Source organism: Dreissena polymorpha, chromosome 12, assembly GCF_020536995.1.
Source record: "Dreissena polymorpha isolate Duluth1 chromosome 12, UMN_Dpol_1.0, whole genome shotgun sequence".
Taxonomy (NCBI): domain Eukaryota; kingdom Metazoa; phylum Mollusca; class Bivalvia; order Myida; family Dreissenidae; genus Dreissena; species Dreissena polymorpha.
This window is the reverse complement of record NC_068366.1, coordinates 11222736-11366914: the sequence shown is the minus strand read 5'-3', so window position 1 is coordinate 11366914 and position 144179 is coordinate 11222736. Positions and strand designations below refer to the sequence as shown.

The following is a 144179-nucleotide window of genomic DNA, read 5'->3' as shown; positions in this document are numbered from 1 at the left end:
AATTGATATATATTACAACAAGAGTGCCAAACTGTCACAAGATACGCCCGTTCGAAGGTTTTGGACACCATGCTCAATGCTTGAAAGTGTCCTCAAGACCTAGTTATTGACCCGGCATGACCCATATTTGAACTTGACCTAGATATCACTTAGATGTAACATCTGACTAAATTTGGTGAAGATCAGATGAAAACTACTTCAATTAAAGAGCGGACAACATGCTTAATGCTTGAAATGCACTATGTGACCTCGTTTTTGACCCGGCATGACCCATGTTCGAACTTGACCTACATATCATCTAGACACAACTTCTGACCAAATTAGGTGAAGATCAGATGAAAACTACTTCAATTAGAGAGCGGACACCATGCTAAATGCTTGAAATGCACTAAGTAACCTCGTGACCTAGTTTTTGACCCGGCATGACCCATATTTGAACTTGACCTACATATCATCTAGACACAACTTCTGACCAAATTTGGTGAAGATCGGATGAATACAATTTGAATTAGAGTCCGGACAAAGTGGCGCCGTTGAAAATGCACTCATTGACCCTATGACCTAGTTTTTGACCCGGCATGACCCATATTCGAACTTGGCCTATATATCAACTAGATGCAACTGCTGACCAAGTTTGGTGAAGATCGGATGAATACAATTTGAAATAGAGTCCGGACAAAGTGGCCCCTTTGAAAATGCACTTATTGACCCTATGACCTAGTTTTTGACCCGGCATGACCCATATTCGAACTTGGCCTAGATATCAACTAGATGCAACTGCTGACCAAGTTTGGTGAAGATCGGATGAATACAATTTGAAATAGAGTCCGGACAAAGTGGCCCCTTTGAAAATGCACTTATTGACCCTATGACCTAGTTTTTGACCCGGCATGACCCATATTCGAACTTGGCCTAGATATCAACTAGATGCAACTGCTGACCAAGTTTGGTGAAGATCGGATGAATACAATTTGAATTAGAGTCCGGACAAAGTGATGCCTTCCGCCCGCCGCCCGCCCGCCGCCCGCCCGCCGCCAAGGGGTTTCACATAATACGTCCCGTATTTTATACGGGCGTATAAAAAAAGGACAGAGACATTCTGCTGTGAATATTATATTCATACAAACATGTGTATTCATATAATAAATATCATTACAAATAAAAGAGTGAATTTTTAATTTTCCCCTATTCCTAAAAAACGACGCATTTTTTCCCCTTTGGACGGGCCCCGCCGCCATTCCCCTATAAGTGAAAAAAAACACTGATTGTTCTAGCTTATTTAATGCTTCTTTGTTTTCATACTTTTATTTAATCAATGTTTCCCTGTTCATCACTTTTTCTGCATTTAACTCAGTATGCAATTTGTCTATCTCTTTCTTCAAATTCTCATTCTCGCTTTCTCTATCAAACAGCTTTGATTCCAATAACTCGATTCTATGGAGAAGACTGTTTTTCATTTGCCCAACAATTTTTTCAATCATGTTTTCAAGACAGCTGTCATCTTTCATTAAAACATTTGAGAGTTTACTATTTATTTCACTTAGCTGTCTAGAAATTTCTTTGATGCTGATGTTTTTCTCATGTTTAGTTTTCTTTTTGGACTGTTTTTTACCTTCTTTTTTTTTGATGAATTCATGCTGATGTCTTGTTCACAAACCCTGCTTATATATTTACGTTTATTGTCTTTTTCCTCACTTTTTTCATCACACTCGCTCTCAGATACTTCTGAAACTTCTAGTAGTTCTGAGGTCATATCTTTAATAATGTCTTTGTTTTGTGAAGAATTTGATGGCATCATGCCATACTTTTTTTTAACAGTATACTTTGGAATGTTTCAAAAATAAATTTTGATCTTTTCTTTTGAAGCTAGTTATGTATTTTTCATACCTTTTTTGTTTTCATGTCCAGTATTTCATTCTAAACTTTAGCACAAATCATTTTCTGTAACAAATTCCCAACACTGAGGCTGGAAACTTTTAAAACATTTGTTATTTTGTTCTCCAGAAGAAACACAGCATGACCATGGAAGGGAGAGCAAATATCCTGCAGCTAAACACTCTTAGGAGACACAGTACGGATCTCAAACACAACGAAGATTGATCGACAGGCCGAACAAACACCAGGCCAGTTAACAGTGCTGTTGTACGCAGCGTGACTACATAGTTATAAGTAAATTACAATACAGGTATAAATCCGTATACAATGACACAGTTACAATAGCTAAGGATTCATGTTCATCAATATTGACAGATGCCCCACCCACCCGGTGTCTATTGTATTTTGTAAATGAAATGACACCTATGATACGTTAATTACGTGTACTATTTTAACACACATTCACCGTGATTTTGTTAATTTATAAACATAAACAAACTCACCTGTTGACGTTGATCTAAAGCTAAATATATGCAGAAAAAAACACTGTTATGGTTTCAGGAATCACGGCAAAACGTACGTGGCCAAATCTCATGCAAAACGCGAGTCTGCGAGAATTCGATTTAGGTTACACGCCAACAATTTTGTCTACATATGTTTCATATACCTATTGCGAGTACTGCGTATCGGTGGGTACGACGTATCAATGTAATGCAACACGTATGGCGTACCATTTGGTCGAAAGTCAATAAGACCTCCTAGGTAAAACGAAAAATTTATTGAACATTGTTATTATTATTATTTATACCAAATAATGCGTCTATCGACCGCTAACTCATAGATACTGTGCGTATTTATTGAACATTTTTAATATGATTATAGGTGCTACCTAATTTACGGGCAAAAGCTTTTTAAGTTTTTTTGATAACTATTTATTTTTAATAAATATATGGACATGATTGTGTTCAAAATATTATAATTGTTGCAATAATTAAGTAATGCATCCAAAAAAAGCAATCTTAAAATGAGTTACATGTTCCTAGCTTAAAGATCTAGCATCTTATTTTTTTTCTAGCCACAGGAATTTAAAGCTGGTTCGGTGGCTGTGGTATAGTGGATGGGGTGTCTGCTAACTGGCTTAGTCACGGGGAGGTCTCTGTATTGATCCCTTAAGTGGGTTAATTTAACAACCCTTTGACATTGTTTGCTCATCTGATCTTATTATACCATAGCTGATTTTTGTTTATAGATAGACGGATATAGACTTTTCAAAGTTCTATAAAAGTTCACACATGTTCCATCCAAGTAAAACAACAGAACCAATAAAGATCACACCAGATAATAACTGTGTGTATAGCTTGGAAATTTTGATAGTTCAGGAATCCCTCCTTTGTTGATATCTGTAAACCAAAACTGTCAGTTTTGCTGGATAGAATGGCTTGTGTGATGCCCAGCTCTTGCCTTGCCCTTGGCAGAACAGCTTCTAAAAACAGAAAACCAACAAATATCTTATTTGATCAATAATGCTGACAATTTATAAATGTCCTGTTTTTTGTTGATTTCGAATCTGGAAGATTTTTTACGTAAGATTGTGGTACGAAAATCCAACGGTATCGGATTTTGTGGTTTAGGCCTAAACTTATTATAGTGATATGTAACCTTTCGGGATATCGGTAAAGTGCGAGTAGACGAGGTGTAAATACGTTAAAAATTAAAGCTAAAAGACTAAAAAGTTAGATCGGAATATCTTTAAATTTTGTGAATAAATGTGTTTCTGATGGATAACAACGACAACTTACCAGAATATTGCTCATGATCACACGTAAAACTTATTTCTGAGAGCGAATGGAAAATGCGTCACGAATTCTGACAAATAAACAGTAGGGTGTCGTTATTGAAATACTGCGATAATACTGGAAGAATAGAGATGCCAACTATAATGTTTAAAACAAATAATTTTTTAACCAAGCGTTTGTGATTTGTCAGGATAATAATAACAATAAGAGATCGAAAAGATCAAAGCAAATAAATTCGACAGAAATCTGAGATTCGGCAATATATTTAAGACGGGTTATGTTCACGTAAATTGTGTTTGGTAAAGACCTTATGTAGTGAACCAGTCTTCGGCTTATACTTACTGAAGATGAGTTTTCAGGGGAGATAATTGAGTAATGACTTTATTCTGGACCGGTTGCGAAGAAAAACAAATAATTCGAGAATATTTAGTGCGATTCGCTACACAATTATGATGTCATTGATATAATTTTTCCTGAGGTATATATTTACATGTGATTTAGCATATGCAAAAGTGTTTTTGATTTGTTCAATGTCATAAATAGCATCGCGAAAATATATGTCGCGTGGCAAATTTTTTGACACGCATCCCTATGTGGTATTCTTATGTAATTTTATGCCCGTATTATTAGTATTTATACCAAATTATGCGACTATCGACCGCTAACTCATAGATATTGTGCGTTTTTATTGAACTTATTCTTATTAGTATGTATACCAAATAATGCCACTATCGACCGCTAACTCATAGATATTGTGCCTATTTATTGACCAGACGTGGCGGAATTAACCTCTGACTTATGCAAATTATGGTTATCACAAAATATGGGGAGGTTATTATACATTATAAATCCCGTAATCGTTTGGTAACTGTTTGGTTACCGTTGGGAATTTCCTCCACAGTAATGCGCTAGACCGTGGTACTCCGCCCCGCATGGTCAATAAATACTCAAAATATGCTGGATAATTTTAATTTAAAAAAAGGTACCATTGAATTTTCTTCAAATTTGTATATAATCTATTTCAATGCATTAAATACTTGAAACTTCTATAGTTGTTTTTGCAATTTTGATAATTTTATTCATTTTCTCCTCAATTAAAAAAAGAGATTTTAAACATTTATTATGAATACATCTGAAGGAAAAGCGGCTCAAGAGACGAGTGTTTTGATTGGCTGTTCAGAAAATGTGTACGTCGAAGTACAAACATGTACAATTGTACTTCGACGTACACATATATACTTCGAAGTGTATTTCATATTTGTACGTCGACGTACAGTTATTATACTTCGACGTACAAATTGTACGTCGAAGTACATTTCTCTTTTTACCTAGTAGGTCTTGTTGACTTTCAACCCAAATGGTACGCCATAACAACGTGCCAAATATCTGCCCTAAAACTTCCTAGTTCCGATGCCAATACAAGTGTTTTTTCCACTTAATTATAAACAAGATATAACCGTTAAATGACCTGTCGGTATACGTACCATACGGACCATGGACCATACAGCCCAGGCCATGTTTATTGTATTGCCTAGTCTTCGAAAATATATTAGTTTTTATAACGTATTTCGGTTTAATTTACAGATAAAAGTGGCGGCTCGTGGAGACGTATTCGAGACTGCACCCGTCATAGTCCGCCGTGTGTTGGAGGCATTCAATGACCATAAGCTACCACCTGGCGCTCGCAATAGTGAGCAAAATCTGTTTAAAATCGCAAAGGAGTCGCAAGAACATGCGGCCAAAAGACCCGGTGTCGACAGAGTTTGAGGTAAGTGTCACACGTTGTTTTCCTATAATGTTATGCGCAAAACGGTTTTCCTTCTTTTCCAATTTTCATTAATTTGTAGGTAACGGGTCTTCATTAATTATCGTATGACAAATTATTAAATTCTTAATAATTAATAGTTCTGTCCGTTCTTCGATCTTCGGTCTTGATGTCCTATTCATTCAATTACAAATATTATTTCTACCATTTTTCAATTTCAATGAGCGTTAAGCGCTGACACACTTTGATGCATGCGAGACGTAAATTACTAAGTAAGTCGATGCAAGAGATTGTAATTTTGATTGGATTACATAAGCAAAATCCATGTAATACGGCATTGCGGGGGTAACATACTACTAGGTGATCATGGGCGTATAGTGACTATATGCTGAGCGTTGACAGTAACACGGGGTTGCGGGTGTATCCTACTTCTAGATGATCATGCCCGTATAGCGACTATATGCTGAGCGTTGATAGTAATACGGCATTGCGGGGGTATCATACTACTAGGTGATCATGGTCTTATAGTGACTATATGCTGAGCATTGACAGTTACACGGGGTTGCGGGGGTATCAAACTACTAGGTGATCATAGCCGTATAGTGACTATATGCTGAGTATTGATAATAAAATGATGCTGCGGGGTAAACTACTAGATGACCATGCCCGTATAGTGACTATATGCTGAACGTTGACAGTAACACGGGGTTGCGGAGGTATCAAACTACTAGGTGGTCATGCCCGTATAACGACTACTAGTATATGCTGAGTATTGACAATAACATGAGGCTGCGGGGGTATCAAACTACTAGATGATCATGTCCCTGTAGTGACTATGTGCTGAACGTTGACAGTAACACGGGACCGCGGGGGTATCAAACTACTAGGTGATCATGCCCGTATTGTGACTATATGCTGAGCGTTGACAGTAACACGGGGTCGCGATGGGAATACAACTACTAGGTGATCATGTCTGTATAGTGACTACATGATAAGTGTTGACAATAGCATTGGACCACGGTGGTATCCAGTTCTAGATGATTATGTCCTTAGAGTGACTATATGACTTGCGTTCGCAAGAACGTGGCGCTTTATGATTATCCATGTGTTGTTTCACATTAAATTATGCTGTTAAAATAGTGAAGTTTTTTCCACAGAATAAAAATGTTCAATTTTACGCACACGTTTTTAATATCACATAAGTTCTTATTTGATGGACATTGATTTCGTTATTATCAATAGCGAAATACAAACATTATGTGATGGTTTCTTGGATTAAAGAACTTCTTATAGATGCTTGTGACGACAAATTTGGATCAGGTTGAATCTCAGATACAAGTATTTTGTTCGTCTAAGTAAGACCCCTTAACAGATATTGCAGATTGCTATTCCAAGTTGAATTTTATATACACTGCACAATGAAATATATACTTATTTTTCGCATATTTTCTTGTGAGAATTAAAATATGTCATGATTATGTCACGCTATACAGTACATTAATATGTACGTCAAATACATTGCAGTAGGTACTGTACCATTCGTTAATTAGTAATATTGTGATAACCTTATTACTGTTGTAAAAACACTGTCATTATATCCAGACGTTTAAAAAGGGTTTGTTGTATATACACACAAGTGAAGGATACCAACTTATTGTTTAAATGAATAGATAAGTTGTACATACGGTGGTTTACAACTTTAACTGTTTTAAGTTATTAACCTGGGGCGACTTCAAAGAATTTTACAGATCGTATTCAATAAAGCAAGTATCGACGGTAATTGCAATTGGTTGTCGAGAAAGAAACACGTATATAATAGCAGTGTACCTTAAAATATTTATTAAACACAAATATAACCAACATTTTAAAATTCATAAATAACAAGACCATTGCCAAGAAATATATGTCCCCTAACGGCTCCACCTTTGTCAGAATTTTTTAAATATATTTGTTGCCATAGCAACCAGAATTTTTGACGCAAGAACAAAATGAAATGACGTGCACAATGTCCATATTGCCATCTATCCATGTTCCAAGTTTCATGAAACAAGAGGGCCTGAAAGGCCCAAAGTCGCTCACCTGAGATTCAAAGGAACTTATCTGTTCTGTGCAGCCCAAGATGTCATTAGAACAAATGTTCTAACAAACTTGCATGACTAGTGAACACCCTGGCAGCCACGTTTTTCAACAGACCAGAACAATTTTCATACACATCCAAGATATAATTTAAACAAATATTCTGACAAAGTTTCATGAAGATTCATGAAGCCATATAAGGACAAATGCCCGGCCCCCTGGTGGCCATGTTTTTCAAGCAATGACGTAGGACATCTTCTGAATGACAGCGGTTATCCTCTGAGACCATACTTGGTGACTCCGCTGTCCAATTCAACAACACCTGCAGAGGAACGCTTCAATGCAGCATTAGTAACGGGCCGCATGGTGGTAGAGAGAACATTTTGTGTTCTCAAGTCTCGATTTAGGTATTTTAAAATAAAAACTTCTTTTAAACAGCAACACAAAACTTTGTTAAGCTATACTTTTATAATAACATATAATGTAGGTGCCGCTTATGTATTGATTTCAAATATGCATTAAAAAACTACTTCTTTATATAAATCAATATTATTTGTAATTTCCAGATGCCTCCATAAATCTGGTGGTTGTTTACCATTCAACCCAGAAAAGTCTGCTAAAGTGGTCATGGCGTGTATGCGGCTGCACATTTTTTGTGTCACGCGAAATGTTCCACTGCAGGAAGCCACAGAAGTTGGGGCTGGTGATCACGACATGCCAGTTCAAATAGCCGAAAATAGAGATGGTCAGAACAGAAGGCGGGAATTAATTAGACTGTTTGAATGATTTCAAACTTACATATACATTTTATTTCAAATCTTGTGAGTCATTTTGCAACAAAATTTGATGACAGTAATAGTAACTGTTGACATAATCATTTACTTGTTTTAAATTTTTCACAGATTTTGACATGTTTTGAAGTTTGTCATAACGTTCTTAAAAATGATAAATGTAAACATCAGAACTAAAGAGTTCAAGTATGAAACAAAAATTAAATTAAAGAAAAAATACGACAACTCGGCCATCCGTGCTGACATGACATTGCATATATTTTATTCGTAATATAAGCAATCCTAGCAATGTCACAAAATATAGCGTTTACAAAACTCTCCAAATTACACAATTGTTTCGCGTTGCAACGCTTTATAATTTTCATGTTTTTAAATAGTCAAAAGAGGCATGTGACGGATATTTAGGAGCATGTAAATGTTCAGTATTACTGTTTCCTAGCATAAAACATTACTACAACAAAAATTTGCAAACCTGAAACAATATTTTCAAATTTTGTCAATGTATCAAAATGTGAAAATGTCCCTTTCAGTGATTCCAACAATTTTCAAATGAAAACTTAGGCGTTAAGAGTGAATTCACTGTTCTGTTAAAAGATGGTTTTCACACAACATTTTAATCTTTTTTTAAAGTGATAAGGGCTTCTAGTTTACTGCTGATGTCTAAGAAAATCGTGTTTTTGGTTCCACTTCTATGCGTTCTCTCTCTATACTGAGTATTTCGTGTCTGTATGATTCATCAGAACCTGTAAATATTACATGTGTTTTATTTCTTGCAAATAAGTAAGCAATTAATTATTTTCCCCTTCCAGTGAAACCGGAGGGGACTTATGGTTTGCGCTCTGTGTGTCAGTCTGTCAGTCCGTCACACTTTTCTGGATCCTGCGATAACTTAAAGTTCTTAATATTGATTCATGAAACTTGAAACATGGACAGATGGCAATAAGGGTTGCCATGACAACAAATGTAAAAAAATACTGACAATGGTGGAGTTTCACCGGTAGGGGACCATTTTGCTTGGCAATCTCTTGTTTTATATGTGTTACATAAGTGCCCACTATCATTATTTAATCTGGGAAATATTTGTGGTATGTCATATTGTTTTAAATGTTTTATTGCCATTCATGGTATGCTAAGTAAAAGAAGAACATACATGTATTCATAAATCCATTGACATGATATTAGTGTTATCTTTGGTATTGAAATTGAAAAATCAATTTTTTTTACATAAATGTACAATACACTTGCTTTCATTTTTCCTTTTCTGTCCATGTTTCATGGGCTTTTCATCTTGACTAGGTCCAGGTGAGACAACTTCTTCTTTGTTTGATTTGTTGGTGCCTTGTAAACAAAATAAGATATAAATGTATTTTTTTAGTTAACATATTGATGAGAAAACCGCAATTATTTGTTTATGTCATTTGCAAAAAACATTATCTAAATATGCATATCGAAAGCACAATTGATATTATATTTAAAGATTAAAATAATAGATTGTATATGTAAAAATTCATACATTGTTCAGAATCCACTGGCGCATCACTTGATGTGGACTCATCAATGGGCAAAGCTGGAAAAAGTAAATGTATAGTTAATCTCACATAATAAGTAAAACAGATTGCAAATGAAGTTATTTATTCAAGTGAACGCATGTCATGCTACATTGTATCAATTTGTTCAAATTATATGTACTTGCAAATTAATACCATAAAAGAATGTAAACCATGAGTATGGTTATTTGCAGTATAATTTCCATGTACTGTCATTTGTTTTTACTTGTACATACATGATCTTCTAAATATTGAAGAAGTTATTGTTATATGACTTGTTAATAAATGGTTGATGACAGTAAAGCATATGAACACATACCAATGGAGTTCATTAGAAATATGTCCCCATGAACATTTACACCAGAGATAGAGCAGATTGTTATAACTGTCAGTATCTGAATATGAATTTAAAAAAGGAATTACAATTACATGAATGAATATACGTGATTTTATCATATTATTCACGCTGTAACAATTTGCTCACTCCAACAGTTCTTCCCTTGTTCACTTAAGATCTCAATAATATAAACAAATTCATTTTTTTCACTATTAAAATGAAATTTGCAAGGTTATTTTGTATCTTCTGATTATAGTGTATATGTCTTTGTGCTGTATTGAGCTGTTTTGTACTGTTTGGGCAATCGGTCACTTGCCTTAAATAAAGGACCAACTAATTGTTTTTAATGAACATTCAATACTGCTCCAGCAGCTGGAGTTTCACTTCTTTATATTATATATTCTTTTTGACCAATTCACAAGAAAAATACACTATCATAGTATAATAAATAATCGTTACATTTCAAATACTCTTTTCGTGGTATTTCGATGCATGGCAGTGTTTTTTCAACTAATTTGTGCATAAAGCCTTTCATGAAAACGGTTCAATTCTTAGGCAATCAAATATGCATATAACTGGTATTGCCCTTTTGATTGTACCTTTTCATCACAAACATGTAGTTTGATGGTGGTGGCCCCTCCACCAGTAGCAGGACTTGCTTGACTATGTCTTGGTTTTAATTCTTTGTCAAACTCTACAACAAGATTTAATTAATTGTACTCAGCATCACAGAAATGTACTTACCTAGGGATATATTGAGCTGTCAAAATTTCCTTTTTTTTAAACTAAGAGTCAAGTGACCCCTATGTTGGAATTAAGTGTTTAAAATACATAATTCAACATACTTATATTACCAGATGTGACTTAATGTCCTTCATTATCACTCATAATCAGTGATAATAAAGTTTAAACTTTACAAAACACACACAGGAGAGTTTAATTCAGTAATATTTCAGAAGAAAATTGTATTATTTTGTTTAAAAGCAAAATGATGCAAGACAGATTTTGAGCCAAAGTTTAAAATGATGAAACTACAATCTGTTCACAGAAAAATGTAGGATTCCACATCAATTAACATTCTGTAATTTATGGGTTTTTTACACTGTAGTGTTAGAGTTCTTAAATAAATATGGTTGGTGTGTACATTAATTAACAAATAACATAAAAAACGATTGAATATCAAACAATAATATGCACCTTCACTTCGATCCATTTCCTTTTCGTATCAACAAGGTTGCGCTCTGGACCTACAGCATTAATTCTGCAGCAAACAAAATATAATGGCACATAAACAATAATTGAAACATTCATTGACCAAAGACTTTTGACAGATGTGTTTTTATTGTTGCATTTTATGTATATATTTTTAGCTCATTAAATCGAATATTAACAGGGTAAATGAAATTAATATTGGAAATACATAACATAAGCTGAACATATAATCTTACTTAAAATGCACGCGACATCGATATATGTCGGGACATGAGACCGTATTTATGACTGAAATCTTCACGGAGTAAAGGGCATTTTCCCTGCAAAGTTCACGGACCTCGATACCATAATTCAATAAAACGTATGAAGAAAACATTCTTACCGTGATTGCCGTTGCATTATGCATTAAAACTAACTGTCCGGCGCATTTTGAAACCTTTGTTTACATACATTTCAATTAACTGACATTTTAAACACACCAGTGATCATTCTATACATAGATGGTGACGTCACTACGTTATTGTTAGGGACTGGAATAGATGTAAGGAAAGTTATTTTGACCAGTCTCGGAAAGCCAGGGGGCGCGGGGCGATAGGGGTCAACCCTTTCCAAGTTGGTTATGGAAAGTTCGGAAAGAGGAATCGCAGGGCTAAATACAAGATTTCTTTGAAGTTCCATAAGTTCCTGACTTTTCGGGATCCGTGCTATAAAACCTGAAACTGACCTCATGTTTGAGGGTGATAAGGCCCGTACTGCGACGCTGCCAAGGTGGAAAGTCCCCCTAGAGAGAAGGGTAGCAAGCGCCTGAGCGGACTTGAGCTGCAGTAAGATGCAACCAGACGCAAGAGGCACAGTCCGCTCAACGAGTCCAGGAAGCTCCCTAGCCAAACACGAGGCCAGTTGAAAAATAGTGAAGAAAGACATAATGGGGCCTACACTTCCAACTGACTGGAGGAGGCACTTAAAGGGCATGGTGTTGTAGGATAGGTGATGCCTATCCGACCCTGAACGTGCCTCCCCTAGTAGAGGGGTCAGGTTTTGACACTGCCCCTTGGATGGGTTGTTAGATGTTCTTTTGTGAGACATTTTGAAGAAATGAAAAAAGAAAGGAACAACGCTAGTTTAGTGGAAATCCTAGATGTAATGTGTGTGTATATCACAGTGATTTTTAAGGTTCATGTAAAGTGTCAAAAGGTGTATTCTTCAAATAGGAATAGTTCAATAAATATTATGTCATTTAATTCAATTTATATGTTAATATGCTCGTAAATACTTGTAGAACATATCAGTAAATGAAAATGAAAAAAATAAATATGCAAAATGTTGCTTTTGAAGAATTATACATTGCATGCATGAAAATATCAAATTAACTAACAGAGTTAAATTTAACAAATTCCTTTGGTGAAAAGATTGTATACACTTAATTGTAGGTACTACAAATGAAAATTCCACACAACACACACCAACAATCCTAAAATATGCAAATGACAAACATCAACAAATGTCAAAAAGTAACAAACAAAATTAGGAACTACTTTAAGTATGGGGTACCAATTGGGACATTTAACTATATTTACTATTTTACATTTGTTGGAAAAGTTATTATATTTTAATGTTAATTATAAGAAAAGTACTAAGAAAATATATATTATGTCTGCATGTGACATTTCATAATACTATACTGTTTAAAATGTTTTACTATAGCCATATATTGCCATATAAGGAAAAATGTCACACCCCTTGGCATCCATGTTTTTCAAACAAAATTAAAAAATTTCCAACTCATCCAAGATATAATTTACACCAATTTTATGAACAAATTTAATTCAAATCACACTTAAACTGTGGCCTCTATAGTGTTAACAAGGTTTCACTATATGTATATAAGGACAAGTGCCCCGCCCTATTGGAGGCAATGATTTTCAAAAAGACAGAAACATTTTAAAATTCATTCAATGCATCACTGTTACAAATGTTATGATCAATTTACATGAACATCAGACAATAAATGTGGCATAAATTGTGTTAACAATGTTTTACTATAGCCATATATAGGCATGTAATGAAAAATGCCCTGCCTCCTTGGCATACATGTTTTTCAACCATCATCATTTTGTAACTAATCCAATATATTATTGGTATGAATCTTCTGTACAAGTTTCATTAACATCGTACAATAAATGTGACCACTAAAGTGTTTACAAGGTTTAAGTAGAGCCATATATAGTCATATAAGGAAAAATGCCACGCCCCTTGTCACTAATGTTTTTCAACCACACATAATAATTACTTTACTCATTCAAAATATAATTGAGACATAATAATCTTCTGACAAAATTTCATTAAACATAAACAATAAATGTGGCCTCTATAGGGTAAACAATTTAAATGATGATGCAGCATGATGCATAACGTATGACGCACGACGGACAAAACAGAATACAACAAGATGTGTTTGTGAAACACAATGTCCCCCTATATGACGTTTGACCTCGAATGATGACCTTGACCTTGACCCTTCACCACTCAAAATGTGCAGCTCCTTGATATAAACATGCATTTCAAATATTAAATTGCTAGCTTCAATATTGCAGAAGTGACATTACATGAGCAATTTTAAACCATATATTTGACCTTGAAGGATGATCTTGAACTTGACCTTTCACCGCTCAAAATTTGCAGCTCCATGAGATACACATGCATGCCAAATATCAAGTTGCCATCTTCAATCTTGCAAAATTATTCATAAAATAAGCGATTTGGGCCACATATATTTGACCTCTGACCTTGAAGGATGACCTTGACCTTTCACCACTCAAAATGTGTAGCTTCATGAGATACACATGCATGCAAAATATGAAGTTGCTATCTTCAATGTAGCAAAAGTTATTGCAAAATGTTAAAGTTGGCGCAAACCAACCAACAGACCAACCAACTGACCAACCAACCAACAGACAGGGCAAAATCAATATGTCCCCCACTACTATAGCGGGGGACATAAAAATAACCATGAGCACATTGTGCTTAGGTGAGCTAATAAGGAGGGTTATTACACAATATGCAAGTGAAATTATGGGGAATATTATTCATCACATTGCAACATAAATTGTTTTAAAAATATCATGCAATGTTATGCACAGTATTTAAAAACATATATGTATGTGAGATTATACCCTATAAATCCAAAAACTGTACTGATCCTTCCTTGAAGTCTTCTACAAGATGGTCAATCATGTAAGGTTCGTCATCATTGTCATATAGCACTTCATACACTGCATTAGAATTGCCATCGACTCCAGACAAAAGGGATGTCACATAGCCAGTATACCACTCGGTATTTTCAGAATCAATGCACAACTTCCATTTATGTTTAATTTGTCTACCAACAAACTTTGTTTTTGAAGATGCTGCTCGTCTACAAATGAACAAAGAACAATAAATAAAATGAATAATCAATTTTGTTGATTTATATTACACGCCAAATAAACACTAGCAAACTGGATATTATATTTGACAATCACCTACATAATGACAAACAATTGTGGACAGTTATTTAATAGTGCCTTGATGCATATTAAACGAAATACTACACTATAATTTGTAAAAATGTTGACGTTTGACCTGAATGTGTGACTTTGACCTTAAACCAAATTATTATGGTTGTTTACTGTGAAGCACCCCAGAGGAGTTACATAAACTATATCAATTTTCATGGATGTGTCTCATGTGTTAATGGACAAAATGCTGTAAGCTTATATTTTAAAAAATTGTCAAGAAACAAATGGTAATAAATACGTTATTAACAGATGGTGTACAATGCCATTTGGCGTGCATCATACTATTATCCATATATATATAAATACAGTGTACCAAGTTTCAATGAAATCATCCAAAACAAGAGCACCGCATAAGGGGTGCCACACTCGGCTGCGGAAGCTTGTTTTTTTTTTCATTGTTTATTTTTTAAAGAGGTAACATTAACCTTGACCTTTGACCTAGTGGGTGTGTCCTTTAAAAATGAGGATGGTTAATGTACATATGAATTTTAAAAATTGTAGGTGTAAATGCTATGTTTGATTTTCATATTAGAGGTCACAGCAACGTTGAATTTTGACATAGTGACCCAAAAACTTATCTTTAAGAGCCAATGTTAATGTTTGAGCACGACACCTACGGCAGACAGTGGACGAGCTGACTATGACAATACCTCAGTTTTTCTCCAAAAACAGCCGAGCTAAAAAGTACAAAATATGGGTGTGAACAAAATATTGAAGTAAGGGGGAAAGGACGGACGGCAATTGTCATAACAATATCCCTCCCCCTATGGTGGGGAATAACAGTTCTTACATCAGTCTTCATGGTAATATATTTAAACCACTAGCCCGAATTATTATGCTTTATTTGAAACAGCTAAAAAATCCATTAGCCCAACTATATAAATTATTAATTACTAGTAGCCTGAATAACATTTCACCAGCCCGGGCTGTCGGGCTTATATTTAGCGTGAAGACAGTTACATTAAGAACTAGTGCCGGTTTATACATTGATGATTATATTGAAACATAAATAGGTATATATTGGATTTGTTGTCACCAAACATACAATGTAATTTAAGTATTTTATACTTTATACTATATTTAAATACAGCCTCTTGTGAACTTTATAGACTTTTGTTTAAAAAATATCATAAAATTTAATATAGTACTTATTACTACAACAAATTTATGGAATGAACATCTTTGTAATGATTGATCAATTGTATTTATTGCTATGTTATTACCTTGCAGTATTCCTATCTGATGTTACTGTACTAATCTTCTGCGTCACTGTGGAAGTTGATTTGGTCCTTGAAGTAGTTTTCTTACGACATGTAACCGTCCTTTTACTTACAGAAGGCTTGGTTGTATCTTCAAACTGAAACAACATATCACGTTTTAATGTTAAATTTTTAGCAAATACATTCTACAATATAAACTACCAAGGCAAATATTTACACATATAGTAATTGACGTATGATGATAATTTTATAGGAAAATGCTATTCAATATCTTAATTGTTTGTATATATTAAAATGGATCAAACTTAATGTGTTTGTGCAAATCGATATAGATTGGAAAAAAACTGGATATATTGAGAGCAAAAACGTAACATAATTTCAAGGTAGACATACCTTTTATTCATATTTATTTGAATTAATATATAGTATTTTACTTGAAAACATCTTTATGGTGTTATATGCTGTGAAAGATCTTTCAATGTAAGAAATCATTACATATTGTAACCTACCCATACTCCAGGCTCTCTTATTCCAGGAATTTTTCTGTGTCTCGGACAAGCTAACTCTGGCAATAAAACCTTGCAATAAAATGCTTTAAGCTTTAGAATCCATGATTCCCAAAGGGTATTGTCTTTATAAATTGTTTCCACGTGGAGTTGGTATGGGTCTGTGGTCCTTACTATAAAGTCTATCCATGGTAAATTGCATATATACAATAAACCTTGACACTGATAATAGTAATTGTGGTTCAGTTTTAATTTTAATCTGTCCTTTTCTATTCCTGAGAAGAAATTTCTGTTTGTATTGGCAGCTTCAAATAAGTTCATTTTTTTATTTTTTAAAACATTTTTAACTTCAATAAGTCCTTCCATATTGTTGTTGATAAAAACGATTCCATCCGGACTTCCACCTAAAAATTTATGTTCAGGATGAATAAATAATCCACATCTGTTAACATTAACATTAATTCCTTGTTCAGCTTTTTTTTAAATATATTCATGAATGGTATTTCTTTCTTGTTGTAATCCAAAAAGTGTGAATTCATTCCCTTTAAAAGTTTTGTATAGAAGTTGTTCCACAATGTTTTTCACAGATATTGATGTTTTTCGTTTCAAAGTTAGTCCCAAATTTGATGCTGTTATTCTTTTTCTTCTTTCTTGATGCCAAACTTGAGAATTAGATTGATCTTCGGTTAGAGTTGTAATAGCATTAATTTTATCATTTGAAATGTTAATGTGATGAGACATGAACTGGTCACATTTGGTATTCAAAACAGATGTATCAACATCATCTTCACACTGAATAGCCTCATTTCCGTATGATGATTTGGCAGACTTTGATGTACTCTCATTAGCAGAAGACACTTTTCTTTTCCACCTATTAGATTGAGCTTGTGGCTTGGATTTAGACTGATTAGAAATTGTCAATTGCTTGTCCCTTTCCTCATATAGTTTTATGAAGTGGTATCCTGGTGAGGAGTCTGTCACCTGTTTCCAAACAGTGGGAGACCACTGTGGTCCGACATTCATTCGTAAACATCCACCATAACACCTGGTATGCCATGACCCACGATTACACAAATTGTAGACTTTGCCTCCGTCAAATTTGGTGCGCATGTGCATCCAACACTCAGCCAAATTAGTTGTTGTATTATTGATGAGTCTTTTACTTTTATTAGCAACTCTGTCCAGCAATACTGAAATGTCACTCAACATATCTGATTTAAGATCAGAATATGAAAGTGTTAAAGAATATCGTGAAAGTTCCTGATCTTTTAAAGATGTTCCTTCTTCCCAAAGTAAATTATTTTGAATACATAAATCAGATGGTTCGTCTACTTCATTGGAATCATTAGTGTAAGATGTTGTTTGGTTAATAGGTGGAATTAATTTAGCTTTACAGAAATCTGAACAGTTGTTGTGGTTGCCAAAAATGTGGTGAACTGAGTTTCTAATGTCTTTTTCTAACTTGATTATTGCATTATGTACATTTTCTTCTTTGGATCGTATCCGGATAGCACATCGGACAGCACTTACTAAGCGAATGCGAACTGCTTTTGTAAGGTTGTTCCTACCTTTGTAATGAGGATTAGCGTCCACTAGCTTTTCCAAATTTGAACGAAGGCACTTACAAACATGATTTGAACATTCTAATTTTTGAACATGAATTCCCCAAACTGGAATTTCTTCATGTATTTTGGCATAAACTGATGAATCCCCATCACCAACTAACCACATATACCGTAACCCATGCATTTTCTCTGCCAAACGGAATCCATCAAGGATGATGTCAGCTTCCATGGCTTGAGAATTCGAGTTCCAGTTTTTGAAGCATTGGTGATGTGGTACTGTTTGATGAGTATTTTCCGCATGTGAGCATACGTAACAGTATTTGTTTCTTATGCCAATGTACAAAATTCTCTCCGTTCTTTGTCCAATAATAATGGCAACACCACCTAAATATATATATATTTATTTAAATATACATTGTCAGATTTCCCAGAATTATTATACAAAGAACTTATTTGTAACTGACGTAACCAACATGACTCATTGACACATAATATTTTCATATTGTCTTCACAAAAAACAGCATACACCATGCTCAATGTTTAAAACGCACTAAGTGACACCATGACCTACTTTTTTATCTGTCATGGCCCATGTTCTAACTTGTCCTTAAAATCATCTCCATAAAAGTTATGAGCAAGTTTTTTGAACAGATGAACAACAATTCAATTACATAGCGGACACCATGCTGAATGTTAACCCTTACAATGATGGAACCGAATTATTAATGCCTTTGAAAAAAGTTTAGATCTAGATGAGACGCCACAGAACGTGGCGTCTCATCAGGATCTAAACAGTTTGCTATTCTGATATTATTCTTTGAAAAAAAAAACAAGAAATTGCTAATTTTATAAATTAAGCAGACGACATTTTAGCAGACGACAAATATTCCAGTATCAGGGTTTTTTTTCCACTTTTTGGGAAGATAGCCCATGGCTTTGGGATTGGGAATTTTATCGGCATTTTCATGAAATTGGGAAAATAAATTCATTAGCCTTTTTTTCCACACGAAAAGTCCACTGATTAGGGAAATACTAAATTTGATTTAACTCTTTATTATCATTCAAATTAAAAGAAAAAAATCATATAATAATTTGTTAGATGTAATTGAATTAAAATTGAGATAAAATGCACATAAGACTTCTTTCTAAAAAAAAAAAAAAAAAAAAAAAAAAAAATTTTTTTTTTTTTTTTTTTTTTTTGGCAATTGGGAATTTTTTGCCACATTTTGGGAAAAAAGTATACTTTTTGGGATTGGGAACATAGCCGAATTTCGGCTATAAAATCAGGCCAAAAAAAACCCTGAGTATGCAAAGGGTTAAAGAACGCACTAAGTGACATATTTTTTGGCCTGGCATTACATATAATTAAAGTTTACCAAGACATCATGCAGATACAACATATGAGCAAGGTTGGTGAAGATCGCATGAAAACAACTCGATTTAGATAGTGTACTCTTAATACAGACCGACACACAGACAGACCGACATACAGACAATGTCACTCCTATATACCCCCACTAAACGTTGTTTGTGGGGGTATAATAAAACATACAATATTCAAGTACATGTACAAAATATATATTTTTATTTAATTTCATTAACACCTGATCAATATTATAGTCTCATATGAATGCCTGTTGTTAAATAGTAGATGCTGGCACTGGGGATCAAAAATACACCCTCGATATTACATGTATTGTGCTCTACCCACTGAACTAAGCGGCTTAGCTATATGAAACCTTTATACACAAACAATGAACCAAAAATAAATATTGAAAATAAAGTACAACAACAGATGTGTTTTTGACAAACACAATGCCCCCTAATGCATGTTTTTCTCCTTTTACCTTGAAGATCAACTTGACCTTCCACCTTTAAAAATGTGTAGCTCCATGATATACACATGCATGCCCAAAAAAACATTGCTATGTTCATTATTTTAAAAGTTATAGCCAAAATTTAAGCAAATTGACAGTTTTGGGAATTAATAACAAACAGACAGACAGGCCAAAAACAATATGCCCCCAATCTATTGATCCTGGTACATAAAAATTTGTAGGGAAACAAGAGATGTCATCCTAGGATGACATATGTCCATATAAACACTTTGATAGAAGTTATTAGTATTTTTCAAAAGCTAAACAAAAGTGTGACGGACAAATGTCTGCACAGACAGACAAACGGACAGACAGTGCGATCACTATATGCAGTTAAACCGTGACATAAAGATGGAAAAAATATATATGTGTTTGTCAAAAAAACAATGCGTGTTTGTCAGAAACACAATGCCATTACTACACTGCTATGATACATTTTTGTTAACTTTTACCTCGAAGGATGAAAATGACCTTTCACCACTCAAATTGTGAAGCTGCATGAGATACACATGAATGCCAAATATTAAGTTGCTATTTGAAGATACATAGAAGTTATGATCATTATTTGAAACATAAACACGAAACCTAAACGCAAAGTGTGACAGAATGACACACGGACAGACAGACGGACGGTCTGATCACTATATGCCCTCCTATAAGGGCATAACAAATTATTTCCAGTGTGGTCCTTGGGGTTATGTATTGTAAGACATACTAATTATATTTATAAACAAGAGCTGGCACCATAGGATGACATATGCCCCCTATAAACGCTTTGATATAAGTAATAGCATTTTTTAAAAGCTAAACGCATATTTCGAAACCTAATAGTGAACCCTAAGTTCAAGATCAAGGTCACAGGGGTCAAAGTTTTTGTGTGTATGTCCGTATGCACATCCATACAAAATATGAAGGTTATATCTCAAGGGAAATAGAATTTATGAGCATTTTTCAAAACCTCAACGCAAAGTGTGACGGAAAGACAGACAGACAGACGAACGGACAGTCCGATCACTATATGCACCCTTTTCTTCGAAAGGGGGCATACAAATATTCAATCACAGAAAGATATTCATGATTGCATTTGTACATAGTTTATATTAATTAAAAAATAAGAAAAGCAAAAAAAAAATTATATAGTAAAATAATAATTTAAACTAAACTGGAAATGACAATAAATTATCCATTAACGCAATGAAATGGATTTATAAATAAATAAACATATACAATTATGGCAGATAGAAAAATATAATTGTATTACCTAAAGCATTATAATTATGAGTGTTTGTGTGTTCTCTTGCTCCAACCTCCATCTGCTACCACTGTAATCGCAGGAACCCCTTGGTGGAAACAGTTGTCTTCTATGGCCAGCCTTCGTTCTTCAGCACCTGTAATTAATAATTATTGGTTCCACATTAAATTCAGGTTTTAATGTTATGTACAACAACAACAACCCCCAGTGTTTGCGAATATGATTTTTAAATAAAAAATAAAACGTAGTTGTATTTGAAATTATTTATTTATAAAATTTGTACTTGGATAACCTATTTACTTATGATCTGTGTAAGTGGTAAGTTACATGTATGTTGACATGCAGTAATATTTATGAATGCAGGGGTTTTCAGCCTTTTATAACAGGGGCCTATTAAAGGCCCCTTTCCAATTGAACATTTATTGAAAATCATGCAGTTTTCACAATAATCCTAACTTACACTAATTTTTTCATTTCCCGAAGCAATAATTTTAGAGAAAATTCTTCCCTAAATGAGCAATTTCTTCACAAAATTCATAGGCTGGGGCCTCTTGCCAATGAATGGATGAAAAATGGGATCATATTAATATAATGACTGTTATGAATTAATAATTTTTTTTATTACTTCTTTTTTATGTCTAACATATATAATTTTAACTCTTAACCATTTGCATGCTTGGAAATTTGTCTTCTGCTAAAATGTCGTCTGCTGAATTTCTAAAATAAGCATTTTTTTCATTTTTTTCAAAGAATTCTATCAGAATAGCAAACAGTTTGGATCCTGATGAGACGCCACGTTTTGTGGCGTCTCATCTGGATCCAAACTGTTTGCAAAGGCCTTAAAAAATCTGTTGCCTCATTGAAAGGGCTAAAGTAACTCACAATGTAAAGTTTTAATTGCATATTCCTCTCCAATTTTAATAGCAAATTAAATTAAATATATAGGTGAATAATTTATGTCATTTATGGCCCAGTGGTAACGACGTCAGACTAGCGATCATATGATTTATGTTGAGTTGTCTGTTCAAATCTCAGCCATATCCACCAGGCTCAGCAGTAGGACACCAGGAAAAGGAATTTAAAGCTATTTATGTAATTTGTAAAAAATTGTTGCGCAATTGAGATAAAAAAAATATTATAATGCAAAGTAATTTATGGTCTGTATATGATCATATATATATGTCTCTATATATATATATGTATTATTAATACCTGCTGCTAGTAATTCATCTTGAGAAATACATTCCCACGAAGCACCAACTTGAGCTTCAATTCTCGTGAAAGCAGGCTGGGACAAACTTGGGGCATCCATAGTAGCCATCACTTCCTTCAGATGTGAAGCTCCGTTACCAGTGACGATGGATCCCCACACAGCTAGAACATTTATATCATAATGACCTGTAATTGTGTCCATGCTTTTTAGTTTTGGGCTTGTTTCAAATTTAATTTTTTTATTGCATCCACAGCAACAAACAGACAGGACTGACGCTAAACCATGTGTCCTAAGTTCAGAAGTAATTCGCACTACTGGATTGTCTGTAATAACAACTTGTTTCGCTGCCTCACACAATACAACATGTTTCATTACCTCATTCATGTGCGTTTCTAGACATCCTAGATTTATCAGTCTATATCCATTAATATTGATGTTTCTTATTCAACGCAATACAACCTTCAACGAATCAAATTTCTTACATCGATACAGAGTGTTTATGAATGGTTATACAGTAGGCAATTTTCTTTTGAATGATTTTGAACATGCTTTTTGTTTTGATACTTTCAATTTCAAAGGAGATATCTGGCGACATACATGTAATGATTGATTCCGCACTTTCCTCTTCTTAGAATGTATTCCAGTAGCCAGCCCAAAACGCTTACCTACTTTCCAGTGACACTTCATTTTCAAATTCAAATATTTACTCACAATAGAGTAATAAGTATAGTCACAAAATGACACAATTACAAACAAATGAACTATACTTACAAAAGGAAACACTTTAAATGTTCATTTAAAATTAAAAGTACTTTAAAAGACGACTTTATGACAACTTACAAACATATGACGACCATGTGCATGTCACTCCTTGAACACCATACACGATTTTTTCGATTAATTTGTGGGCATAAAAACATCCGGTTTCAAGGAAGTCGACCGACCACTATTTCAATTAAAGATCTAGACATAATATATGTGTGATCGGAAAAATGAATAATACAAATGTATTGCAAACGTACATTTAAAACAAAGTAAACACTTACCTTTCTATAAAAACCTTGTAAGCGTTCAAAAATGCATTTGTTATTGTCTGGCCATGATGCCTGGTTCAGCTAGCCGTTATTTGCCGGAAGTATATTCGAAAAATATTTCGTTTCAAAATCGATCATTTATAAATTATTCACGATCCGTTTGTCCTAAAATTTGTATAATTTGTTTATGACATAATTTCATGTCATGTTATAAAGTAAATATTTAATATAAGCAATATTTAACAAATTCGCAGATACGAATTAATACACTTTTCTGACCAAGATGGACGACCGATGAAATTAAATCGGGAGGAGAGTCAATTATATCAAGATTCTTTTGAAATAGTGCGTTTCAAGTAAGTGTCATTGTTATGCAGAGATTATGAAAATGATATATTTTCATTAATTTTATTTTATAAGATCATAACTCTTATTGATCGCATGCTATGCGCGTGGAAAGTTAGTATTTTTCCAAAATCTATAAATAGCGACTCATGGCATTGACATGTTCATTTTGAAATACGCATAGTGTCGTTGTGGGGCTGTATTGACGCAATTCAATGCTCGGAGTACCTTACATATAACTTGCATATACTGTTGGTGTTTTTATTTGTGCATACATTGCAATATTTTTTGCTAATAATTACATTATTACTAACATTTGTGAGTGATTTTTTTTTATTTGTATACATATATGGAATAAAAATGTGATTATTGCAACCATATGTAAATTTCATTAACTTATTTTGGGTATTACTGATCATTTTAATATTTTAAAATTTCTTCTATGTGGGGTCATTTTGGGACTTTACATGAACCTTAATTGGCACAGTTCACAATACGTGTAAAGCACTAAATGTAAGCACCGCACCGGTAAACAACCCAATATAGTATATATAAGTAAATAAAGGTGGTTAATAAGTCATTTGGTAATTTTTAATTTATATGATGAAAAAGCCAAAAATAATTCCGAATACCAAATGACGTCCGAAATGCTACAAGTTTTTAGAAATTTACGAAAAAACAAAAAAAAGAATCAATGGACGGGCAAGGGACAGTGCAGTGTAGTGGGTAGATGTTGATGTATTGGTATGCCTCTCTGGTTCGTCTGGTTTCTTTGCTTTACTTTGAAATGGCGGTTTAATCTTTGTTTACAAATTTTATCTTTGCTCAATATGGCGGCCGGAGACACGATTCATTCGGTACCCCTCGCAGATTATCATAATCGGACTCGGGAGAAATACGGGTTGAAAGTAGTCCGCCCACGTGATACCATTCTAAGAATGTTACAACAACAAAAAACAATAACAACGACGGCGTCCATAATTCCCGTAGAGTTTTTACTTGCTCTGGCTTCAGAGCATAGAAAATCCCCATTTTCATCTTGGCTAAATGTAAACAACTCGCAAAACCGGCTATGTTTGTTTTTACTATGTAATTTTGATTCGCGTAGGCCCGCGTAGGTAGACCGCAATACCGCTTCCGAAATGTGTATTCATACTATCTCCTTCGAGGTACTTATCCGATGTTTGACGGAAAGGGCCGATAATGTGCGATTGAGACACGATTGTGATTCTTACAAACAATAGACAATAAGACCGGTGTGACGCAATGCACCAGTGATTTCATTGGTCCAATGCTTTCCTTTGTACTTCATTCGGTTGTCGGCTTATTCGGCCCCCACTCTGGATCAGCAGACGATTTATTTCATAAATCTTACCTATCTTACGGAGGAATCCGAGATAGCCGATGTATCACGATTGATTCGGCCCCAAGCTCTTTCGGCCCCGTTTTTTTCCAATCGGAACACCTCGGACAATTCCGCCATATCGGCGATCGTCTCTCGGGTGTATTTGGTGGAAGGATATGTCTAACGCCTCTAGGCGGAAGATATTACACCGAAAATATAGTTCGGGTTACACACCAATAAATTTGCACTAAATCAACCGATAATACAGATATATAAGGACCAATATCTTTAAGGAGTAATATAATAGAATATTCATTAATGTTATTGTTTAAAATTAGATATTATTGCATGCAAAATATTCAAATTTTAATAAAATGTTAAGAAAGCCAAATAGTTGTTTATTGAAGTGAAAACATCAACATTATTCAAACTTAAGAGAATCAGTATTTCTTAAATTATATTCATTGCAACATTGCAACATCTCAAAGGCGACAAACTTTGAGATTTAAACAATATGTTTATGTTCTATACCATAAACAATCGTACAACACTGTACAGTGGTACAGAGAAAACTCTTGGACGTAATTTAAGAAATAGTAAACTCCACATTGGTCCCAATGGCATTATAGTGACCAGCCAGGCAGTCACAAACTGTATATGGACTATAGCCATACAGCCCTCAGTGGGGCTATAATCAGTATTGAGACACCTGAAAGGTTTCATGGAATGGAATGAGTGGGGCTTGATTGAATTTGAAAAAACGATTATTTCTGTACATTTGATGATTGCAACCATACAGTACTTCTGGCAGATATTGTTTATATTTTATCCTAGGCATTTTAATTCCAGATGTTGTTATAATCCCGGCCAGGCAACTAGCTTTTCAAAGCCTTAAACAATCCAGTGCCATTAAAATTAGGGACAGCCTGTTACAATGTTCAGTTTGGTAATATTATTAAATTAAGGCATAACTTTGCCCTTGGAAATGAACTCAATTCAGAATGGCCTCTCAAAATAAGACATACTGTATTGGAAATGTTAAAACTGAGCAGTGGTGTTGTAAAAATTTATATTATTTATCTTTTAAGAATCTTTAAGATACATATCACAGGCATGCCCATGGTTTTGGGTCAGTACTCTTAAGATGGCAAACAAAAACACTAAATATGGTTGACAGTGCCGGCAACAATTGTAAAAAGATATTTTCCATCCCTGACTGCCATTACTGACATGAAGTAATTTAACTGTAATATGTCTGGAAACAGTGTCAGTCACACTTTTCTAAATATTGATTTATTCATGCATATGTATAAATATGTCATACAAGTACAGATCATACAATACAGTCAATTTACAACATTTAATAATTGGAAAACAATTATTACAGGTTTTGGATCACAATGTATTGATATATCACATTTTGAATATCACAGTCAAAGTTAATCATTTAAATTCAGTTACAAGTAAATAATAAGTGTATTTAGCAGAGATCTGAAATAACAAGTAGTTACATGATGTTGAAATCAAGACATAATATATATACCACAGGATGTCCCATGAAAGGTTTGCAACTTATTTCCAATGGGGCCCTATAGATGGGTGGAAAATGTACAAAAATGGTGGCATTAATACACATACAAATATCATTAATTTAAACTTGAGACTATAGTCTTGAGATCAAATAGTAATTAGTATGTATTATTAGAGAGCATTAGTTACACAATGTATACTACTATCTTGTCATCACATTTAAATGTACATACAAATACTTTATTGATGACTTATTTGAACAACAGTAATATATATATATATATATATATAACAAACCAATCACATAAACATTAATTTAAACAATAAGACTACTAGTAACAAATAAAATCAGCATCTTCTTTCAATTTGAATCATATTGTCTGTGAGAGAAGTTTTCACTCTGTTTTCAAATTCATATTTATTATTTTATAATGATTTTTACATCAGCAGGTAAACAGTTTCAGTCTTTGATCGTTTATAATTAAAAGTAGTGCTGGTAAAACCATTCACTTGAGGACATTGAGGTAAATCAAAGTTATCTTTACTATGTCTACTGTTATCACTATGTATATCAGACACTAAACTAATATTATTATACAAAAAAGGTCATGTTAGAAGGACATTTCTTGTTAACAATTTTATAAACATGGTTGAGTGTTATTTGCTTAACTCTGTTTTTAACATTTAACCAACCAATACTACTAAAATCTTTTACTTTCAAAGATGTTCTAGAGTCATATCCATGAATAAATTTAACAACTTTATTCTGTACAACTTGTAGTCTATTTTTTAACTATTTACTTATACCATTGTACTATGAAGAGCAAGCATAGTAAAAATGGCATTGAACCAATGAGTTACATAACAATTTTCTTAATTCCATATTTGAACAGTGGTTTTGTCTATACAAAAACAGGGTGTAGCTGCTATTACGCACAGCAGGCCCGGGCCTACAATTTTTTTTGAAACATGAAAAAATTAAAATTGCTTCAACTTCGAAAAATGCATTAAAATGTTGACCCTGAAGGTGGTGAGGTGTAAGAAATCTGCATTTCATATTGACATGATCCTCAGGCAATGGATTCCAAAGGACATATCTTCCAATTATCAACTTTACTTCTTTCTATATAGACATGCAGACAGTATTATTGGAAAGAATTCCCATGGTTTGACTTGTGAATAAGTGAGTGTTACAATTTTAAATGTTTCTCTGTTCCATATTGTTTTAAAATTTAGTTCTTAGGTATAAAGATAATACAGTAAAATTTAGTTCTCTGACATTTAGATAAAAAAGTAAAATATCAAAAAAAATACAGACCAAAGTCTTATATTTTCTTACCTTATTATTTGTCTAGATATGCTTTAAATCTCACCACAGGCGTTATGGGATTTAAACAATTTCCAGGGGGGTACCCCGCACACACACCCTGTTTTTATGTAACATATTCGGGCCTACAGCTCAAAAAATGCTAGCTACGCCCCTGAAGAATCTTATTCTTGAGTTCACCTTTTTAATAATATTATTAAGAATAGATGTATCAGAAAGATCAGTGTCCAATAGTGAACCAAGGTGTTCAACAGATGATTGAGAAACAATAGTGTGATCATTACATAATACATTAAAATTATGAAGTTTAGATTTCCTTTTGGAACCAAACACTATACATTCAGTTTTTCCAAGGTGTAAAGACAGTTTGTTATCCACTAACCATTTAATACAATTTTCAAGTTCTTTACAAAAAACACTACTGATGATACTAGGATCTTTGTGAAAAAAAAGAATGACACTTGCATCAGCATAGAGAATAAGTTTACATAAATACAATAATAAAAAATCACTAATATCCTATATCAGTGTTAAGGCATTATGAAATGGAAATGGGTGTGACAAGCAACAAGAACCCTACACATTTACATCACAAAACATATGATATCTACAATTACTGGATATAATATATATGTTGAAAGTTTATATAAAGAGGGCAATACAAAAGAATGTACAAAAGTAGTAATAAAGACAAAACAAGCAGTTTACAATGTTAAGATTTATGCAGTTGTTGGCAATAAGAGAACAATTACCATTCTTAAAATTTGAAATTTACAAGTGTAAATACATGTATGTAAATCAGAACACAAGAATTTGTTTCCCGGTCACTTTGAGCTATATAAGTGCCCAATGTTTACACTCAGTGAATTTGTAAAACCAACTTATATGTGCTAACTGTTTGTCCGAAAACTTAAACATTTCCTATAACTTTTGCAATATTGAATATAGCAACTTGGCATACATGTGTATCTCATGGAGCTGCACATTTTGAGTACTGAAAGGTCAAGATTATCCTTAAAGGTCAAATATACGGCTTCAAAGCGGCGCAATAGGGGGCATTATGTTTCTGACAAACATATCTCTTGTTTTTACATGAAGAACCACAGACATTGTTGGAATTTGCTACAAATAAGGCATTGTGTATACATTTTTTAACTCAATTTTCCACACAATGAAACAACTTTTTAAAAAGGCACCAACAAATGTTCCTCCATCCCCTTTGCACGCTAAACAAAGAATCAGTTTTTAGCTCCACTGGCTAAATTTGTTCAAATTATGCCCCTGGGTCAAATTTGACCCTGCCCCGGGGGTTACAAAATTGAAAATTGCTTATTTAAGGCCTATTTTGTGAAAACTTTCAAAATCTTCTCGTCCATAACCATTGGGCCTAGGGCTATCAAAGTTGGTATGTAGAGACATCTAATAGTCCTCTACCAAATTTGTTCAAATTATGCCCCTGGGGTCAAATTTGATACTGCCCCGGGGGTCACAAAATTAACATATGCGTATATAGGGTCTATTATGTTAAAACTTTACAAATCTCGTCCATAACCATTGGGCATAGGGCTACCAAATACGGTACGTAGTGGCATCTTATAGTCCTCTACCAAGTTTGTTCAAATTATGCCCCTTGGGTCAAGTTTGACCCTGTCCCGAGGGTCACAAAATTTAATATATGCTTATAAAGTGCTTATTTTGTGAAAACTTTAAAAATCTTTTGTCCATATCTATTGGGCCTAGGGCTACCAAATTTGGTATGTAGTGACATCTTATAGTCCTCTACCAAGTTTGTTCAAATTATGTCCCTGGGGTCAAGTTTGACACTGCCCCGAGGGTCACAAAATAGAACATATGCTTATATACGGCCTATTTTGTGAAAACTTTAAAAACTTCTTGTCCATAACTGTATGGCCCTAGGGCTACCAAATTTAGTATGAAGTGACATGTAATAGTTCTCTTCTTAGTTTGTTCAAATAACGCCCCTGGGTCAAATTTGAAACTTCCCCGGGGGTCACAAAATTGAATATAAGCTTATAAAGTGCTTATTTTGTGAAAACTTCAAATATATTCTTGTCCGTAGCCATTGGACCTAGGGCTACCAAATTTGGTATGTAATGACATCTTATAGTCCTCTACCAAGTTTGTTCAAATTATGCCCCTTGAGTCAAGTTTGACCCCGCGTCGAGGGTCACTACATTGAACATATGCTTATATATGGCCTATTTTGTGAAAACTTTAAAAACTTCTTGTCCATAACTGTATGGCATAGGGCTACCAAATTTGGTATGTAGTGACATGTAATAGTTCTCTTCTTAGTTTGTTCAAATAATGCCCCTGGGGTCAAATTTGAAACTGCTCCGGGGGTCACAAAATTGAATGCTTATAAAGTGCTTATTTTGTGAAAACTTCAAATATATTCTTGTCCATAACCATCCGGCCTAGGGCTATCAAATTTGGTATGTAGTGACATCTTATAGTCATCTACCAAATTTGTTCTAATTTTATCCCTGGGGTCAAATCTGACCATGCCCCAGGGGTCACAAAGTTTATCATATGCTTATATAATACCTTTTTTGTGAAAACTTAAAAGAAAATTCTTGTCCATAACCATTAGGCCTAGGGCTACACAATTTGGTATGTAGTGACATTGTATAGTCCTCTACTTAGTATTTTCAAATTATGCCCCAGGGGTCAAATTTGACCCTGCCCTGGGGGCCACAAAATCGATTATATGCTAATATAGTGCCTATTTTGTGAAAACTTTAAATATCTTCTTGTCCTTAACTATAAGGCATAGGGCTACCAAATTTGGTATGTAGTGACATCTTATAGTTTTCTACCTAGTTTGTTCAAATTTTGCCCCTTGGGTCAAATCTAACCCTGCCCAGGGGGTCACAAAACTGAACATACGCTTATATGGGGCCTATTTTGTGAAAACTTTAAAAATCTCTTTGTTCATAACCTAGGGCTACCAAATTTGGTATGTAGTGGCATCTAATATACCTCTACCAAACTTTTTCAAATAATATCTCTGGGGTCAACTTTGACCCTGCCCGGGGGTCACAAAATTGAATAAACGCTTATAAAGCGCCTATTTTGTGAAATCTTAAAAAATCTTCTTGTCGAAAACCATTCGGACTATGGCTAACAAATTTGGTATGCAGTAACATCTTATAGTCCTCTACCAAGATGGTTCAAATTATGCCCTTTGGGTCAAATTTGACCCTGACCCGCGGTCACAAAATTGAACATTATATACGCTTATATCTTGCTTATTTTGTGAAAACGGTTAACATATTCTTATCCTTAACTTTAGGACCTAGGGCTACCAACACTTTTTATGTAGTGAGGTATAGTAGTCCTCTACAAAGTTTGCTCAAATTATGCATCTGGGGTTAAATTTGGCCCAGCCCAGGGGTCACAAAAGTGTGCATGTGCTAAAATAGGGCCTATATTTAAGTATTTGCACATGCCGAGAATATTTATTTCAGCCTTTTTTCAGCAGTGGAGCGATACAGGGCCATCGTGGCCCTCTTGTTTATAAGAATATGTCAAAATGGGCAAAAGTCAGGGACAATACTGTCTAAATGCCCTTTTAACAACTCTGGTGACATGCGGCTGTAGTATATTTTCTCTGTAAATTTACAGCCAAACACAAAATGTCATCATCATAAATGTATACCGGGTAGCTTACATGTATATAAATATGATACGAGGTCTTATACAAATTAACCTTGATATTTATGGAAAACACCATCTCCCTGTAAAGTGTAAAGAGAGAAGGCATTTATTCACCAGTAACATTATGTTCAGTACTGGTAAATTGCAAGCAACGAACATGAAAAATTCAGTTCCCAATTCGAGTTTTTAAAAAGTTCAACTTTGCTAAGTTAATAATGCATCAATGTTGATTCTAAAGAAAAAGAGTAATCATTTATGCCTAAACTGTTCTGCTGTCCAGAAGCAAGGACGTCATACACAAGCTTTACAACATTTATAGTTTTAGTTACTAAACAATCTAAAATGAATGTCCATTCTAAGTTTGCTGTCTTATTCTTCCCTCAAATCATACATGTTTCTTGCATAATTGAATGTTCATGTCCATGGATCACAATGTATATTGTAACAAACATTATTTTGAATTATCTTTCACAGTTATATATTTAATATTAGGTTAATTTTGGGATACACTAAAGCAAATATTAACATTTGTCTCAAAATGAATCATCCTCTGAAGCCCCCGATGGGATTCAAACCCATACCTCTTTCCTCTGGAGAGGAAAGTATTCTATCTTAAAATACAAGGGCATGTAAGAGGAAAACTAGCAATTTCAAAGGGACATTTTCACAAATTAGACATGTATTGAAGTTTGTTATTAAATACTTTAAATTGATAAGTAAACATTTTAGCAAAATAACTCAATAAAAAAAAGAAAAAAAAGAAAGGAAATCTCCCTTAACTGGGCTCGATCCACTGACCCTTGGAGTAAAAGCTTAAACAAATGGGCCATCAGTGCTCCCATATAGTCAGTGGTTTATTTGATACTTTATTAATATATAAGCAATCCTTGTAATGTCACAAAATCTAACTATACCATAAGAACTCCCCAAATTATTTTTGTCATTATAAACTCTATGCTATATTGATAAATGCAAACATTGAATCTAAAAAGCTGCAATAAAAAAAGAATACAATTGAATAAAAATATAAAAGTAACCCTCAAATGGGCTCGAACCATTGACCCCATGGAGTAAAAGTCTACCGTTTGGATCAATCGGTCATCCATGCTCATACGATGAGTGATGTGTTTCATACTTTATCAAGTTTATGTAAGCAATCCTCGTATCTCACAAAATATAACAAAAACAGTCGATTTAATTTTTAAATTTACTCGATGTCAATATTATAAGTACTCCTATCAGTATGTCAGTAATGGCATCTTTAAATTTTAACAAGTTTTTTAGTACGTTGTGGGAATTCACAGATCTACATTAAATTAGTACTTAAAGAATGTAATCTTGAAAAAGACGAGCTAAAACACACATTTCAATTTTTCCTCTTTACGAGGGGGCCTCCATCTTGTTTTCTAAAGTAGTTCCAAATCCAATATGACGGCCGCCTACGTACATCAGAGAGACGGTGTGGTGTAGCCCACTGTCCGATGCGTTCAGATTGGGTTTTTTCAGGCAATCGGGACTCCTCGGACAATTCCGCCATAACGGCGATCGTCTCTCGGGTGTATTTGGTGGAAGGATATGTCTAACGCCTCTATGCGGAAGATATTACACCGAAAATATAGTTCGGGTTACACACCAATAAATTTGCACTAAATCAACCGATAATACAGATATATAAGGACCAATATCTTTAAGGAGTAATATAATAGAATATTCATTAATGTTATTGTTTAAAATTAGATATTATTGCATGCAAAATATTCAAATTTTAATAAAATGTTAAGAAAGCCAAATAGTTGTTTATTGAAGTGAAAACAACAACATTATTCAAACTTAAAAGAATCAGTATTTCTTAAATTATATTCATTGCAACATTGCTGATGTTCGGCTGCAGGCGACAAACTTTGAGATTTAATCAATATGTTTATGTTCTATACCATAAACAATCGTACAACACTGTACAGTGGTACAGAGAAAACTCTTCGGTGTAATATATGAAATAGTAAACTCCACGTTGGTCCCAATGGCATTATAGTGACCAGCCAGGCAGTCACAAACTGTATATGAACCATAGCCATAAGGCCCTCAGTGGGGCTATTATCAGTATTGAGACACCTGAAAGGTTTCATGGAATGGAATGAGTGGGGCTTGATTGAATTTGAAAAACGATTCTTTCTGTACATTTGATGATGGCAACCATACAGTACTTCTGGCAGATATTGTTTATATTTTATCCTAGGCATTTTAAGTTCAGATGTTGTTATCCCGACCAGGCAACTAGCTTTACAAAGCCTTAAACAATCCAGTGCCATTACAATTAGGGACAGTGTAACAATGTTCAGTTTGGTAATATTATTTGCCCTTGGAAATGAACTCAATTCAGAATGGCCTCTCAAAATAAGACATACTGTATTGGAAATGTTAAAACTGAGCAGTGGTGTTGCTAAAATTTATATTATTTATCCTTTAAGAAACTTTAAGATACATATCACAGGCATGCCCATGGTTTTGGGTCTTTACTCTTTAGATGGGAAACAAAAGCACTAAATATGGTCGACAGTGCAGGCAACAATTGTAAAAAGATATTTTCCATCCCTGACTGCCATTACTGACATGAAGTAATTTAACTGTAATATGTCTGGAAACAGTGTCAGTCACACTTTTCTAAATATTGATTTATTCATGCATATGTATATATATGTCATACAAGTACAGATCATAAAATACAGTCAATTTACAACATTTAGCAATTGGAAAACAATTATCACAAGTTTTGGATCACAATGCATTGATATATCACATTTTGAATATCACAGTCAAAGTTAATCATTTAAATTCAGTTACAAGTAAATAGTCAGTGTATTTGGCAGAGATCTGAAATAACAAGTAGTTACAAGATGTTGAAATCAAGACATGATATATATACCACAGGATGTCCCATGAAAGGTTTGCAACTTATTTCTAATGGGGCCCTATAGATGGGTGGAAAATGTACAAAAATGGTGGCATTAATATGCATAAAAATATTGTTAATTTAAACTTGAGACTATAGTCTTGAGATCAAATAGTAATTAGCATATATTATTAGAGAGCATTAGTTACACAATGTTTACTACTATCTTGTCATCACATTTAAATGTACGTACAAATACTTTATTGATGACTTATTTGAACAACAGTAATATATATACCGGTTATATATATATATAACATATTAGGGCTCAAAAAATGCTAGCTAAGCCCCTGAAGAATCTTTTTCTTCAGTTCACCTTTTTAATAATATTATTAACAATAGATGTAGCAGGAAGATCAGTTTCGAATATTGAACCAAGGTGTTCAACAGATGATTGAGAAACAATAGTGTGATCGTTACATATTACATTAAAATAATGAAGTTTAGATAATTTCCTTTTGGAACCAATAACACTAAACATTCAGTTTTTCACAGGCGTACAGATAGTTTGTTATCCACTAACCATTTAATACAATTTTCAAGTTCTTTACAAAAAACACTACTGATGATACTAGGATCTTTTTGAAAATAAAGGATGACACTTTCATCAGCATAAAGAATAAGTTTACATAAATACAATAATCAAAAATCACTATTAATATCCTATATCAGTGTTAAGGCATTATGAAATGGAAATGGGTGTGACAAGTAACAAGAACCCTACACATTTACATCACAAAACATCTGATATCTACAATTACTGGATATAATATAAATGTTGAAAGTTAATATAAAGAGGGCAATACAAAAGAATGTACAAAAGTAGTAATAAAGACAAAACAACCAATTTACAATGTTAAGATTTATGCAGTTGTTGGCAATAAGAGAACAATTACCATTCTTTACTTTGAATTTTGCAAGTGTAAATACATGCATGTAAATCAGAACACAAGAATTTGTTTCCCGGTCACTTTGAGCTATATAAGTGCCCAATGTTTACACTCAGTGAATTTGTAAAACCAACTTATATGTGCTAACTGTCTGTCCGAAAACCTAAACATTTCCTATAACCTTTGCAATATTGAAGATAGCAACTTGATATTTGGCATACATGTGTATCTTATGGAGCTGCACATTTTGAGTACTGAAAGGTCAAGGTCATCCTTAAAGGTCAAATATACGGCTTCAAAGCGGCGCAATAGGGGGCATTATGTTTCTGACAAACACATCTCTTGTTTTTACATGAAAAACCACAGACATTGTTGGAATTTGCCACGTATTAGGCATTGTGTATACATTTTTTGACTCAATTTTCCACAGAATGAAACAACTTTTTTAAAAGGCACCAACAAATGTTCCTCCATCCCCTTTGCACGCTAAACAAAGAATCAGTTTTTAGCTCCACTGGCCAAATTTGTTCAAATTTTGCCCCTGGGTCAAATTTGACCCTGCCCCGGGGGTCACAAAATTGAAAATTGCTTATTTAAGGCCTATTTTGTGAAAACTTTCAAAATCTCCTCGTTGATAACCATTGGGCCTAGGGCTATCAAATTTGGTATGTAGAGACATCTAATAGTCCTCTACCAAATTTGTTCAAATTATGCCCCTGGGGTCAAATTTGACCCTGCCCCGGGGGTCACAAAATTGAAAATTGCTTCTTTAAGGCCTATTTTGTGAAAACTTTCAAAATCTCGTTGATAACCATTGGGCCTAGGGCTATCAAATTTGGTATGAAAAGACATCTAAAAGTCCTCTACCAAATTTGTTCAAATTATGCCCCTGACTTTTTTTTTTTATACTTAACCATTGGGCCTAGGGCTACCAAATTTGGTATATAGTGGCAGCTAATAATGCCTCTGGGGTGAACTTTGAACCTGCCCCAGGGGTCACAAAATTAAATAAACGCTTATGAAGCGCCTATCTGTGAAATCTTTAAAAATCTTGTCGAAACCATTCGGACTACAGCTTCCAAATTTGGTATGCAGCAACATCTTATAGTCCTCTACAAAGGTTGTTCAAATATGACCTTTGGGTCAACTTTGACCCTGACCTGCGGGTCACAAAATTGAACATTATATACGCTTATATCTTGCTTATTTTGTGAAAACTGTTAACATATTCTTATCCTTAACTCTAGGACCAAGGGCTACCACATTTTGTAAGTAGTGAGGTATAGTTGTCCTCTACAAAGTTTGCTCAAATTATGCCCCTGGGGTTAAATTTTACCCAGCCCAGTGGGTCACAAAATTGTTCATTTGCTTAAATAGGGCCTATATTTAAGTATTTGCACATGCTGAGAATATTTGTTTCGGCCTTTTCTTAGCAGTGGAGCGATAAAGGGCCACCGTGGCCCTCTTGTTTATAAGAATATGTCAAAATGGGCAAAAGTCAGGGACAATACTGTCTAAATGCCCTTTTAACAACTCTGGTGACATGCGGCTGTAGTATATTTTCTCTGTAAATTTACAGCGAAACACAATGTCATCATCATAAATGTATTGCTTACATGTATATAAATATGTTACGAGGTCTTACCCGGTATTTATACAAATTAACCTGGATATTTATGAAAAACACCATCCCCTTGTAAAGTGTAAAGAGAGAAGGCATTTGTTCACCAGTAACATTATGTTCAGTACCGGTAAATTGCAAGCAACGAACATGAACAATTCAGTTCCCAATTCATAGAGTTTTTAAAAAGTTCAACTTTGCTTAAGTAATAATGCATCAATGTTGATTCTAAAGAAAAAGAGTAATCATTTATGCCTTAACTGTTCTGCTGTCCAGAAGCAAGGACGGCATACACAAGCTTTACAACATTTATAGTTTTAGTTACTTAACAATCTAAAATGAATGTCCATTCTAAGTTTGCTGTCGTATTTTTCCTTAAATCATACATGTTTCTTGCATAATTGAATGTTCATTTCCATGGATCACAATGTATATAGAAACAAACATTATTTTGAATTATCTTTCACAGTTATATATTTTATATTAGGTTAATTTTGGGATACACTAAAGCAAATATTAACATTTGTCTCAAAATGGATCATCCTCTGAAGCCCCCGATGGGATTCAAACCCATACCTCTTTCCTCTGGAGAGGAAAGTATTCTATCTTAAAATACAAGGGCATGTAAGAGGAAAACTAGCAATTTCAAAGGGACTTTTTCACAGATTAGACATGTATTGAAGTTTGTTATTAAATACTTTAAATTGATAAGTCACAAAATCTAACTATAACATAAGAACTCCCCAAATTATTTTTTTCATTATAGACTCTATGCTATATTGATAATAGCTAAAGAAACTTCAGTGTACAGTTTACATAGTATTGACAGACCTGTATAAAGTCGCGCCAGTCAAAAATCATAAAAAGCGACATTTAAAGTTATGGTAGCCAGAACTATATTGATAAATGCAAACATTGGATCTAAAAAGCTGCAATAAAAAAACAATAATAAAATTGAATAAAAATATAAAAGTAACCCTCAAATGGGCTTGAACCATTGACCCCATGGAGTAAAAGTCTACCGTTTAGACCACTCGGCCATCCATACTCATACAATGAGTGATGTGTTTCATACTTTATCAAGTTTATGTAAGCAATCCTCGTATCTCACAAAAATTCAAAATATAACGATAACAGTCGATTTAATTTTAAATTTACTCGATCATCGATGTCAATACTATAAGTACTCGTTTCAGTATGTCAGTAATGGCATCTTTAAATTTTAACAAGTTTTTAAGTACGTTGTGGGAATTCACAGATCTACATTAAATTATTACTTAAATAATGTTATCTAGAAAAAGACGAGCTAAAAGACACATTTTAATTTTTCCTCTTTACGAGGAGGCCGCCATCTTGTTTTCTAAAGTAGTTCCAAATCCAATATGCCGGCCGCCTACGTACATCAGAGAGACGGTGTGGTGTAGCCCACTGTCCGATGCGTTCAGATTGTTTTTCAGGCTCTTTCGGCCCCAATTTCAGGCTCTTTCGGCCCAGGTACCAGGCTTTTTCGGCCCCATCTTTTATTTGAATTAATCGTTGCAAATATGTTGGTCAAAACTCTTTAAACTATGGAATATTGTTTATGACAGTAATATATTATCTTTATTGAGGATTAATGCATTTAAAAAAAGATTCTCTTTGTCTTTTGCTTCAGGTATATCGTCGTCGAAGTGAGAAGAATAGATACAAGAATATGAGACGGCTTTGAAAATAAAACAAACTATAAAATAATTTATATTACATTTATTTGGATAATTTTAAAGTTATAACAATAAGGAATACATACGTCTTATCAACACAATACATTAATTTAACCTAATTACATACTACATAATTTACTGCACACAAGTTGTTTATTTTATTAATAATGCAATTAAATCATCATAATAATCATCATATAAATATTAATCATCATCATTCATCATAAGAGTCACAATCATCAGCATAATAAAAATGATCATCAAAATTATCATCATAATAATAATCAGCATAAGAAACATCAGCATTTAAATCATCATCATTATAATTATCAGCATAAATACACCATAGTCTGCAGCAGCATAATAATCTTCAGCATCAAAAGAATCACTCTAATAATAATCACCATCATCATTATAATTGCATAATTTATTTGTAACTTAATAATAACACGCTGACACGTCGGACAAGCCGAAATCGCGCGAAATGTCGAACCGTGGAAGCAAAGCAGGATCCTCGGATGCCTGAGCATACAACGAATAAACAACTTAAATGTATTAATATCAAAAATAATGCACTGTTTTATATTGCTTTACTTACGATTTACGATTAACACAAATAAAAAATCATTTAGCACAGCATGATAAAGAGCTAGTCCGTTTAATAGCTGATACCAAAATCATGATGAATAATACCAATGAAAACTATCTTTGAACTTGTTTATGCTTGTGAAACTGTAAAAACCTGAATATACTTCTTATTTATAACAATAATATCGGAGAAGTAACTAGTACCTCAAGCATAGTCGACTGCGCGACATTTTCTAAGTTTAGGCTGATGTTTAGGCTGATGTCAGGCGTTGTAGGGCGGTTGCGGCAGTTATTGCAGATGAAGGTAAGAACAATATCCCCCCTCTTTGCACTAAAATATTCTGTCGCGGATATGCCTACAAAGTGTTTGCAAAATTCGTCATAAATTTACAATATAACCTAATTGATTAATAACTAACTTGACGATGTTCACACATCGCTAATGCATTAAACAGATGTTTTCTTTAATTACTCCTGTCTAGCACACTCGCACCTATGCCCGGTTTTATTATCTTTATCAGGTTGTTAAATACATGTGTGGTGTGTATTCGGGTTAACAGGTAACAACAAATGAAGATTTAAGTTGATAAATCAGTTAACTTTGAACTGACAATAAAATAAATTTAAAAAAATGCAAATTATAACCATGACAATAAAATAAATTTAAAATTTTGCAAATTAGACCCATGTTCAGTCTTACTTAGGAAAATAATGTATTTGTCGATAATCTTAGCTAGTCAGTTGGCATTGACACTTACCTGTATTGCATCATCATCTTAATGTTTTATATAATCAAAATTATGGAAAATATAAATATGGATGAGACTATAATAATAAAATCCATATCATAATTCATTAATTAATGCGACCCCGTCTTTCATTATCGAGGGAAGCCATTGAATAGCACTCGCACCTATGCCCGGTTTTGTGACCTTTATCAGGTTGTAAAATACATGTGTCTAACCAGATTAACAAATTGTAATAAGGCAATTAGATTAATTCACGTTTGCATTAAATGTCTCAGTTCTCATTTGAAAGCATTTTTACAATGTTTCGCGAACAATTTGAACTTTTATTGTTAGTATTTGAATAAACATTTACATGTATTGCAGGTGCGATGCTGCCATTTGTCGCAAACGTCACATGTGATGCCATGCTGCAGCGAGCGAACGGCATTCTTACACACTAAACACATGTCCTCCTCCATCACAAATTCACAAACACTAACACTTACAAATTTATTAACACAAGTAACATCCAATATCATACCAAATTTCACAGCACAATTATAGAACTAGTAACCAAAGTATAACATAGACAGCAAAATGACTTATGATACCAATTAACACAATAATAGCACTTTTATACGTTTTTGCAATAATTTCGTTAAGAATTGCTAAATAACCGACAAAAAAATATACATAAATGGTGACGTCACTACGTTATTGTCACATGCACGCCTTACTAATGATTTACATGCACTCCTTAAACAGTTTAACAAAAATAATGAATGATTAATCCAAAGAAAACAACAAACAAGCAGCTTCATATAAAAAGTTAATTACATAAGATTACATAAGCAAACAAGATGTGTTTGTGAAACACAATGTCCCCCTATATGATGTTTGACCTTGTAGGATGACCTTGACCTTGACCCTTCACCACTCGAAATTTGCAGCTCCTTGAGATACACACGCATTTCAAATATAAAATTGCTAGCTTCAATATTGCAGAAGTGACATTACATGCGCAATTTTGACTTATATATTTGACCTTGAAGGATGACCTTCACCTTTCACCACTCAAAATGTGCAGCTCCATGAGATACAGATGCATGCCAAATATCAAGTTGCTATCTTCAATATCGCAAAAGTATTCATAAAATGAGCGATTTTTCCCACATATATTTGACCTCTGACCTTGAAGGTTGACCTTGACCTTTCACCACTCAAAATGTGCAGCTTCATGAGATACACGTGCATGCCAAATATCAAGTTGCTATCTTCAATATAGCAAAAGTTATTGCAAAATGTTAAAGTTGGCGCAAACAGACAGACAGACCAACCAACCAACAGACAGGGCAAAAACAATATGTCATAAAAAATCATTTTGATAATAAATCAAGATTATACTTCAACCAAACCATTATAAATTTATTGTGGGGTGGGGGGGGGGTAATGTAAGCACTAAAACTAAAATGGGGGAAATGTCTGGGGAGGGAACATCTTAGGGGGGCGTCCGGAATTCCTGCTAAGGGCGACAGTGTTGTTAATGTGTCTTTAGAAGAAATAACTGAAGGAAAGTACTCATTGGTGTATGCCCATCCAGAAGCATTTCTGAGCATATCAATTGAAACAGCATTTGAAAGAGATATAACTGTTTCATGCATTGCTTTTGATGAAGCCCACAAGTCATGGTCCTTTAATGGTAGCTTTCCTATTAGGGAATTTTATACTTATTTTTTACTCTACAATTTAGCTCTTGTCATAAAATGAGAAGTTTTATTATCCAACAGATTTTGTGTTTGAACCTCACAAATTTTATAATACCAAAGTCCCATCATATAATCATCATCACAATCAGCAGCAGCATTATCAGAGCTCCAGAAATTCTTAAATTACTACCAGATTTTCAAAAAGAATTCTTAACTTTTGTGTTTAAGTTTGGACCCGTCGTGTCGCGTTTTTGTTTAGCTTTTCCGACTGTGTCGGCAACTGAACATACAACATCGTATAATATCTTTTCTATAATGTCTTTCTTAACATTTAACTTTGGCTGACTTTGCGAACAATATTTTAAAAGAGGGTTTTTGGACGTTTTGCAGTTTTTTAGGACGCTCTCTTGGCGCCGCCATTGTTTTTTGACAGATAGACTGTATACGCCATTTTTATTGGAAAAAATGCGCTTCGTTAAACAAACCCGATAACCATTCTATATAAGCACCGCAAAGATCTTTAAAATGCGAAAAGAACTCAATAAAAATCTATACGAACCGATGTAAAAATAATATTCGTAACTTGATTTTGTAATTCTTAATGGTACGACAAGATTTTAAAACAAGAGCACCGCCTTGCGGGTGCAGACCGCTCATCTATTTTCTTTTTAAAGGTGAAGGGACTCATTTTCAATAACAAAGGAGGGAGGGGTGGAGTGAAGAGGGGTGTATAGTGTGGGGGTGTGGACATTTATTACATTATCTTCCAAAAATGCGAAAAAAATGCAAAATGCAAAAAAAAAATCGAGGGGGGGGGGTGGGGATTCTTGGGTGCGATGGTTGGACGGTATTTCAAACATAAAATAATATAAATAAATATTTGTGTTTTTTAACTGTTTCACAAAAAAAATTTGGGGTGGGGTGGGGGGGGGGGTATAGTGTGAGGGTGTGGTTGTAATTTATGAGATGATCTTAAAAAAAAAATTAGGGGGGGATTCGGGTGGGGGAGAGGGGGTGGGGGGGATTCTTGGGTGCGATGGTTGGACGGTATTTCAAACATAAAATAATAAAAATAAATATTTGTGTTTTTTAACCATTTCAAAAAAAAATTGTGGGGGGGGGGCGGGCAGGGGGAGGGGTATAGTGTGAGGGTGTGGTGGTCATTTGAGAGATGATCTTAAAAAAAAAAATTGGGGGGGGAGGGCACGGGGGATGGTTTGGGTGGAGTCTATTGTGGTATGTCAGGTAAGAGTAGTTTTGTCAAAGTATCAATCAAATCTAATCATAACTAAAGAAGTCATGGCAATTTTAGCAAAATTTAATAATTTGACCTTAAGAGTCAAGGTCATTCAAAGGTCAAGGTAAAATTCAACTTGCCAGGTACAGTAACCTCATGATAGCATGAAAGTATTTGAAGTTTGAAAGCAATCGCCTTGATACTTAAGAAGTAAAAGTGGATCGAAACACAAAATTTAACCATAAATTCAAAGTTACTAAGTCAGAAAAGGGCCATAATTCCGTAAAAATGACAACCAGAGTTATGCAACTTGTCCTTTTACTGTACCCTTATAATAGTTTGCGAGTGTTCCAAGTATGAAAGCAATATCTATGATACTTTAGGGGTAAAGTGGACCAAAACACAAAACTTAACAAAATTTTCAATTTTCTGAGTATAAAGGGCCCATAATTCCGTCCAAATGCCAGTCAGAGTTACATAACTTAGCCTGCACAGTCCCCTTATGATAGTTAATAAGTGTTGCAAGTATGAAAGCAATAGCTTTGATACTGTAGGAATAAAGTGGACCTAAACACAAAACTTAACCAAATTTTCAATTTTCTAAGTATAAAAAGGGCACATAATTCTGTCAAAATGCCAGTCAGAGTTACATTACTTTGCCTGCACAGTCCCCTTATGATAGTTAGTAAGTGTTGCAAGTATGAAAGCAATAGCTTTGATACTTAAGGAATAAAATGGACCTAAACACAAAACTTAACCAAAATTTTCAATTTTCTAAGTATAAAAAGGGCACATAATTCTGTCAAAATGCATGCCAGAGTTATCAAACTTTGCCTGCCCAGTCCCCTCATGATAGTAAGTAAGTGTACCAAGTTTGAATGCAATAGCATTGATACTTTCTGAGAAAAGTGGACCTAAACGCAAAACTTAACCAAAATTTTCAATTTTCTAAGTATAAAAAGGGCACATAATTCTGTCAAAATGCACGCCAGAGTTATCTAACTTTGCCTGCCCAGTCCCCTCATGATGGTACAGTGCTCCAGCCAGCTTTTCAAAATAGAGGGGAGCTTCCCCAAAAAGGGCACATTTCACGCGTAATTTTGGAAAATAGGGCATTTGGTTATAAATATACTTAAGTATATACTTTGGTTATACTATATACTTATTAGTTGTAAATACTAGTGCATTGGATGACTGTTCCTCATTTTGTGTAATGAAATTACAATAAATATATTACTATCTACATTGGCGCTAAGGAAAACAACTTAGTAGCCAATTTCCTCACCGACTTGGGCTAGCATCCGCCTGCACGCATTAGAGATATGTAGATATCATATTTTTTTCCGGTGTGTGGGTGGGGGGGGGGCAATTTTGATGTGTTTTTTTTATCACCTATCATCATTGAACTGCATGTTAATCTTTCAGGTTCCAGTTTCAGCATCAGTGGCCTTTTAGAAGGAAATGAATGAAGAAAACATGAAATAAATTCAGAGGTTTCACTGGGTCAAAAAAACGTTGTGACTAAGTAAGTAAGTGTACCAAGTTTGAATGCAATAGCATTGATACTTTCTGAGAAAAGTGGACCTAAACGCAAAACTTAACCGGACGCCGACGCCGACGCAGACGCCAAGGTGATGACAATAGCTCATAATTTTTTTTTCAAAAAATAGATGAGCTAATAAATACGTAACGGACTTGAAAATAATTCGTAATTACGAAACTACGACCCTTATCTGGAGCTCTGATTATGATATTCATCATCATCATCGTTAGCAGCAGCATCATTGTGTTGTATTATCAGAATTCAATACAAATACAAACACAACCATTACAACTCTTACTACTACGACTACTAATTAATTAATTATCTACTACTACAACAAGAACAACAACTACGACTACTACTACTGATCTTACTTCTACTACTACTAGTCTACTACTACTACTACTACTACTACTACTACTACTACTATTACTACTAATACTACTACTAATACTACTACTACTACTACTACCACCACCACCACCACCACAACCACCACCACTACTACTACTTTAACTACTACTTGGTACACCAGAACTTGTTGTCCATGGAGACGATAATGAGAACTTCCAGAGTATTGATCGAACCCACGCCCAGCGGACATCATTCTCTACACCATAGCGACCATGAATTAATATTTGACGCCATGTACAACATAATTCACCTTATTACAAAAAACATGGAATTCACAAAATGACTGAAATGCTTTAAAATAAATGCAAATTTGAAATTTGAAACAAAACAACCTAAGCAATACATAATAAGAAACACTACATTATTGAAACACTGATACCATGAACATTTTAGGGTGTACCACCTTATGTACATGTACCAGACCTTTTATGTACTACCGGTACTTTGAAACTTTATGTACCACCTACATAAAATATAGGTGTTATTGTCCATTCATTCATAGCAGTCCTAATGAATTAAGGTCATTCTCTAAACATGATTAAAGTCTAAAGAAGGAAATAATTTGATTTTTTTACAGTTTGAACATTAAGGTCATTCTCTCTTCTCTTCAAAGTATCACATTTCAATTATACAATATAACACAAACATTTTAGACTTTATAATCCTTAGTCAGGATAAGATAAGAGACAAATGAATTTTTATAATTTACTTCAATTTCAGGTAAGACTAATAAATCATTTATTAAGTACTACATGTACTTGGGCTAATAAATTAAACTAAGACACTCAGTGACACTGAGACAATCTGACAAAATATAAAATCTATGGCCAATATATAAGTCTAAATTCATAAATACTATCACACAAAATACATTTCATCAATAACACACATTCATATTAAATTAGTTATCTCTTTATATTATAAATATGGTACATAAAGTGTCAGATAGTGGTACATAAAGTGTCGGTACATAAACGGACTGGTACGTAATGTGTGACATTCAACATTTTAAAAATCAGTTAACAATATATGGACTTCATTGTTTTGCATATACGCAATCAAAGCATATTTATTAACAATAGGGCCATGATGGCCCTGTATCGCTCCACTGTTTTTTCTTTGCAAAAAAACGTGCAATGCGCATGGGTTGAAATGTACTCAAGCATGTAACTTTCTCTTTCTATCTAGGGTAGAAATCATTGTGGTAAAAGGAGAAATTGCTCATCAACCCACACATCCCAAAGACCAAAAGGCCTGAGAATATTATGATAATCTAAAGATTATTTCCTTATATTTATAAATGTATTTAATTAAGTAATACATTTGACTTCTAAGATCAATTCATAACTTATATTAAGAAAATTATAAAATGGTCAGAAATATATATGGATTGTTGAGCAATTTACAATCATATCCACAATTCATGAGTCACGATTCACAAATGGAACAATGAATCATTAGTTATTAAAAAGCAGCATATACGATAGTTAAAAACATTGCACTTCATTAATTTCAAAACCTCTTGGATACAAAGTTTGAGTTTACCGTGCAGTATCATATATTGACTTTTCTTGAAATAATTATGTTCATGGAAGTTGTGTTTTTAAAATCAATAATATATTATTAAACTGGTTTAAACACTACAAAAAAGACATGAAATTAACATGTCATACAAAATATTTCCATCCGGATATATGGTCACTTTCGACATATTTAAATAAAACCCGACTTTTTTCAGTTTGTAAGAAAAACATTCATAACACATGTTCTTACTTCAACGCCTTTGTAAGCAGTCACCATCTGACCTAAAATGGCACTAAATGACAGGGTTTTATCTCATGTTTTCAAGATGTTGATGTTGTTGTTGGTCACAGCCAAACTGCCGCAGTAATCTCTAGTGGTAAACGTCATATGTTCAGTTTTGTGAGCCCCGGGGCCAGGTCAAATTTGAGCCCAGGGGAATAATTTGAACAAATTTGGTAGAGGACTATTAGACATCACTACATACCAAATTTAGTAGCCCTTGGCTCTATAATTAAGAACAAGAAGATTTTTAAAGTTTGCACACAATAAGCCTTATTTAAGCATATGTTCATTTTTGTGACCCCTGGGGCAAGGTCAAATTTGTTCCCAGGGGCATAATTTGAACAAACTAAGTAGAGAACTATTATATGTCACTACCTACCGAATTTGGTAGAAATAGGCCCAATGGTTATGGACAAGAAGATTTTTATAGTTTGCACAAAATGGACCCAATATAAGCATATGTTCAATTTTGTGACCCCTGGGGAACGGTCAAATTTGATCCCAGGGGCTTAATTTGAACAAACTTGGTAGAGGACTATAAGATGTCGTTACGTACCAAATTTGGTAGCCCTATGCCATACGGAGATTTTTCGATTTTTTGACTCCCCATGGCAGGGTCAAATTTGACCCCAGGGGCATAATTTGAACAAACTTGGTAGAGGACTATCAGATGTCACTACATACCAAATTTGGTAGCCCTAGGCCCAATGGTTATGGACGTAAAGATTTTTAAAGTTTTCACAAAATAGGCCTTATATAAGCAAATTTGCAATTTTTTGACCCCCCGAGGCAGGGTCAAATTTGACCCCAGGGGCATAATTTGAACAAATTTGGTAGAGGACTATAAGATGTCACTACATAGCAAATTTGGTAGCCCTTTGACCAATGGTTATGGACAGTTAGATTTTTTAAGTTTTCACAAAATAGGCCTTATATAAGCAAATGTTCAAATTTTTGACCCCCCGGGGCAGGGTCAAATTTGACCCCAGGGGGCATAATTTGAACAAACTTGGTAGAGGACTATAAGAAGTCACTACATAGCAAATTTGGTAGCCCTAGGACCAATGGTTATGGACAAGAAGATTTTTAAAGTTTGCACAAAATAGGCCTTATATAAGCAAATTTTCAATTTTTTAACCCCCCGGGGCAGGGTCAAATTTGACCCCAGGGGCATAATTTGAACAAACTTGGTAGAGGACTATAAGATGTCACTACATACTAAATTTGGCAGCCCTACGCCCAATGGTTATGGACAAGATTTTTAAAGTTTGCACAAAATAGGCCTTATATAAGCAAATTTAAAATGTTTTGACCCCCCCAGGGGCAGGGTCAAATTTGACCCCAGGGGCTTAATTTGAACAAACTTGGTAGAGGACTATAAGATGTCACTACATAGCAAATTTGGTAGCCCTAGGCCCAATGGTTATGGACAAGAAGATTTTTAAAGTTTGCACAAAATAGGCCTTATATAAGCAAATTTTCCATTTTTTGACCCCCCGGGGCAGGGTCAAATTTGACCCCAGGGGCATAATTTGAACAAACTTGGTAGAGGACTATAAGATGTCACTACATACTAAATTTGGTAGCCCTACGCCCGATGGTTATGGACAAGAAGATTTTTAAAGTTTGCACAAAATAGGCCTTATATAAGCAAATTTTCAATTTTTTGACCCCCGGGGCAGGGTCAAATTTAACCCCAGGGGCATAATTTGAACAAACTTGGTAGAGGACTATAAGATGTCACTACATAGCAAATTTGGTAGCCCTAGGCCCAATGGTTATGGACAAGAAGATTTTTAAAGTTTGCACAAAATAGGCCTTATATAAGCAAATTTTTAATTTTTTGACCCCCCGGGGCAGGGTCAAATTTGACCCCAGGGGCATAATTTGAACAAACTTGGTAGAGGACTATAAGATGTCACTACATACTAAATTTTGTAGCCCTAGGCCCAATGGTTATGGACAACAAGATTTTTAAAGTTTGCACAAAATAGGCCTTATATAAGCAAATTTTCAATTTTTTGACTTCCTGGGACAGGCTCAAATGTGACCCCAGGGGCATAATTTGAACAAATTTGAAAGAGGTTCACCACATTAACATTCCTGAGAAATTTCATCAGAATTGGACCAGTACTAGTTAAGGAGAAGAAGATGTTGAAAGAAAAAGTTAAGGCACGCACGCACGGACGCACGCACGCACGCACACACGGCGGACACAGGACCATGACATAAGCCCCGCTGGCCTTTGGCCAGTGGAGCTAAAAATTAAAACACACTGTTCATGGCTGTATCTTTTTATTTATACATGCATAAACTATTCTTGTTATTAATACATTTTTAAAATTATATATAAACAAGAGGGCCATGATGGCCCTGAATCGCTCACCTGACTCATTAAGATCAGATGAAAACTATGACCTCTATTGTCTACACAATGTTTTTCTATGATTTGACCTAGTGACCTAGTTCCTGACTCTAGATGACCCAAATACAATCCCAATCCAGATTTCATCAAGATAAACATTCTGACCACAGTTCATAAATATTGGATGAAAACTGTGACCTCTATTGTCAACACAAGGTTTTTCTATTTATTTGACCTAGATTTTTACCCCAGATGACCCAAATACAATCCCACCCAGATTTCATCAAGAATTCTGACCAAATTTCATAAAGGTTGGATGAAAACTGTGATCTCTAATGTCTACACAAGGTTTTTCTATTATTTGACCTAGTGACCTAGTTTTTGACCCCAGATGACCCAAATAAAATCCCAACCCAGATTTCATCAAGATAAACATTCTGACCAAATTTCATAAAGATTGGATGAAAACTGTGACCTCTATTGTCTACAGAAGGTTGTTCTATTATTTGACCTAGTGACCTTGTTTTTGACCCCAGATGACCCAAATACAATCCCAAACCGGATTTCATCAAGATAAACATTTTGACCAAATTTCATCAAGATTGGATGCAAACTGTGACCTCTACTGTCTACACAAACAAATTGTTGACGGACGGACGCACGGACACACGCAGGCACGCACAACGGACGCCGGACATCACACGATCACATAAGCTCACTGTGTCACTTCATGACAGGTGACCTAAAAATATGTGTCGGAGATAAACATGAACAGTTGTGGTTAAAGTCCCATAGAAACAAGGGCTGTTTGTAAAACATGCATGCCCCCCTATATGGGCTATAAGTTGTAGTAGCAGCCATTGTGTGAATACGTTTTTTGTCACTGTGAATGGTGGTGGTGGTGGTGGTGGTGGTGGTGGTGGTAGTAGTAGTAGTAGTAGTAGTAGTAGTAGTAGTAGTAGTAGTAGTAGTAGTAGTAGTAATAGTAGTTGTAGTAGTAGTAGTAGTAGTAGTAGTAGTAGTAGTAGTAGTAGTAGTAGTAGTAGAAGTAGTAGTAGAAGTAGTAGTAGTAGTAGTAGTAGTAGTAGTAGTGGTAGTAGTAGTAGTAGTAGTAGTAGTAGTGGTTAAAAGTAGTAGTAGTAGTGGCAGTAGTAGTAGAAGTAGTAATAGTAGACGTGGTGGTGGTGGTGGTGGTGGTGGTGGTGGTGGTGGTAGTAGTACTAGTAGTAGTACTAGTAGTACTAGTAGTAGTAGTAGTAGTAGTAGTAGTAGTAGTGGTAGTTGTAGTAGAAGTAGTAGTAGTAGTAGAAGTAGTAGTAGTAGTAGTAGTAGTAGTAGTAGTAGTAGTAGTAGTAGTAGTAGTAGCAGTAGCAGTAGCAGTAGCAGCATTACAAGACCAATACTTAAGAATGATCAAATGGGAAAAGGTAACATAGCACCAGCAGTAAATATGGGGCTCATTTACAGGTCAGATTTGGAATCTCTGCTGTAAAATGAGATTTTGAATGAATTAAAGGGAGGCAAATCTGTAATAAAAAGAACATGCATAAACCGTAGTTGTTTCCCTTGTTTGAACCATGCTAAATCCTTACAAGTTTGGAAAGAATTGGATGAAAAATTTGGACTTTATTGCATAAACACCATTTTCTCAATTCAAGGGGAGGTAATTCTGTACTTCATGGACCAATAATGCTCATTTTTTGTAGGGTTTGTGTCCTCATTGATATAAAGACACTGTGCAAATTTGGAAAGGATCGAACAAAAAATGTGGAAGATTTTTGAAAGTTTTCACAAAATAGGCAAAAATGAATAAACATGCAAAGTTCAACGAGCTCCTGCGGCCATGTTTTTTGACGAATCAAATTTCTTTGAACAACTTTTTCAGGGGAGCCCTCAAAGGTCATCCCTGTGAAATTTTTTGAAAATCTGATGAGCGGTTGCTGACAAGAAGATTTTTTAAGGTTTTTACCATATATGGTCATGGCGGCCATCTTGGTTATGTGATCAAATTTTTTTTAACAATTCTTTTGTTCCATGACCTAGGGATGCTCCACATGAAATTTAGTTGAAATTGGCTCAATGGTTTAGTAGAAGAAGATGTTTACAAATTTGTATACGGACGGACGGACGCCGGACGCTGAGTGATCACAATAGCTCACCTCGAGCTATCGCTCAGGTGAGCTAAAAAGAGCACCACATTATGGGTGCCAAGCTAGGCTGCGGTGCAGTTTTGAATAAATGAAATTTATTAAAAGAATTTTTTAGAAGTTAGTGACCTTGACCTTTGACCGAGTGACCCTAAAATGGTTGTGGTGTGTAGAAATCATCACAGTGCATATACATGTGAGGTTTCAATGTTATAGGTGGAAGCACTTTGATTTTAGAGCTGATGTAAAGGTTTTAGCACGACGCGGACATCTGACGACGAGCTATGACGATACCTAGGGTTTTCCCCGAAAACAGCCGAGCTAAAATTGAGCGCCATTAGTTCAAATTTTTGACGCTCTTAAATATTAAGCTACTTTTTATATGGGTAATATTTGGAGCAAAGAATTTAGCCCATATAAAAAGTATCTCTAAATTCTTTGCGCGTCTTATAAATAAGACTAGAGCGCCATATAAATTAAATGGAAAACATACAACATTATGTCAAGAAAAATAAAGCTGTAAAAATCTCACCTGCTTGTCTTTGATGTTGCAATTAGCACATTCAGCATTTTCAGTATCTACTAAATAAATATATGAAAGTGCCAAATGTCCAAGATACCATGACATCATCATCAAAATGTAAGATCCTTTGGGTTTATGGACGTTTCGTGCCACTACCAGTTCGTGCCACTGATATTTGTGTTGAAAAGGGGTAGACGTTTCGTCCCACTGATAATATATAGGCGGATAGGTGTGAATAATGCCGTGTAGGTGTGAATGATATTGGGGTGTGTATAAATGTAGAAAATTACAACAATGTTGACAATTATAATTATAAATAACAAAAAAGTAAAATGATTTATCGTTAGTATACAAATATTTGTAAATAGTTTATTATATGCAATAAATAAAAAAACATAGTGTTGTTATTTTTTATGAATCATGTGTATGTGCTTGTAATAATAAAATAAAATTATTTATTGTTAGTATAAAAACATTTGTGCATATTTCATTATGTTTAATTGAATATAAAACATGAAATGCTGTTATTTTCTATGCTTCAATTGTATGTATTATATACATAAATATTAATATATTACATGAATGAACAATAATACAATTTAAAATGAAGTTGGTCTTTTTCTTTTAGGAAAAGCTTTTGCTTTACTATCGACTCACAAACTTTCAATTAGCGGTATGTGTCTTTACATAATTAGCAAACAATTAATTACCGACTCGGGCCTTTAATTTACCGGCACAGGCCTTTAATGGCAAATTAGTAACCAATTAGTAAACAACTCACCGCTTTAATTATTATAGAAACTGTGTAATTCACTGAAAGAGTAAATAAAGTCAGTTGAACACACAGTATATAATATGTGTGTTGTTCGTTGAATTCCCTATAGATGTAACGTCAGAGGTACCGGAGATAGTGGAGATCCCTATGGATGTTACGCCAGAAGTACCAGAGGCTACAAATGACATTTCTGTATTGTCAGACCTATCGATGGACTCAGATGAAGTAGAAGATAGGACCTTCAACGTAACCAATTGGGAGATCAATCAACCAAACGTCCCGCTCGACGTTTCATTAAGGGAACGTCCTCTGGATACGGTCATACCAGAGGACGGACCCGTAACGTATGAAGTTGTGACTGGTGGAACCAAAACCAGTTTGCCTCACATATGTGTGTGATGAAGGTAGCCTTGTTTGTCTTGTTGTGTACCAGGGTATCACAGAGGTTTCTGTCCCTACGGTATGCTACTAAAGGTGGTTTACGGAAAACCTTGCGCATCCTGTCCGATCTATATAGCACGTTTAGATGTTTGTGTACAATGCTGTGTACGTTGGGAAGAAGACTGGAAAACGTGACTACAAGAGGAACTCTGTCGTTTTGCGTTTGTTTTTTTTATTTTTCCAGTAAATCTGTGCGTGACAGTGCATCTACCTTCTGTAACTGGCCTTCTACGAATTTCCCGCTGTACCCGCGTCTTCTTAATTGTAATTTAAGGTCATTTCTATGTTTGTTGTAATCATCTTCCTGTTCGCATATTCTTCGTATCCGCAATCCAAGTCCATATGTTAAAGATCTTTTACTGCTAGGGGGTGGCATGAGTCTTTACGTATGTAGAGCTGTTTGTCCGTGGGCTTTACATATAGATCTGTGTAGATATGACCATTTCGCATCCGTACGGTTGTATCCAGAAAAACGATACTATGCGGACTATACCGAAGGTCTACTTCAATGTTTTCGTGTATGGAATTGGCATGTGCGGTAAAAGCCTCAAGTTCAGGCGCGGTACCTATCCATATTCCAAAACCATCATCTATAAACCTCTTATAAAATGCCGGTACTTTATCAGCTGTCATGAGTTTTTCGTCCCACTTCCGCATATAGCTACACGCAAAGTTTTTTCCCAGTTTTGAGCCGATCGCCAATCCATCTGTCTGTACGTAGTTGTTTTCATTTAGACTGAAATTGTTGTTTTCCAAAACTGTCGTGATTACGTCAATCATATCATCAGTTGAAGTGACTAGTGGGTTGGAGCGCGCGTTCAATGCTTCCATGCAAGCTTCTAACCCTTCTCTTTTGGGTATGGATGGATACAGTTTCCTGACGTCAAAACAAAATAGTAGACAATTGTCTTCCGGCATATATTTATGTTATGTATTGTTAATGTATTATATGAAGCATTTATATTGACTCTTAAACAATCTTGAAATAAAACAATGTTTTACCATTGAACAGATGTTACAATCAAAGGTGCGAAAGTTTCCTGTCATGATTCACACCTATACGGTATTATTCACACCTATCCCCCTATATATTATCAGTGGGACGAAAAGTCCAATGCCCTCCTACACAAATATCAGTGGCACGAACTGGTAGTGGCACGAAACGTCTTGGAGCACCCGATCCTTTGAACTCCAGTTATTTTATTCCTGATTAATCCTCTCACACATGAGGCATACATGTAAGATTCCTTGTAATGTTCACAGCGTTTATTTTAAATCGTTTACGTTCTCAAATTTCAGCAGGTATTTAATTATACGGGCAAAAGCCCGCGAAGCGGGCGTTGACCGTTCATACATATGGGAATTTAGACATAAAATTACATAGGAATACCACATATGGATACGTCTCAAAAAAATTTGCCACGCGACATATATTTTCGCGATGCTATTTATGGTTTATGGACGTTTCGTGCCACTACCAGTTCGTGCCACTGATATTTGTGTTGAAAAGGGATAGACGTTTCGTCCCACTGATAATACATGTATATAGGCGGATAGGTGTGAATAATGCTGTATAGGTGTGAATGATATTGGGGTGTATATAAATGTAGAAAATTACAACAATTTTGACAATTATAATTATAAATAACAAATAAAATGATTTATCGTTAGTATACTAATATTTGTAAATAGTGTAATATATGCGATAAACATAAAGCATAAAGTGTTTTATTTTTTATGAATCATGTGTATGTGCTTGTAATAATAAAATTTGCATAGTTCATTATGTTTAATAAATATAAAACATGAAATGCTGTTATTTTCTATGCTTCAATTGTATGTATTATATACATAAATAATAATATATAACATGAATGAACAATAATACAATTTAAAATAAAGTTGGTCTTTTTCTTTTAAGAAAAGCTTATGCTTTACTATCGACTCACAAACTTTCAATTAGCTGTATGTGTCTTTACGTAATTAGCAAACAATTAATTACCGAATCGGGCCTTTAATTTACCGACACGGGCCTTTAATGGCCAATTAGTAACCTATAAGTAAACAACTCACCGCTTTAATTATGATACAAACTGTGTAATTCACTGAAAGAGTAAATAAAGTAAGTTGAACACACAGTATATAATACCGCCAGAAGGTACGAACGAACAACGACGTTGAAGTTGTTTTTTTTACATATATAGAATAATAAAGCAATATATTATTTTCGATTGATAGTTATAATTGAAATATTATCTTATAAAATATAATATATCTGCCATTTTTTTTAATGTATGTATGCATTCACTTCTGATGTTTTAATATATTTATGTAATGTATTGTTAATGTATTATATGAAGCATTTGAATTGACTCTTAAACAATCTTGAAATAAAACTGTTGTTTTCCCATTGAACAGATGTTACAATCAAAGGTGCGAAAGTTTGATTTCACACCTATACGGTATTATTCACACCTATCTGCCTATATATTATCAGTGGGACGAAACGTCCAATGCCCTCCTACACTAATATCAGTGGCACGAACTGGTAGTGGCACGAAACGTCCAGCACCCCTATTTATGACCTTGAACAAATCAAAAACACTTTGACATATGCTAAATCACATGTAAATACATACCTCAGGAAAAGTTATATCAATGACATCATAATTGTGTAGCGAATCGCACTAAATATTCTCGCATTATTTGTTTTTCTTCGCAACCGTTCCAGAATTTAGTCATTACTAAATCATCTCCCCTGAATGCTCTTCTTCAGTGGGTATAAGCCGAAGACTGGTTCACTACATACAGTGACAGTCTTTACCAAACACAATTTAGGTGAACATAACCCGTCTTTAATATATTGCCGAATCTCAGATTTCTGACGAATTTATTTGCTTTGATCTTTTCGATATCTTATTGTTATTATTATCCTGACAAATTACAAACGCTTGTTAAAAAATTATTTGTTTTAAACATTATAGTTGGCATCTCTATTCTTCCAGTATTCTCGCGGTATTTTAATAACGACACCCTACTGTTTATTTGTCAGAATATGTGATGCATTTTCCATTCGCTCTCAGAAAGCATTCTATACATAGACGGTGACGTCACTTCGTTATTGTCAGTAAGACCGGTGTGTACACAATGTCTCAGAAAGAAGTTTTACGTGTGATCATGAGCAATATTCTGGCAAGTTGTCGTTGTTATCCACCAGAAACACATTTATTCACAAAATTTAAAGATATTCCGATCTAACTTTTTAGTCTTTTAGCTTTAATTTTTAACGTATTTACACCTCGTCTACTCGCACTTTACCGATATCCCCGAAAGGTTACATATCACTATAATAAGTTTAGGCCTAAAACCACAAAATCCGATACCGTTGGATTTTCGTACAACAATCTTACGTAAAAAATCTCCCAGATTCGAAATCAACAAAAAACAAGACATTTATAAATTGTCTGCATTATTGATCAAATTTTAAGATATTTGTTGGTTTTCCGTTTTTAGAAGGTGTTCTGTGAAGACAAGAGCTGGGCATCATACAACTTACAAGCCATTCTATCCAGCAAAACTGACAGTTTTGGTTTACAGAAATCAACAAAGGAGGGATTCCTGAACTATTAAATTTCCAAGCTATACACACAGTTATTATCTGTGGTGATCTTTATTGGTTCTGTTTGTTTACTTGGATGGAACATGTGTGAACTTATATAGAACTTTGAAAAGTCTATATATGTCTATCTATAAACAAAAATCAGCTATTGTATAATAAGATCAGATGTGCAAACAATGTCAAAGGGTTGTTAAATTAACAATTTGAAGGCAATTATGCTGAAAAAATATGAGAGTTCCCATGCAAATTTTGTCTGTATATCAACAAGTGTCTGCCGATAATTGTCAAACTAGTAATACAAAACTTACCACAAGTATGTAAAAGCACTAAGTACCTGTGATCTTTTTTAGTAAGATAGTGTAATTCTAAACAGTAGCAAATAGCTTGTTTAGTAAATGCATAATGCAATTAATATGATTTCCGTTCTATTGTGTAATTAATAGGTTGTTACTTGTTAATCCATGATATATGTTTTATGGCTAGTACAAAACCAGCAATGTTAATTTAGTAAAAGGTAATACAATAACACCACTTTGTAATTTCATATAGTTAATATTCTTGAAATGTAGGTTGATGACAGTGTTTTAGTTTTACTTATTTTGTAACTATTATTTTATGTGCAAATAAATGATGTGAAGTGTTTTGTATCTCCACACAATACCACATACCTTTTTATATATGTACTGTGTTATGTGTTATTTAAATGTTTAAATAAAAAAATATGGATGATATAACATGATGCATTCTAATATTTGCATTCAAATTGTAACTATAGAGCTAAGTGTATGCAGTTTAGACTGTGATTTTAGAATTGCTACAAAATGGCTAGTTTTTTTAGTGGCGACAAAATTTAAACTATTCAACAATAGTTTGGGAAAGAAAATTAGAAACCTGCAAGATACCTGTATTTATTAAATATTTTAATTGCGAATCAAGTATGTTGTTATGCTGTTACACATAATTATACATTGATAATAAATAAGAAGACAATTAGTGGTGTTAACATCACATGATTTTGATTATGTTAAATCAGTGTACTGTATGCTAAATGCAACTGCTTTAGCAAGCTGTCAAGTTGAATTGAGACATTCGATGAAACAAACTGTTTCCTGGGTAGGACCAGTACTTAGTGTCTATATGACATACCATGACGTCGAAAGAGTACAAGACCTGCTAAGTAGAACGAGAAATGTTTGACGTACAATTTCCACCGACCCTTGAGTGTTAGCCAATCAGAAGACACCTTACGTCTGTTGCTTTAAGAGATTTTTGACATTGAACATTATTATTATTATTATTTATACCGAATTATGCGACTATCGACCGCTTACTCATAGATATTGTGCGTATTTATTAAACATTATTATTATTATAATTTATACCAAATTATGCGACTATCGACCGCTAACTCATAGATATTGTGCGTATTTATTGACCTGGCGTGGCGGAATTAACCTCTGACTTATGCTAGTTATGGTAATCACAAAATACGACCAACGGGGAGTTTTTAATACATTATTTATCCCATTAATGCTTGGTAACTGGTTACCGTTGGGAATTTCCTACACAGTAATGCGCTGGACGGTCGTGATACTCCGCCCCGCATGATCATTTCATACACACAATATGCTTAATAATTTTAATTTTAAAAAGGTAACAATTGAATCTTCTTCAAATTTGTATATAATCTATTTTAATGCATTAAATACTTGAAACTTCTGTGTTGTTTTTTTGCCATTCTGATAATTTAATTCATTTTGTCCTCAACTAAAAAAGAGATTTTAAACATTTATTATGAATAAATCTGAAGGAAAAGCGGCTCAAGAGACTAGTGTTTTGATTGGCTGTTCAGAAAATGTGTACGTAGAAGTACAAACATGTATGTCGAAGTACAAATTGTACTTTGACGTACAAATATATACTTCGAAGTGTATTTTAAATTCATGTCGACGTACAATTATTGTACTTCGACGTACATTTCTCTTTTTAACGTGTAGGTCTTCTTGACTTTCAACCCAAATGGTACGCCATAGTATGTCTTTAGGGTTATCTAAAGAATGCCCCCACTTAAAGGATCAATACAGAGACCTCCCAGTGACTAAGCCAGTTAGCAGACACCCCATCCACTATACCACAGACACCGAACCAGCTATAAATTCCTGTGGCTAGAAAACAAAAAAAAAATAAGATGCTAGATCTTTAAGCTTGGAACATGTAACTCGTTTTAAGATTGATTTTTTTGGATGCATTACTCAATTATTGCAACAATTATCATATTTTGAACACAATCATGTCCATATATTTATTAAAAATACATGGTTATCAAAAAAACTTTAAAAGCTTTTGCCCGTAAATTAGGTAGCACCTATAATCATATTATATATTTATTTATGATTTTGATTTATTTACTATTTCGAAGATACAGTCTTGCAACGTGTTTAGTTAGTCTAAGTTACGTGTTTAGTGATTCTTACAAACAATAGACTGACATGAAAAGTGGCTTCTTTTGAAGCACAAACTGCATCCATGTATATATTACAGCTGGCCCGGTTTGATGGGGCCTGTTTTGATAATAATTAATTACCATTTTTCACTTCCGTGTTTATTATGTTTACCAACGCCATGATGGAAAAAGTCAGTTTCCCACAATGCTTAGAATAGAACGCATTCACACAGGTATTACCGACCGGTGTGAGTGACACAATTCATGAACGTTTTATCGAACGTTTAACTTGAACTTATTGAATTTTCCGCGCATGCGCACTGACTGTTTATCCATGCACTAATATCTACCATTCTATACTATTTATATCCGTTATTGTCAATACATTGTGTACACTAATGTGTGTACACTAATGTACACAAGGTCTTACTGACAAGTCCTAAACGTCATAGAAAATTTTGGTTCCCGTACTCTATGATTATTTCAGTTATAAAATTTGAAAGCTGATAACCACACAAACCGTATATAAGCGCTGATAACCACACAAACCCTAATAAAGCGTTAATTTTTTGTCGCGCTACTCGCGGCTTTATATGTGGGCAGTCCTAAACCGTCGCGCGAAATTAATTAACTTCAAACGGGAGAAAAGATAATTGTGACAAGGAAACAGCTTAATGTGCAGAGTTAAGAGGAAAAAAACGGATTTCAATTACTCTTTTGGTAAGCGATAAACGTTTTTTTAATTAATAACTCAGTTCTTCTGTTACGTCTAGCGTAACATCAGATTCCAACTTTCAGAACTGTTCCAGGGCTTAGCCGATCTTTACCATAAGTAAGTGCACATACTAAGGCACTAAGGTTACGGCGGTAACTGACAGCGGCTTTATTTGAACCAGAGGAATGCTTGAAAAATACTACAGAACTACTTACCAAAAATATTTTATTATGTCATACTGAATGACAGACAACTCTTTAATTAAATCGATACTTGCGGAACAATACGCGCACTAAGATTCTTTAAAAAGTATTGAGAACTGTAGATCACTGCACTGTAAATAATGACTTCATATTGCCCGATTGGTCGTTGTCGGCTCAGGTACTACTTAAATATACTATCAAGCGTAAAACAATGTAGTAGTTATGGTACGGAAAATGCGCTTAAAAGCATCCGGCCATACTCCTTGGAACTTTTTTATATATTTTCGTACCCCGGGTACTTTGAAGTATATGCATCGAATAGTGTCTGCCAGTGGTAACCATCTAGCGATGTATTCAGAAACATGCCATATATATCTGCTGTTTTACTTCTTATTTTTGGTTTGAGTGTTTACTAATATTTTCAATAGGTATATTTTGAATAAGATATATGTGACTTTCGGATGGACACGTAAGATTTTTAATTGCCGCATTTTAATTTGTATCTTGCAATATTTTATTGTGAAAGTATTGTGCCAATTTCGTGCGTATTGATATGTAAAAAGTTCTTTTCCGGTGTAAAAAAGTAAGCAAACCGAATGAAATCACGTTCTGTATCTCAGATCGCTGTTGTCGCGGTATTAATTATTCGTTTCAATTCAAATTGACGGTTTAAAGTTCTTTTTATTTGATTGTTATATTTAAAATGTATACGATTGAACTTTACCGGTACGTAAAAAAACAATGGAAAAGCGTATAATTTTATCGTCGCTAAGCGCGCGATGCGCGCTTTTAGGCGCCTTCGACGCCTTATACAGATATAGTCGCGCGAAAAATGATAAAATCGACTTTAAAATGCAAAAACAACCATTTTTTGAAATCCCCGTGAAAAAGTAGGGTAAAAACTTCGTTTTATAATATAAAACGAAGTTATGAACTGAAAACGATATCGAAACCAACCTGCTTGCTATCACATCCGTTTATTAATGAAATTCCATTTTGATGACGCTGTACCATGTGACCTATCACGTGACTAAATAGTTTCATTTGGTTGGTTAACGTCTAATGATATGCAGAACGACCCTATGAAACGTAAACAAAGTAGTATTTTAGTAGTAATGTCTTTTGTGTACGACGATTTGAGTAGCATTTGCAGGAACTCAGACGGTTTAATATTTTGGTTAAGGAATTTAAATTTATCGGGCGATTTTGGTAGACTTTGCTGTAAGTGTGCATCAGGAAAAGGAAGTCTAGTTCAAGATAAAAGTTACAGTAAAGACCAGCGTGTGTGGAGGTGTTCGAACAGGGCCTGTAACAAAAACACATCAATCAGAGAGGGTAGTTGGTTATGTGGCACACACCTAACCCTAGCTCAGGCAATAAAGCTTACCTACTAATGGGTTTACCAACTGCCCAGTGACTTTATAGCTCGCGAACTAGACATAACAGAGCATAGCCTGGTGGATTGGGAAAATTTCGCTCGAGAAGTTTGTCTTTGCGTGCTTGAAACAGACAGCGAGCAGATAGGTGGTCCGGGTTGTGTGGTAGAAATTGACGAGTCAAAGTTTGGAAAAAGAAAATACCACAGAGGTACAAGAGTAGATGGTGTGTGGGTATTCGGCGGCATTGAAAGCGACTCAAAACGGTGCTTTTTGAAATAGTGGAAGACAGGTCCGCGCAAAAATTAATTCCACTTATCAAAAAATACATAAAACCAGAAATTCAGATAATAAGTGACTGTTGGAAAGCCTACAGCTCATTGGAAAAAGAGGGTTATACGCATTTAACAGTTAACCATTCCAAAGAGTTCAAAAACCAGAAACCGGTGCCTGTACAAACCTTGTTGAAAGCACCTGGCACTCTGTAAAAAAAGCTTGCCAAAATCAGGCACGCAAAAGCAGCTATTCGACAGCTATTTGGTTGAATATGTAATCCGAAAAAAGTACCTGCAGGTTCCGGACAAATTTCACGCGTTCCTACGTTTAATAACACGCGTGTATAACTCATTAACTGTCAAAGTTGGCAGCCGCTCAAGCCGGTGTCAAGCGCAAATTATCAAAACGCAGACACCAGTCTCGATCTTTTTGATGACTAGGTAAGTAAAAGCCTTTTTATCCTTTATAGTTCCTTAGTATCGGGGGCTACCGCCCCAAACCCCCGCTTTGTCGATCAACTCGATAAAACGACATTGCGGTCGATTTTTGTTTATCCTATTCTTAGCAACGAAACGCGCACCTGCTAAATGTGTTTCGGGCATGCGCATTAGTGGTAAACAACTGCGTACCGGTAAAGTTCAATCTAGCCGTCATACGTTTATGAACTGTGATAATTGCTTTGTGATTTTAAAACCGTATCTACTGCATTATTTTATGAGAATCCTACATTTATTAAGTTGTAGAAGTTTATTTAATGAATTCTTAGCTTATATTAATGTGTGTTTAACTTTTGTTGAAATATTGATTGATATTCTTCACTAATTCAGTTACCTTCAAACTGGAACATCAGTTTCTGAAAAACTTTTAAAAGCAAATTGCGTTCAGGTTAAGTTTAATATTCTTTTATTTTCAAAATTGCTAGAAATACTGTGCATTAAATTCCACTTTCTTCCAAAGGGTATCCCTTATGTTGCAAAGCAAGTAGATCTAGCACCGGAACCCAAATATTTGCCTCAACCAGTTCTCCCGTCTACCCCAACTCACCCACCATTCTCCCCTTCTGTCAATCAACCTGTCATCTTTTCAAGTACCCACATTCCTAAAATCCCTTCTTTTTCAGGGGAAGATCCTTTTCTGAGAAAGGAAGGAAATCTTATAATATGAGTGGCGCCATGAAATAAGATGTTAACAGGGGTGTGATTTTTCCTCATTTCTGCCGATTTCCTTTCTTTCAATGCCAAACTAATTTTACAAATAGTTTTCAACTTTTCTGAATCTACATAGAAATGAAGAAATTAGTTGAACCCTGTAGTAGAGCATTTTCCTCCTCTGAGTTGGTTCGTAAATCACACCCCTGTGTTTGCTTCATGATAATGCATACTCGCCATCAGAAGTTCTACAATCAATAAGGAATTCTTAGCGTGGAACAGCATGCACGCTTGTATCAATTGGAGATTCGGCTTCTGTTGAAGGTATTTTTGATAACTGGATGTAAACTTTTCCGAACCTGCCATGAAGGCATTACAATGAAGGATTTTTTTTTATTCAACTCAAAAGACATGAAACTGTTACTTCTTATGATTGCAGATTAGAATCTATTCTTGAGGAGGTCTGCGAGGGTGGACATGTGCCATGTTCTGCCAAGAATGACCTTATGTACAAACGGCAATTTTCTGGGCTCCTGTCGGAGGTCCTTCCAGGCAGCACGAGGCTCAAGCTCGATTCTGGCAACAATGCAACTATTAAGAGACAAAAGACAAGTAGAAAAAGAAGTAAACTTTCGGAATCTCTAAAATCTTGTATCATTCAAATTTTTCTACAGACTCCAAACACGCAAAAACAAATTGCAGAGCATGAACAACGTCTAACCTCTCAAATTCTTGTTCAAGAAACTGACAGAGATATTGAAACGGATTGACTCTCAGCATCCTTCACAACCACAGATGCAGCAACAATGTTTGCCGTCTCAACAGATCATCCATTTTCCTTTAATTTCTCATGAGCATGGAACAGATATCAAGGCAGAGTATTTTGCAGATCATTTGATTTGTGACTCAAATCAAACTGACATTTTATTTCATTCTGTTCCTTGTATTGCTTTTATAATTCTATGGTGTCCACTGTTTCTCATTCATTATGCCCCTTTTCTAAGAAGAGGGGGTGTATTAATTTGCTGGATGTCAGTCGGTCTGTCTGTCGGTAGACCAGTTCGTTTCAGATCAATAAAATCGTCGAGGGATTGACCGATTCTCTTGATACTTTACATGTGAATTGGCCTTGGACAGTAGATGACCCCTATTGAAATTGGGGTCACTAGGTCGCGGTCACTGCCACAATAAGTGGGATAAATCGTTTCCGAATAATAACACATAAACGAATTGACTGATTGGCTGGATACTTCACATGTGCAATGGCGTTTGACAGTAGATGAAACCTATTGAAATTGAGGTCACTTGGTCAAAGGTCAAGGTCACTCTCACAAGTGTGAAAATAGTTTCCGATAAATAACTCGTCAACAAATTGACCCATCGGCTTGATACTTCACATGTGCATTGGCCTTATACAGTAGATGACCCATATTGAAATTGGGATCAAGTGGTAAAAGAACAAAGTCACTGTCACAATAAGTGTGAAAATTGTTTTTGATCAATTACTCGTCAATTAATTTACTGATTTGCTTGATGCGTCACATGTGCATTGACCTTGGACAGTAGATGACCCCTATTGAAATTGAAGTTACTAGTTCAAAGCCCTGTTTGGTTGGCATATGTCTCCAACCGCAGAACTCTTGTTTTATCAGTCTCTATCTAAAAGACCAGCCCTTTGTGACCTATCAACGTAAGGTATTGATTCGAATGTTGCTGTGACAAACGGTTATCATTTAGAAATTCTTGTTTTTTTTTTAAACTGTCATCTCTATTCCTGTGCTGAAATTTACATTGACACTGCCTGTTTTAGTTGTACCAGATACACAGGCTAGCCCATCTTGCGCTGTTTTCATGGGAAATAACCTCATTCGGCGACGTTAGTCTGTTATATCTTCGTTGTTTTTGCCTGATGCGTGGAAGATTGCTTTCAAAACACTTGTATGTAGTCTACCATCGTTTTCTCTACAAACGAACACAGTATTTAGGTAAATCCTTATGAACCTCTTTCAGCGGAATTGTGAGAGGGCTGAGTCACAATATGCAGAAAGTTGACACAGAAAATGTACGAGCAGGTGCGTCAACATGTTAAGAAGATAGTACAGTGCTGTTATATGTATGAATAATTCCCTTTACTCATCAAACTGTCTTTAAGTCAGCAAAATACATTTCTTTACGAGTTTTTTTCTTGATTTTGTATTCTAGACCCCGGAAAGATGCCTACATGCTTCCTCGTTTCGATGACACAGTTAGTCTACTGTGTGCTACACGTATTTTTCAAAGCTAGACCTTCAATCTGGGTGTTGGCAAGTCGAGATGGCAGAGGAGGTTAAGGCAAATACTGCATAATCACTGGGTGACCAGGGTTCTATAAATGAGAGCGTATTCCATTGGTCTTGTAAAGTCAGGTGCAACATTTCAACGTTTTATAGAAAAGTGTTTGAGCGATCTGCTCCTACATAAATGTTTTGCTTTTATAGATGACATCTTGGTATTTAAGATTGTTTTTAAACTCATTTGGAGCGACTGACTGCTGTATTCCAGAGACTAGAAACGATTGGTCTCAAATTAAAAGGTTCAACGTGTGAGTTTTTCAAAATCTTGAACACATCATACAGAACAAGGTATTGCCACAGACCCTGAGAAGACTTCTTCAATTTCTACTTGGCCCATTCCGGAAAATGTTACTCATTTGCGGTCATTTCTGAGTACTGCAGGTTTTTACTGGCGTTTCATCAAAGATAATTCTTAAATTGCCAAACCTTTAAACTTTCTCCTTGAAGGCCATGGTCCATCCAAAACTTACCAAGTCCAGCTTTGCTGTTAAATTTGTATATGTGTACATACATTATTTGTACAATGTCAAGAATTGTGAACTCTTTTTGTGCATTAATAGAAAAGATAAGCCATGCTTGTTACCATGGTTATATTAACATCTTCTATACAGATACAGAATATAGAGTATTTATATTCTGAAATCATTACATAGTTATTTCTGCCTGTGCAACAATTCTATTGTGCAAGCCTTGATCCAACCTGTTTGAGGATGACTTTCTATTTAATTTGGGAAATATCTTTCAGAAAAGTTGTTTGCAACTCCAAATAAATCCATATTTTGTTTACAATGTCTCATTTATTGTAAATATTGTACAATTATTGTACCCATTCTTTAATGAAATTGGTGAACATTTTTTTGTTCATTTAATACATTTAAAACAGCAATTATAACTATTTGCATTTGTCTATTTTATTAAAATAATATTAAATATGGGAATTCATTCTTTAAATTATAAACCATATGAGTATTGTTTCAAAATTGTGTTTTTATGAATTTTATACAATGTTTTTCTCTTCATTTGTTTCATTTTTATGAATTAAGGTCATGGAACATGGGAGACAACTCCTATAAAGATAAAATTTAGCTTAACATTAGTTACTCTCCTTCTTTTCATAATAATACATTTTACTTGTGTGTATCATTTATGTCTTAATTGTTATTCGAGGTTCAAGGTTTCTTTTGTTTAAAGTCCTATTGATCTTTAAGTTCGTACCATAAACGCAATTGTTGTAATGGCTGTAATTACAAAATATTTCCTCTTCTGGGAGTTAGTTATTTTAAGTTTAAGGTAGCGCACCCGGAAATGGCACCTATCCAAATATAATCTAATATTTTCTTAATCAGCATCATTTCACTGAACTTCATGCAAATTTTTAGGTAGGCTGTCCATGCTTTAAATAAAAAATATACTGATTTTTTTCAAAACCACCCCCACACTCGGCTTTTGTCCAGTTTATGTGCACCCCTGGGGTGTATGAAAGTTCCATAATTCATCCAGATGTCCAAATATAGGCATGCAGTTGGTGTGTACAGATGCAGAAAAGGTGTTTAAGGTTTAAACAAGATGAAAAAAGTTTTCTTTTACAGCCATTTATTTTTAATAACTTGTTATCTATGGAAGAGCGCTATGAAATGTAAGTGGTTTCAGGCCACGTAGACATTGGGTTTGTTAAAAACAAAGTGTCATAAAATTCAAAATAGTATCATTTAAGTAATATTTTTAACTTAGTTTTTTTATAGATAGACTATATACAGCAAAAATACCAAGAAATAGACAGATTAACCGTTTACTTTTTGAAATAAAAATAAAAATGCAACATGCATGGTTCGTATTTTCAGCAGTAAATCACCCAAGTAAGCCATAACGTTGTTTTAACTTTAATAATTGAAGAATGTGCATAAAAATTGCAAGATATCTAACAATAAACATAGCTTATATGCCATATTAAATCAAATGACGTTAGAAAAGAAATAAAACGCGTCGCAAAAAAAGTATACGTCGTCGGCAGGATTCGAACCTGCGCGGGAATATCCCAAAAGATTTCTAGTCTATCGCCTTAACCACTAGGCTACGGCACCTAATATTAGGCTCTTCAACCTTCGAAGAAATCGCGGGAAATCATTGAGGTGCGCTACTTTAAGTCAATTCTACTCAGCCCCAGCACAAGATTATGTCTTTAAAGTCTAATTCACCGCCTGGTCAACTCGACATGTCTTAAACCAACCCATCATCTTCTCGAATATGCTTCTGGCAAAGGTTTTCCGTTGAATTTATCTCGTCCTTTAATTTCAAAATAAAACGAAATACGTTAGCGCATGCGTTTTATTTGTATTCACATAATTCATGTTCGATCGTGATACATCGATTAGCTCCGTAATTCTCCGTTAGATATAATGCGTCTGCTGATCCAGAGTTTTCATGTGACGTCACTTCCAGTAGGAAGTGAAACGGCAGAAGTCAAATTGGCTTCAAGTTAAACGACCACAAAACGAGGGAAGCATTTTAAAGTCTGTGTTATTGTTAGCGAATCAAAGGGAGCACTTGGACCCCGTCCTAGTTGGCGAAAAAAGTAATGAAAAGCTTGAAATTGATTAATTGCATAATAAAGTGAATAAATATGCAAATAATATTGTGGAAACTGTATTCTTTCTTTGATTCGAATTTCGCACATTGCATTGCCGTAATGTTGTAAACAGCATGCAAATCATTTTGAACTTTGACCCAGCTTTGCGTGTCCTTGTTACAGCAGACATTGGTACAACACAAGCGATATACATTATATTACAATAGAGTTATATTAACACATTAGTTACAGTTTCTCATAGTTCCATCAATATTTTACCGATCTCTAACATATTTGGCGTGTAGGTACCTTGCATGGACCTCTACTTTTTGAGGTTTGAGGTCACTGGGGTCAATGTCAATGTCACCGAGGCTAATAATAGATTTTCTCAATGTCAAACAAGGGGAGCGCATCCATCGTTTTCAACGATACTTGTTTCCAACGCACCTTGTCACCTGTATTTTTCCGTAGTCTTTCAAGAAAGTGAATTGTGTGTGGTGTTAGGCTACGTTGTAAACAAATTTAAAATAATGTAGTTCCTTGTATATAACAACTTAACGTTATATTGATGTTATAAAACTTTCAGATTTGCAATTCAATATGAATAAAAGTGTAATTAATAACGCACGACTCTTTGTCACAGAACGATATTCTGATTTTTAAAAATAATTATTTGATCAGCGGTTATTTTTGGAACGCGGTGTTGTACACTGACCTTGGTTACACTACAGTCATTATCAAAGTACGACACTCATGAAAACTAATTTTGTTTAAACAAAAATGTTTACTGAATAAGAAGTGGGATAAATAACTTAAATAACTAATAAAGTGTTGATTAGAGATCAGGTGTATTATCCTGGCAGAAAAAACGAAAAATCACTCACCAAGGCTCGTGCTTTATGTTTTCTAAGCCTCGCATGATAAATCTGATCTATAATCAACACTAACCTATTATTCTCTATCTAATACTTTACCTTTTTTTCAATCATTTTTCAAAATCAATACAACCTGTGTTTATCCATTTATATAAGCACAGTGTTTCTTGTCGCACATTGCTACTGTCAAAGCCAGACCGTTTATGCTAAGAGTCTTTGTTTCTTTTTTTCAATTATTATATATGCTATGCCCGCTAAAAATGCCTTTTTATGGGAAAACGCGATTGGGCGGACGGCGGGATATATTTGTTCAGAGGATACCTTTTTCCAACATGGATGGATTTTCACAAAACTTGCCTTAGTAAGTGATCAGCAAGCTGAGGCGGAATATCGAACGCATGAACCAGGTGGTAGCCTTGTACCTAGCTTTTACTTCTGGCACAAACTTACATAATAAAGAGGGCAATGGTTTAAGTACCTTAAATTGTGCATCATCTAGTGTTATTTACTTAATAACATGTAAAAAAAATGTCTAAAACAGTATGTTGGTCAAACTAATCAAAAATGTAGTCAAAGAATTAATAGCCATACATTTGACATTAAACATTTACTGTTTTACTAACGTCTCAGAACATTTTAATTCTGCTGGACATAGCATTGGTGATTTTTCTTTTGTTCCTATTGAAAAAATACAAAATAACTGGAAACGCCTTTTAAAAGAAAGTTCTTGAATGCATTTCCTAGGAACTATAGCTCCCCTAGGTATAAATTATAAAGTTCTTTTCTAATTTTCTAATTTTTGAGGTAGTTTTTACTGGTTCACGTACATATTCGCATTCAAATGATACCATGAGAAATTCAAAACAACAGTGTTTTAAACGATTGTGCACAGGTGAAATAAATTTATTATATGCATGCCTTATTCGGGTTATTGCATTTTATTTATCAAACTTGGAAATGTTTTTAATCTGTTCCAGAAAAAAAGAACAGTCTTAAATTTTCTCCAACCGTTTGTTGAAGAACTTTTTGTATTCATATTTGATTCTGTTTGTTTTGAGTAAATCCTCACTTTTTATGACACGATTTCGTTGAAATATCAAAACTTATTCCAACCGTATACCAGACGGGCTGGTATTTGTGTTTGATACCTTTAGTTTTGAAAGGCGCATGTTTGCTCAGAGCCAAGTTCAAAACCTTATTAAATATTGAAGGTGTTTCGTTTGAATTAAATTTTTAAATACAATATATACTTGAATTTTAAAGTTCATTTTAAAACACTTTTCGATCGAAATGTTAAAATGATCTAGTATATGCTAATTCTTTAAGCACCTCATCTTTTTTCTTTTCGTTCGAAATAGAAACAAAGGAACAAAAGTATATGTTCACTAACTGTTAGATCTGTTCACTTATAAGCAGTTGTTATATATATCAACTAGTGTCAACTTTTAGCTCGTTATCGCACCAGCGGCCAGCTTTTTTATCCAACTTCTTCAGAAAGTTTATCTTGCAATTTTCTATATTGAGTTCGAATATGCGTCATGTGTCTCATAACTTAGGAACCATGTCAAATTATATATAAAAAAAACATTGTTATCAATCTTAAGACCCCATTTATGGGTCAATTTTGACGGAACTTGGTCAGAATGTTCATTTTGACAATATATAGAGCGAGTTCGATATTGGGTCTCGTTCGTCCAGATACTAGGTCACCATGTAAAATCGTCGAAAAATCTTGTTACTGTAACCACCACATACATGACTCAATTTTGATAAAACTTGGTTAGAATGTTTATCCTGACCATTTCTCGGTTTAACTTGAATCTGGGCCACGTGCATCCCAAAACTATGGTACCAGGTTGAATGGTATAAAAACATTGTAACTACTCTATATGCCACGTTTATGACTCAGTCTTGATATAACATTTTTTTATAATGGAAATCCTTTAATATATAAGCCGAGTTTGATAATGGGTCACGTGCGTTCTTAAACTGTGTGAAAAACCGTGTTACCTTATAACGATAGATGCTTAATTTATTACTCAATCTTGATTAAACGTGGTCAGAATGTTTATCTTTAAAATATAAAGGCTGAGTTAGAACCTGGGTAACGTACTTCCTCACACTAGGTAAAAAAATAAAAATCTTAGGATAACCTTGCTATCCCTTTAGAGGCCACATTTATAACAGAATCTTGACGAAACTTTGTCACAATATTTATCCTGACCCTGTGTTTGCCGAGTTTGAATGCGGGTTACATGCATACATGCCAGAAGGTCAAATCTTTGGACAACCTGGTTATAACTTTACAGGCCACATGTATGACTCAATCGAAATGAAACTTAGTCTGAATGTTTATCTTTACCTCTAATTCGAGCTTTAATCTGGGTCAAGTGCGTCCGAAAACTAGGTTAAACGGTTACATTTTTGAAAACATTGTTCCTACTACAGACGTCACATTTATGTCTCTATTTTTATGAAGCTTGGTCAGAATGTCATTACAATAAATAGGATTATTTCGAGTCTGGGTCACATTAGTATTAGTTATTAATCTAGGTACCAAGTGAAGTTTTGACAAAAGGTTTTGCTGTACTCAGGTTGGCGTTTTGGCCAAAATGGCTTGTTATTACTTCTAATACTAACAGTAATTTGCGTATCATTGTTATATTTAGCCCGTCAAGTATCGTTTCTATTAGTATTATTATTGTTATTATTATTTTTATCATTTATTTTTTAATATTATTGTTGTTGCTCTTCTTCTTTTTCGTCTTCTTCTTTTTTATGGACGAATTAAGTAATGTATAATTATTGGTAATTAAGTCAAGCTCGGCGTTGGTCAAAATTCACTGAACGTCTGTTGGACGTTTTTTGTTGTGAGTCTTTTTCTTCTGCCGGACAACGCATGATATGTATGAAAGGTGAAGGCTTGGCATATTCAAATAATGATTACTATGCATATATTATAAGACCCAAACTCGACTTTTTTGTATTTCAGTCAAAAGCTTGATTCACATTGTTTTGTCCATAATGGCTGGAGAAGTGGCCAGTTTATGTGAAAATCGAATTATAAACCAACCACGAGAAAATGGAGTGCGAAGTATGTTCATTGTCTTTTCACTTGTCACTACCGATGCAATCCATTCAAACACATGTGCACATATAATATTAGTATCCAAACCAATGTTGGTATAATAGAATAACCGGTTACTGTCTGATCTTTTTGTAATATATCAGGCAAGGCTTAGAATAATATAACGGCGGTGCTTGCCGAGCCGCTATTTTAGTCGTGCCGAGCCTGATATATTACAAAAAGATCAGGTAAGAACATGTTTTTCTGTTGATCATACCTCTACTTCCCCGATTTTAAAGAAATAATGAAAAAATCGCTAAAAAAAACTGCAGTTTTAGCAGGAAAGAATATGACTTTTGTCGTTTGACGTGTTAATAATGACGTCATGAGCACGCGCGCTTAATATTTGTAAAAAATAAATAAAATATATTACATCTTTGTATCAAATTGTTTTTGTTGTTGATTCTGATTCTATTTTACTAAAGATGAAAAGTTTATAGTTGATTCCGAGTAATATGACCATCCTCCACACATGACTGATATAATAACTTAATGCGGTGGTATGATAAAATATATTCTTGTGATTGCTAGTGCCGATGATCGATTTGACTTATGAGCGGCAGAAAAGGACTTACGAAAGGGAAAAACGCCTGCAAGTGGAGAGAATTCTGATGCTACATTCACTCAGTGGCAATCATCGTTGCACATTTGCCATTCAGATCATAGAACAGGGTATATTGTTTTGATTAAACGACTGTACATTTTTTTCAATTTTGTTTGAAAAAGGTAAAATCGTCATACCAAGTTTTGTCGCAATGTCACGCAACATGTATTGGTGACAAAAAGTGATGATGCTTTTTTATAATGCATATTGTATGGTAGTCATAGTTTTATTAGATTGTTTGGTTGTGTATATTTTTCAGATTCATATATTCATTTCATAATCATTTGATACATCGGGTATAGATTAACAGTTTAAGAAACCTCTCAAACAAGAAAAAACAGAGACAAGTAATATGTTGTTATTATTGAGTTTGTTTAGTGGATCATAAACATGAACACCTTCGAAAAAGGATTGAAACATTATTTACAAATGCATTTAATAATTCCTCAAACGTGACGCTTCGATTAATGTCTTTATTTATTTAGTGGGCAACCTTCACGAGCAGTCCATGGTTTCTGAATTCGAAAGCCATGCCTCTCCTCTTCCTAAACCAGACGACCTGTATCAATTTCGACTAGAACTTGAAACAGAACTCTATCATTTGAACACAGGTATGGTTTACTAGCTATGGTTTGAATTTATATTCGCATGATTTATAAAAATTGAATTTGTATTTTAAAGCGTTCGTCCATTTAAGTTTTTTTATAGTAAAACAATAAAATTTAAACTTACATTTCATATTTTCTTTCAATGGTATATGTTTCCATCAAATAAAAAGTCCGTAAGAGCAAAGCACACACATTTTAGTTTAAATTAGGATCGGTCGGTAAATATATTATAATAATAGCAACTATGGAACTAATATTGAAACGTTATATAAGATAATAGTTGACACTGGAAACTATTAAATCATTCGGCAGACGTAACTTAATTGTTAAACATACATGTTTAGTCATGTTTATGTTAAAAAATATAATAAAACTGGTGTTTTTTCTTTCTTATAACAATTGTTAAGACAGACTCTGTTATGACGTCGAAAATCGCATTTTGTAACGTAACTAAATGGGACGAGTGTTTAAACACAAATGCATGTATAACTTATATATATATAATCAAAGACGATGTTGCGAAAATCACGAAGAAACCGAAAGTATTGGGAAGATGTGCATGCTGGCTTTACATTGATGCCACTCCGATTAAAACCCGTTCAGTTTAGCCGTGTTTATAACTCGTTAAACATTCCCTGCTTGTTTATTATAGATTAATAACACAACAAACTGTTTATTTGGCGCTCCTAGCGTTTAAAATGTTGTAATCTTGACAAAAAGTACTAATGCATTTTTTATGAGGAAAACGTTGTGTTTATGAATATAATGATATTCAAATGACCGTCGGTCGAACCCTCTACGCCTGCAAAGATGGTTGCTTAAGGGGAAATACATCATTGCTTCTGATGTAAGATACAGCGTCAGGCAGATATAAAGTATGCTTGTCATCAGCACTAAAATAATTGAATTGTCAACGATATCTGCTAAATGGAATCCCATTTACTGACGGATGAACAAAAAAGGGCACACTTGGAAAGCAAAAAAATATTCTAGATCAATTTCCACATTATGATTCACGGTCTTACGCTTAGTGCGTCAGGTGTGATGAGACATTGGTTCAGCTGTTTGAGCCGCATAGAAAGATTGAAAACATATTATGGGCAAACACGCTTGGCAAAATAACTTTTCATTGTACAAGTACGAGTGTCAAGGAAGTAATGTGTGCCATATTCGTTAGGTAAATCCGTAAATGCAATGTTTTACAAGTGTAACATTTTTGGAAAACTCAAGAAATCATAAAACAAAGACCCGCTACATTTTTGGCAAATTTCATATTGCAGCATGGCAAATCATCATCACACGAGGCGCATATGGTACAATATATTTTAACAAAGGAAAAAAACCTGTTGTATCCACTCACCCTCCATGTTCGACTGACTCGTGTTACTTTTCTTCATTCACTTGGCTCAAAAACACTTATCAAGTCAAAAGTTTGTCCAGCACAGAATGTTTTTGAAGCAGAGTTTTTATGAGAGTTTATATAGAATAATTACTGTACAGTAATCGCAAATGGAAAGTATCATATGTACGGTTTACGTTTAGTAATGTACTATCAAGTTTTACATTCGCATAAAATAATACCGATCGATGAATATTAAATGAAATGCAAGTCGGTAATCTTTAATTTTACTTTCACTTCTTCGTAATAGTATGTTCGTATTTACTGTAAGAATGTGTTCAATTGTAAAATAATTGGTATTGGTTTGTTAAGTACATATTGAAGAAGTATGAACATGTAAATAACAATGGAAAGTTGTATATTGCTATTGTTTGTAAATGTAAGCGTTGCAATATTAGAGACATATTCATAATTGAATGAATGTGTGTCTCATTCATAAATTAACATTTTTATGATTATGATAATTATTATTAGTATTATTATTGTCATTATTATTATTATTATTATTATAATTAATCGTCGATTACGTTTAAATTTATTAGTTTATGCACGGTATGAAAAATAGATTATTTAGAAACGAAACATTGTATAAATACATAAAACAAATGGAAAAGTATGCCATACAAAACCGGTTTTCTCAGATCCTTGATCAATTATGTATTTGATTTAGTTAACATTAAATGGATATGTCATGAAAAAAATAATACTATTTTTAATCGTGTTTTTAGTTCGGATATTAGCAACTAACGTTTTTAAGGAGCGTGTCGCTGCGTCCATTTCTACAGAATCAGGTAAAAACTTTACCTCCGTACCTTTTTACACATAATTACGGAATTATGTATGATACGCAAGTTCGAAATGATGTTACGCGCTTTTTCACAGATTTGTAATGTTTGATTATAATTATTACCTAATGCCTTAAGTTTTATTCTCCAATCGTCCTCTAGTAAAATGTTCCACTGGGCCAAACATTGTCAGACATTGGTATTGGTAAAACATTCTCATGAAAAACGTGACCTTAGTGTCTTAAACAGTTATGGTTTAAACTGTCCCTCTTCGGTCAAACGAGGCTACGACAAAAAAATATTGTTTTATGAAACCGCAATGCGCTGCGGATTCGTGTGTTTGTTTTGTCTTTGCCATTTAAAAAATATTCAAATTATATCACAGTTGGACAAATGCGATGAATGCTTAACGTATTCCTTAATAGCACATTGAAGCTAAACATTATCTCTTCTGAAACAGCAACGTCGATTTCAGCATGCTTAGTTGTGCCTTTTTGTTTGGTTTGAGCCCCATACCGCTATAACCGGAGAGAAGTGGACTATTGTTTTGCCATGGTAACGCTCGTGTTTTTTTATACACAAACATTAATATTTTGAGGGTGATTTATTTGGGGGTTTTTTCCCACTTATCTCATGAATAATGTGAGCTTTATTCCAGTTCGGAACATTTCAAATCGCATTGGTGTGCACTGTGTTTTTTTCCAGTTGTTATCACTGTTGAAGATTTCCTGGATAAAATGGAAGTCATACGGGACCGGTTAAGTCGGAAAATGCAAGCGATGAGTGTTGGGCGAAACTAGTTGAAGGTAAGCATTTGCTGGTTCTTTAGTGTACTTGCAGTAGTTCTGAATTTCTCTCATATTTGAACATAACAGTAAAAATACAGATAATTTTAGTTAATAGTTCCAACATATTATTTTTTTAACTTCCTAAAATCTTCAATATGGATGCGTATTTTTTCCACATATAATTACACATTAGTCGTTATACACATGTCACTTCTTCGTTTATAATGACATGTTTATAACTATCAATGCGGTTTGCCTTTAGATAATCAATTCTGAAGTTTTTCTTTTATTTTTGTTTATAAATGAGCCTTAGTGGAGGCTAAGGTATTTAATGGTCTCTTGCCTTGTCTTGCAGCATACGGCGATATACTGGAATGTGTTGATGATGTCTTCATTGATGTAATTATACAGAGACATGCCACTGAAGTGCAGCAAATTTATACCAAATGCACATCTATCTTTTAAAACAATACTGTTTTATTGCTCCCGACCATGACGAATTCCTTGTGCTTGTTTTCATTCTCTGAATATGTACATCTCTGCTCGATTGACATGCGTTAACTTTTTAAAATCATATTATGATTTATATTTATGCTTACGTATTTTCTTTCGTTTTGTTACTATGTAGTATGTTATCGAATTCATAATTATTTGGCAACATTTTGTTTAATGGCAATGGCACGGTAAGATCTGTAGCAATTCTCGAATGCATTGCTAACATAATTATATAACGGTGTTACAATTTCGATTGTTTGGACATTATACATCTTCACTATGTTAACGATTCATGAATTGTATTAATCACATAGCTAAAGCAACTATTATCATTTACAACCTCCGACGAGATTGTACAATTTTGTCAGTCCTTTTAGACATTATTTTACTTTATTATTTTTTGATGACATTGTTTCCCTAATTCAATTAAACTACCACTTTATTAACACATCGTGCTATTGGTTAGGTGAAAGCGTGTGTTAGGTTACCGTGTAAATGTATGACTTGTGTCATTAATTGTCTTTTGCTTTGGATTTACAGAGCGTAAATCCAAAATAACATAACTGTATTATTGTACATAGGATTTTATTTGTTTTCTTAAATAGTTTTGATGTTAAATGCCTTTTGTAATTTTTATACTTTTTGTATGTTTTATACGTCGTGTTTTACCATTTGAGATTTTGTTTATCTCTGAGGCAATGCAATCCTTATTATATTGAATGTATGGACTTTAGTTGTAAGTTCATGCTAATCTTATTTCCAGAATTGCACATTCCCTCAGTATTTGTATATGTGAAATTCAGTGAGGTAGTTGGATAGTCATGTGCCTTAAGAAATTGTATTGATGTAAATGAGGTTGAGAGTATTCAAAATGCTGTCACCTTGTACATGTTTTTATATACGATAAATAATATACTTAGAAATTAAAACCAGATTGAAATATTACACCAAATATGTATTAATTATACATATCTACCAAACTATATTTTACTTTTAGAATTTGTGCCATTGATATTTTATAACGTTTTCTATGTACATAAAGTTGTATTCTTAAATTTGCCGTTATTATGTACCCCACCTCCTTTGAAGAAGCTGTGGTATATTGAATTGCAACTGTCCGTCGGTCGGTTGATAGGTCGGTCCGTTGACCGCTTGTTTCCTCGCTATATCTAGTGAATTCTTTGACCAAGTATAATGCTAATTTACATATTAGTTACGTGGAAAGAAAGCATAAATCCTATTGATTTTTAGGTAAACTGGCAAAATAAAATGTCATAGGGACTTGTAACACGAAATTCGTTACCGCACAAGATCTTGAGGATGATTTTACCTACCAGCTTTAACATTATTATAGTCTTTACTTGGGTGGAAAAAATAGGCCAATAAAGTTTGAAGTTATGAAGTAAACTGTGAAGGTCACACGGACTTGTAGTATGATATTGGTGTCCGCATAATATCTAGAGAACGCTCTGACCTATGATCACACAAAGTGATTTGGTGCTTCATTGGGAGTATTGTGTAATCCAATCGAAAATTACAATTTCATAAAATAATCTATTATCTCATTTTTATCTTTAACTTATTTAATAATTTTAATTAATCCTAATTAACATAGTTTTAATTAATTTCAATTCACAAATTTTTAATAGTTATTGTATAATTTTTGAAGCGCTTAATTTTATGTAAGGAATTGTGCACTTTATTTTCTGATAACAATATATAAAATTGATAGCAGTTTTACGCACTTGCGTTAAGCCCCTTTTTCCCAGAGCACTACTCATTTTTGTAGGCACATTTTCCATTTTGAAGTTCACATCGTGCATTTAATTTATGAAGTTATAGAAATATGTAATACATAAACAGATAATAAATAAAAAATAGAATCAATAAACAAATGAACAAAAATATGGAAAAGAAAAACAACAGCAAAAAAATATTTCTCTGTCGGACTAAATCACCCGCATGGGTTATACAGGTACCCTTCATCCCGGAGTTTTACCTGTGTGCACTTTTACTATGAATGAATCAAACAAACCAAACAAAAGTCGGTCATAGGGCAAAGAGTTATACATTCCTATACAAATACTTTTCCATGTTGGGAATGACGGAAAGTAGTACGGAGAATCGGAAAATTCCGTGACTTTTATATATATATATATATATATATATATATTCCACAAATAATATTTGTGCATGCCAATATTTATGTTGTTTTGATATATTATACAGAGCTGTTCTGATATTATTTCAAAGTATAAAATGGGCTTTTTTACACCGACTTAGTTATTTACGTCCCTCACGCACCAGAGAGCATTAGCGCTTAACGCTCATTGAACTAGAAAAATGATAGAAATAATATTTGTAAATTAAGGAATATGATATTGAGACAGACAATCGAAGGACGGACAGAGCTATTAATTATTAAGAATTTAATAATTTGTTATACGACAATGCATGAAGATCCTGTTACACACAACGTAAAATGGATAAAATGAAAAATCTAATTGCGCGCGGAAATATACAAAACAGAACGTATGGCAACCGTCAATGTCACATGCACAGGTGGTTAGCGTGTAGCTATGATATTAACATCATTTTGAATGATAAATAATCATATTATAACGAACAATAAACTTTTCTAAAAAAAATGCACTATCAAATATATATATAACAAGGTATCCAACTCAAAATCACCCGAAAACGGGGTGCATCGCCTTGAACAGCCATACCTTCATCAATTGTGCAGCGTTTTTCACGATCTTGGTCTTATTCAACGCAGAAATGAATTTTCTTTCTAGAAATGTATATAACTTGTTATATTTATACAAACGCTGAGTCATCTTTTAAGAAATAATACGATACACAACTCGCGTAACCCAGTTGACACCGATCAGAGAGTATTAATGAATGAAAGCTTCAGTTGTAAAGACACACCTTCGCATTGGACCAATGAAATCACTCGTGTGTTTAAAATGTCGGTTAGTTGAAATGTATGTAAACAAAGGTTTTAAACGGCGCTGGATAGTTAGTTTTGATGCATAATGTAACGTCAAGAACGGTAAGAATGTTTTTTCATACGTTTTATTGAATTATGGTATCGAGGTCCGTGAACTTTGCAGGGAAAATGCCCTTTACTCCGTGAAGATTTAACTCATTAATACTCTCTGATTTTTCGTTATAATATGATTATCTATCATTCAAAATGATAATTTCACTAATTAATATCATAGCCACACGCTAACCATAAGTGGTCACATGGGCTTGTTAAATGAAAACTTCTTCCACACAACATCTAAAGAATTCTTCGGTTTATACAAATAAGTATGTTGGTTAGTCTTTACGCTGAGTAATCTCTAATGATGTTCAAATCAAGTAATCAAATATCAAGGTTAACTTTTTGGCAGTTCTCAATGATACGTCGTTCTTCCGACGCTGTCCGAAGTCAGTCTCCAGTTTGCTCGTTAATGTTCGGATATCGTCGCGGGAAATTCACATGGTTGTCGAACAAAAAATAAAAACGAGCATTTTGTATCTCGTTAAATCTATGAAACCATACCACATCTAGAGCTGAAATTTTGGCTTGTGCTTTAAGGAACCCTGTTTTATTATGGCTTAAGTTTATTTTACGAAAGATTTTGCGAAATAATCGTTGATTTTGAGTATTTATGTGACCTTTAGAATAAGGAATAAACTTAAAACCAAGAAATACACATCCAGCGTTTAAATATATACAGGCTACAGCCGGTAATTATTGCATCAAAAAGAAAATGTTATTCATGAATTATTTATATTGTTGATACAGGTGGTTCATGCTAAGTTTAAACGAAATTTAAGTCAATTCTTTAATTTATCAATTCAAAGAATAGTCTTTATTCTCAGAGTAAAGACTAAGAATTGTTGAATTCGGGCTCAGGTAATAGTCACACTTTATTTTGATAATCACTCAATCCAGTCAGCATATTTATGATGTTAAAGGTGTGGAAGACTTTCATCAATAGGTTTGGAGTCACTCATGCCATTTCCATAATGTAATTCCTCTTAAGCCCAGTTTTCCAAGAACGAGTATCAAATAAAGGCTAACTGCAAAGACCTATAGAATACATCTATAGGTCTTTGCTAACTGGGTTCAAAAGAGTAATACAACGAATCGTTTGTAGACGTTTACTCAGTTCATCAAATAAAGTAAATACAGCAACAAATCAAAATTATCATGATACCGCATAAACATAACTGGAACATAGCTGATACAAAAGTTTGCAAAATGCAATATGTACCATACATATGTATATAAATTATAGACAAAACAAACAGATCAAGAGTACAGAAACATGAAATTTCAATATCAGACACGTGATTTGATTAACCCTTACAGTGCTGGAACCGAATTTTGAAGGCCTTTGCAAACAGTTTGGATCCAGATGAGACGCCACAGAACGTGGCGTCTCATCAGGATCCAAACTGTTTGCTATTCTGATAGTATTCTTTGAAAAAAATCGAAGAAAATGTGAATTTTATAAATTCAGCAGACGACAAATTTCCCAGCATGCAAAGGGTTAAAAGCTTAGGACTGAAATAAATATTGCACACAGAATTAATATATAATTGTACTGTTTCTAAAATGGAAATAAATGTGTAAACAATATGATAAGTGTAACAATAATTGTGAAAGACATAATTCATATTCAAAATTGTTGAAACAAGGATAAAGTGTGTGAAACTAAACGTGCAAAATTAAATGTTTGCTGTCACATAAGATCCTTTATAAAGAAAACAACTATGAGTAAGTGTTATTTGTAATATAAAAAAAATTGCATGGACATAAACATGTTTATGACCTGTATAGTATAGTACATGATAACAATTTAAACTATTATAAGAACAACACATTAATTTTTAAAACACCTAATAATGCACAAGTCATATTGGGCAATTTCCGCTTTGATGTTATTTTTCTTTTAAAGGAAATCTCTTATTTGGTAAAGTCCAGTTATGGTGAAAGGTTGTCTGAGACGAAACTTTACAAACATGCATTAAGAACAGTTTTCCCAGAAAGCGTCCATCCTATTCACACATCAAGTTCCTGCAAAGTCCCTCAGCTACAAAAGTCACTCAGCTACAATCCCATTCACACACCAAGTTCTAGTAGTGTCCCCCACTACAATCCTATTCACACATCAAGTTCCTGCAAAGTCCCTCCGCTACAATCCTATTCACACATCAAGTTCCTGCAAAGTCCCTCAGCTACAATCCTATTCACACATCAAGTTCCTGCAAAGTCCCTCAGCTACAATCCTATTCACACACCAAGTTCATGCGGTGTCCCCCAGCTACAATCCCATTCACACACCAAGTTCTACATGTAGTAGTGTCCCACAGCTACAATCATATTCACACATCAAGTTCCTTCAGTGTCCCCCAGCTACAATCCCATTCACACAACGAGTTCCTGCAGTGTCCCCCAGCTACAATCCCATTCACAAATCAAGTTCCTTAAGTGTCCCCAAGCTACAATCCCATTCACAAATCAAGTTCCTGCAGTGTCCCCAAGCTAAAATCCTATTCACACATCAAGTTCCTTCAGTGTCCCCCAGCTGGACCCAGTCTGTAGCTTGACCGGCATCCTCACAGGCAGCTCCACGGCGTGCTCCATGCAGTGTTTGACCACCTGGGCCACGGCCTGCACATGGGCAGAAGTCACCTAATATGTACATGGAATAAGCATAGTTTATACAAAAGTGTGCAAAATGTTTGTCTACAATATATATTTAATTAAATTGGACAAAACTTATCAAAAGAACAGATTTATCAGAAGTACAATAGCAGAAAAGTAATTTCATTAAAAGCTCTGCACTACAATAAATATTTCACAAACATCACATATAATTGTACTCTTTTAAAAATGAATGAAAATGAAAATACATTTTAAAGTTAACAGACATGCGTAAACAATATGATAAGTGAACAACATTGTCACCTCGTATATAAGCTCGTCATGAAGCTGTAACACCAGGTAGGCTCCGTCCGGTGGGACCTTGCCACGGGAAGGGTGCTTACCTGTCAGCAGAATGAGAAGGAATCAGTATGCTTTCACTGGGTAATGAGTTTAAACTAGTGTTATTACAGAAATATCCCATAAAGAAGGAAACTTTCACTTCTAAGAGTTTTCAGGAAACGTACAGGTTAACCCTTTCAGTGCGGGAACCGAATTTTGAAGGCCTTTGCAAACAGTTTGGATCCTGATGAGACGCCACAGAACGTGGCGTCTCATCAGGATCCAAACTGTTTGCTATTCTGATAGTATTCTTTGAAAAAAAATTGAAGAAAATGCTAATTTTAGAAATTCAGCAGACGACATTTTAGCAGAAGACAAATTACCCAGCATGCAAAGGGTTAACAAGATTTATCATCAATGCGTTAAGAGTTGTCCCAGATAAAATCCATACATCAGAACCTGTTAACCCTGATTCAGGGATGACAATCCATACATCAGAACCTGTTGACCCTGATTCAGGGATGACACTTTCAGCCATACATCAGAACCTGTTGACCCTGATTCAGGGACGACACTTTCAGCCATACATAAGAACCTGTTGACCCTGATTCAGGGACGACACTTTCAGATGTATGGATTTTTGTGTTTAAAAGATGTCTTTTCTAAACCAAAATGCAGTGCAGGTGAAAAGTGTCCTCCCTGATTAGCCTGTGAAGACTGCACAGGCAAATCTGGGGTGACACTTCACACACATTTGTATAAACTGGTTTGTTATTACAGAATCACCTTGAGGAAGGAAATTATCTTATCAATTTCTACAAGTTTCTGGAAAATTCACTGGTATACAAGTACATTATTTTAGAGTAAACAAAATGTATTATTTAAAAGGAAAAAAACAAATAAGACAAAAAAAGAGCCCTCTATTATATACTGTAGTATTGTAGAACATTCACATTTTTTGAAAACAGTTATAAAGTGTGTTCAGCTAAATGCCACATGAAATACTCAATTAGATGGTAAACAGTTGGAAAGAAACATGTTTATTTTTAGTTCAACTAGCCTTGACTTACAATCACAGAAGCATATATCACAAAATATATAAGAACAAGCTACGTTTAAAATGACACAAATCATTTAGCCACGATTGTCTTACAGAATTGCATGCAGCTATGATGTACAAACAGCGCAATATACCCTGGTACTTTTACAGAAAAAATCTTCTTACTAGCTAATTTATGTCTATGGGTGTACTGAGTGTTTGGGAACATCTCTTCCAGACTCTTATCTATGCTGACCATGGCCCTCTTGACAAGGTCGGCTGCTGATCCCTGCACTGTCGTGTTCACAGCCTGCCTCTCAGCCTGCGCACGGGCATGAGGGTTGGGACTGGTGATGGCCGGCAGGTATCGCTTGCGCCCGGTCATGGTCTGAACATAGCCCTGTCTGCGACACTGGTCTACAGTCTTACGGAGGTAGGCGCGCATTTCTAAATGGTAGAATGGATTGTCTTCTTAGCCTTTTACAGCCTAAATGCCTTACTTAACAGATCCAAGTTTAAAATGCTTCATTTACAACTTTATGATACTGGTGAGCAGCAAACAGCATAAAATACAACCTGATCAGCCTGCAAATAACTCACAGGCTGTTCTGGTTGTATGCTGGTTGCCTATAGCCATTTTAATTTTGCTTCTAAGCAGAAAGGGTTAAAGGATTCCAGTTATAGATTGAACAAGACTATTGCCAAGCAATATATGTCCCCTATCGGCTCTACCATTGTCAGAAATATTTTTTTTATATATATTTGTTGCCATAGCAACCTGATTTTTTTATGTAGGAACAAAATGAAATGACGTGCATAATGTCCATATTGCCATCTATCCATGTTTCAAATTTCATGAAAAAATATTAAGAACTTTTTAAGTTATCCCAGGATCAAGAAAAGTGTGACAGACTGACGGACTGACGGACACACAGAGCGCAAACCATAAGTCCCCTCCGGTGAAACCGGTAGGGGACAATAACTTAAAACATTTCACTGACATTCAAGGGACCTTTTCACAGATTTTGGCATGTATTGAGGTTTGTCATTAAATGCTTTATATTGATAAATGTAAACATTGGATCTAAAAAGCTCCTTTTTAAAAAAAAACAAGAATAAAATTAAAGAAAGAAAAAAAGTAACCCTCAACTGGGCTCAAACCACTGACCCCTGGAATAAAAGTCTATTGCTTAGACCACTCGGCCATCGGTGCTCATACAACTAGTGATGTATTTTATACTGTATATAAGCAATCCTCGTAGTATCACAAAATATAACGACAACAACAAATGGATATTTTAGAGCATGGTAAAATGTTTAGTATTACTGTTTCCTCACAAATATCATAACTACAAGAAAAATTTGCAAATCTGAAACAATTTTTTTTTAATTTTGTTGATATACCAAAACATGAAAAGGCCCCTAAATAGCAGAGTAAGAATGATTTGTTTTAATACAAGTATAAGAATAACATTTTATAATCAAGACAATGCAAAGAGATAATCAGTTACTTTCATTTTGAAAACCATTTGAATGGCATAAAATATTAGAAGAAACAAGAGATGTGTTTGTCAGAAACACAATGCCCCCTATTGCGCCGCTTTAAAGCCATATATTTGACCTTGAAGGATGACCTTGACCTTTCACCACTCAAAATGTGCAGGTCCATGAGATACACATGCATGCCAAATATCAAATTGCTTTCTTCAATATTGCAAAAATTATTGCAAAAGTTTAACCAAATTTGGAGACAGAATGACAGGCGGGCCAAAAACAATATACCCCCAATCATTTGATACAGGGGCATACAAAGAATTAATTGTTCACATTGTTGATTGTGTTAAATGAATTAACTCACAATAATGATCTGTAAACAATTTTCTATTTTAAATTGTATGCAAAATTGTGATGCTTAATAAAACTATAGCATATAAGCAACACAAATACATGTACAGTGTGAAAAAGTCAAACACTCATAATTTGTAGTTCTACTCAAGCCTGGTAGCTTACCTGGGTATTTAGCTTTGAAAGTTTCAATGAAGACTCCTGCATCATTCTCCTCCACCCCCATCTGCTCTCCAAGGGCCTTGGGGCCGATACCGTATATCATACCATAGCACACCTGCAATAGAGGTACTATATATCATACCATAGCACATCTATAATAGAGGTACTATATATTATACCATAGCACACCTGTAATAGAGGTACTATATATCATACCATAGCACACCTGTAATAGAGGTACTATATATCATACCATAGCACATCTGTAATAGAGGTACTATATATCATACCATAGCACACCTGTAATAGAGGTACTATATATCATACCATAGCACACCTGTAATAGAGGTACTATATATCATACCATAGCACACCTGTAATAGAGGTACTATATATCATACCATAGCACACCTGTAATAGAGGTACTATATATCATAACATAGCACACCTGCAATAGAGGTACTATATATCATACCATAGCACATCTGTAATAGAGGTACTATATATCATACCATAGCTCATATGTAATAGAGGTACTATATATCCAGAGATCATATTTTCCCGCAACATCAATCGGTCTGGATATAAATGGGGGAAAAGTATCCAAATAATTATGTCCAAAATCATGACAAATTACGTTAAAATATATACCATTGATTTTGCCATTCATGAAGATGGTATACTAAATGTACAAGTAAAATTCCCTTAGGCATTTTTTTTAAACGGAACATACGAATTTTCTCAACTGGTTTTATCATTTGGTATTTCATTGTTGTTTCGTGTGCTGTTTTATCAGACTTTTTTTCATCGTTGTCAATATTATTAATCTATGTAAGTCTATACCAGTGTTTTAAATCGTTGTCAACTCGATAATAGCTTACAAACATGCACTGAACCAAACAAATGTCTGTGAGTAGGTTGGCTACTGACAATAACAAACCAAATAATTAAGAAATAATTTGTGTACGTTATAGTTTGTTGTCAAATAACCCACGGCCGATAGTTTATATGCGTAGGGATTAAATCACGAGAGCGGAGCATTTGAAACCACGCATCTAATTCTCCGGTCGTGAGTTATTCAACAACAAACTATAAAGTACACAAATTACTTCGATTCTAACACGGTTTTACTAAAGATTTATACAATGTATATTATTTTTCTTGTGTACTATTTTATGTGAAATTCCGCCCATAAAATAACTTTAGGCTGTTCTGTCAATCAGATCCGCGACTTTCATTCATAATTATATTACCGGATTATTACGCTGGTGGAAAATGTAACGACAGGTTTTGTTTTGTTACAGCGCATACTTTCAGACGCGTCTTTTCGGATGCGTCTTTAATCCGCTGTTCACAAGTTTTTGATTCTTGGCTCACATGCAATAAACCGGTCCTGACTGGTTTAGAGACGGCAGCAAATGGTTTATCACACCTAATCGAGATAAGAATGGCATTAGGGTGTGTTAGCATGTACACTGTGTAATCGATTTCATGACATGGGAATTTTAGCAAACAGAATCAGACCGACTGTTTGGGATTGTCAATCGGTCTTTCATGACCCCAATCGGTCTAGGACCGACAAAACCGAAAAAAATATGATCCCTGTATATCATACCATAGCACACCTGTAATAGAGGTACTATATATCATAACATAGCACACCTGTAATAGAGGTACTATATATCATACCATAGCACATCTGTAATAGAGGTACTATATATCATACCATAGCACACCTGTAATAGAGGTACTATATATCATACCATAGCACACCTGTAATAGAGGTGCTATATATCATAACATAGCACACCTGCCTTAGAGGTACTGTATATCATACCATAGCACACCTGCAATAGAGATACTGTACATCATACTGTAGGGGCATAACTTAAACAAACTTTGTAAGAGAATTCGAGATAGTGCTATATACAAAATATAACATTCATCAACTTTGAAGTTTCCTATGAAAGATATATATATTATTTTTTAACCCCCTTTTGAGCCCCATGAACTAATTAATCACCCAATCTTAAGTATTTTAACAATGTTAACAAGACCACTCAAGGAATTTTGAACAAATTCTGTCCACGGGTTCAAAGATGTTGTTGGAAGAAAACGTTGCAGGAAACACTGACACATGCAAAAACGAAATTCAATTACCTGCCATTCTGACCTGTTTAGCCTGTGTCCCCCCCGTTCTGACTTGTTTAGCCTGTGTCCCTCCCGTTCTGACCTGTTTAGCCTGTGTCCCTACCGTTCTGACTTGTTTAGCCTGTGTCTCTACCGTTCTGACTTGTTTAGCCTGTGTCCCTCCCATTCTGACCTGTTTATCCTGTGTCCCTCCAGTTCTGACCTGTTTAGCCTGTGTCCTCCCCGTTCTGACCTGTTTAGCCTGTGTCCTCCCCGTTCTGACCTGTTTAGCCTGTGTCCTCCCCGTTCTGACCTGTTTAGCCTGTGGTGCTCCTGTTCTGACCTGTTTAGCCGGTGTCCCTCCCGTTCTGACCTGTTTAGCCTGTGTCCTCCCCGTTCTGACCTGTTTAGCCTGTGTCCTCCCCGTTCTGACCTGTTTAGCCTGTGTCCTCCCCGTTCTGACCTGTTTAGCCTGTGTCCTCCCCGTTCTGACCTGTTTAGCCTGTGGTGCTCCTGTTCTGACCTGTTTAGCCTGTGTCCCTCCCATTCTGACCTGTTTAGCCGGTGTCCCTCCCGTTGTGACTTGTTTAGCCTGTGTCCTTTCCGTTCTGACCTGTTTAGCCTGTGTCCCTACCGTTCTGACTTGTTTAGCCTGAGTCCCTCCAGTTCTGACCTGTTTAGCCTGTGTCCCTACCGTTCTGACTTGTTTAGCCTGTGTCCCTCTAGTTCTGACCTGTTTAGCCTGTGTCCCTCCTGTTCTGACTTGTTTAGCCTGTGTCCTCCCCGTTCTGACCTGTTTAGCCTGTGTCCCTCTCATTCTGACCTGTTTAGCCTGTGTCCCTCTCATTCTGACCTGTTCAGCCTGTGTCCCTCTCATTCTGACTTGTTTAGCCCGTGTCTTTCTCATTCTGACCTGTTCAGCCTGTGTCTCTCTTGTCCTAACCTGTTTAGCCTGTGTCCCTCTCATTCTGACCTGTTCAGCCGGTGTCCCTCTCATTCTGACTTGTTTAGCCTGTGTCTTTCTCATTCTGACCTGTTCAGCCTGTGTCTCTCTCGTCCTTACCTGTTTAGCCTGCGCCCTCTGTTCAGGTGTGACATCAGCAGGTGTGATGTTCTTCCACTGTGCCGTGATCAGCTTGAACACATCCCCGTCTTCATTGAGTACGCTGATCAACCTCTTGTCATGTGACAGGTACGCTATCATACGCAGCTCCAGCTGGGAGTAGTCGGCCGCCAGGAGGACACCATCTAGTGTTTACAGAATTAAATTTGGTTTAAGAAACTGATTCAGATAAACAAGCATTAAAAATACCTACAAATTTCTTTTAGCATTCTTGTGTTTCACATCAAATTAAACACCTTGCTTGGGGTAAAACGGGGCTTTATGAATGTGAGTAAAGTGTCGTCCAAGATTTGCCTGTGCAGTCCACACAGGGTAATCAGGGACAACACTTTCTGCCTAACGTGGATTATTTGCTTACAAAATACTTCATTTAAAAATAAAACACCACAAAAACATTAAGTGTCATCTCTGATTAGCCTGTATTGATTGCACAGGCCAATCTGCGACCAAAACTTTACACACATGCATTTAGCCCCTTTTTCCATATCGCCGCTCAATTTTGATATCAGACATAACTTTAGATCACAAGCATTACAAATACAAAGAAAGTGCTAATAGCCTTCCTGTGTGTCACATAACATAAAACACCTTGAACATTTTAGTATCATTGTAATTTATTCTGTAAGCATCGTTGTTTGAACTTTTTATTAATTGTAGTAATAAATTAATTCAATGTTAAAAGTGAACAAACTTACATGTATATAAACTAGAAATGTATCCATGGCACTGATGCCACCGCAACACATGTTTTTACAGGGACGAATCCACTATCTCCTCTTCAGTGGACAAAAAGACAAAGGGCCATTATTCAGCCAAAACTCATTTTTTTAATGATGATATACATAGTATGGTCAGTAACATGTGAATGTTTGAGCAAAATCTGCCAAGCATTAAAGGATTATAACACAAACAATTTTGGGACTATTTATCACATTGTGGAAAAACCAACAACCTGATAATTCAGTCCAAACTCGTTGTCCCTTTCATTACAATCATCTACACATTAAGACAATTCAATTGTGAACATTTGAGCAAGTTCCATTTCACAGAAGTTGAAAAGACAACAATTTGGAACTATATATTCTCTAGTGGAAAAACAGAAAAAGGGCAACAATTTTGCTTAGATGCTTTGCAGATCAAATTCATTTCTTTATAATCATCCATTACGGCCACTCAACTGTAAACATCTGAGCAAAGGCCACCCAGTAGTTCATGAGGATTAAAAACACCAGCTTGGGAATGCACAGACGGACAGACAAACAAGTGTTATGCTTGTTGAATCCCACTCTGTACATGTATAACAACACTATTATGTAACTAACCTTTGAATGGTACAAAAGCGTGTCTCATGCTAACAGAGAATGTGCCTCCACTGTTGTCCTTGGTAACTGCTGACCTCTGACCTTGATCCCTAAGTGACCTCAATCTGGACTGTCGCTCCCTGGGCCCGGCAGAAACACAGGGCGGGGGACTCTCTCCTATCAAATCTGAAATAGAAACAGGTCTATTTAAAACAGACCTTCACAACATATGCCTATAATATGTCAATCAAGCGGTCTGATGCATTAAGGTAACATCTTTTTTTAAAGTCAAGTAGGCTTATCTTTATTGTTTGTGTTAAAAAAGTAACATTTCCATAGTACTCAAATCCAAAGAAGTATTTGAAAGAAGTCTCAATAACATGTTCTTAATTAAAAATGCAAAACTTTAATGGTCTCCTACAAACAGTGAAACCACAGTTGGATATAGCAAAGTTTTGTTAAATAGTTTGATGTAACCAAGATGTGTATAATAAATGAAACAAAGTCATGTGTAAGAAAAATCCACGAAACATTCCAAATATTTCCTTTTTCTGCTCATTGAGAACAATAATATTAGAGTCGCACTTTGGGAAAACAGGGTCTAATGCATGTGCATAAAGTGTTGTCCCAGATTAGCCTGTGCAGTCCTCACAGGCTGATCAGGAATGACATTTTTCACCTTGACTGGATTTTATGTAGAAGAGACTTTTAAATAATTTTTTTTGCACACAGCGGAAATCATAGTCCCAGATTAGCCTGTGCTGACTGTTCATGCCAAACTTGGACGCCACTTTACGCATATCCATCAAGCCCCGTTGTCCCAAAGCAAGGCTCATATATCCTGCCTACCTGGCAGCTGGATGTCGAAGTCCTTGGGCACATTCTGTAGGTTGGGCTCACTCAAGCTCACCCTGCCCGTGGCTGAGTGCAGCTGACAGTCACCATAGATACGATCCATGTGCAGCCAATCACATGGCACCTGCAATAGATAGTGGAATGAAAAAGATGCATTTTTGTTGAGTGCTTTAATATACTGCATTAGTTGCAATGTGGCTACTAGGGCTGTCACGATTCACCGGTATACCGGTATATCGCGGTGCATGTCGTGAAAAAAATCGCACCGCGGTACGGCGTTGCCGCACCGGTTTTTTTAAATATTATTATATTAGCACATATTAATACATTACATAATTATTTTGATATAGATATCGTTTTGAAAACTGTAGAAGCGATTCAAAAGGGCTAAATAAATAATCCGTTAATATCCAGGTCAAGCAAGCGCTTCCACTGGTAGATGTTTAACTTTCACGTTTAAAATACGGCGATGTATGGGTCCGTACCTGTTTTGGAATTTGGGTTAGATTTCCTTTGCAAATAAGTTCATAATTATCCAAAAGATGTTTACTCTATTACTTATTTTCTTTCTTAAGAATATCGATCGTTCAAAGCATGGCACTTCCAAATCATGTTATCTTAAGATTATGAATAAGTCGAGGAAGAGTCAGAACGCTACGGATTTTCAATACTGACTCCGCATTTTAAACATGCCCTTGAAAAGTTCGATTTACACGGGTCGTAGTCACAGCTATTGTAATTTGTAAACAACATGGCGGACATTTTAGAAAAAGACGCGAATAACAATAACAATGACTACTTCTATCAAGTTTATTACAGTTTCTTTTACAGTTTCTAGTCATACTATGATACCAGTGTTTTCTAATTATTGAGTTTAATAAAGTTTGTAAACTGTTTTCTTTACAGATACATATTCTGTAAAATATCGCGGTACGTACCGCGATACAGTGTTGCCGTACCACGATATACCGCGGTACGCTCACGGCGTATCGTGACAGCCCTAGTGGCTACACAATGGTTCATTTCATTGAGATCTACATATTTATATTTTTTGTTTGCTTCAATAAAGCTTAAACTGTTATTTAAACACTGTCAGGAAAATAGCCTTACTGCATATGAATGAATAAATATTTAAGCAGCTACTTTCATGATGCCTCTAGTATCATGATTATGCTTCAGGTCTCTGTCTGGACTAAAACTTTTGGTAACTTATGGCCATATGAGCCGTGTCATGAGAAAATGAGTCTCATGCCATAAGCAGCCATTGTAGATACAGACAAGCCTGCTCAATCATCACCATTTACATTGTATATAAGGTATGGTTATTTGGGGTATTAATGTTATTTGAATTGGCTATTGTATCTTTTTTTACTTCATGTTATAAGCCTCAGTGAATTGACCTTTGACCAGTATATGATAGGAATCTTACTTTCCTCCTAATAACCTGCCCATCAATATGGATGTAGGAGATTTTAGCAATCTTAACCCTTTCCTACTCAGAAGCAAAGTGAAAATGGATATGTGCAAACAGCATAAAACCAGAACAGACTGCAAGTATGCTTATGCTGCTAAACAGTATCTAAGGGTTTGAATTGAAGCCTTTAAAACTTGAATAATCTAGTAAGAAAGATCTTCAATTATATATAAAGTTAACTTTCTGAGGGACTACAAATGCGTCAATATACGTATCTAAGTGGTAAACAGTTAAGATATTGTACTTAGACAAAAAAGTTTAAAGACTAGCCATCCAACGGACACACAGGATCCCAATTCTTACAAGGGAGAAATTATTTGACTATTTCAGGTACCTTGACCCTCTGCAAAGGAAACACAGTTTTAGTGAGTGCGTTGGTGATCCTCCTCCACTCCAAGATCACGCCAGGCAGGGGGTGTAGCTTGCGCAGCCTCTCCAGGACCTCCTTGGACGTGCTGTACTGGGTCCTACTGGTCCCTCCCCCGCCCCTCCTGCCAGGGGCACCCAGGGGCTTCTGGACAGAGCTGGGGTCACCATTAGGGGGCAGGCGTAACTCTATGAAAAGCACCTGAAAGAACACAGCAACAACTGAAATATTAAAAGGAACTAACATAATTAAAATAGCCTGCAATTACACCTTCTAGCTACCCTCCACTTAATTTCAACAAGGCTGCACAAATTTTGTCAGGTAAAAAAACAGGTAAAACAAAGATATAAACCAACCCAACATGGTTTGTAGATTTCAAAGCCTGTCTTAGTGATGAACCTCTTTCAGTTTAAACAGGTGTAATTATAAATGACTGTGTTGTTGTTTTTTTAAATCCGACATTTCTTTTTGTTTGGAAATATGAATAAGTTAGGCATGAAAAAAGTTTTTTTTTATTAAGGTGGTACTCCTATTACTAGCTCACACTGCATATGGGATTTTAAACAGATTTTTTACTGAAATAATATATAAGCCATGCAAATAAAGATGTTTTATGTATATTTTTCAAACAAGGTAAGCATGATCTTATCTGGACACACCTGACTGACATCGTCTGGTGCTGAGAGGGAGAAGGGGTGACCAGCGATGGTGTACGCCTGCTCCTCAAGGGCAGACAACTTAGACAGCATCACACACTTCTGTCTCTCACTCTCTGTCTCACTGAACCCTGCAACACGTTTCAGTTGTGCTCAGGGAAAACGTAATGCATGAGCGTAAAGTGTTGTTCAAGTTTAGCCTTTGCAATTTGCAGAGGCTAATCAGGGATAAAATATTTTGCAAACACTGGATTTTTGCTAAAAAGAGACTTTTTCTTTAAATGAAACATAACATTAAAGCCGAGAATGTTGTCCCTAATTAGCCTGTTCATTATGCCCCATTTTCCCAGATACAGACTTGTTTCAAGGTTACAGCAACAGTAATCTGAACCACTACATACACATACCAACAGATGACTGTTTTCAGTAAATAATTCAAACATTTATTAACAGCATTATTATTTATATCACACATTTTAAGATTATTAATCCTTTAATTAATGCTGCATAATATTATCAATACCTCTTATTTTTTATCAATTTTATGTACATATATATGTTTTGTACAACACCATTGAATATAATTATATAAATAGGCGTTTCATCAAATTAGCAAGTTTCAAGTTTCAAATTTATACTAAAAAATATATTATAATAATAAATTAATTACAATGTTTTTCAGTTTTAGCAAATCTTGGAAATTAGATTAATCTGTTTGCAATTGCTTGGTTAAAAATACAACACAACTTTAAAGAGTAACTTGCTTTTTTTTATGATACCAGTACCTACCAATTACTAAATTTTAAAGTTCAACCAACATAACTTCATCAATATGGCCCCATTTTCTACCAAAGCCATTGAATATTATTTCAAGGTTGACCATTATAGCTTATAATTGAGCCATTTTCTCAGAAAACAGGGCTTAATGTATGAGAACAATGTTTTTCCCCAGATTAGCAAATTTGATACAACACTTAATACAAATGCCAATTTTCCAAGAGTGAGGCTCAATAGTTTAGACGTGCCCAGTGCCTACCAAAGCCGTTCAGTTCCATCCTACACAGTGTTACTGCTGCAGGCATCTCAACGTCCCTAAACGCAGACAACAGCCCCTCCCTGTCCAGGCAGGCGTTGAAGTACTGCACCAGGTGGCGTACTAGCACTGCCTCTGTGGTAGCCCGGTAACGCCCGGAGCCTGGGTTCTGTGGGCTCATACCCAGGCTGCCCAGGCCTATACCTCCACCTATACCTGTGTAAGAAGGGGAAAGGAATCTATTTGAACCTTGCTCTGGGAAAACATGGCTAAATGCATGAGTAAAGTGTTGTCCCTGATTAGAATGTGCAGTCTGCACAAGCATATCGGGACACTTTCCACTTTTATTGAATTTTAAATTTTTGGTTAAAAAATAGCCTCTTTCAGATGAAAATAAAGTTTTGGTAAACATGTCACTGATTAGCCTGTGCCAACTTTACAGGCTTATTTGGGATGACACTTTACTAGAATGTGTTACGCCCGTTTTTCCCTCAACTAGGCTCAATTATTCTGCAATTTTAGAACATGTATTGATAGTTTGTCATTTGACTTCACAAAGAGCAAATCAGCATAATAATCATTCACAAAGAAGGCCCACTTATTTGCAATTCTTTATTAAATACTTTTTGCAGTGTATAATTTAGCTGCAGTTTATCAAAAAAAAAAATTGAAGTCATTTAAAAAAAGTTTAATAGGAATAACCATTTTTATGGTCCTGGTCAAATTACATGGTATGACTATATCAAAGTGGCACAAATTCTTGGTTACATACCATGTATCATGTGCACCTCTGTGGGCAGGAAGTTGGTGACCATGCGGTGCAGGTTCTTCTCCCGCCCCCCGGGGTCCAGCAGCCAGCATGCCACCTTGGGGTCCGCAAACTGACCCCTGGGACTGAAACCACACCCCTCTACCAGGGCCCTAAATGAGGTGATATATGGGTAGACACTATGGAATTTGCTGGTTTAATATGTTTATTTTTTATTTGACTGAGTGGTCAACATAAGATTTAAGAAAAAACTTAAATTTGAATAAGATTTTTTTCTCTTAGGCTGTTGTCCTTAAAATGCTGAATTTCTCAGTGGCATTTAATTTTAAGAAAACACATTATGTAAGCACAATACTAAAATTACGGGAAATCAAAATTATGTATTGTTAATTCATTTGAATTAACAACAAACAAACAACATTTATTAATTCAATATAAATCATGATATTAAAATTCTATCTTATGCTTTTAATAAATAACAAAATTCTGCATCTTTTTAGAACAGACTCAAAGACTGAAACTGTTAAAATGTGTCATTTGGATGCTATCCCATAAAAAACATTCTACAATTAGCGCATACCTGTACTGAGTTTTAACATCAATTCTAACACTACACGCAACTTGTTTTCTATAGACAAAGAAGGAAATCAAGTGTGGGTTATTCTGCAATAATGTATGGGCAGAGTTTAATGTTTCGAAAATAGTTCCGAATAAATAACAAATATTGCAGTAAAATGCACGTGCTAAACCCCGCTCTAAGAGAAATGTAATAAAAGTAGCATGTATGTAAATGTAATGAAACAACAAATTGTATATTTGGTGATAAGTGGCATAACCACGCCTACAAAGAATGTTATTTGTTTGGCAACGTAATTAAGAAAACATTTATAGCATGTAAGCTTTTCAGTAGCATCAATAAATATGATGTCATTTAGTTTCTACGATTTGTGTTCTCAATGAAAGTGACGTCATTTGCAAAATACTTATATATGAAAACGACGCCATATGTTTGTACAATTCAATGACGTCATTAAATAGTGAAATAGTGAAATTTGTACTAAGAAGGGCGGAGTATTGAAACATATAGTTCACGTCCAAAAGCTTGAACCAAATCAATCAGAATCATGTTAGAATCGAAATAATATTTTTCTATGATGGTTTGTTGTCGAAAATAACCCACAGTAAGGAGTATAGATGCATGTTATCAAATCACTCGTGCTTCGCACTTGTGACTTAATTCCTACGCATCTATACTCCTTACTGTGGGTTATTCAACAACAAACCATGAAAGAAAAATATTATTTCTTAAACATCATGATGGTGACATACATGCACTGAGTTTTAACATCGAACATCATAATGGTAACATACATGCACTGAGTTTTAACGTCAAACATCATGATGGTGACATACATTTACTGAGTTTTAACATCAAACATCATGATGGTGACATACACTTACTGAGTTTTAAAATCAAACATCATGATGGTAACATACATGCACTGAGTTTTAACATCAAACATCATGATGGTGACATACATTTACTGAGTTTTAACATCAAACATCATGATGGTGACATACACTTACTGAGTTTTAACATCAAACATCATGATGGTGACATACATGTACTGAGTTTTAACATCAAACATCATGATGGTAACATACATGCACTGAGTTTTAACATCAAACATCATGATAGTGACATACATTTACTGAGTTTTAACATCAAACATCATGATGGTAACATACATGCACTGAGTTTTAACATCAAACATCATGATGGTGACATACATTTACTGAGTTTTAACATCAAACATCATGATGGCAACATACATTTACTGAGTTTTAACATCAAACATCATGATGATGATATACCTGTACTGAGTTTTAACGTCAAACATCATGATGGTGACGGGCTGTGACTGGCATACTGCCTGTTGAAGGACAGACTTGATAGCTTTCACCCGTATGGCCATACTGATGTCCCGGTCAGAGGGGGGAGGGGCCAAACTGTCATCAGGGTCACCTGGAGACAGACGAGGTGACACAGGAATTAAATACATTAAAGCTTTTCATTGTACGTTTGTATAACTATATCCGAACTTTGTATCTTTTCATTGCATATAAATTGAATTAATTGACAAATCTTAAAGAGAACACATTTAAATATTTATCCCATAAGAGTTGCCGAATTGTTTCATATAGGATAAAAAAATGTATTACATAAACTTATTTAAAACACTTGCTAATATATATAAAAATCTTGATTTCTTAACAGTACATTTATAATTTATAAGTGTATTTAAATCATATAGTGGTAACATTTCCATAACAATATTTGACCTAAAAAAAAAGCACCTGATTGTAATGTATAATAAAGGAATGTTCAAATTATCTTCAATGGACCTTGGATCCTGTTTCATCAAAGATCTCATAAAATATCAGAGTTAGGAATTGATTTATACCTCAAGACAAACACACATATATGGTCAATATGTTGTAAATATTTAACATGGGAAGAATTATTTGGAAATGACCAGACTTACTTGAAACAAACTAATCATAATTGCTGTCACTAAGCAAAATATGCAAAAATAATAATCATAATTAAAATATGTCGCACAATGTTTCCTAGCATAGGCCCCTGCTTTTTCCCAGAAATCAACATGTAACTAACCCTGCTGCAGCTGTTGGTGTGACAGGGAGATGTAGTAAGCGTCCCTGTTGTCCCAGGACACTGCCACACCCACTATACACAGACCCTCCCCCTCCAGGGGGATACCACACGCATCCCCTCCCTTCACCCTGCTGGGAGACTTGTCTGCAAACACAATGACAGATCACATGCATAAATCACTCAATCAACATAATGAAATAATAGATAAAGGTATCTCATACATCCACAGGGGCTTTTCGAACCTTTTTGGGAATAGGAGTCTGGTCAAATTGGGATTTTTTTAATCGATAAAAGTGGCAAATTTTGGATTTTTTTAACAACAAAAAGGACCAAATTGGGATCAAAATCATCAAAAATTTTGACACAACAGGCCTTTTCCCAGCTATTTTGGGGGAAAATCATATAAATTATAGTTATATATTTTGTAGGATGTTTAAAACACAAAATTGAGATATAGAGTCTAATAATCATAAGACACTTCTTTCTAATAAAAAAAAAATGTGGAGGGGGGGGGGATTGGAATTTTTTTAAACAATTTCGGTTTAGGATCGGGTCCGTTTGCTTTGGGATCCGGTCCGTTTTACGACTTTTTTTACATAGCAGAAAACCCCCTGATCCATCTATATTGAAATATTGCTTGAAACTATTATCTGCTTAACATTTATATATGAGGCACAATAGTTCTAAACTGAACCCTTTTTTAGATATATGTATTTAACTTTTCTTAGGTCGCTGGGGTGTAGTGCATATAGTGTTCCCCTAGTGACACAGATGTCACTAGTTCATCCAAACTGAGACAGCGTTTTTTTACACAAAAAGTACTGGTTCTACCCAGGAAATGGACACCAGAGCATTTCAATAAGCCAAAGGCTTTTGATGTGATCAAGCTAAAATAAATAGGTTTAAAAGTAAAAACACTTTCACTTTTGTATAGATTGATAAAGTAATACTAAAGAGAATGATCATTTACCTAACTCTTTGTAATCATGGATACATAACTCAAAGTCTGTTCAGGTTTTATGCTGTTTGCTGCTCATTAGTATCCTAGGGTTAGTAATGAAGCATTTAAAACTTGAGTCAAGTAAGAAAGTTCTTTAATTAAATTTTATTTTTAAGGGACTACAAATGCATCGAAATGTGTATCTGAGATTTACCTTTCCTGAAGTTAGCCCCTATGCTTGGTCCCGTATTATCCCTCTTCAGAGTCTCACAGGCTAAGGACACGGCATAGCTGTGCTTGGTCCTCCATTCAATAATGAATGTCTTGAACAGCCTCTTGTCCCCGCATACGTCAATAATCGTAAACGACTGCTGGGTAAGAGGCAGACCTGACATGTTGGGGTCAATGAAAGACGGAGACATCTTTTCATCATCATCATCAATATAACAATCATTCTCACCATATTCTATGTTATTTTCGTCCTCACTTTTTGAAGTTATGTGTCCCTCAATGGGATTTTTGTAAGGAATTGCTGAACACTTTGAATGCTTATGATCATCAGAAGGTAATGAGACTTCTTTGGGTACAGATGTGACATTTACACTATTATTATTTTGTGAAGATTTTTTGTTCTTTCCCTTTTCCAATATACAGTTTGATAAGACACCTTTAGTTGAGCTTTTCTCATCAGGTTCTTGGAAAAGTTTCCCATTCTTCTCAATATGTTTCAGGTTATCACTCTGATGAACATTTGCTGTTGTCTTTGCCGACCGAGGAGCATTTCGCCGCAATCTGGGACTAAAAGGACTGGCAGGGAAGGGCCTTGGAACTTCAGGCTTGGTAGGCGTGCCTCTAGTCTCCATGGCAGTAGGTGGTGTGTCATCTGGGGGTGTGGGGGGAACATAGTCACCCTCTGTGCTGGTGTTCAGAGAACCATTAGTGTCTCTTTTAGGGGAACTGAGAGCTGTCAATGGCTGATTTTGTTCTTCTTTATTTAAAGTTACAGGTTTAGTAGAATTCAGAGCTCTTCTTGATTTTGAGTCAGGTTTGCTTGAGATCACCTGAGTGACTTTCTTAAGTGTATGGAGTCTTTTGGGAAGGTTTCTTACAGAAACAGTGCTGGGTGAAGTTTCTAGATCACTGTCATCTAATTTCTGTTGTTTAGGAAGTCTTGAACTCTTGATAGAGCTTACACTCCTACGCTTTCTGGGTCGGTTAGTTGGAGTCACAAATTTTTCACTATCTATACCTTGAGGTGAACAAACAGCATCATCTGTAACCTTCAGACCAACCTGGGGCCAACCTTCTGAAGTACAAGCCATTGTTGTATCAGCAGCCTTGCCTAAATTCTTGTATGTTATTTCCTCATTATTGGCCACATTCTTGGATGTGATTTTCTCATTTTTGAACACATTCTTGTATGGGATTTCCTCATTATTGGCCACAACATAATCCATCATGGACACTGTAAAGGAGTCCCCCAGCTGATCCTATGATAAAACACAATTTAAGATTTATCAACAATATTTCCAGAACACCAATGGCCCTTGTGCACACATTTTAGTATTTTAGTACATGCAATATGATGACTACATTAATAGACCCATATACTGTACATAATTATGACAGGTACTTACATTGTGAGTAAGCTAGGTAGCTGCTAAACATGATAAATAATACAAACATAAATAATACATACGTGTTGTTCTTGTACAGCTGCTTTAACATTTGCCCCAGTCTGTGTGTCATGGGTGGTGATATCAAATGTTGAGGAGAAAGACTCCCCCATGGCCAGGGCCATAGCCAGGTCTTCATGCAATATTTCCTGCCCTTGTAAAGGCCCTACTGGCTTCTGACTGGAGAACTGACCTAGTACACCGACTGCAGTTTGACCTAAAGGGTTATTTCTTTTGTGAGAAGGTTTTGATTTATCACTTTTAACCTCTTGCAAAGGTGCACATATAACTGTTTTATTTTTCTCGCCAACAGTTTCTTTGTCACCTTGTTCAAAACATCTCTCTTGCCCACTTTGGTAAGGTATATGAATATCATCAAAGGATGTCATCATTTCCTCATTATCCAAGCTCGACTGAATGTTATCAAGCCCCACCCGCTCATAATTGCTGGCAGCAATCAAACCTGGTGAGTCATTGAACATGTCTTCTGTAGAATTGTGGGATATATTCATTTCCAGGTCATTATTGGAAACTTCAAGTAAACTATTGACATTTTTCAGATTATTTGTATCACTCAACTGATCCAAGACCATTTTGTTGTTGTTGTCAATATTGTCAATTTCTACAGCATTAAAACTGTCATCAGGGATTACTTCAGAGAACAGTGCCTCTGATTGTTGGCCCGCCACCACTCGTTTGTCATTTTCAGTTTTGCTTACTAAAGACCCAGATTTATTAGAGGTCTGGATATGCACATTTTCACACGAATTTAACATTTGGGTAGTAATCGCGAAACTATCAGCAAAGGCATGGTCATTATCATCATTTGAAAGCTTGGGATTAATGTTCCCTGATTTATTTGTATTATTGTGTGTAACAACTGATTTAACTGAATGATTTGGGGCTGGTATTTTCAAAACTCCATCTAATTGTATTTTATCATTATCATTAGAAATCAGGTCTTTACTGTTCACACATTCAATATCTTTTTGTGCATTTTCACTGACTAGATGGCAGTTTTCATCACTGTTTATCTGCCTTCCATTGTGATCATTTGTCAAGTTATCAAGAGCAGTACTGAAGCTGAAATCTTGGTCAGTGTTTGTATCAGTTTCAATATTCTCTGACACAATGTCACCCTTGCACTCTGACACAATGTCACCCTTGCACTCTGACACAATGTCACCCTTGCACTCTGACACAATGTCACCCTTGCACTGCTCAGCACCAACACTATCATTCATCTTTGCATCACCTAATTGTGACCTTAGCAGGTTGCTTTCAAGACACCCATTTGCATCGTTGACATTATTAACATTCATACCACAAGCGATATTTATTGTTTTTGAGTTGGAATTATTTGCAATCGTTACAAGATCATCAACAGATATAGTCTTTGTATTTGAAGTAATTTCAACATTTTGCTTGTTTGCATTGCTTTTTACCTGATCTTTTAGATTAGTTACAGATCCTTCTGTACCATTAAGGACAGTTTTTGAACATTCATTACGATCATTTTGACTGGGTGCCTTTCTTGCGGTGTTTTCATCTTGATTAGTTTTACCACTCGTACGAGCAGTTTCTGCAGAAAGGACACTAGAACAGACATTCGTGTCTGAGCTTACTCTTAAAACTGGTGCAGAAATAACGTTGGTCATAAAACTGTTGGCGTTGTTGCAGCTTTCAGAAAGTTTTGTCTTCTCAGATGATGAAGCTTTACCTTTGTGTCCTGACCGCTTACTGTTACCTGAAAACATTCACAAGGCATGGACAAATTTAGAAATCACAAGTTAGAAATGCAATTATGAAGAACTATATTACAATTTAAAACTTATCTGCTTAAATTTCCTATCACAAAGTGTTAAATTCCTGGTTATGTGCAGCCTTTCAAAACCATTTCCCAACAAGTAATACACTCACCTGCTAGAGGGCTCATCAGTACAGGTGTCTTAACTGTAGGGGACTTGCCAAGTTGCTGACCCCAGGTCACACCCACCCCTCCCAGCTCCTCTTGTATCATCTGTTTGGCCTCGTTGATTATGATCACTGCAGCCTCGTGACATGTCACGCCTGTAAAACAGGTGAATTACTCTTGTATATAAAGTGTTCCATTTGGTTTAATAATGTGTGTAATATACACATGTTAATTTTGCTCAAAAATACTTCATTTTATATGTATGATATAAATTCAAACATCATTTAACCCCCTGGGTGCAAAAAGTTACCATGTGACATTGAAGTTAGACGGCACATGGTACCTTTTTGCAACAATGGGGCGATTTGAGATCTCCATTAATAGAAAAGCAGGAAATTCATTGAATTCTTTGACCTCAATGTGTGAACTTGAGCTTGTCTGTAGGGTTATGGGTCTTTCATGTAACTCAGCCCCAGATGATTGAGAACCTTATTATATCAAACTTTGTTACCATCATTCTGATAAGTAGATATTTTCTATTTTCTGTTTATACACATTCACTTTTTTAAGTTTGAGTATTTTTTGTGTATCCAGCTCACCTTTCCGTCCAGTAAGGAAGATGCAGTGTGCCTTGCGTCTCTGCTCTGCCTCCCAGTCTGTCTCTGTAGCCTGCTTCTTCTTGCTGCAAGGCACGACAGGATGATTTCATAACCAGGTCTTTACTTAACTTTTACTCAGTGTTCTGAGATCATTAAAAGCAGAGCAGCCATTTCATTTTCATCTTTTAAAACCAACAAGCTGGGATAGAAATGCCAAAACTGAAATAATCTTTTGATTACAATTTTCAACATTTAAACAGAATAGATCTGTACAAGACTACAACTATAGCAAAATGAAAGTACCAAAATAAAATAAATCCCTTCACACTGTACCTCCTTTTGATCTGCTCCTCACCTTCTACCAGCTGCCCACTACTCATACAGCTGATTTGCTCCCCACGTTCTACCAGCTGCCCACTACTCATACAGCATATGAGCCTCCCCACCTTCTACCAGCTGCCCACTACTCATACAGCTGATTTTCTCCCCACCTTTTACCAGCTGCCCACTACTCATACAGCATATGAGCCTCCCCACCTTCTACCAGCTGCCCACTACTCATACAGCATATGAGCCTCCCCACCTTCTACCAGCTACCCACTACTCATACAGCATATGAGCCTCCCCACCTTCGACCAGCTGCCCACTACTCATACAGCATATGAGCCTGGCTCTAGGAAAGCGGGGCTTAATGCATGTGCATAAAGTACTTTCCTACTTAAGCCTGTGCAGTTGCACAGGCTAATCTGGTAAGACTCTTTTAGAGTTTATTGATTTATTTGTTTAAAGGAAGTCTCCTCTAAACAAATTCAGTCTAGACAGAAAATGCCGCCCTTAATTATCCTGTGCTTACTGCACAGGCTAAACGAAGATGAAACTTTATGCACATGACTTTAGCCCTATTTTCACAGAGCAAGGCTCAACTCTTACAGCATATCAAAGCTGACAAATTTGAAGGAAACAATGACTGAGTGCCTCACCTTTCAAATGGCGCAGAGTTTCCCAGTATGGCCTCTACATCTTCTGGCAGTGCCCCGGCCAGCGCGGCCACAGTCTGGTACCCTCCATTATAGAGAACACGCGCCCGCTGACCGTTAAGGGACGACATGCGAACAAGGTCACAGAGTTCACGCTGCACGCCAAACGTTAGACGGCTCTGGAACTGGGACAGGATGAGTTCCAGATTGGACCAGCCCAGCCGTGCACAGAACACCGTCACCATGCCTGGAATCAGGGAATGATACACATTATAGGTATAGATTTTTCATTTAAATTTAAAAATTAATTTTTTAACTTTTGTCAACATGACTGAAAAAATGATCAGGTGGGAAGGAATGATACTATTTATAGGTGAGGGTTCCTCTTGGAAAACAGGGATTAATGCATGTGCGTAAAGTGTAGTCCCATATTAACCTGAGCAGTCAGCCAAGGCATATCAGGGGTGACTTTTTCTGCCTAGCCTGGATTCCTGCTAAGAAGAAATTTCCTTTAATAAAAAATACCACGAAAGCGTAGAGTGTTGTCCCTGATCAGCCTGTGCACATTTCACATGTTTATCTGAAGACACTTTAGGCACATGCATTACTACCAGTTTTCCCAGATATATACACAGATGGTAGAGATATTTTTTTTGTATTTTTGAATTTTGCAATAACAATATGAACTTGATATTTGTCCATGTCTTAAAGGTTTGTTGATATGAACATAACAGTAAACCTTACAGAAAAAGCCGGAAGCAATAATTTGACACGGGCATTTGTTAAAAGTCCACATGAAATAAAAGAATATATTTTCATCTCTATTTATATTTTTTAGGTTTATATGATATTTCTACTATAATATAATATCTAATCTATAATATATTTAGTATACCTACTCATCTGAAAATGTAGCTGCACACTGCCAGGATGCAGGATTACGTGACTTTGTGGGGTTCACAAATGGATGTTAATGGATGTAAACGCAGATAAGTGATGCTTTTTTTTTTGGCAAATGATTTTTTTAAACATTTTTTCTTGAGAATTTCAACTAATGCATAAAAGACAGTTTTTAATGTTGATTATGGCAATGTGAAATACATCAGAAATTACTTTAATTATTAAGTCTGTATACTTTGCATTTTTTTTATGTGTACAGCATTCATATACAAGGTTATGCTTCACGCAACATGAAATTTTGGCACCGATTGCAGACATATTCAAGGATGTATTCTTAAATCTTAAAGAATCGCCACAAACTGATATAAAAACTGTCTTTTATGTACTAAAGGTTTTGCAAAAATATTTTATGAAGTTCTTAACAGTGTGTTTTCATTCTTTCCATCCAGTTTGTAAACCCCTGTGAACCCCAGTGATCCTTCACTCTGACTGCCGAGGACTGTACATTTGTAAACCCCTGTGAACCCCATTGATCCTTCACTCTGACTGCCGAGGACTGTACATTTGTAAACCCCTGTGAACCCCATTGATCCTTCACTCTGACTGCCGAGGACTGTACATTTGTAAACCCCTGTGAACCCCATTAATCCTTCACTCTGACTGCCGAGGACTGTACATTTGTATACCCCTGTGAACCCCATTGATCCTTCACTCTGACTGCCAAGGAGTCTGTACATTGTAAACCCCTGTGGACCCTATTGATCCTTCACTCTGACTGCCGATGACTGTACATTTGTAAACCCCTGTGAACCCCATTGATCCTTCACTCTGACTGCCGAGGACTGTACATTTGTAAACCCCTGTGAACCCCATTGATCCTTCACTCTGACTGCCGAGGACTGTACATTTGTAAACCTCTGTGAACCCCATTGATCCTTCACTCTGACTGCCGAGGACTGTACATTAAAGCCCTGTGAACCCCATTGATCCTTCACTCTGACTGCCAAGGACTGTACATTTAACCCCTGTGAACCCCATTGATCCTTCACTCTGACTGCCGAGGACTGTACATTAAACCCCTGTGAACCCCATTGATCCTTCACTCTGACTGCCGAGGACTGTACATTAAACCCCTGTGAACCCCAGTGATCCTTCACTTTGACTGCCGAGGACTGTACATTAAACCCCTGTGAACCCCATTGATCCTTCACTCTGACTGCCGAGGACTGTACATTAAACCCCTGTGAACCCCATTGATCCTTCACTCTGACTGCCGAGGACTGTACATTTAACCCCTGTGAATCCCATTGATCCTTCACTCTGACTGCCGAGGACTGTACATTTGTTAACCCCTATGAACCCGTTTGATCCTTCACTCTGACTGCCGAGAACTGTACATTACAGCCCTGTGAACCCCATTGATCCTTCACTCTGACTGCAGAGGACTGTACATTTAACCCCTGTGAACCCCATTGATCCTTCACTCTGACTGCCGAGGACTGTACATTAAACCCCTGTGAACCCCATTGATCCTTCACTCTGACTGCCGAGGACTGTACATTAAACCCGTGTGAACCCCATTGATCCTTCACTTTGACTGCCGAGGACTGTACATTAAACCCCTGTGAACCCCATTGATCCTTCACTCTGACTGCCGAGGACTGTACATTAAACCCCTGTAAACCCTTATTGATCCTTCACTCTGACTGCCGAGGACTGTTGTAAACCCCTGTAAACCCCAGTGATCCTTCACTCTGACTGCCAAGGACTGTACATTAAACCCCTGTGAACCCCATTGATTCTTCACTCTGACTGCCGAGGACTGTACATTAAACCCCTGTGAACCTTATTGATCCTTCACTCTGACTGCCGAGGGCTGTACATTTTTAAACCCCTGTGAACCCCATTGATCCTTCACTCTGACGGCCGAGGGCTGAACATTTGTAAACCCCTGTGAACCCCATTGATCCTTCACTCTGACTGCCGAGGGCTGTACATTTGTAAACCCCTGTGAACCCCATTGATCCTCACTCTGACTGCCGAGGGCTGTACATTTGTAAACCCCTGTGAACCCCATTGATCCTTCACTCTGACTGCCGAGGGCTGTACATTTGTAAACCCCTGTGAACCCCATTGATCCTTCACTCTGACTGCCGAGGGCTGTACATTAGTAAACCCCTGTGAACCCCATTGATCCTTCACTCTGACTGCCGAGGACTGTACATTAAACCCCTGTGAACCCTTATTGATCCTTCACTCTGACTGCCGAGGACTGTTGTAAACCCCTGTAAACCCCAGTGGTCCTTCACTCTGACTGCCGAGGACTGTACATTTGTAAACCCCTGTGAACCCCATTGATCCTTCACTCTGACTGCCAAGGATTGTACATTTGTAAACCCCTGTGAACCCCATTGATCCTTCACTCTGACTGCCGAGGGCTGTACATTTGTAAACCCCTGTGAACCCCATTGATCCTTCACTCTGACTGCCGAGGACTGTACATTGTAAACCCCTGTGAACCCCAGTGATCCTTCACTCTGACTGCCGAGGACTGTACATTTGAGCGTTGCTCTGGGAAAACTGAATTTTAATGCATGTGTGTAAAAAGTTGTCCCAGATAAGCCTGCGCTAATATGCAATTCCATAAAAGAATGTTGTCAATATTAAGCCTGTGCTGACTATACAGGCTAATCTTAGATGACACTTTAGCACATGCTTTGAGCTCAGTATTCCCAAAACGCGGTCAAGTGTTTGTTGCTTTATCTATAAAACTGCAACTCAAACAAATCAACACCTTAACTCTATATATATATATACACAAATATACATATAAATTAGTGTGTTTTGGGGCCTGTGGGGACACCGATTCCCAATCGAAAAACATAAATATATATTTCCCAAATGGAAACCAAAACTTCCCAATTGAAGGTTTAAAATAAAATAATATAAAGAAAATTACAAATAAATCTCAACATTTAGTTAGTTCATCACCCATCAAGGTCTATATGTTAAACCTTAGTCAATGTATTCACATCACTTTTATTCCCAATTTTTAAGCATATGTTAACAAAAAAACAGCAACAATAATTTCCCAATTTAAGCCAAAACAATGTTATTTTTCCCAATCCAAAGAGACCCGGCCCATTTCCAAAATGGTCAAAAACAACAGTAAATTATATCTCATACTAGTCCAGCCAATTAACCTGCAAATGTAGCAGCGGACTGCTGCAGACTCTGTAGCTGGCCCTTGTTACAGCCATACTTGCTGCACACAGCGCCCAGGGGCATCTCCTGTACCAAGTCATGGAGAACCAGGCACGTGTAGAACCGCTTGTGTATCGCCAGCGTCTTTAACTGCTCGTACGTCTTGTTAGGGATGCGGCCCCTAATGGCCTTGGCCAGGAAGGCTTCTGTGACCCCGACCAGCTCAGCGACCCGTTTCATGCCTGTTGAGAGGCCCTCCCAGATGCTGAAGTACTGCAGCCAGTCTATGGTGTCTATCTGGGCATAGATTGGGGTCACCTGGAGGTCAACATGAGGAAAGAAAGAATTGCTAAAGGTATTGGGCCAGTTTAAAAGGGGTATGATGAAAAGCTGGTCTGGACTGGTCATATTTTATAATACTGTCAAATCATTTGTTGGACATATTTTTGTTGATTCCGTTGGTTATCTAATCCACAAATTTGACACAAACATATGCAAAAATTCCTTTTTCTCCCCAAATCAGAAATCCACAAATATATGTATGCAGAAAAGTCTTGTTTGAAAAACCACACAATTGCATGCAGACCAATATATTAATGATTTTACAGTCATTTGATAAATCTATGGCCATGTACATATAACACAGTTTTCTAGCATATTTTTCAATTTTTCATTTAATATGTTGAAAAAAAAACACTCTAAATATTAAAACACTTTTTGGGTAGACCAATCAAGAGATGAAGTACAGGCTTCCTGAAAAGGCCGGACCGCCGGTCTTGTTCGGCAAAATTATTTACGGTCCGGCGAAGTTTCTAATATTGCCGGTCCTTGGGACAGGTCAAACAAAATATGACTAAATACCGAAAAGTCTCATACTTGCCAAAAGAACGATTACACCCAATTGGAATCACTCTTTTCGTGAATTTCGAGCCTTTTTATCATTAAGAACACTAACGCGTTACTAGTTCTTATGAGTACTCTCCCTTTGTTGTTGTTTTTCGAAAACGTCAATTTCATTGTTCCGACATATAACCATCTATCCAATTACAAAGGTTGTAACAAAAAACTACACAGTCATGAAAAAAATGCTTATACAAATGATCGAAATTGTCAAATTGTCATCATCATATATAAGCAATGTTTTGCTTTATGTATCGTCGGAACGCATGAAATAACACGGAAATGTGCTTATATCAGTGTAATATCGCATAATGCCATTATCATTTTATTTTTGATAATAAAAAACAGATAGTTTTGTAAAAGATTGATATTGTACGGAGAGTATATTTTGTTCAAGTTGACTATATAATTACATATAATATTGAATGAATCCCATATTTTAAAATTAAAGTGTGTTACATTTGCATAAGAACACATAATGATTTGATGTTATGTGTTCCAAAATCAACTACTTATAGTTGTCCAATACTTATACACAGGCTGCACATTGCAATAAATATGAGTTAAACTTTACTAAATTCTTCAGTTATAAACTCACGCTGTTCAGTCAGGTGAATTTTTGTCCGGACAGGCTTAATTTTCCATCAGCCTGTCCCGTTGACAGGCACTGTTTGGGACTTTTCAGGAAGCCTGGAAGTAGGTTAAAATCCTGAAGTTTTAGGCGTAGCACCCTCACTCTAACTCTTACCTCACGCGAGTTTATACCAAGTATATGAGGCGCTTGTAATCAAAGAACCAGTTTAAAGCCAGATCATTACTCTAGTTCAGACCAAAAGTGTTGTCCCTGATTAGCCTGTATGCACTACAAAAGTGTTGTCCCTGATTAGCCTGTATGGACTACAAAAGTGTTGTCCCTGATTAGCCTGTATGGACTACAAAAGTGTTGTCCCTGATTAGCCTGTATGCACTACAAAAGTGTTGTCCCTGATAAGCCTGTATGCACAACAAAAGTGTTGTCCCTGATAATCCTGTATGGACTACAAAAGTGTTGTCCCTGATTAGCCTGTATGCACTACAAAAGTGCTGTCCCTGATTAGCCTGTATGGACTACAAAAGTGTTGTCCCTGATTAGCCTGTATGCACTACAAAAGTGTTGTCCCTGGTTAGCCTGTATGCACTACAAAAGTGTTGTCCCTGATAATCCTGTATGGACTACAAAAGTGTTGTCCCTGATTAGCCTGTACGGACTACAAAAGTGTTGTCCCTGATTAGCCTGTACGGACTACAAAAGTGTTGTCCCTGATTAGCCTGTACGGACTACAAAAGTGTTGTCCCTGATTAGCCTGTATGGACTACATAAGTGTTGTCCCTGATTAGCCTGTATGGACTACAAAAGTGTTGTCCCTGATTAGCCTGTATGGACTACAAAAGTGTTGTCCCTGATTAGCCTGTTAGGACTACAAAAGTGTTGTCCCTGATTAGCCTGTATGGACTACAAAAGTGTTGTCCCTGATTAGCCTGTATGGACTACAAAAGTGTTGTCCCTGATAATCCTGCATGGACTACAAAGACTAATCTGGCACAACCTTTTATGCACATTGATTACACAAAGTTTTCCCAGAACGTGGCTTAAATGTCAGCTCTTCAGTCATGGTAGTACCTGGTTAAGGTTACCAGGATTATTAGTACCTGGTATATGATATGTAGCTCATTTTCGAGCACGAAGCACTGCCTGGCGCGCTGAAGCTCTGAAAACACCACGAGGCCCTCATCAGGCGATATGGAGGAGGAGAGAACTGCACATCCCAGCTGGGTCGGCACAAACCGCTGGGTTACTTCCCCTGCAGTGGGTGTAACATATATTTGAGCCCAGCTCTGGGACAACTTAGCTCAATCAATGTGGGTAAAGTGTCATCCACGATTAGCAATGGACAATTATTCCTGCTTTAATTGTATTTTTGTTTGAAAGAAGTCTCATCATTAGAAAAAACATGGTTAAGGCTGAAAGTGTCATCCAAGGCTTATCTAAGATGACACTTTTTGCACATGCATTAAACTCCATTTGTCCAGAGCAAGACTTGTACATTTAAATAAAACTTTTTAATAAAATAAAATTTCTTCAAAGAAGTAACTTTTTTTGGGAAGGGGTCTCAATTGTTAAACAATAATGTATAGAATTTGTTTGCCATGTTTGCATTATTATTCAAATTAAGAGCATCCTCTGCTTATATAATTCTTGGTTAATAAATAAAAAAATAATTGCTGATAACAACTTTATTGAAACTGCTCAAAACAAACAAAAATCACACAACACATGTCTGCATACTCACAGAAAGCCTATGGGACAATCTCCACTGACATTATTTGTCTTTTCTTCATGAATTGTATCCATGTCATACAAAAGGTTAACCCTATTCCACTCAGAAGCAAAGTGAAAATGGCAACCAGCATAACAGCCTGTGAATTACTCGCAGGCTATTTAGGTTGTACATGTTTGCTGTTTACTGCTCATCAGTATCTTAGGGTTGGAAATAAAGCCTTAAAACTTTTATCGTTTAAAAACAAAGGTAAGCAATTTAATTTGTTTTTTCAGTGACTATATTTGCGTAAAAATGCGTATCTCAGCAACTGTTAATGTAAATTACTGAACTGCATTAATAACTATACAAAAGGTTAACATAAATCTCAAGTACAGGGCAAGTATTGACAAACAATATCTCAGACTTAAATATAAATAGTGAAAAATTGTCTAAGACTCAATAACAATACCTGCAAGTTTGCATAAATACAGGATAAAACAAGATGCTTATTGAATTAATTTTTTTTTCTAAAACCAGAGCTGTCTCCATAGGATGGCATATGCCCCCGAAAAAACGATTTGATAGAAGTTCTGAGCATTTTTCGAAACCTAAATGCAGATTTGAAACCTAAACGCGGACCCTAAGTTCAAGGTCAAGGTCACAGGGGTCAAAATTTTTGTGCGTATGGAAAGGCCTTGTCCATATTCACATGCATACCAAATATGAAGGTTACATCTGAAGCGACATAGAAGATATGAGTATTTTTCAAAACCTAATTGCAAAAGTGTGACGGACAGACGGACGGACAGACAGACAGACAGATAGTGCGACTGCTATATGCCACCCTACCGAAGCATAAAAATGCATGATTTAACTATAGGTGTTAACTACCATGCAATACTTCACCTTCATGTAGGTTTAGAACATTATAGTTTTAAGACTAAAGTCTAAGAATTGTTTGGTTAATATGGGCCGAAACCATTTCATTACTGACCATTCTTATCAGCTATCTTCTGCATGCAGACAAACTCGTTGTCAAGTAGGAACTGTATGCTCTCCTGAATCATGTTTCCAGTCCCGCCCTGGCCAGACCCTTCCCCGCACAGGCTAGTCCCCTCCCCTGCCATGGAGGAGGCCAGCAGCGTACAGGAGGCGTAGGTCTCCACGTCCCGGGGGCAGCCTGCCACCCCACTCACCACCACCTCCAGGATGGCTCGCTTCATGCTGGAACTCAGGGACTCTCCTACAGGGGAAATACATGTTCAATAGATTGTAAAAGATCCACTTAAAAACACATATCAACTCGCATTAAATCAGGAACAATCTGAGCTCAGACTTAACATTCAAAATGAGCCTTGTTCCAGCAAAATGGAGCTTAATGCAAGTGTGTAAAGTTTTGTCCCATGATTGCCTGTGCACTCTCACAAATGTGGCATGGAACTCATTAAAGGGACCAATGTTACAGCTTTTATCCCTGACACTGCTGAATAAGATGCTTAGATTCGAGCCTTTGTTCTAATAAACTGGATTTAAGGCATAAGCGTAAAGTGTCGTCCCGGATTAGCCAGTGCAGTCTGCACAGGCTGATCAGAGATGACACTTTCTGCTTTTACACATTTTTTTGTTTAAATGATGTCTGTTTTAAATGAAAGTACGGTCTGAGCAAAAAGCATCATCCCTTATAGGCATAAGCAGGCTGCACAGGCTAATATAGGACAACAATTAACACACATGCTTATATAGGACAACAATTAACACACAGGCTAATATAGGACAACAATTAACACACATGCTAATATAGGACAACAATTAACACACAGGCTAATATAGGACAACAATTAACACACATGCTAATATAGGACAACAATTAACACACATGCTAATATAGGACAACAATTAACACACAGGCTAATATAGGACAACAATTAACACACATGCTTATATAGGACAACAATTAACACACATGCTAATATAGGACAACAATTAACACACATGCTAATAAAGGACAACAATTAACACACATGCTAATATAGGACAACAATTAACACACAGGCTAATATAGGACAACAATTAACACCAGGGTTTTTTTTTAGAAAAAGGGGAAGACGCTGGACGCTGGGTAAAAGGGGAAAATAGAGCGCGAAAGAGACATATTTGGGGAAAAAATAAAAACTGTTCATTTCAATTTCTATAACTCACTCAGGGTTTTTTTTTAGAAAAAGAGGCATGTCTCTGACCTTTTTGTTCTTAAACACATGAACAAGTATGATATTAAAGTCAAAGTCCTAAATAAAGTTGCAGGGGTAGATCTAATAACGGGAAATGTTTTCAACTGGGGCCGGGGGACGATGTCAATATTTTGATTTCAATTTCATGATGAATGGGTAGATGATTTAGGTCTGCTACAGTATTGGAAGGGAAAGGTGCGGTAGCTGCCGATTGTGTACTTTCACTTTCACAATGTTCGATGTTGATTACATGTACCTCCGAATCCTGCTGGGTTTCAACGGTTTTTGATGATTCATTCTTAAAAAATGCGTCGACGCAATTAATATTTATCGAGTCCAAACGTTTTATTTTGTTTGTGTATGAACGCCAATTGTGAGACTTTTTTTCTGTTTTAACGTTTACATCTTGGCTTTCACATAACCCGGATGAAAATTCGACTGGTTTCCGGTAATCAATTGACGAAACACCCTTCTCGCGCAAGAACGGAATCCAGTAAAATAGTCACATGATTAATACGATTAGTTGCCCAGTTTCCATGACGTAATTTAAGAGCTATATTTAGAATCACTGGTATTCCCAGATTTGAGTGTTCGTCGGGAAAAAGAGAGAGAGCGAGATCGTTGTACATGGTACAAATTGGATAAGTGTCGATTTCCCAAAAGAAAAAAAAACATCTCTTTGAGGGTAAAATATTATATGTTGGTGAAAAAATATATTATTGGAGGGAAAATTGTATTTTTAGGGGAAAAATTCTGGTAGGGGAAGACGCCGAATATCGGCGTCACTTTCTTAGTAAAAAAACCCCTGAACACACACATGCTAATATAGGACAACAATTAACACACATGCTAATATAGGACAACAATTAACACACATGCTAATATAGGACAACAATTAACACACATGCATTAAGGGGTGTTGCGGCAGTTTATTTATCCTAGGATATATTTATAGCAACACAGATGATGCTATTATCACAACTCAATATTTTTATTATCACAATCATCAGAAATCACTGAGTTGGTTCATAATATAATTGTCATTGGTTTGATTCCAGGTGGGGTCAACTTTTTTTATTACTTTTTTTACTTTCTTTAATTCCATTCTTGTTTTATACTGGAGCTCTTTAGTCCTGTTGTTAACATTTATCATCTTAAAGCATTTAATCACAAACTTCAAAACATGCCGAAATCAGTGAACAAGTACATGTAAATTATTTATGATAAAGGTCGAGTTTGATACTGTATGGCATTATGTTTGTGATTAAATATTGTTTTTTATTAATGTCGTTTGGTTAGCTGTTGTAATCCCAGTTAAGATTGTAAACAATTTCTTATGTTTATGCATATTTCTAACAATCTATGTACCATTACTTGGGTTTTGCCTATTTTCTGTATTTTATTAAATTTTACGTTTACAGTAGGGATAGTTAAAACAAAAAAATCTCTGTTAAAAGTGCGGTGACCCCCTTTTATTATTTGTGTTTTATGATGACAATACGAAGATGAACATATTTGAGCAGTTTCGCAGAATTCAATTAGACATAAAAAATTTAATTCCATTAATGTGGTTACAATAGTAAAAAAATGACGTTTATTTTGGGTGTCATAAAAATTATAAAAAATAAATTTCTTAAAAATTAACTTGTGGACTCAATTTTATTGGTAGTGTGTGGTTTAATTAAATGGTATATGATGTATCTTAGCTTAAATAATATCAACATGTTGCCAATTTTATAGGTTATTAATTATTTTTACGCATTTAGAGATTTTTCAGTTTTATTGAAAAAGTACATGTTATATAATGGTGAATAAAATCAAAACCAGGCCGGTGGCCTTATGTTTTTATTTAATTTTTCATATAGTATTTGTATATATATCTTAAATATAAATTTTAGACAAAATCTATTAGATGGAAAAAAATCAACAAAACTGCAGCAACACCCTTTAAGCCCAATTTCTCAGAACTAGACCTATTTGCATACAAGTATCCAGCCCAGTACCTTCACTCCTGACCAGCGTGCTGTGTACAGGCGGTAGGGCCCCCCTCACCAGGGCCTCGGCCTTGGGTCTGTCTGCAGCCTTACATAGCAGGATGCTCTCCCCTGAAACAGCACAAATAACACCTGGTTTTCATCTCAGGTAACAAGATTGCAATGCTATTACAAAACTGGGCTTAGACTGGGCAAAACACGTCGTCTGCACAGACTTATCAGGGACAACACTTTCTGCCTGAACTGGATTTATGTTTACAAGAGATTTTCTTTTAAATTATAAATACCATTGACCAGATGGGGTCCTTTAAAGCCTGTCCGCCAACAGGATTTGTCTTAAGAAGTAACCTCCTTTAAACGTACAATTCTATAAGAGCGGAAAAAGTGCTACCTGATTAGCCAGTGCAGAGTTCACAGAGCGCACAGTTTAATATGTGGGGACTCTGTGCGAACATGCATTAAGCCCGGATTTCTCAGAACGAGGCTTGAAGGAGTCATTTGACAGTGAATCTGATATTGATTTATGAAGTTTCTGCTCATCCCAGCATGGTAGAATCGCAAGCTTTTTTTATTTTGTTTTGTGTAATTAATAAACACCAGTCAATATGATGTAACTCAATTATGGTTTCAGATGATCGAGAATAATTCTAAATAAACTGAGTAGCAATGGCCAATGTCAAGCCAACTCAGCAACATTAAGCATGATTATTTAAATAAAATATTCAAACTTGCATTTAAAAAATCTCTATATGGTATTTAAAAATTCCAAACAAACTCAAACTTCAAATCAACGAACAAGTGACTTCATGTCGGCATGGACTCTTTTAATTTTACTACTCATCATTAACTCATACTTCACTCTTCAAGAAATGTGAGTGTACATGTCTGCCCCTAACCTGCGGTGTCGACCCCTTTTCTGCCAGCGCGCCCAATCATCTGCTTGTATGTGAGGAAGTCGATCATTTGACCACCGTGGAACACTGGGGTGCGTATGAGGACCCTGCGTGCAGGCAGGTTGACCCCTGACGACAGGGTGGATGTAGCAACCAGCACCTTCAGTATGCCCTGACGGAATGCCCCCTCTATGATGTCTCGCTCATCAAATGTAAGACCTGGCAATGGGAAGGAGATGCAGCTATATGAACATTGAAAAATAGTTGTGCTCTGGTAAAACTGGGCTTAATAAATGTTCGTAAAGTGCCGTCCCATATTACCCAGTGCAGTCTGCACAGGCTTATCACGGACAACAATTAAGGACATTATGCAATTATTTGTTCGCAAAAATCCAGCCAAGGTAAAAATATTTGTCCCAAATTAGCCTTTGCAGACTGCACAAGCAATAAGCCCTGTATTCTCATAGTGTGGCTCAATTATAGATTATACGGGCAAAAGCCCGCGAAGCGGGCGTTGACCGTTCATACATATGGGAATTTAGACATAAAATTACATAGGAATACCACATATGGATACGTCTCAAAAAAATTTGCCACGCGACATATATTTTCGCGATGCTATTTATGAACTTGAACAAATCAAAAACACTTTGACATATGCTAAATCACATGTAAATACATACCTCAGGAAAAGTTATATCAATGACATCATAAATGTGTAGCGAATCGCACTTAATATTCTCGCATTATTTGTTTTTCTTCGCAACCGTTCCAGAATTAAGTCATTACTAAATTATCTCCCCTGAATGCTCTTCTTCGGTGGGTATAAGCCGAAGACTGGTTCACTACATATAGTGACAGTCTTTACCAAACACAATTTAAGTGAACATAACCCGTCTTTGATATATTGCCGAATCTCAGATTTCTGTCGAATTTATTTGCTTTGATCTTTTCGATATCTTATTGTTATTATTATCCTGACAAATCACAAACGCTTGTTAAAAAATTATTTGTTTTAAACATTATAGTTGGCATCTCTATTCTTCCAGTATTCTCGCGGTATTTCAATAACGACACCCTACTGTTTATTTGTCAGAATATGTGACGCATTTTCCATTCGCTCTTAGAAAGCATTCTATACATAGATGGTGACGTCACTTCGTTATTGTCAGTAAGACCGGTGTGTACACAATGTCTCAGAAAGAGGTTTTACGTGTGATCATGAGCAATATTCCGGCAAGTTGTCGTTGTTATCCACCAGAAACACATTTATTCACAAAATTTAATGATATTCCGATCTAACTTTTTAGTCTTTTAGCTTTAATTTTTAACGTATTTACACCTCGTCTGCTCGCACTTTACCGATTTCCCGAAAGGTTACATATCACTATAATAAGTTTAGGCCTAAAACCACAAAATCCGATACCGTTGGATTTTCGTACAACAATCTTACGTAAAAAATCTCCCAGATTCGAAATCAACAAAAAACAAGACATTTATAAATTGTCTGCATTATTGATAAAATTTTAAGATATTTGTTGGTTTTCCGTTTTTAGAAGATGTTCTGTGAAGGCAAGAGCTGGGCATCATACAAGCCATTCTATCCAGCAAAACTGACAGTTTTGGTTTACAGAAATCAACAAAGGAGGGATTCCTGAACTATCAAATTTCCAAGCTATACACACAGTTATTATCTGTGGTGATCTTTATTGGTTCTGTTTGTTTACTTGGATGGAACATGTGTGAACTTTTATAGAACTTTAAACTATATATGTCTATCTATAAACAAAAATCAGCTATTGTATATTAAGATCAGTTGTGCAAACAATGTCAAAGGGTTGTTAAATTAACAATTTGAAGGCAATTATGCTGAAAAAATATGAGAGTTCCCATGCAAATTTTGTCTGTATATCAACAAGTGTCTGCCGATAATTGTCAAACTAGTAATACAAAACTTACCACAAGTATGTAAAAGCACTAAGTACCTGTGATCAATTTTAGTAAGATAGTGTAATTCTAAACAGTAGCAAATAGCTTGTTTAGTAAATGCATAATGCAATTAATATGATTTCCGTTCTATTGTGTAATTAATAAATTGGTTGTTACTTGTTAATCCATGATAAATGTTTTATGGCTAGTACAAAACCAGCAATGTTAATTTAGTAAAAGGTAATACAATAACACCACTTTGTAATTTCATATACGTAAATATTCTTGAAATGTAGGTTGATGACAGTGTTTTAGTTTTACTTATTTTGTAACTATTATTTTATGTGCAAAAAAATGATGTGAAGTGTTTTGTATCTCCACACAATACCACATACCTTTTTATATATGTACTGTGTTATGTGGTATTTGAATGTTTAAATAAAAAAATATGGATGATATAACATGATGCATTCTCACATTTGCATTCAAATTGTAACTATAGAGCTAAGTGTATGCAGTTTAGACTGTGATTTTAGAATTGCTACAAAATGGCTAGTTTTTTAGTGGCGACAAAATTTAAACTATTCAACAATAGTTTGGGAAAGAAAATTAGAAACCTGCAAGATACCTGTATTTATTAAATATTTCAATTGCGAATCAAGTATTTTGTTATGCTGTTACACATAATTATACATTGATAATAAATAAGAAGACAATTAGTGGTGTTAACGTTTCCCAACAGTAGAAATCATTCTTCTGATGAAGTCAGTGATATACAGACGAAAGCTCCAGGTATGGCTTTCAATACGTAGTGTGTGTTTATTTGACAGTCTAAAACTTATTGGATTAAAAAAAAATCCTGTCAAATTTGTCAATCAAAATTGATTTGACACATCACATGATTTTGATTATGTTAAATCAGTGTACTGTATGCTAAATGCAACTGCTTTAGCAAGCTGTCAAGTTGAATTGAGACATTTGATGAAACAAACTGTTTCCTGGGTAGGACCAGTACTAACTTAGTGTCTATATGACGTACCATGACCTCGAAAGAGTACAAGACCTGCTAAGTAGAACGAGAAATGTACTTCGACGTACAATTTTCACCGACACTTGAGTGTTAGCCAATCAGAAGACACCTTACGTCTGTTGCTTTTAGAGATTTTTGACATTGAACATTATTATTATTATTATTTATACCGAATTATGCGCCTATCGACCGCTTACTCATAGATATTGTGCGTATTTATTAAACATTATTATTATTATAATTTATACCAAATTATGCGACTATCGACCGCTAACTCATAGATATTGTGCGTATTTATTGACCTGGCGTGGCGGAATTAACCTCTGACTTATGCTAGTTATGGTTATCACAAAATACGACCAACGGGGAGTTTATAATACATTATTTATCCCATTAATGCTTGGTAACTGGTTACCGTTGGGAATTTCCTACACAGTAATGCGCTGGACGGTCGTAATACTCCGCCCCGCATGATCATTTCATACACACAATATGCTGAATAATTTTAATTTTAAAAAGGTAACAATTGAATCTTCTTCAAATTTGTATATAATCTATTTCAATGCATTAAATACTTGAAACTTCTGTGTTGTTTTTTTGCCATTCTGATATTTTTATTCATTTTGTCCTCAACTAAAAAAGAGATTTTAAACATTTATTATGAATAAATCTGAAGGAAAAGCGGCTCAAGAGACTAGTGTTTTGATTGGCTGTTCAGAAAATGTGTACGTAGAAGTACAAACATGTATGTCGAAGTACAAATTGTACTTTGACGTACAAATATATACTTCGAAGTGTATTTTATATTCATGTCGACGTACAATTATTGTACTTCGACGTACATTTCTCTGTTTAACGTGTAGGTCTTCTTGACTTTCAACCCAAATGGTACGCCATAGTATGTCTTAAGGGTTATCTAAAGAATGCTCCCACTTAAAGGATCAATACAGAGACCTCCCAGTGACTAAGCCAGTTAGCAGACACCCCATCCACTATACCACAGACACCGAGCCAGCTATAAATTCCTGTGCTAGAATTTAGAAAACAAAAAAATATATAAGATGCTAGATCTTTAAGCTTGGAACATGTAACTCGTTTTAAGATTGATTTTTTTGGATGCATTACTCAATTATTGCAACAATTATCATATTTTGAACAAAACCATGTCCATATATTTATTAAAAATACATGGTTATCAAAAAAACTTAAAAAGCTTTTGCCCGTAAATTAGGTAGCACCTATAATCATATTACTATCTTACTAAAAAGAACACCATTATAACAAAGGTTGAAAACTTAATAGATATCAAGAAATTTTTGCTTATCATTTGCAAAATAATCTTTAGCAGTTTTTTATCATGTCAGATAACTATTTTACACATAAGGGCACTCACTCAGTATTTACAGTTTTAATGACAAGCGATGTAATGAAACTTAAGGAAATCCTTGAACAATTCTTTGGTAAGGAAAAATAAGCCTTAAATTAAAAAGATAAAAAATGTTGCATCTTACAGAAGAGAGACCCTTGGGGTTTAGAGATAGTGAAATGGACCATCATACTACACTCTATATTGATACCTCCACGGTAGAAGGCAACACAGCACTGTACAGTCTGGGCCAGGAAGGAGGTTAAGCCTACAGGACTATAAGTAAAATGAAACCTGCAATGCAAGCCCGTACTGTACATACCTGTATGATGGTAGGCTACACCGTATTGTACAAACCTGCATGGTGGTAGGCTACACTGTACTGTACATACCTGCATGGTGGTAGGCTACACTGTAATGTACATACCTGCATGATGGTAGGCTACACCATACTGTACATACCTGCATGGTGGTAGGCACCACCGTACTGTACATACCTGCATGGTGGTCGGCTACACCATACTGTACATACCTGCATGGTGGCAGGCTACACCGTACTGTACATACCTGCATGGTGGAAGGCTACACGGTACTGTACATAGCTGCATGGTGACAGGCTACACCGTAGTGTACATACCTGCATGGTGGTAGGCTACATTGTACTGTACATACCTGTATGATGGTAGGCTACACCATACTGTACATACCTGTATGGCGGAAGGCTACACTGTACTGTTCATACCTGTATGGTGGTAGGCTACACTGTACTGTACATACCTGCATGATGCTGGCCTACACCGTACTGTAAATACCTGCATTGTGGTAGGCAACACCGTACTGTACATACCTGCATGGTGGTCGGCTACACTGTACTGTACAAACCTTATGATGGCAGGCTACACCGTACTGTTAATACCTGCATGGTGGTAGGCTACACTGTTCTGTACATACCTGAATGATGGTAGGCTACAACGTACTGTACATACCTTGGCATGGTGTAGGCTACATCGTACTGTAAATACCTGCATGGTGCTAGGCTACACTGTACTGTTCATACCTGCATGGTGGTAGGCTACACCATACTGTACATACCTGCATGGTGGTAGGCTACACCATTCTGTACATACCTGTTTGATGGCAGGCTGCACCGTACTTTACATACCTGCATGGTGGAAGGCCACACTGTACTGTACATAGCTGCATGGTGGCAGGTTACACCCTAATGTTAATACCTGCATGGTGGTAGGCTACACTGTACTGTACAAGCCTGAATGTTGGTAGGCTACACCGTACTGTACATACCTGCATGGTGGTAGGCTACATCGTACTGTACATACCTGCATGGTGGTAGGCTACACTGTATTGTTCATACCTGCAAGGTGGTAGGCTACACCGTACTGTACATACCTGTTTGATGGTAGGCTACACCGTTCTGTTCATACCTGTATGGCGGTAGGCTACACCGTACTGTATATACCTGCATGGTGGTAGGCAACACGTACTGTACATACCTGCATGGTGGTAGGCTACACATTACTGTACATACCTGTATGGTGGTAGGCTACACCGTACTGTACATACCTGCATGGTGGTAGGCTACATCGTACTGTACATACCTGCATGGCGGTAGGCTACACCATACTGTACATACCTGCATGGTGGTAGGCTAAATTGTACTGTACATACTTGCATGGTGGTAGTCTACATAGTACTGTACATACCTGCGTGGTGGTAGGCTACACCGTACTGTACATACCTGCATGGTGGTAGGCTACACCGTACTGTACATTCCTGCATGGTGGTAGGCTACACTGAACTGTACATACATGCATGGTGGTAGGCTACATCATACTGTACATACCTGCATGGTGGTTGGCTACACTGTCCTGTACATACCTGCAGGGGGTTTTCTGCCTATTTTGGGAAAAGGAGTCGGACCAAATTGGGAATTTTTTATCGATTTAATTGTCCATTTTGGGAATTTTCGCTTCGATGAAACAGCTCATTTTGGGAAAAGATTGTGAATTTATCATGCTTAAATAAGTCAGAGGTTTAACAAATACATTAGTTTTTATTTGTTATTTTGACCTTAAATGCAGGTAAGCATCAGATGAGTAAATTTGCTTTGTGTGAATGTGTGAAATGGGGAGCACAGCAAGTTTATGGTGCTGAATCCTCGCACAACCACAGCAGTGATTGTTGGTATGATTGATACACATCAGCTGGACGAGTTGGAACATTAATAATCTAATAATCATAAGTCATAAGACACTTCTTTCTTTCTTTCTAAAAAAGAATAAAATAAATTTTAAAAAAAAATTAAATTGGGAGTTTTTGTTATATAATTTCGGTTTGGGATCAGGTCCATTGGCATTGTGAATGCCTCCGTTTTCCGGAGGGGCAGACAGTGCTGAAAAACCACTGACCTGCATGGTGGTAGGCTACACCATACTGTACATACCTGCCTGGTGGTAGGCTACACCATACTGTTCATTCCTGCATGGTGGTAGGCTACACCGTACTGTACATACCTGCATGGTGGTAGGCTACACCGTACTGTACAGTGCGGGCCAGGACAGAGTCAAGTCCTACAGGGGTCCTCCTCAGCTGCTCGAGGGTGTCCAGCAGGGTCCTGGGGTCTAGAGGCAGCACCAGCACATCACTGGCCCCTCCCTCTGATATGTACAGGTATGGAAAGTTTAAGTTTCAGTAATGATAAGCAATCAACTTTATTGATTTGTTCAATCTAAGAATGCTGTTTAATCATAGATAAAGGGGTTCTCTATAATTATGCAGTAACAAATTTCAGGATATAAGCCCCTGTGACTTTTTGATCTGATGACCTCAAATTTTGTCACTTTCCTATCCACCCATGTAAGCACTCTACCAATATGCATGATTGTGGGTAAAAGCTATCTCAAGACATTGCGCCAAAATGAATTTCTTGTTACAAGCCCCTGTGACCTTAAACTTTGACCTGATGGCCTCAAAGTTATTCTTTGTTTCCAAGAAAGTGGCATACACATTGCAATGATTGTATGTCAAAGTGTTTTTTAGGTATCATGCTGAAAAAAAGATACAAGTTTGTGAGTTCTTGGTCTTTGACCTTGTGACCTCTTTTTTCCCTCACAAGTAGCCAGTATATCAGTTTGCATGATCACAGGGCAAAGCGTTCTCAAAATAAAGTGCTAAAACAAATTTACATTTAAAACCCCTGTGATCTTGACCTTAAAACTAGTGACCTCAAAATCAATAGAAGTCTTGCCTTTTGGAACAGAAAACACTTTTTAAATTTGCATGATAGTACAAAGCTTTCTACAGAAATTTTGCAGAAACAAGTTTTACATTACAAGCCCCTGTGACATTCAGCTTTGACCTCAAAATCAATAGGTGTCTTCCTACTATCCCAAAAAACTATCACACCTATGTCCAAGGTAGTAGGTCAAAGCGTTCTTAAAATATAACACAGAAAAAATGGTCTTCAGATTTACATACAGACCTACCAACCAACTGACAGGTGGAAAGAAATATTTCTCCTCTTCTTCGAAGGAAGGCATAATTTAATTGTAAGAAAATTAAATAAGGAATTTTCTTAAGCCATGTAGATAACAAAATTCTGTACAGCCATAATTATTCAAGAAATTGTGTCACATAAAATTAACATCTGTGATTTCATACTACTTCCTTTTTACAAAAAACTCTTTTAAGTCATTTAACATTGTACAAAACATGGAGGATTGGTTTTTGCACTTCTAACCCCTTTTCTCAGTATACCTGGTTGTTTGTGCACCGCTAGTGACGGGTCCCTTAGCAACCTGTAGAGTTCCCTGGCAACCTGCTCAGCAAGGCTCTCACACCAGTTCTTGGTGGGACAGAATATCAGGATGGAGTGACCTCCCCTCATTGTCTCTATGCACAGTGGAACAACATGGTCCTCATCTCCCTGTAGATAGACAGACACCAACTGTCACATTCTTAGTACCATATAGCAATTGTTGTTTTGTTGTTGTTTTTCTTATAAGGAATGTGGTTTGTTTTGGACACACTAGCTGAATGTAACTCTCATTTTTGCCCCCTTCAAACTTGCTTGGTTCTAGTTCCAGTTATTATTTCTTGTTCTTGTTCTTGTATATAATTTTTCCAAAAGAAAAAATCCAAGAAGGCTTTTGCATTTATAAATAACTTAAATAGATGTATGTATTGTTTTCTTTGTTGTTGTAGGGCCACAACAAATTGATGATGTGTTCTACGGATTTTAGCAAAACAAAAAATTGAGCGAGCGAGCGAAATAAAAATAAATTTATTTTTATTCCATTTTTTTTTAAATCGCAGGCGAGGGAAAAGCGAAAAAAAACAACAAACTAATGTTGTTTATATAAATTGATTCTATATTTTAACATAGCACATATATTGGTATAATTTGAGTGTAAAATAGACTAGTATACATTATAGTATAATGACAAGTACTATTATACAATAGTAGAACAACAATAAGAGGGAACAATTTTTTAATCAAATCAATTTAAACAAGCAAATTTGTTTAATTGATATCCCTCGCCAATATACTTCAGGACACAAAAGTTTCCTGGACGGATGGACAACGCCAACGTGCATCATCCTCTTATCAATATATATACTCATATCAAGTTTCAATGAAATCCCGATGCAGATGCTACTGCGAGGAACAAAGCACGGAAATCATCAGTAATGGGATGATTGATTGCATCTGGCGGAAAAATAACGTTTCCATTAACATCTTTCGCTGACACAAGGAAGCAGACGGACGCCGCCATTCTTTTACTATAAACAAATCAATATCGGAAAGCGCTATAACAGTCTATATCGTAAAATATGTAGGCTAAATTAAACTAAATCATTGAACGAATATGTGCGGAGCACAAATTGTTGCTGCAGGCACAAAATAAAAATATTTTTATTTCGTTTAAGATTTTTAGGTGTGGGAAATCCATCGAACACGTAATCAATTTGTTGTGGCCTAGTAAGAAATTGAAATAAAAAAACACAACGACAAGATGGTACAATTGATGTGACACTTTGTGTTAATTATTTATATGACTTTGTAGCAAAACATTTGATAAACGTTCTGTAACAAAGTAAGAAACACAACATTCAATCATGCTGATCTAAATAAATAAATCCCCTTTTGTCATTTAACTCCCCATTCGAAGGAACCTTTCACCATTGCTGAAATGGTGAAACAAAAAGAAATTCTATTTAACAAGCCAGTGGACTGCAGCAAAACCGAACCAAACAGTTTTCAGATGACACCCATGCAAAGTTACGGTAATGACGTTACAAGGCCACAAGATTTCACCTTGACAGCGTACTTCACGTCAACTTCACGCAGCGGTTTCATCTCTGAGTCAAACACCTGGTTCCCTATCTTGACGCACTCTGCGAGGGGAACTGGGCGGAAGTCCGTGCGGTAGAGGTCGGCATGCAGCCAGCGTGCCAGGAGGTCAAGGTTTGGAAGAGTGGCACTCATGCCCACTATCTGGATGGAAGGGGGTGTAACTGTACTGAAAAATGTAAGGTCAAGTTCTGGGAAAACTGGACTTAATGCATGTGAAACAAGGATATCAGTGAAACTGATGGATGCTCCCCAATGATGCGCTTTGTCAATCTATGTGTTAATAACAACCTAAAAAAATCTATTATAAGCCTCGATGACCTTGACCCCAGCGACCTCAAACCTCATCAAAAGGTAGAGGTCCATGCAAGGTACCTACATGGCAAATATAAAAGAGATCGGTAAAGAATTGAAGGTGTTATGAGAAACTGTAAAAAAGTGTGAATCTATTATTAGCCTCGGTGACCTTGACACCAGTGACCTCAAACCTCATCAAAAGGAAGAGGTCCATGCAAGGTACCTACATGCCAAATATGAAAGAGATCGGTAAGTATTGAAGGTGCTATGAGAAACTGTAACAAAAGTGTGACGGAAAAATCTATTATTAGCCTCGGTGACCTTGACCTTCACACCAGTGACCTCAAACCTCATCAAAAAGTAGAGGTCCATGCAAGGTACCTGCATGCCAAATATGAAAGAGATCGGTAAAGTATTGAAGGTGCTATGAAAAACTGTAACAAAAGTGTGACGAAAAAATGTATTATTAGCCTCTGTGACCTTGACCCCGGTGACATTAAACCTCATCAAAAGGTAGAAGTCCATGCAAGGTACCTACATGCAAAATATGAAAGAGATCGGTAAAGTATTAAAGGTGCTATGGGAAACTGTAATAAATGTGTGACGGAAAAAGTATATAATAAGCCTAGGTGACCTTGACCTTGACCCCAGTGACTTCAAACCTCATCAAAAGGTAGAGGTCCATGCAAGGTACCTACATGCCAAATATGAAAGAGATCGGCAAAGTATTGAAGGTGCTATGAGAAATGGTAACAAAAGTGTGACGGAAGGAAGTACATGTAAGGAAGTAAGGATGAAGGGAAGGAAGGAACTACAAACTGGCAACTATATGCTGCCTGAAATATTTCGGGGAGCATAAAAATGTGTCATCACAGATTAGCCTGTTCTGTCTGCACAGGCTAAAAAGGGAAGCACTTTCCCCTTTTACGGATTTTTTTTTTAAAGAAAGCCTCTTCTATAGAAAAATCAAGTTTAAGCAGAAAGTGTCGTCCCTGATTATGTGGTGTGAACTGCAAAGGCTAATCTAGGATAACACTTAAGGCACATGAATTGACCCCAGTTTTTCCAGTTGAGGCTAAAATGCACCAACTAGCTTATATATTTGCCTTTTCAACAGTGTTTCAGTCATATCATAAAGGTCAGTTAAATCAATCACACTTTTTCCTTGGATAGCAGATCTACCAGTAACAGGTGCACATACCCATGCTACTAACTGGCAACTGACCTACTGCAATCAGAGGTAGGGGGGAGGGGGAATGGACATAGAAAGGATTTGATGATCAATCACCACACAAATTATGTTGCCAGGCTGGGGATTGAACCCACTATGCTCGGATTTATTGTCAAGCGCTCTACCAAATAGCTAGCTGGCACAACTACTCTTATATTCCAAGTACAAAACACAATTACAAAATTAAAGATGTTAGTTTGAATACTTTGATATATTTATTTCAGCATTCTTGGTTTGTGATGTTATATGTGAGATGGTTGAACAATCTGCTAAGGTTACAAGGTACTTAAACTTTATGGTCTTGATTTCTGATGTTATATATAAGAGCACTTATTAACAGACATGTAAAATGGTTGAGCAAATTGCTACGTTAACAAGGTTACAAGGTACTAATCCTTCCAAATAAGTTTTATCATGCAAAATATTAAGTGTTTTAATGAAACTACAACGTGATATCAGCCTGACCTACCCATCTGGTCCCTGTTGCCGTCGACTACACATGTAGGTTATCTTGGTCAGGAGAAGCTCCAGCAGGTATCCACGGCTACGGTCGCCAATCAGATGGAGCTCATCAACAACTATGATACCTGTATGAGGTGGGAAAATATGCATGGAGCCTTGCTCTGGGAAAATGGGGCTTAATGAATGTGCGTAAAGTGTTGCCCAGATTTGTCTGAGATTACACTCACCTACACTGGATATTTGTTTAGCAGAGACCTTCTTCAAACTGAAATTTCATAAACTCACAAAGTGTCTTCACAGGCAAATCTTGAACAACACTTAACGCACATGCATTAAGCCCCATTTTCCTGATATGTTTTAAATAGTACAGTGGTCACCAAACTACCTAATTAACAAACTGTAAATATTAGGAAATAAGATGCTGTATTGAATAAACAAATATGCTCAACCCCATGTTCCAACCTTTGGTAATTTAGGACATCCATTTGAAAAATTATAAGTCTGTGCGACAGCTATTTGAAGTCTTGTTTTCATATGGAATTGGAAACATTGTTTTGGAGTGTGTTTTTATTATATATACATGTATGTTTTGTAACATCATAGTTTGGTTATTATTTTTGATACTTTATATATATATAGAAGAAATCAAATTGACATAAATGTTGTATTAATTTTTGTAAGTGAATTACACATTGTGAAAATGTGCTTGCATGTACAAACACATTCATGAATGTATATTTCTCGCAAAATCCATTTTAATCACACATTGCAACATTTTTTTTAGCTCTAAGGGAGTGTTAGTTAAGTGTTTTGTCAAAGTGAAATTCAGTGATCTGGGTAAAAAAGAAATGACAACAATTTCCAGCACAGAGAAGGATCAATATACCTCTTGTATCAATATGTCAATGGTAAAAGAAAAATTGTACAAAAATTCACCGCTCAGCAGTTACAGTCAAAACACAAGGATATTTATTATGAACATTATAAGTTAACCTATATATGCTTGCTAGAAGACATGAAAGTAACAATAAATTAATCCAGTTTGAGAAAAGTACAAACAAAATTTCAATGTCATAAGTATGTAATATTTTACCAAAGATGGCATTTATAAGAAGGAAGAGTACAAAGAATTGCTGAAAAAAAAATCAACATAGTTCATCTGATTTTCTATGAATATGGCCCTCATAAAAAGATGACAACAACTGCAGAAGGTCACAAAATTAACAAGAAGGTCTAGTTTTGTAAATATAAGTCTCTTTCTGGGAAAACTGGGCTGCATGCATGTGCTTAAAGTGTCAGCAAAGATTAGCATAAACAGTCTGCACAGGCTAATCAGGGACGATAGTTTCCCACTTAACTGGATTTTTGCAAAGAACCAAAAATACAACAAAAGCGTGGCCCCTGATGAGCCTGTGCAGACTTAACTCTTGATGCACATGCATTAAGCCCCATTATCCCAGAGAAAGGCTCATTTAGAAAATACAATTTGGACAACATCTCTACAAGTACCAAGGGTGTCCAGTTTGTTGTCCTCTAGAAGCCTGTTGATGAGGCTGTTGCCTTTCTCAATGGTGCAGACTGCAATGTCTGTCCCACTGAAGCCCCCGGGCGGTGAGTAGTGGCCCATGAACCCACCCACTCTCACACCTGCATCTTGGAACAGCTCCTGTGGGAGACAGGCACTGAGTGGTCAGTAGTGACCCATGAACCCACCCACCCTCACATCCGCGTCTTGAAACAGCTCCTGTGGGAGACAGGCACTGAGTGGTCAGTAGTGACCCATGAACCCACCCACCCTCACATCCGCGTCTTGAAACAGCTCCTGTGGGAGACAGGCACCGAGTGGTCAGTAGTGACCAATTAACCCACCCACCCTCACATCCGCGTCTTGAAACAGCTCCTGTGGGAGACAGGCACCGAGTGGTCAGTAGTGACCCATGAACCCACCCACCCTCACACCCGCATCTTGTAAAAGCTCCTGTGGAACAGACACTGAGTGGTCAGTAGTGACCCATGAACCCCCCCCCCCCCCCCCTCACACCAGCATCATGGAACAGCTCCTGTGGGAGACAGACACTGAGTGGTCAGTAGTGACCCATGAACCCACCCACCAGTGTTCCCAGCTTTTTGTATGAACAAATTTCCCTGATTTTGCCCTGATTTTTCCCTTATGGAAAATACAAATTCCAAGATCATAATTTAGACATCTTTCTTGTTTTAGACACCCTAAATAAATAGCAGTGGCAGACAATAACATGTATTATATTTATGTAATTGTATAGCAATGGCCTCCCATCTCCCCTCACAGCCATCCTAGAGAAAGAAGTAGGTATTAACTTATAGTACACTAAGCTACATGTATATTACAAAGCAACCATAGCCATGCAGATGAATAGATTTGCTGTTTTAATTGTATGGACTTTTCTACACAAGTCGGGAAAGTCTGACCAAACAAAATTCCCTGATTTTTCCCTGATTTCAGGAACTTTTCCCATTTCCCTGACTTTTCCCTGACTAGAAAAAGTGAAGTCTTTTTCCAGGTTTTCCCTTTCCAGGTTGACTGGGAACCCTGCCCACCCTCACACCTGCGTCCTGGAACAGCTCCTGTGAGAGACAGACACTGAGTGGTCAGTAGTGACCCATGCACCCACCCACCCTCACACTCCCATGAACCCACCCACCCTCACACTCCCATGAACCCACCCACCCTCACACAGCTCCTGTGAGGGATAGAGCACTAACTTGTTGGCAAACACAAACATTGCCCAGCAGGGACTTTCTCCGTCTCTAAGAAGCAGACCTTGGCCCTCCTAATTGTGAATAAATGAGTTCAAAAATGTTAAAAAATGTATTTCAAAATTTTCAAAATAGAGTCACAAACTTTTTTAAAGTGTTAAATATTTTGAGTGTGCAAATTTCGCAAAATTGTGTAAAACATCCATTCTACCAGATAAAAAAGCCCTTCTTTATTTTGAACTAAGTATCAACCTTTGAATATTGACCAACTAGAATGCTTCATGCCGTTGATTTAATAATCTAGATTTATACTGTTCATAGACTTAGGGGAAAAAAGTTTTTTTATATTTAAAGTGCACTCACTGACGTGCCGATCCACATGCATTACATAATTTATTGTTCTACCAGAAAACAATAAATACTGCACGTGTCTTGTTAATGTTTATGAACATCTTCTTTCTTAACTCATTCGTAGGTAGAACATTTTCTCTCTCTAACTCACTGGTAGCTAGAACATTTTCTCTCTCTAACTCTCCTGTAGGTAGAACATTTTCTCTTTAGCTCATTCGTAGGTAGAACATTTTTTCTCTCTAACTCACCTGTAGGTAGAACATTTTCTCTCGTGTGACCGACACAAAGGGCAGGATGATGACAGCCTTCCTCCGTGTCTCCAGGACTCTCTTGAGCACCAGCAACTCTGCCACCATCGTCTTGCCAGCACTGGTAGGGGCCGAGTACACAAGGTTACCCCCATCTATATATATACAACAAAAACACTTAAGCCTTGTTCTGAGAAAACTGGGCATAATGCATGTGTGCAAAGTGTAATCAAAGATAAGCCTGTGATGTTAATATGAAAAAAGTTACCATCAGCCGAAACACTTTTAATAATTTTCTGTGGGACAATTTTTTTTTTTTTAAATACACAATGTTATTTATAAATATTCTTTAGCTAGATACAAACACCAATAAAACAACATGTAATGGTTGACAGTGAAAGCAAGTTTTATTTGAGCCTCAATGAGGGGAAAATAGGGTTCAATGCAAGTGCGTAAATTCTTTTCACTGATTAATTTGTTTAGTGTGCACAGACTAATAAGATACAACACTTTCCACTTGCAGGGTATTTTTTGTTAAAGTGAAGTTTCCTTTTAGCTAAAATCCAGTTAAGACAGAAAGTGTTAACACTTTTATAGGCTAAAACTGGATTTTCAGTAAGTAGTGTAAAGTGTCGTCAGTGATAAGGGACAACACTTTTAGCGCACATGAATTAAGCACCATTTTCTCACAGCAAGACTTCTATGCATATCACTCAAATACAGCTACTCACTGAGTACGTTTCCAAGCATGAGACACTCAGCCTGCCATTGGAACATGTGTGTGATGCCTCTGGCTGCGTACTGGTTCAACACCACCGCCGGAAGGCCCCAGGATGACAGGGCCAGGCTGTCCTGGTCTACATCTGCACAGAAATAGGAGAGATTATATGTGCGCCTTGCTCTGGGAAAACAGGGTTTAATGCATGTGTGTAACGTGTCGTCCTAGATTAGCCTGTGCAGGCCACACAGGCTTATCAGGAACAACACTGTCTGCTTTCATGGTATTATTTGTTTAAAGGATGTCTGTTCTTAACAAAAATCCAGTTAAAGAGGAAAGTCTTGTCCCTGATTAGCCTGTGACGACTGCATAGGATAATCATTGATGACACTTAACGCAGAAGCAATTAGCCCCTTTTTTTAGGGCGTTAGACATATAGTTTTAGAAGTTGATGTTTGTTTGCCAACGGTATAATTTTTTTGTGATTATTATTTTGCTACAGGCTCAAATCATTGCTTTTTACTGAATTTTTAACAATTTTACATTAAGACAGACAAATGCATGAAGTCAGATCTTATTTTTGATTGCACAACAAAGACCTAATCCACTGCAAATAAATAAGTACAACCTGTAATAATTAACCCATAAAACGCACTTTTCCAATCCAGGAAACAAATCCAAATTGCCAAAATTCCCAGACGGAAGGAAAGTCGTATCCATTTTGTTCAAAACGTGAATTTTCTACATGTGAATAAATATAATGAGAGTGAAACTTAACATTTCATCAAAAAGGCATAAATATATAATGATGGGTTTGTGCAATTACCCAGCAATAAAAAAGACCCATAATTCCCAAATTGAAGATTAAATCATACTATTTTTCCCTATTTCAATTTTTTTTCCAATAATTTTTCCCAAGTGGTGTGATACAGGTACTTTTCCCAATTGGGTGAAAAAAGAAAGTTGAAATACATTAAACTACTTGCCTACAAGCATCCAGTCTTATACTACTTGTACAAGAGGATTATGAACAATTAACAATTACCAGGCATGATAGTGGAGGTGGCAGCTTGGTTCACACCAAGCCTTTTTCTAGGAAATAGACTTCTCTCATCGTCTGCAAGACTGGAACTTTCCAATGTCTGGTGCTCTTGTTGGCCTATGTCTGAGCCATGTTGGAGTTTTTCTGATTTTGGTGACTTTTCAGCTTTCTTTCTCTCCAATTTTGACTCGTCAATGCTTTCATTGTCAACGCACAAAGACTTAAAGAAGTCACTTTTATCTACTGACGTGTCTCTGCCAGTACCCAAGGCTGTTTCTGGTGATGTTACAGTATTTAGGATCTGCTTTCTGTTGTTCTTGCTGCTGTTTCGCTGACTCCTTCTGGGAGTGGACAGTGGGGCGGACTCTGCTGCTCTCTCATTTCGAGGCTTCTTAGAGTCAGATAAGTTTTTGTTTTTTGCCTTTTTTGCATCAGTTGGACTGTCCTTATTTTCTTTTGTAGTACATTGATTATTTCTGAATATCTGAGGCGTAGATATATCGACAGGGCTGGCAAAAGAAAGATCATGGAAGGAGGGCTGATGGTCAGAAATTCTAGACATGGATGCAGTCTTTCGAGTGACCGGAGTGGTAGCTACTATCCTGGCAGTTTTGTCACTTTGTAAAAAATGCTTTGTAGGGTTTGTTTGCTGTAAATTAGTGTTGGACTTTATATCAAGTTTAGTACTATATTGTTTCACTACATTCTTCTCAATGTGTTTTCCTATATCGTCTTTTTTGTGTACATTATTACCTGGAATGCTTTGCCGTCCATTAAGACCAGAAACTGCTGTCTCTTTAACACCCTTGGAGTTACTTTGCACTGATTTTGTAAGCACAGATGTATGGATATTGCCAGTATTTGGATTGCCATGGACTTGTTTTGATTCAGTTTTACCACCAGTACAAGCTTTAGATACAGCAATATTTCCCTGTTTATTTTCTGATGTAACCAATGTGGCCCCCTGAGGCGGATTTGCTGGCATGGCAGTCTTATAGTTCTGCTCAATCTTGTCCAGGGCTGATACCAGGTTGGGGTCATTTTCAAGGTCACAAAAGGAGGAACTAAAAGACAGATCTGGTTGATGAGTTAACCCCACCTAGAAGTAAAGAATGATGCTGATATAATATATTAGCAATATTCTGGGAAGACAGGTATTTATTCATGTGCACAAAGTGTTGTCCCAGATTAGCCTGTGAGATCCATACATGCTAATCAGTGATGACATTTTCAACTGTTATGGTATTTTTCTTTAAAAGGAAGTCCTTCTCTGTTAAAATCCAGGTTAAGCAGAAAGTGTTGTCCCTGATAAGCCTGAGCAGACGGCGTAGGCTTATCTAGGACAACACTTTACACACATGCATGAAGCTTGGTTTTCCCTGAGCGAGGTTCATATCTTTAAAGCATGTAGCAGTAACACTGGATAAAGTATGTGTGCGAATACATACAGCAGACTACACAGGTTGATTCAGGAAAGAGGTTTTCCCTTGCCGTATATTGATATTCAGTATAAACTTTCTTTAATAGAAAACAAAAAAAAAGCATACCGGTAAGTGTTATCCTTGATGACCCTTTGCGTGGTACAGACTAAAATTTAATTTAAATAATTATGTGCATTAAGTCTTGATGTTGTTATTTACAGACACAATTTCGGTTGGTGGGGAGGAATATATATTTATGTTATTGTAGTGACAAATTTTGTATACAGAACATGCAAAATTCAGGGCCCGTATAAGGCCGCATTCTAAATGGAAACAAAGTATATATCTTCCTAAACGGGACTTCAACATTGCCAATTGAAGGTTTAAAAAAAAATCCTAATCCAAAAGTTTGGCTCCATTCCCAAAATGCCGGAAAAACACTGACAGTGTTTTACTATTTTAATTCAAAAGTACTTCAAATGCAGTAATTGAAGTAAAGATCTCTGTTGCACAAAATTCATCACTCATGATGATGTGCAAACGGTATTGAACTTAAGCAGGATTGGTGATAAGCCATTTATGCGACCAGTTTAGCACACTCGGAAGAGCACTCTTCTTGACAGCAAGAGGTCCCCGCTGACAGTAACCAATTGACTGCACAATTTTTACCACCCGGCCAACTGTTAATCTGGCCCCAATAAATATATGTGCCGTGCTCTGTGAAAAGGGGGTTAAATGAATGTGCGTAAACTGTTGTCCAAAACTAGCCTGTGCAGTCCAGGCTAATCTGGGATGACACTTTGCGCACATGCATTAAACCACCTTTTCACAGAGCACTGCTCATATATATTTACCCAATAACATTTCTTACAGTCACACTGACCTTGACATGTTTAACATCTTTCTGGATATTGCTGCAAATACAAAAAGTATTTTTATACTTACAGGTGTATACATTGCTTAAGACATATACATAAGTTAAGACAGTCAGTTGGTCTCTGTGTGGTGTGACAAAAGCTTACAACAGATACTGTGGAATCTTCTAGAGCGCAGAGAGAGAGAGTCAGAAGAGCACAGTGAAAACACTGTAGAAATGGAAATCTTTGAGAATTGGCATGAGTGTTATAGGGCGAAGCTATCTGTGACATGGGCGATTCAGGACCCTAGCTCAGACTCATATTTTTGAATACAATGTTCAGTGTGACAGCCTCTACAAGGGACAAAATTGTCACAAAACCAGGTTTTCAATTTGAAAAAAAGTCTGATAAAGGGAGACTGAAATGATTGTTTATAATTAACCCCCCTTGTTTCAAAATAAATCTTTTTTTAGTCGTGGCACCCTTCGCCTTGGAGATATTGACGTAATTATTTTGGGCGACACACCATCCAATGATGGTGAACAAATGCTCATTTAAGGCCATTTTTGACCTTTGAACTCAAAGTGTGACCTTGACCTTGGAGATAACGACGTAATTCTTTCGCGCTACACACCGTCTAATGCTGGTGAACAAATTTGCCGAAAAATTTTAAAATCTCACTATGAACGACAAAGTTATGGCCTGGACAAGCTCGTTCCGCCTGCCCCCCAGCTCGTCCGCCCTCCCATCCGCCAGCCGACATTTGCAATCTAATAACCAGTTTTTTCCTTCGGAAAACCTGGTTAAAAATTGCCATATCCATGAAATAATTGTACTGCATTGGTTTAAAGTGAGCAAAACAAATGAAACAAGAGATGTGTTTGTCAGAAACACAATGCCCCCTATTGCGCCGCTTTGAAGCCATAAATTTTACCTTTGCCCTTGAACGATGACCTTGACCTTTAGCCACTCAAAATTTGCAACTCCATGAGATACACATGCATGCCAAATATCAAGTTGCTATCTTCAATGTTCAAAAAGTTATGACCAAACTTTAACGAAGGTTAAAGTTTTAGGAAAGAAAAAAACAATGATATTTGACCTTTGACCTTGAAGGATGACCTTGACCATTATTTTTCACCACTCAAATTGTGCAGCTCCATGATATACACATGCATGCCAAATATGAAGTTGATATCTTCAATATTGCAAAAGTTATAAAAGTTTAACCAAGGTTTAAGTTTTGTGACACACACATACAATGACTGACTGACACAATGACAGACAGACAGACAGGCCAAAAACAATATACCCCCGATCTTTCCATCTGGGGACATAAAAACAAACTGTTAAATGCTGAGAAATCAAATTTGTCATGAGGAATTTCAATATCTCAATATATTCTCCAGTGTTTGATTGCAATTATTTATACATACTGGTAATGTTTTCAGTTTATTTTCTCTCTCTTTACTGTAATGTTAAAAACTGAAAGCGAAATACAACTGAGATAGTTAGTATAATAAAATCATAATGAGCCTAGTTATGATTGGACTGGAAAAACTGAGCTGAATGCATGTGCATAAAGTGTTGTCCGATATTAGCCTGTGCCGTCTGCACAGGCTAATCAGGGACTATGCTTAGAAGCTTGTATGAAATTTTATTCTTTTAAACAAAAATTGAGTCTAAAAGGAAAGGGTCGTCCCTAATTAGCCTGTGTGGACTTCAGAGGCTAATCTGAGGCAACACATTACGCACATGAATTAAGCCCAGTTTTTCCATAACATGTCTAAAATACTTGCCTGTTGGTGATCTGGCGTGGGCGTTTCTCTGGAGGAACCAGGCTATGTGTTCTCTGTACGACTATTCCACCCAGTCTTTTACGACCAATATTCTTTTGACCACTCATGACTCAGCAGGGCAAGTCAACTCATGGCCATCTTGAAGTTATATCTATGAACAGACAATTTTTATCAATGAACTAACGGCTAAATTATATAAAAAATTAAAGAACATGGCCTCAATAATTTAATACACTGGTAAACAATATTAAGCTTCTTTTAAAGTTTATATATCAATTTAGCAATATTGTCTCATAAGCTCTAAGATTGCATAATCCAAACAATGGTCAGCTTTTTTTATCACCATTTGGGACTGGGACAGGGGCTCTTTAAATTAGGAAAATTCGTGTTTATTGACTAAAATTTGGAAATTGGTGTATTTTGTATTTTTGCTAATAAACAACAAATTTAGAATAAGTGTGGTAAATATTATATTTAAAAGGTTCAACCCATAGAGATGCATAGGGAAATCAACTTAATGTTGTGTTGTATTTAAAAACAAACTTTCGATTTGGAGAAATAAAGACTTTTTGACATGGGGAATCAGACTGAATAACAGCCTCAAAATTGACCAAAACAAACCACTGAGCGTGGGATCCATTACATTTTTCACCTCTCAAGATTTGAGTGATACTTCAAGCATCATTAAACATTTCTGATAAAAATGGCAATCCTTCATATTCCATTTTAAATAAATGTTCCACAATTATTTTAAGCACAACACATCCATTTTGGTTGAATCCACAACTTTAACCAATACATATACAGACATTCCCAAAAGTATTTTAAGTCCACAGGAATTGAATAAACCATGCAACACAACCCTATGAAAAGCAAGAATGATTCAAAAAGCCATGAAATAGCATGACAGTATTTACATGCAATGCTCATTTTCTTTTACATGGAATGATTTTTTTGTTTTCTGAAAAATGTAGGTTTAGAATCTGAGAAGGACATTGGAGTTACATTGGATCATAGACCACAAGCTGAACTTTGATGAAGAGCGTATTTTAGAAAAAGTCAATAAAGCAAATTCAGTGCTGGGTGTTATAGGCAGGTCTTTTGAACACATTGACAGTGACGCCTTTGTAATATTATATAAAAGTTTAGTCAGGCCTCACATTGAATATGCAAATCAAGTATGGCACCATATAAACGAAAACATCGATATGCTTGAAAATGTGCAGAAACGTGCTACGAAGCTTGTGCAAGGATTGAAAAACATGCAGTATGAGGAAAGACTGAGAACTCTAAGATTGCCAACATTAACCTACAGACGCATACATGGTGATATGATTGAAACATTCAAGATTTTGAATAAGAAATACGATTATAACCCAGAAGAACGTTTCAGCAAAAGAAGTGATATAACATCAGACAGAACAAGAGGACATGAACAAATGTCATCTAAAAAAAGGGCACGATTAAATATCAAAAAGCACTCATTTATAGTGTTTAATCTAGATAGGCAGAGGGGCATGGCGCATGACTTAAAACAAGGCATTTTGCACGGCGATTCTCTTACAAAGGGCACATTGGGTGTTTTCAAATTGTTGATACTTTTAATCACAGCCTAAAACTTGAATTTATAGTATTATACATTTTAAATGTTATTTCGTATATTTTTTGGAAAACATGCAAAACACAACAAGGGACAAAATTGTCACAAAACCAGGTTTTCAGATGAAAAAAGTCTGATAAAGGGAGACAATTCAAAATGTGTATTGTTAACCCCCTTGTGTAAACTTGACCTTGATTTCAATTAGAAAAAAAAGTCTGATAAAGAGAGACAACTCAAAATCAAAATGTGCATTGTTACTGATTGTTCATAGTTACATAGTTGTTTCAAAATCAATCTATTTTTAGTTGTGGCGACCTTGACCTTGGAGATATTGACGTAATTCTTTCGCGCGACACACCGTCCAATAATGGTGAACAAATGTGCCAAATGATTTTAAAATGTCACAATGAATGACATAGTAATGGCCCAGACAAGCTTATTTATGGCCATTTTTGACATTCAAACTCAAAATGTGACCTTGACCTTGGAGATATCGACGTGATTCTTTCACGCGACACACCGTCTAATGATGGTGAAAAATGTGCCAAATGATTTTAAAATCTCACAATGAATCACAAAGTAATAGCCCGGACAAGCTCATTTATGGCCATTTTTTACCTTCAAACTCAAATTGTGACCTTGACCTTTGAGATATCGACGTAATTCTTTAGCGCGACACATCGTCGAATGATGGTGAACAAATGTGCCAAATGATTTTAAAATCTGACAATGAACGACAAAGTTATGGCCCAAACAAGCTCATTTATGGCCATTATTGACCTTCAAACTCAAATTGTGACCTTGACCTTGGAGATAGACGTAATTCTTTCGCGCGACACACCGTCTAATGATGGTGAACAAATGTGCCAAATGATTTTAAAATCTGACAATGAACGACAAAGTTATGGCCCGTACAAGCTTTTCTGCCCGCCAACCCGCCCGCCGACATCGCCAATCTAATAACCAGTTTTTTTCCATCGGAAAACCTGGTTTAAAATCATTTTTTTAAATGTAACTGATCATGGCAGCTCTAAACTGAAATTGAACTTTCGAGATGCAGGGGTTTTTTTTTGGCCCGATTTTATAGCCGAAATTCGGCTATGTTCCCAATCCCAAAAAGTATACTTTTTTCCCAAAATATGGCAAATAATTCCCAATTTCCAAAAAAAAAAAAAAAAAAATTTTTTTTTTTTTTGAAAGAAGTCTAATGTGTATTTTATCTCAAATTCAATTCAATTACATCTAACAAAGTATTATATGATTTTGTTCTTTTAATTTGAATGATTATAAAGAGTTATATCAAATTTAGTATTTCCCTAACAGTGATTTTTTTTGCCCAAAATTACCGCCGAATTTCGGCTGCTTCCCAATCGCGAAATTCCACGTTTTTTCCCAAAAATCTGACCAAAATTTCCAAAAAAAATCCACATTTTCCCAAAAAAATAATTTTTTTTTGTTTAAGAAAGGAGTGTCTTATGATTTCTTAACTCTAGATTTCAACTTTATTTTTTTAAAACATCTTACATTTACTATATACCTTTACTTTAGTCCTTTTTGTCAATAAATAATTCCCAAATGTGCCACTATTATTGATTAAAAAAAAATTCCCAATTTCACCAGACTCCTTTTTTCAAAATGGCTAGAAAACCCCCTGTACATGCACTTAAAAACAATATTAATTCTGTTACTTATGCTCATATTTATAATTCTTAATTTTTCCCAATTTCATGGTTTTTTCGCGCTATTTTTCCCAATTTCACAGTTTATCGCGCTAATTTTCCCAATTTAAATGGCACAGGCTGTAACAAATAAAAGCAAAAAAAATCACTGCCTAATCAGTGGACTTTTCATGTGGAAAAAAAGGCTAATGAATTTATTTTCCCAATTTCATGAAAATGCCCAGGGGTTCCACTGGCCAAAAAAAAGTTGTCGCCATTTTTTCGCGGCGCGGAACTGTCAGTTATTCCGACCTTATTAATTATGACAATCGTCTAAGAAACCTTACAACATCAATGTCATTGAATATATTATTACTTTTAAAAGTATGTAAATACATAAATAATAATAAGTAACTTCATAAGTCTTAATAAGCTTTATTTATACATCAAAACATTGGTTTGCACATGATAAACAATCACATATAACCAAACCTATCTAATAATGTTAACATCAATGGAGCAGTATGCTGCATACATTTTTTATAAAAATTTATTTAAACATACAATCACACAAATGTACATCATCTGGAAGGGAAAAAAATTCAAACATCAGTAAATAAAGCCTCTCAATTTAATTGTTTAACACTTACATTTCAGAAAATAAAACATCTAAATTTAATTGTTTAACAGTTACATTTGGTCATTTGGCTTATATGATGCACATAAACTGAAAGGGAAAAAAATGATACACATCTGAACGACAAACATCTCAATTTAAATTAACACCGCCTTATATATGGTTATAATCATTGATCTTTGTGCCAGTTTGTCCTAAGTGTTACATAATTGAGTGTTCTTTATCATAAAAGAACCGTTAATTCGATAATAACCCCCATAAAACTTGACAATAGCAGTAAAAACACCGACTGTAACATTTTCACGCTTCCGTGATTTCAGTGCACTCTACACTGTAGGTCGCTTACATCGTCGTAAATCAATATTTACAACTTACAAACGCTGGCCGCTTATGCTCGGATGCGTGCTTTTCGACTCGCAGTACATTTTCTGATAGGATTTTACCGATTTTTTTTAATTCGCCACTTTAAAAAAATTGGAGCCACTTAAAAAAAATTAGCGCCTTTTGGCGCCAATGGCGATTGACAGCAGAACCCCTGAATGCCGATAAAATTCCCAATTCCAAAGCCATGGGCTATCTTCCCAAAAAGTGGGAAAAAAAACCCTGAGATGTTTATGACTAGCGTGCATCAGATTTGCACAACAACGTCACATTCATATTGAACGCTCTCGTCTTTTTCGAATGAAAAGGTTAAATGAACCAGGGACGTATACAAACACACGTGTTTGTAAACGTTCCTGAATAAACTCAATAACATGTGTTTCATAATGCCTTTAATAAATGCCACTTTTTAACTATAAATCTTGTCTGCATTCATTAATTAATGATACAGCGAACAAAGAAAATTTCAAACAGCATGAAATATCTGCGTGTTCCTCGTTACAATGAGAGTCAAACGAACGGCGGTACATGTATATGCAGGTTTGCCACTCATGGACCAGGTTGTCATTAAATACCAAAAAAATACTATACAGTAATATGTAAATAAAAGTTCTTAAAAATCGGCAAGGATTTGACTTGTTATAGACACTGTCACAGTACCGTAAAAACGCAGTCATAAGTCGAGATTTTTTACCTCCAAAATTTGATTAAAAAGCCGGTATCGACTTATGAGGTGGTCCATGAAAAAAATAATGAAATTCCATGAAAAAAATAATGAAATTCGACGAAGATTGATCACCGCGGCAATAGTTGTTGTTGTTGTATAAAAAAATCGTTGATTTACGACTAACAAAACGTCGTTTTTTTACTGATACTTACCAATTAATATAATCAGTTTGCAATTACTCTTTTTTTTTATTTTGATAATTTAATCCAAAGTCTTCATGTAAGCAGGTGTTGTTTTTTTACTGTTCATGTAAACAAAGAATCAAGGACATCATTTAAAGTCTCGCAAAAATTCGCAATATGTGTGAATCGACAGTTTGACGTCATCAAAGGAAAGCCGTTTCCTGTCAAGAAGCCATAAAGAACACCTTTCTCGCCGACAAAATTGGATTCCTTTGTTTAGAGAAGCGATATGCTTAACCAATCGCGTGTTTGTAACTCGCTTGCAATCGTCCCATTATGCTTGAGCACGTGTATAGCTCCGCCTTTGAAACTGTTTCAGAGAAAAAGGTGGAGTTAGCGGTCTCTTGGGTATGTCAATCATTGTTATAAAAACACGTTTTACCGAGACACTAATCAATTGTTTTGACAGTCAGATTAAAAGTACAAAGATTGGATTACAGTGATAATATTGTTTCATCGGATTAAAAGCAGAAAATAGTTTGTGGATAATTACTAGCGTGGATTATTGAGTGCAACCATTTATTAATTAGATAAACAAAAACACAACTGGACTTACAATAAATCTTTGAAAATGCCTGGCAAACGCAAACGCCAGGCTTATGACAATGCATTAAAATACGTGTGATAGAGTTTGCGGAGAATTTAAATAACAACAGTGCTGCTGAACGTGAGTTTATGAAATTCGTAAACAGAAAATTTCTGACTCGACTTATGAAGCTAACATACTCAAACTCTTCAATTTTGGTACCAAAGTATACCCCCCGACTTATGAGCCGGGTAGACTTATGACTGCGTTTTTACGGTATTCAAAACTCTGCTAATCTCTAAGTAATAACAACCTTTACTGTTACAACCCTTGTGCCTTACGAATTTTGATATTAACAAAAGATTTCGGATCATTTAAGTATAAATAACAATATGCAACATCGTTGATTTAGGTAAATTATATTTGTACCTCATGTAAGTGAGCGAAAATAAACAGTCATACGCGAGGACTGAATAACAACTATTGCTGGTTTATTTCAGATAAATAGTCTGCGCCTGAATTTTGGGTCGTCGTTGCTTGTCATTTAGAAACCTGACTATCAATAGTTTGTCAACCCAAAACCCACGCTATTTCTTAAGAACAAACTCCTTTTTCTGATTGGCTTCCATTGAAAATACTGCTTGGCCAATCAAAATGACGTATGCATCACAAAAATGCCTGTTAAAATGTCGTAGTTGGTGGGTTGGAGCTTATACCAACTCGCGCAATTAACTGATACGGGTTGATCATTGATTTTTACAGCACTTTTTGGGTAAAAGGCCCTCTTTTATTGCGTCATACGCAGTCATGCATTAATACGGGCAAAAGCCCGCGAAGCGGGCGTTGACCGTTCATACATATGGGAATTTAGACATAAAATTACATAAGAATACCACATATGGATACGTCTCAAAAAAATTTGCCACGCGACATATATTTTCGCGATGCTATTTATGGCCTTGAACAAATCAAAAACACTTTGACATATGCTAAATCACATGTAAATACATACCTCT

General features: G+C 35.8%; 4 protein-coding genes and 1 long non-coding RNA gene across 5 annotated transcripts in view; 1 reads left to right on the top strand and 4 right to left on the bottom strand.

Moving 5' to 3' along the window:
* Positions 1–2503, bottom strand: part of LOC127853066 (coatomer subunit beta-like) — a 52419-nt gene extending 49916 nt beyond the window's left edge. Inside the window, exon 1 of the mRNA XM_052387191.1 lies at positions 2379–2503. The gene's annotated coding sequence lies outside the window, so the exon portion shown is untranslated. The remainder of the gene's footprint in view (positions 1–2378) is intronic.
* Positions 2504–13173: 10670 nt separating this feature from the next.
* LOC127853067 (uncharacterized) lies at positions 13174–18639 on the bottom strand. Its single transcript, XM_052387192.1, has 3 exons — positions 16686–18639; positions 16180–16313; positions 13174–14814 (listed from the first exon to the last, which is right to left on the bottom strand). The coding sequence occupies exon 1, from the start codon at positions 18474–18476 to the stop codon at positions 17163–17165; it is 1314 nt and encodes a 437-aa protein (XP_052243152.1). The 5' UTR covers positions 18477–18639; the 3' UTR covers positions 13174–14814; positions 16180–16313; positions 16686–17162.
* Positions 18640–21406: 2767 nt separating this feature from the next.
* Positions 21407–23719, bottom strand: LOC127853069 (uncharacterized). The gene is made up of 3 exons (XR_008036423.1): positions 23636–23719; positions 22589–22774; positions 21407–21512 (listed from the first exon to the last, which is right to left on the bottom strand). It is a non-coding gene; the product is annotated as an uncharacterized LOC127853069 (long non-coding RNA).
* A 28448-nt stretch (positions 23720–52167) lies between these two features.
* On the top strand, positions 52168–78782 carry LOC127853890 (uncharacterized). The gene is made up of 9 exons (XM_052388691.1): positions 52168–52186; positions 52954–53090; positions 60121–60179; positions 63505–63677; positions 72498–72638; positions 73056–73181; positions 75306–75368; positions 76068–76168; positions 76506–78782. Exons 1-8 carry the CDS (start codon positions 52168–52170, stop codon positions 76160–76162), a joined length of 813 nt encoding a protein of 270 aa, XP_052244651.1. The 3' UTR covers positions 76163–76168; positions 76506–78782.
* A 2970-nt stretch (positions 78783–81752) lies between these two features.
* Positions 81753–134018, bottom strand: LOC127853623 (DNA polymerase theta-like). The gene is made up of 31 exons (XM_052388293.1): positions 133379–134018; positions 132347–132478; positions 131616–131770; positions 129790–129946; positions 128288–128405; positions 126255–126459; positions 124694–124862; positions 123451–123594; positions 116598–116813; positions 115711–115812; positions 112474–112722; positions 110869–111020; positions 108279–108597; positions 104179–104422; positions 103199–103281; positions 102605–102754; positions 100708–102431; positions 99223–100498; positions 98069–98212; positions 97267–97417; positions 95395–95543; positions 94626–94838; positions 93593–93720; positions 92901–93134; positions 91087–91216; positions 90259–90423; positions 88877–89061; positions 85687–85798; positions 83863–84123; positions 82620–82699; positions 81753–82343 (listed from the first exon to the last, which is right to left on the bottom strand). Exons 1-31 carry the CDS (start codon positions 133935–133937, stop codon positions 82206–82208), a joined length of 8244 nt encoding a protein of 2747 aa, XP_052244253.1. The 5' UTR covers positions 133938–134018; the 3' UTR covers positions 81753–82205.
* Positions 134019–144179: the final 10161 nt, after the last annotated feature.

Coding starts and splice junctions, on each gene's coding strand:
- LOC127853067 (XM_052387192.1), bottom strand. CDS start 18,476: ATGGAAGCTGACATCATCCTTGATGGATTCCGTTTGGCAGAGAAAATG.
- LOC127853890 (XM_052388691.1), top strand. Junction 53,091..60,120: donor TAGAAGATAGGACCTTCAAC/GTAACCAATTGG, acceptor TGTTACGTCTAG/CGTAACATCAGATTCCAACT. Junction 73,182..75,305: donor ACTCTATCATTTGAACACAG/GTATGGTTTACT, acceptor TCGTGTTTTTAG/TTCGGATATTAGCAACTAAC.
- LOC127853623 (XM_052388293.1), bottom strand. CDS start 133,937: ATGTCTAGAATTTCTGACCATCAGCCCTCCTTCCATGATCTTTCTTTT. Junction 111,021..112,473: donor GAAGATAGCTGATAAGAATG/GTCAGTAATGAA, acceptor CACCCACTGCAG/GGGAAGTAACCCAGCGGTTT. Junction 85,799..88,876: donor AGAGGGCGCAGGCTAAACAG/GTAAGGACGAGA, acceptor CCTCTATTGCAG/GTGTGCTATGGTATGATATA.